A 110,108-nucleotide genomic window follows, 5' to 3' on the forward strand; every position below is an offset into this window, starting at 1 on the left:
ATGTATCCATTTGTGTCATTAAAACGCTTTTTTAACGCGCGTTGCAAAAGCGCTCATGAGTATGGGGCCTTAGCCCCCATTCGCACGGCAGCTTTTTCAACGCGCGTTAAAAAAGCGCTTGAATCTGTCCGCACTCTAAATTCGATTTAACAACCAAGGCATAAAGTTTAAAATCCAATAACGCTAAAAAATAAAAAGCGCCACCGCTGTCATGTCAATAAATACACATGTATCCATTTGTGTCATTCAAACGCTTTTTAACGCGCGTTGAAAAAGCTGCCGTGCGAATAGGGGCTTACTTCTTTTGCTAAGCCACCTCCATACTCTGGAGTCTGGAGGGGGCTATAGATTGGCCGCACACCCACGGAATTTACATGTGCAAGCGAGACAGCGCTATGCATTTGTAGAGGGACGTCCCGTTCCCACCTGATATTCCGTACGGAAACCGAATGAAAATTCCGTGCTTGTGCGGCCAGGCTATCATATCCTTGAAATCTTTGCCGGAAAACATAATAGCCATAACACACTACCGCACCGCACCAAGGCCACGTTGCGCCGCAACAATATGTGAGAGCGAGAAAGAGATATATGTTTCTCGGTCTCACTTATGGGCGCGCAAAAATCGGTGCGGTGCGGTAGTGTGTTACGACTTGGGCTCAGTGCTGGGACCAATAATGTAAAGGCCCCAGTCATGAATCTAGTATTAAACAAGATTGGGCAAGAGTGGTAGGGATAACTGACAGAACGGGATAGTCTTATGTAACTTTCAGTAGGAGTAGCAGCGAAAGCGCTATTATTGTTTGTCCTTGTCACAGTCTCACATTTTTCTTATTCCCCACCATAATTTAGTTTGGATTATGGTAAGCAACGAATAAATTCGACCAATCATAGCGTCGCATTGCGTATGTTTTGTCCCTCACGGAGGCACACGTAGACCACTTCTTTAGGATGCTACCTGCTATGGCCCCAGTACACAATGGGCCATCGCCGGCCACTCCAAGGGACGCATTTATGCGTTAGAGGGAGCAAGTGATATTGCTATCTCATTCTACCGCATGGCTGCGTCCCTTGGAGTGGCCGGCGATGGCCCATTGTGTACTGGGGCCTTAAAATCTGGACCGCCTCTAAAGCCCCCTCCACACTCCCGTTCGCGTTTTCTCGCCGCGATTCACGCACATTGTCTGGAGGGGGCTTAAGACAACCAAAATGGCAACCACAATCATGCAATACGCCGACGACATCCTCCTAAATTGCACCACCACATCCAGGAGCTCCGTAACAAGACCATAATATCCTTCCACCAACTTCCACCTTAGGCCCCCTACACACTGCGAAATCGACTCCGCACTCGCGTTCACGGCTTCGCGCCTCGATTCGCGCATGAGTGTGGAGGGGGCTTATGACAAAGAAATATATAGTTGGTCAAACCAAATTGTAAGTATATAAAAGTGATAACACACTATCGCACCGCACCGCAACGCGACGTTGGTGCGTCGCACCCATAAATAAGAGCGAGAGACAGATATCTCTTTCTCGCTCTCACTTATGGGTGCCACGCACCAAGGTCGGGGGCGGTGCGATAGTGTGTTACCACAAATAAATTCTCATCCTATAAACTATACTCATCCTTTTCTTTTGGGTGCTAGTACTAGTGTAAGACAAAGACAGTATGATTATCTCTATGTTTGAAATGAGACAGTCCTTTGACAACCTATAATTTATATACTTGGTCAACCAGATCTTGACAGTAGAAAAAGGCGGCAAATTTGAAAAATGTAGGCGCGAAGGGATAACGTCCCATAGAAAATTTGAATTTCGCGCCTTTTTTTACTGACAAGATTTGGTTGACAAGCTATAATACATCATAATACCAGTACAGTATTTGCTTTATTTTTTGCGCATGACAACATTATTGAATCGTAAACTTAAAAATCGTCGTCCCAGCCCTAGAATATCACTCTATGTGTCAAATATTTATAGTCTGTGGTTTGCAGCGAAAAGTGGACGCCAATTATTGGGCTGTACATTCCTGGGTTGAGCAATCCCAGGTCGAGCATTATCGGTACGGGCCAATAATATGCGACCAATATTCGGCGTTCACTAAATGGATTCGTATTATTGGGTCGTGTATTATTGGGTTGAGCGTTATCAGGGTGTACAAGCTTGGTCCGTGCCAATAATATGAAGCCACTGTTTGGACAGGGCAATAATGTACAACCCAATAATTCGCGTCCATAAAAGTGGACGCCAATTATTGGGCTGTACATTCCTGGGTTGAGCATTAACCGGACTCGAAAAGAAAAGTGCAAACCATAGATCAACTGTAAAGCTGGGCTTAAACTTTATCCAACATCATTATGCCTCTTGACACGACCGGACCGATCCACTCGACAATAAATTCCCTTCATTCAACAAGTTTTCGAAATTTAAAGTAGAGTTAATCAGCTTTCCTTTTGGAAACAACACAGAATGAAATACAGAATCATAACTTAAATATTATTCTGTACTTTAGTACAGCTCTGTTACCTAATTAATAACCAAATAAGTCTTTTTAATAAAAAACCGGCCAAGTGCGAGTAGACTCACGCTCCAAGGGTTCTAAACGTCGTACAATATTTTTATTTTTCGTGAGATCCACTCACGCTTGAGTTTTTTTATAAGCTTATCTTATCTTTTTTCTGTAATCTATTGATAAACAACTATAAGGGGTTAGGGGTTGTTAACTGCCGTTACTGCACAATAAATAAACTTAAAAACTGTTGCCTTTTTGAAGTTCATAAATTCTTCTCAGCATTTTTGTAAAACCAAGTTTTGTTGTGTCTTTCCGTTCTTAAGTTAAGTCTTAACAAAATGTAATCCAGTTTAGGTCGTTTTCGTATATTTTATAAAACGTAGATATTGTTTATTTTGTTAAATACTCTAATATTGAATTTCAAGAAATGGCTGAGCTAACTCAATGGAAAATTGCTCTGACAATCAGAAAGGAAAATCGGAAATAGTTTTACAGCCGATGTGATACGCTTGGTTGACTAGATCGGCAGATTTCATATTTTATTTCATATGCACTCGGCTTGCACTCGGCAGATGGTTGGACGTCGTGATGTGGGCATAGACAATGTGATTTTTTGCCGTACGTATACGTACGGTATGGACAGCAGTCAGCTAGTAGAGTAGGTAAGTAGGTATACATACTACATACAAGCAACAACGTCTCTCGTATGCTCTCTCTAGTGAAAAAATGTAGTAAAAAGTAATAATATTTATATACTTTTCACAAATATTACACTAAATGTGGGCGGAATTGTGAGTGTGTGTGAATATAGCGCCACGCAGGATACTTACAGGAACCAGAAGGTAAAACAGTTTGAATATAATTTTAAGACATCATTTTAATACTTAACTGTAAAACGACGATCGTGTCGAGACCTTATATCTAGTTTTGTTACTTGTTATTTAGCATGATATTAAAACGAATGAGGTATATTTTGAAGGGACCTTGGCTTTAAGCTTTTATGGTAAGGTTGGTTTGTGTAGGTGGCTGATGATTGTTCTGTAGTTGTTTTCGGATATGGAGCGATACATTGGAAGTTTACTTACAGAGAAGTGTTAATTAAAAATTCTAAATGTTTTCTCTCCTTGCCGTACGTTGCCTGTCAGAGATGCACCAGTAATTTCACTAAGTACACGGCACGCGGGCTTTCCCCGCGGGAATAATTTAATTTATAAGTCAACTTAGGCTTATTAATCTCTTAATTTATTTGCCGAAGTGGTTTACATTCTTTCGAAACATTAGTCTTGAAAACATTTACATTGAATATATGTTTAACTTACTGGTTACATAAACTAGTTTATAACTTTATTAATAACATAATTTACATGTTAACACATTGGGTCTACTAATGGTTTGGGGGTCTTATTAGACTGGGCTTATGATCATCTATTAACATAATATTTGACCTAGTTTTGAGGAGTTATAACTTTCTTCACCACATACCTGTAGCCATCTGATTGCCTATGTGAATAATAATTAAGGCCTAGCTATTTATGTCTGCACAACATGTAGATTTTTAATATTAACCCCTCAAACACTGTTGTCAAAAATTTGCTTACCTTTCAATTGTTAATTACAGTCGAAATTGTCTGGGACAGATACGGGACAAGGCAGTTGAGGGGTTAAGAATAGACACAATAGGGTATTTGAGTTACTAGTCAAATCAGTTTCTGATTTAAATCTATCAAAGCCACTATGGTATCTAAGTATATATAACCCGAACAAGTGATGTCACGGTCAAGTCACCTATTCTTTATACTCCTTACCATACATCGGAATCTAGGGGGTGGACCTGAGGAGGGTGGTGACAGGTAGGGAATTCCGATATCGATGAATTAAATTATTGATACTTTTCCATAATACTAGTGATCACCCGTTTGTAACAGTATAAATTTGTAAGTATTATTATGGGGTTGATGATCAATAAAATTTCCACAAAGCATATTTTAAATGATGATGAAATGGGAATTGAAAATCGCTAGGTTAGAAAAAAATTATGAGAAGTGAAGTTTCAAAAATCCCAATAAAGAAGAAGGGAATTTAGTTATTATTTTGCTTCACAATAATCCTTTAAATAATTTTATATTTTTACAAATGAAACTTGGAGCGATAACTAGTATATGAGAGAAGCATTGATGATTCATTTTATCAATACAGTGCTCCCTGCCTGGTCCTTACCATTATGAAATAGAAACTGGATCAAAACTAACTGCTAATAATTTTCTGATGTTTTCAAAACGCATATATTATTTTAATGGTGTCCAAAATGTGCATTTTAAGCAGTGTTTTGAAAACTACAAATTGATTATGTGTATGGAAAAATGGCATTTACCAATGCTTTAAAATAATTTTGCTGTGATAAATTTATTTTTTCAATGTAACTCAATGTGACACTGGCCCTGATTCAAAGTATGGTCAACAGGTCAACTTTGAAATACAAGGTGCCCTCAAGGAACCTGATTTAACAGTATATTCCTGATCATATTTAATGACTAATGGCGTTATTCATAAACAGCTGCTAACTTAATCAGTAGATGATCGTCGTTTGTCCCTGTCATTATGCCATAGAGAGGGACAAACAACGATCATCAGCTGATTAACTTACATAGCAGTCGTTTATGAATAAGGCCGTAAAATTACAAAGACACCAAACAGGTATTAAAATTTTGTATGTTTTACTTAAAGTCACTGACTTTCCCAAAGACGGTATTCTAATTGACTCCATTTTGGAGATAATTTAATAATTATTTTTTATCTGATAAGGCCCCTACAAGTAGGGTTGCCAGATCGAAAGCCGCTATTATCGGGAAATAATATAAATTTTTCGGGATTTTGAGACTTGAGTCGGGAAAAAAAAACATTCAAATTAAAGTAATTGTATTAAAAACAACGATATTTTACATTATTGGCACTACTTCAGCTGCTCTGCCCATAGACGTTTTTATAACGCTGACGGGCTCGAAGCGGGTCGCTCGCTCGCTCGACGACAGTTCGGAACTTGAAATTATTGTTTTATAACGTGCAGCTGTTTTTCGGGACAATTTCCACTTTGTCGGGAATCGGGAACACATGCTAAAAATCGGGAGAATCCCGCCAAATCCCGACCATCTGGCAACCCTACCTACAAGAGTGTACGAGTCGCCTTAGGGCCTGTTTGATGAAATGAAATGATATTGACATGTCATTTGTTTGTTAGGGTTACAAAAACCCTAACAGCATTTAATATAACATTTTATGAAAAAATAAAATAATAACTACGCCATTTAGTTTACTTAAACGTACTTAGCCATACTCCGAAATAACAGAGTTAAAACAAAAACACGTTGTATAACTAGTAGAGGCACATACGCATAAAATGTTAACGATTGCCGCAAGTTTAGTTGCCATGACAACACAATAACAGTATTTGTATACGTCTATAATAACTCGTTGCACAACGTTAACCATATTTTAATGTTTGACCATACTGATTAACACGATGTTTGCACACGAACGACTTTATTAAAAGTGCAATGAAAGATATTGACCCTTATTGGCAATACTATATCTGTAATAGAGTTAAAGGAGCCGTATTCAATAGGTACCGTTAAAAGCTGATAATTTGAGTACTTAGCCGCAGTGACGTAATAATAATACGTACCTATACGATATTTTTGTCAATTTATAAAAGTGACAATAGTAATAAGTAAAAAAATACTGTTGATTGTCTTCACAACACTGCCATTATTTAGGTATTTCCAATTCAACCCATGTGGGTACTCTTTGGTTGGGAGGTTGCCACCTTTTAGAGTTGGGTTTAAGTTGTATATTTGTCAAGACATAAATTATGTCTAAGATTAAATCTTATACGTCAAATGATTAGTGTTTGATATTTAATAAATCGTCTCTTCCTAACATGGGTTAGGCATTTTGACAACCTTTTTTATTAAAGTATGTAAATTAAACTAGAATGTGCTATGCTTTCACTCAAATATTGCTTGTATACATACTCGTAGGTACATAATAACTTAATAAACCATCTTTGCGCGGCAAAGCTTGCACGACTATTAAAAATAAATGTTGAGCAAACATTTCTCTTGTTGTAGACTTTAAATAAAGCACCAAGCTAAAATGCCGTCTACACACCTGAACCTGCGCGAGGACGACGTGGTGCGGCTGTCGCTGGAGTTCCTACACAACAGGGACCTGCACATCACCCAGCTCTCACTTGAGCGCGAGACCGGCGTCATCAACGGCAACTTCGCCGACGACGTACTCTTCCTCCGACAACTCATACTCGACGGACAGTGGGACGACGTACTCGAATTCATCCAACCCCTAAGCGCTCTAAAAGCTTTCGAAGCGGACAAATTCAATTACGCTATCCTCAGACACAAATACATAGAACTCCTCTGCATACGATCAGAAATAAAAGCCTACAACAACGTCGAAAACATTGTCGACGAGGTCGTCAAAGTGCTAAGCGATTTAGAAAAACTAGCGCCCTCTAAAGAAGAATACTCAAATTTATGTTTACTATTAACTTTACCTAGCATTACTGATCACGCACAATTTAAGAAATGGAATCCTAGCAACGCTCGCGTCCAGTGCTTCCGCGAGGTTTATCCTCTAGTAGAACAATTTTTGCCGTGCGACAAGAAGTCTAGCGGCACCGTGTCTAAGTGCGCAAAGAACGATCGACTCATGCAACTTCTAATCAAAGGTATATTGTACGAGTCCTGCGTTAATTATTGTCAGGCTAAGGCTACAGGGTCTAAGGAGGCGCAGTCGAACGAGGTAAACTTTTCCAGATTACTGGACGGTTCGGGATTCGACGAGTCTGATTTGAGTTTGCTTTCCTGGCTGCAGTCGATACCGGCGGAAACGTTCAGCGTGCCTTTCGAACAACGAATGCTGAATGTTGATGTGGAGAAATTGGAGCGTCCGTCGCTGCATACGTCTTGGACGGAGCATATGTTAGTGACGCCGATTAAGCCTCGAACGTTCCCGCATTTGGCGATGCCGTTTAGGAGGCCGCGCTCGGCCGCCGACGCCATGACGCGCTCGCTGCGCCCGCTGCCCGACGGGGCGCCGCGCCACCCGGCCGTTATGGCCCTGTCCGCTATCGACTACGGCCCGTCCTCGTCGTGTTTCGCCGGCTTCCATCTGACAGGAATAAAAGGCAGCAAACTGATGAACACTTCCGTCGATCGGTTGTTCGACAATAATAATGGTGGTAGCATTTTCGACAATTTGGATGATACGTTAAAACCGATCGAGGAGAAATTGAAGCCGATCGGAGAGGGAAAAGCGAATGAGGGGAATAGCGTGGGTGCTTCAAACGCGACGACGCCCGAGCACAGAGGGCAGGATTACTCGGCCTCGACGTCTATATCTACCACCGCGGCGTCGACTGAACGCTCGTCGTTGGCAGAGCGGACGCCGCAGCAGCCCGAGTCGGCGCTGTTGCCCGCGATGGAGGGGGACTTTAGACGGGAACTGCTCAAAGAATACCAGATTCAGAAGCAACGGGAATGCGACGATTATCTCCGAAATCTTTGCTCAACAGACGCGAGACAAAAAGGGTGAGTTGCCTCGACATTCTCTTTCCAACAATAAACTTAGCAACTTTTTTTTTCTGTAGTGGACGTAGTAATTTTTTCAACCTAAGTTAAGTTTTAAACTTTCTAGTAACCTTGACTCATTTCTAGGTATCTTGACTCATTTCTAGGTATCAAATTATTTTGATGTTATAGATAGAGAAAACTTTTTAGAACCATCTCGAGTATTGATGGCCGCAAATTAATGTAAATTCTACAATAAAATGTTATTGGAAAAAATCCATCATAAATTATTATATTCCAGTATGGAGCAAAGCGATTCGCCAGGCCAGCCACCCGGAGCGAAGTTCCCGCCGGGTGGGCCCGCCAAGCCCGACCAGCAATACATGAGGTAACTCCACACTGACTCAATACTTGAGTATGACTAGCTCTTTGGAAGAATGCGTCATCCGATCATTTTCGGAAAGTCGTAACTCGCGAATGTTTGACATTGCGTCTGTCTTTTGTGTGTTAGTACCGTACCTATCTATAAAGGTATATAGATATGTAGTTACTCTGGGAAGCCAAGTAGAAAATGGCGGCAAATTTGAAAAACTTAGGCGCGAAAGGATCGATCCTCCATACATAAGGTATACAGCGGAGTCTGTACATGCATACTACATTGACAAAGATATACCTACGGGCATAGAGCAAAAAATACATAGAGTGCTCACTCCATACATCAGTTCAGACTATTAATTTCAGTGTCTACATCTAGCATCGAATAGCGGAACTATCAGTACTGCTACTTGACAATAGATGTAGCACCGACCGGAAAGTCTTATCTCAACAGCATAAGACTTTCCGGTCGGTGGCTACATCTATTGTCAAGTAGCAGTACTGATAGTTCCGCTACTCGATGCTAGATGCTAATAGTCTTTTTGGTACTAAAACTGATGTATGGAGTGAGCACTCTATGTATTTTTTTCTCTATGCTACGGGTATGCATTCGAATTGTTTTTTGTTTACCATTTAGTGACTGTTTCGTTTTTGTTTACAAGTTTCTGCTATGCGAATGACGTTCAATCCGTTCTTCAGCAATGTTAGGAAACAGTAAAGTGATAGGCACGACAAAAATATCTACATTAGTCAGCGCCGCTCTGAGTATGTCAGAGTTCAACCTTATTTCAAGGTATACTGACAATTCCTTAAATTGAAAATAGTGTAAATATAATTATAATCAAAACGTGCATTTGAAAGGTGTTGTATACACGACAATTTGTGGCGGTAGTAAGTGTCGTGCTATTTGCTATAGCAATTTTATTAAATTCTGTGTTGCTATTGTACAAATCTAAAAGGAAAACATTGGTTGTATGAATATTTAGACGCTTACATTTTGCCCGTTGTGTCAAAAAAAGACCGAATGCCTTCTCCACAGTACGCCGACTACGATCGATAGTGCATTTACCCTCATATGCACAACGGTTCTCTGCATTGTTGACGACACAGTGGTTCCTTTTTTGGTGGGTTTCTTAAGCTGCGGTTATTGATACTTTTCCTTAACTCAAGAACTCTTCTGCCTTGACGGCTCTTGGTTATATGTGCTATGTATGTGCCTCACCCACTGCTTGTACACTCTTGAGCTATTCGTTCTCCTTAATCTCATTTCAATTTCTCGAGATTTCTCGCTCCGGTTGTGCGTTTGACTTTGAATGGTCAAATACTGGTTGCACGCTGAATCCTACCGGCAATTAAACATAGAACAACTAAGAGAGCGATAAGTAGGTGTCGGTAAGAATGCGCTGAAGCATCGCGTTACTCTAACGTTACAGTTGCATCCCACAATTGCATCAATCGAAATTATATCTTATTACAACCGCATTAGGTTCGCCGATGAGGATTACAAAAACAGCACATGATGGTTTCGCGGTACAACGAGCATACTATTTGTTCTGAATATTTAGGAGTCAATTGCTTTAGAACCAATTTCTCCTAACCGCCTAGTTCTATGCAAACAAAGCGTAGCGTTTTTCGCATTTTGTGTTGTTAGTAACGGTTAGACTTGGGTCTTGGTGGTTTTTTTGGTTCGAATTAGAACTCTATTCGTAAAGAGTTTAAAACGATGAAATAGGAACACAAGCGTTGGATTGAAATACGCGCTTAACCAATGACAATCAGTTTAAATATACTGATGCTTGGGTGACTCGACTGATTGCCCATAACGTTACTGCAAGTTGCACTGGAATGGTTAGCATTGTTGCCAACTCGGATCTTGAAAGTTCTGTATAGCAATTTTCGAGTTTAAATGTTACTAAACTATATGGGGATGATTTTTTTAAATAGCTGGCAGGCTGCATAGGTTGCTAAATTTAGCAGCTCAGTTCCTGACTTGGTAACATTGATGGTAAGGTGAGTAGATTCAGTAACATACAGGTTGTGTTCGTTCGACCGAGAAAAGAACTATTTTTTGCTTTAGCATCGCGCGCTTGCTCTTGTTTATGACTTAATTTGAGAATATAATATATCTACTTAAGGGTATTTTCTAAACTCCAAAATAATTAAAATAAGGTAATATTTAACAGGCTGCCTTTTGCGAATGGTTCTTTACTTCGATGTATCCTTTATTTACACTTATGAGAAGAAAAGAAACAGTTATTTGTTTACAAGTATGGACAGTTATGGACATTTCCAACAAACGTCAAGACTGACTCAACTTGCTTGACAAATAATAAGAACGTCTCCGAGAAAATACAATGGGACAGGATTATTCAGTACATCTGCATTCCGCATTGTTTAATCTCTTATGAGTGTGTGTATGATAAGGATCCAGAAAGAAGTTTTACCGCGAACAATTTTTTTCTGCTCTATACAGTACAACCGAGTTTTGGACCCCACGAATTTTGACCACCACACATAGAGTTGCTACACGCCAACTTTAGACTATCTAAAATTCCTGCTTAATGGCAATGGGCGTGAAATAAAATAATTTGGCCAACATTTTCTTCAATTGTCTCAAACTATAGGTACTTTAAGGTCCATGTCGTATATTAGCAAGTAGGATAATAGCGAAGCCATTGTAAATGTATTTCTAACTTCTAAGTTTCGCCACTAGTGTACAGGCTGTCCCAAAAATACGTAGACAAGTTTTTTTACTGCGGCATATTGTTGGTAATTTTAACGAACGTTTACAAATCCCAAAGGATTATCTTATGAAGATAATAGGTTTTGTTTTAGTTGAATGTTAGTAGTAGTAGCACTTTTTTATACACAACACAGGTTGTTTGTAGTTTAAAGTAACATTTTTTTAAATGTGTAAGGGCTCATTTAGACGGTGCGAGAACTCGCATGCGAGTTTCATTACATTGCGTCATTTGATCGGTCGGCTGAATTGATGTCACCTCAATGGTGCGCAATGTAACCAAAATCGTATACGAGTCTAAATGAATCAATTTTTTAAACATGCAGATTACGTCTGCGAGCGATATTGGCAGAGCTAACGCACGGATTGCGAAGGTTGCGGGTTCAAGTCCTGCCGGAAGCGTAATTTTTCCATTTTTTCCTTTAATATAAAATTTGTAATATCGCTCGCAGACGTAATCTGCATGTTTGAAAAATTGATTTAGTACGGGTTAGCACATTGTTACTGGTGAATTCTCAATGCAACTTGAGACTCCGGTGCCGTTAAAGAGATGTCATCGTCTCTCGGTAGATGTCGCTATACGCCACCCCAAAGGCGTGTGCATGAGGGAAGGAATGGAAAAATTCGCAATATTCTGGTAGGCTTCCGTAGCTCAATTGGCAGAGCTAACGCACGGATTGCGAAGGTTGCGGGTTAAAGTCCTGCCGGAAGCGTAATTTTTCCATTTTTTCCTTTAATATAAAATAATGAGCCCAGTAACAAAAAATGTAATATCCCTAAAAATTAATTGTCAATGTATTTTTAGGCCATTCTGTACAGAAAATGTAGTTGATGCGTCTATGTATTATATTTGTTGTGCCTAAACAGTTTTTTTTATGCGATTAATAAGGATTTTTTTTTGCAGGAAAAATGACAACGACGAGTCAGATGTAAGAGAACAGACAAACGTAAGTAGTTTTGTTTGGCAATGTTGTATAATTGTTTCTTGTGCTCGCGAATGTATCATTTTTAAACAACATGTTCACTGGAACGAAACCACAGAAGGAATACTAAGTCGAGTAAAGTCATAGACTAGGAATCCTCTAGACGGAGTTTAGAGCAATTATTTCATGAAACCGATGCTGCCAAAAATACTGGGGTGCGGGGGACGAGGTGAGCGAGTCCCGTGCCGTGATTGGTCCGTTCAAAGACACGGACGTCACACAAAGACACTTTGACTCGAAAATGGAGTAAAACTACCGTATATTTGTGGCAGAGGGGGTAGCGCTACTATGCTCAGTCTAGAGGATGTCTTGTCTGTGAGTAAAGTAGTTCTAAAATGATTCTTTAAGGTGCATTATTGTTGCAACATTACTGCTGCGGCGTTGTATCAGTCTTGCTTTATAAAATGAGTGACGTTCGCCGCCGCCGCATCACTGCCGCGATTATAACGTTCAACCCGTCACTTATTTTATCAAAGACGGTCGCAGCGGTAATGTCACAATAGTGTCACCTTTCGCCTTTGCTCTTGTAGATGCGAATGTAGCAACTGAATTAGATGGTGGTAATAGTTATTATTATTGTGAAAAGTAAGAACAGGCCAGGAACTCTGGATATGCTACACTGGTACACTGGATGTAGTACAGTTTGTAAATTTCAAATATGGTCACCATGTAACTTGGCACATGTAGCTTTGACAGGTAAAACATAAAATGTCGCGCAAGATTTGAATTGCTTGGTGACATGTGTTAGACTCTAGACCAAAGAGTAAAGTAAGTATAATAGGTAATCTAGACGAGCTGGTAATTTGTGTCAGAAACGCACCATCTACGGATTGAAACGATATAATTAGAAACCCACTAGGCAATTCGCAAAAGTGACTGACAACAGGTAACGCAACGGATCGGCAGTTCTCGCAATGTTCAACAGATAGCACTGTCCGCATTTCCAGCGTTAATCATTAGATGGCGTTGCATGCTTCAATCAAGCGAACTAAAGTTTGCCTTCAATGCAAGTTTGCGCCATGTTTTCTCTGATATCACAACTATAAGTTTGAACAGATGGCGTTACTTCTCGGATGTTTTTAAACTCAAACACGTTTTATTCAGATAATTTCGATAGCATCGCCGAAAGGGGAATACCTACTCATCCCGAAATGGATGTTTCTGAAAATATAATTACTTAGGATCTGGGACCTATTGCATAATAAAAGTACTATTAGTAATTTTACATACCTACAAAGTCACTAGCTTGTATTTTATTACGCAATAGGCCCCGGGTGGCTTTTTAATCGAGGGAGAATCTTCTATATTCTGTTTCTTAACTGTGAATTACTTGCCCATAGGAAATATGTATATGTATATGGAGTAAGGAATGCTCCTTTGTCTCTTGCATAGAAAATGTATGGCGTAGCACTTTATAATTAAAACAAAAACAGACTAAATATAGAACCAGTGTAGGTAATTGAAAAAAAAAGGTAAATCCGATTTTGAATGATTCACGGTTAGTTTCACTAGACTTATATAGACCAGGGGCCGATTGCATAATAAACTACAACTAATATTACAAGCGGACCTCCTATTCTAATTTCACTTATTAAATAAGGAGTTCCGCTAGTAATATTAGTTGTAGTTTGTTATGCAATCGGCTCCTGGATATGAACCGTGATTAGTTGATTACCTTTAGTATTATTATAAATTATATAAATAAATTGTAAATTATTTTGTATACACAATTGACACGTAATATTATTAATATTATAAATAAAATGAATATGAATATTGTTTTCACTTTGTTTGGGAGCTCGAAAACAATACTAAAGGTACCTAATCACGGTTTATATCCCGGTCACAGAATAAATAATAGTACTAGGTACAGAAGACTCACTCTCTAACAAAGCGCGTCTGTCACGATCAGGACAGATATGGCCGCTAGGTGGCGACAGCGCCACGGCGGCTTATGGCTAGCCACCAAAATTGGTGTGGAACGGATGTACTTGTATTAGCTACCTGTAGCAAAGCGACGAAATCGCGGAGTGAGCCACGCCTGTCCCGGTCAGTTTATCCCGCCTATAAAAATACTAGAATCTCCTCCCTTTTTTGAATTAGGCCCTTCGAGCTTATGCACTAATCCATTTGATGGAAGTTAGTTTTGCAGCTTAGCTTCGATCTCGCTCTCCGCACGCTTTCGATATCAACTTAGAGGCGAGTTTCATAACAGCCTGTGAGCGGAAGCCCCTTTTTAATAATAATAATAATAATAATAAAGCTCTTTATTTCCAAACGTTATACAGTTTCTTTCTTAGATAGTTAGTGCCATTTACATACATATTTAATTTTTAATATTTAGTTTTAGTTAGTGCAGAATTTAATTTTTATTAAGTATTAGAGTAAGGTTAAGCAAATCTATGTTAGGTTTGTTTGGACGCCCAGTTTTGGGCAAAGGCCTCCTCCATATCACGCCATTTGTGTCGGTCTCTAGCTATTCTTTGCCATGTTGTGCCTGCCAGTTTTATTACGTCGTCTTTCCAGCGCGTCTTCTGTTGGCCGCTATTTCTTGTACTTTTCTTCCTTTCATCTTTTGGATACCACTGTATGATCCGTTCGCTCCAACGTCCGTCATTTGCTCTAGCAATGTGGCCTGCCCATCTCCATTTTAGTTTACATACTGTATGAACTATATCCGTAATTTTCGTTATTTTTCTTATTTCTGAGCTTCTTATGCGATCTATTAGTTTTATGCCCATCATTGATCTTTCAGCTGCTCGCTGGAACGTTCTCAGTTTTTTTATTATTTTTGTTGTGAGAGGCCAACATTGACATCCATATGTTACCGTCGGCAGGATCGTATTATCCATAATTTTTTTCTTAAGATGTATTGGTATTTTACTTTTAAATACATCTTTTTTTGACCAATACCTTTTCCATCCCATAGATATTCTCCTTTCGATTTCTTTTTCTGTAGAGTCTTGAAATGTAATTAGCTTGCTTAGCTTGAAATTAAATAGCCGGCCAAGATAAATATATTCTTTTGCATAAGATATTTCTTGTCCCTGTATTGTTGTGATCTTTTGCTCTCCATTTGTCATCAATTTAGTTTTTTCGATATTCATGGTAAGCCCGGCTCTACGGCTCTCCAAATCCAATGTATGTAGCATGGTTGTTAGTCCTTCGTGGCTCTCCGACATGAGGACGATGTCATCTGCGAATCGTAGATGTGTGAGTGTCTCTCCGTTTATATTTATGCCTTGCTGTGTCCAGTCTAATCGCCTAAATATCGACTCTAGCAGGGCAGTAAATAGTTTGGGCGACAGTGGATCACCTTGTTTTACTCCTCGTCTTATTGGAAAAGTGTCTCCCACTCTTTCTAGTCTGATTTTGGCTGATCCTATGTGATATATTTTATTAATAATATTTATGTACTTTGGATGGACTCCTTGCTCCTTTAGACTAGACCAGAGGTAAGAGTGCGAGATAGAGTCAAATGCCTTCATGTAGTCTATGAACCCTATATATACTACTTTATTGTATTCATTGTATCGTTCTATTATCTGTGTGATCGTAAATATATGGTCCGTAGTAGAGAACCCTTTCCTGAATCCTGCTTGCTCTCTTGGTTGTTGTTCATCTAACTGTTTTGATATTCTGTTTAGTATTATAGTTGAAAACAATTTGTAGAGCGTTGGGAGTAGGCTAATTGGTCTATAGTTATCTATTAATTTCGGGTCTCCTTTTTTGTATATTAGGGTTATGAGAGAGCATTTCCAATCGTCCGGGATTTCTTCTCGTTGTATGATTTGGTCGTATATTTGGCTTAAATGTTTCGACAATGGCTCTATCATTGCAATGATAGCGTCATTTGTTATCTTGTCTTCACCTGGACTTTTATCTTTTTTCATTTTTGAAATGGCATATTGTACTTCGCAGTTTAATAAGGGTGGCACCTCTGTTTCAGTGTATGTAGAGCTTAACTGGTTTATTTCATTAGTAGAGTATAGTTTCGTATAAAAATTAGTAGCTGCTTTTAATATCTCAATTCTGTTTGTTGTTTCTCTTCCATCTTGGGTGTTAACAGTTTGTTAAGCCCCTTTTTAATTCATTACTTTAGAAAGAGACTTCCGCTTGTATTACAGGTCCTCATGAAATGGGCCCCGACCTCACAGTTGAGTCAAAATGTTTTCGAAATTACGTAACAGGCATCAAAGCGAAACAAACTTTGCGTACCCTAAAGTTTTTATTATACTTGAAAACAAATTGCGATTATGAATTCCTTTTAAATTAGGCGAGGAGAGGTAGAGATATGCAGGAAATTTGATACCCGTGTTTATGGATTGAAAAGCCCACTGTATTTTTTTAAATGAGCCCGGAGCCGTGTAAACACGTCATGTTATTAATGGCGAACGAAACCATTTTTTATTACCTGATAATGGAAAGGGATATAAGGGCGAATGCGTGCGTACGTAATGTGAAAGCCACAGTCTACAGTAGCAAAGAGAATAGATATAAAATTTTGTAGTCACAGTAAATTTACTGCAATTTATCGACACACGATTAAAACTCATGGATAAACGATTTTATTATTTTTACATCATTTCGACCCATGTTCTTTCACTGATACCTATGTGTTAAAATTGTTAAATATGAAATATATCGTCAACGCCATCTAGCCGAGCATAGGCCAAAGGTGTGTGCGCCATCTATCCGAGAATGGTTTTTTCTTGATTTCCGAGGCACCTTAGACTTTATTCATCTTACACGGAGTTATATATATCTTTGGTATGGTGAAATATAATAGCAGTTTGTTTATACTGGAGTAAATAGAGTTAATCATTACTAAAAATAGGTTTCGGACAGTCATGGTTAGTCGTGGGTGGTATTATCATCAGAGCCTAAGGCAAACAAACAAGCCATGTAGTCGGTCAAAAATCAACAAGTCCGCGTGATGGGCCATTTGTACACTCTGCGAGGAAGATCGTCTTACAGAAAAGTTCCATATTTTCTGGATGAGATGGCTGTAGATATGTAAAGTAAATTTTCTTACATTTATAGTTACTTATTGTCTTGGGTTTCATATCATTTCACAAGAAATTAAATATAGCCTGGGCCTTAATGTTCGTAAAACATATGAATCTGTGGAAGCACATCGTTATTCTGTTGACGCGTGTGTGATAAATTATTATTGGCCGTAAAGTGGATTCATGCGCTAGAACTTGCCTCTAATGTCTAACTATTTGCATAGGAGATATTGCCTAGCCATAAAAATAAAGGCTAGAACTAGAGATGCCCCGAATACTGGTTTTGGCCGAATACCGAATATTGGGACCCTCTCACCCGAAGCGCCGAATATTCGGCATGACATTCGAACATTTTGAGTCACAATTATTATGAAAACTGTTCGTCAACAAAGCACAACGTTTGCCAAAATATATTTTTGTCGAACACAATTAATGAACGTAGTTAAGAGTCAATCAAATCAGACCCAAGATAAAAAAAAAAGAAATTGTAATCAACAAATGCTCAAAAAAGGGTCATCGTTTATAAAAACTTTCCAAGAATGCATTTTTAATATTAAATATACCTAGTTATTTGTTATTTTAGGTAGGTGTAACAGATATTCGGTATTCGGCCGAATAGTAGGCAATATTCGGACGAATACCGAATATTCGGCAGGGTCCGATTAGGCCGAATAATGAATAGTTGCCGAATATTCGTGGCATCTCTAGCTAGAACACATTCCATATTGAGATACTCCAGTTGTATTTTTATTTAGGTACTTAATTAAAGTAAGTTGGCAACACAGACAACTGTGTTGGTTAATTATCTATATAAATTAATTCATTAAGTCATTAATTAATAAGGAAAATGTAGATCAGGGGATCCTAATCTTGTTTTTGCGTCGAAACTCCCCTTGAACCCTTGAAGATAAGATAATTACTTTCGACTAACTTTTAATTTAGTGTTGGTAAAAAACTAAAAATGCATTCAAGTTTTTATATTGGTAAAGCTTTCCACGCCTCTCTGTGCGGCCACTAAGGAAAATTCTAATTAATTTAGAGTAAATTTGACATAAAGTAATACACTTCTCCATACACGAACGCGAACGAGCCACTTGGGCATATCCACAGAATAAGGGCTCATTTAGACGGCGCGCGAACTCGTATACGATTTTAGTTACATTGCGGACCATTGAGGCTACATCAATTCAGCCGACCGATCAAATAACGCAATGTAATGAAACTCGCATGCGAGTTGTCGCACCGTCTAAATGAGCCCTAATGCGCGCAGCTTAGCACGTACGCCAGTGTGGGATTGTCGATCTTCATTTTGATAAGCTGTGGGCCCCACGGGGACGCGGCCCCAACTGACCTTTGATACTACGAACATATTTTAAGAGGGAAATGGCATGGGAAGCATTATAACTTCGATGACTGTGTGTTTAGTTTTTGTTATATCGAAACAATTTCGAGGCGTAGTGAGTATTACAATCGTATATCTACTATCGCCAATCGAAAAGTAAAAATGTAACGTGATGACGATGGTGTGGCGAAAATTAATAATTTACATACATTATATAAGTTTCGATTGGAATTTTATATTGTATACAATTTTGTCAAATATAGCTACAGCCTACAGCTCATAAAAAGATGGTGGACGGTCTATTGATGCCTACTTTTTTCATTTTTTTTATCTCCTCTCGTCTGGCACCATCCGGTAGCCGTGTGACTTCGACGTGTAGCCTTACGTAACGGAAAAATAGTCATACTTGTCGCTATATTCATCCTTGTCGCGATATTCATACTTGTAGCCATATTCATACTTGTCGCCATATTCGTTATTGACGCAATATTCATACTTGCGGCAATATTCAGACGTGTCGCCTTACGGTATGTATGGGAAAAATATTAAGTAATCTGTTTTTAAAGCAATACACCTTATCTCTTTCAAGGTCGCAAAACAATGGGACGCCCGCCCTGTGAATGCTAAAAGGTGTCAATTTCTTGAGCCGAATCAAGCCCCAGTATTACTAAGAATCTATTATGTTTATTGAAATTCTTTCCTAACATAATATATCAGTTATCACAAATAACGTCAACAATAGTTACGAGCGATTAGATCTAGTTTGTTTTACTCCCACGGCTCAACTGATAGTCGTAAATTAAAAAGGATAACTCTATCGGAGACTAGTTGAAAACAAAGACTGGTATCTATACCAAATGTAGCTCGTCGTTATTGTAGATGACGTCATATAGCGAGGTATCTGATGCAAATATTTTGTCTTCATGTCTGCTACTTCATCTGCGTAGACTTATCTGGAAACAAAGTGTTACATTACGTACGTACACCAGACTTGCTAGCATCAGTTGCGTTCTCGCGCGCGATTCCATACATCTTGCGCGACTTCAAATATAAACTCAAGCGCGAGAACGTAACTCACGCTACACGGTCAGTACCTCGTACGTACTCTTGACGATAAACAGCTCAACTTTTAAGTTTACTTGAGATTATTATTTACGTGGCTCTGACAATACTATCTCCTTCGTATATTTTCTGCGTAGTTCACTCCAAGGCCCTGCCTAGAAAGCTGCAATTTATGCTGCAGTAACTTCATCGTAATTAAAATCGTTAAGAGAAACTCATGGTGACTTTTTCCAGCGTAATAGCAGCGCTTTAGGAAGGATTACCTACGCTTAAAACGCAGTTTCAGTTAACATTTTCTAGCTTTTCGTCCATTATAATTTCCATACTGTTTTACTTAATTCTAATTACTATACTTACAGTCAAAACAAAAGTAATGTTAATGTAATTATTTAACCTTACGTCTAGTGTCTGCATGGTCCACATATTAAATGCTTGGCGACTTATTTTGTAACAAATAGCCTCGTAACTAATTTCCGTTCATATTAAACTAAATGTTTATTTTCCTAACAGTTTGTATTAGGTATGCTAATTTGACTATTAATTTAATAGCTGACGGCGCCATTGCATCTATTTAAGTTTTTCGAGTTTGTTATTGGAGCAGTTACGTAAAATAATCTGATTATTAGGTATACGCCTTCTTAATGGACTTCACGAAAGGAATTATGATTTAATTTAACATATTAATTAAGAACAAACTTATTAAATATTCATTGAGATATATGCGTAACCATCAGCGGCTTAGAGCATTAAGTGTGATTTTCTTTCTTGGTTATATGATGTTTAAGCCAAAACATATTTGCGTATACTTGTATACAATGCCGTTGAGAAAAATGTAAAACTCTAAATAAATTTCAGCTACATTTACTTTTTGCTGTACAGTCAGCAGCAAAAATAGCTAAGCGGGTAAGGCGTTCAAAATAGCCTGCACACGCTCTTAAAGGTGTATAGGTACCCTTAACAAGTTGCTTTCATAGCGAACACGTTACCCGCCAAGTTACGTTACTTTGTAGTAAAATTTTAAGAACTCGATCTCGCAGAGTGGAATATTTTGAAGTATTAAATAATTCATAATTATTTAGGTACCTACAGTTTTTATTCGAAGTCCACGTTTTAATCCCATAAATTGGATTAAAAAAAAAATTACACGAATATTCGCGTCTTAGGAATTCGGAAACAACTTGAATCAAAGTGACTCAACTTATTAGAATAATCGAAAACATTACGGACACCTCTCTTTTTTAATCCAGGGGATGATCCTTTAGTTAGATTACTTGTGCTGACACTATATTTTTTTTAGACTGCAAATAATAAACCCTCATCTAAATATGAATGCGAATTCAGATTATATTTTTATATAAATGACCTCATTTGCGTTTTCAATGCTTAATCTATACTAACGTGACCTTTTACTAACGCCTTCCACATTATTAATAAACGTGCTATTTATAAAAAAGGTTCCAACACCCGGGTCCTTTTATATCTCCCGTACTTCCGATAGTAATCCATTTAGCCCGTAGTTGTAGCTTTTGTTCTCATTTCTGAGTGGGTGTAATTTAATTCTCTCAGAACTTATCACCCAGTCAAGGAACCGTGAAATTTGTGAATTAATCGTATTAGACGCACCAGTTAATCAGGTCTGTTGTTATTAAAGGAACTATGAATTCTAAACACCTATACATATATTAGTTTTCATCAAGTTATAGGTTAAAACGAAACCTCACCTTGTTGTTTTAAGTATTCTGGCAAATAAAATAGAATTCTGATTCTGAAATCCAACCATTTGTAACGGCGTCCTACTTAAATCCCTTTTATTGCCATTGTATTAATGTTATTTTCTGAGCAACATAACTGTTATTATTCATTAGTGGAAACTGTGTGGCTTGTGAATGTGTTATCTGATTTACTATATGTGTTGTTTTTGCCTGTTTGTTTCTCAAAGGTTAAATAAATAAATTTATATCAGGTACGACATTTTTACAACTATAGTATCCGCAGAATTAAGTGGCGAGCAGGGTCATAAACGTCACTATTGTTGTTACCGGTACCTGCACTATTGTTGCACGGCCCGCTCCATAAGGCCGTGCAGGTGCGAAAGAGATAGCGTGATCCCGATGATTTATGACCGTGCTCGCCACTTAATTCTGCGGATATTATAGTTACCTACTAACCCATATTCATTGCTTTGTGCGTTTGGACTTTATTTCATGGCAAACAGATATAGCAAGATTTACTTGAAAATAATTTTATTTTCGGCTCTCATTTGAATTCAGTCAAACATTTACGGTTTGTATGTAGCAGTCTTATTAACAGTCACTCCTCATACAAACTTGAGTAATAATTAAATTCGGAAATTGGTTTAAGGCGTCGGAGTTATTCAATTGTGTGACTTGAAATTCCGGACCGCACCCCTAAGATCTATAATCTCGCCCATCACATGTTAATTGAGGTGTCTAAGGAAAGACATAATGTAATAATTTTTTCTTAAAAAAATGCACATTTTAATGTGATTGAGAAAAACAAATGCATATAAACTTACTTTGCTCAAGATTATACACTGTTTTTTTTTTCTATAAAAATATCGCTGCTTCTACGTAACGGGTACGGAGTGCTGTTACTGCTAAAAGACCACTTTATTTGCCTGAGCTCCTGTGTCTGCGGCATATAAAACCTTTTGAAGAGTAAAATGGTTTTGAATGGGTTTTGCTTAGGCTTAACTCACCTTAACATGTTTGCGGAGCTTGTATAAATTAATCAATAATCATTATGATTGGATGTAAAGAAAAATATAATAAGCGCGAAAAACCTTAGGGTAGCCCTTATCAGGCGGTCTAGCATGAGTTGCGTTCTCGCGCGCGTGAGATGAAGCGTATATCTTGCGCGAATTCAAGTAGCGCGCGAGAACGCAACTCATACTAGACCGGCAGATAGAACTATCCATGTCATGTATCCATTGCAAAGATACGTCCATTTGGATGACTTGCGCGAGGAAAGGGATCTCTGTTTAGTTATCTTAGATTTGCGTGTGCTATATGTATATCGGTGGTTCGGCCACATAGCGCTAATGCCATTATCGACAATGGGTAAACTATGCTCTCAGTGGGTGGGTAACCTTTATTGGCCTAAAGTTAAACCTTAATATTACATATTGCTAACTTATGGCATTACTAGCTTTTGCCCGCGACTTCGTCTGCGTGGAATAAGGAATTTGGGTACCTTACTTTTCAAACAAATCTGTTTTTTATTCATTCCCAAATTGATCCACTATACATTTCCACCCCATTTTTTACACCCTTAAGGGATGATTTCGGGAATAAAAATTATACTATATCCTTCCCAATAGCTCAAACTGTATACCAAATTTCAACTAAATCGGTTCTGCGGTTTAAGCGTGAAGAAATAACAGACTGACAGATAGACAGACATAATACTTTCGCATTTATAATATTAGTATGGATTATGTTTACAGGAGAAAACGAAATGATTATTTTGGCCCGCCCTTTTGAAATTATATTTGAATATTTTGAACCATACTTTTATGTTTTCCACAATTTGGTAAACTGACATGTTTCATTTATGCGTCGCGCAAATTTTTCTTAAGTAAGTATAGAGGTATTAATTGCAAATTATTTATAGAGAACAAACTGCGCGTTGGATACTATTTTATTTAAAATCAATCTCCATCTAATTTGATCGTAATTTACTCGTATTGCCGCGTAAACACCGACTTCCTGAAACGGTTAAACGACAGCTATACTAACATTTATATTTATTTAATTACTTGATTGCAGACCCACGCGCCAGCTGCGCGTAGTTTGACAATTAATTGTGACTATACGGTTGGTAATTATAATTATGGTTAATTTTAGTGTTCGGATACCTACTTTGAAAATTTTGTGTTGGATAGTCACACCATTCTAACTATTCTAAGTCTATGAGGGGAGGCTGAAATGTTAGCGTCCTAAGCTAGAAAAAAAAAAGAAAAAAAAAACCACAATGCTACTTTTTTCCCCGCCTCTTTGGCAGTTTAAATATTGCCGCCATTACTAACGATTAATAATTAACATTTAGGTACTTTAATACTCTCTTTCATTATTTTTCTAAGGCCGAAGAAGTTTTTAGCCGCCTACTACTGCTTATTGCATACTGGATTAAATGTAAATACCGTAACCATACTGATACTGATATACTTAGTATTTTCGAATGTTTGCTTTTTTTAAAAGGCTTGGGCTATGCTGCAACCCGAGTAATACGATCCCGGCATTTTTTTAGAAATACCTTGCGGTTGTGTTGTAAGTCTTTGGGAAAATGTACACGAAAATGTATTACCGCTACCGATTTTATGTACGAACTTGGAGAATGAAATCGGGACTGTAATAAGAAGTGGCCCAGTAAAAAAGTAGCTGTGAATTATATGGTATATTTTTATGCTAATTATGAAGTAGTTTTTTTTTGTAATTTAGTTAAATAAGTACTATAAAATAAAAATATAAAATAAAATAATATCGATAAATATGAGATATAAACAATTTAATTAAAACAAATAATAAAAAGCCTTAAAATAAATATTACAAACTAAAATAAAAAACTAGAATTAAAAACTAAGCATAAAAATAAACTATAGATAAAAAATTTGGCCCAAATCGCCGTCCATTGGCAGCGTGCTCAGAAGGCTGGCAGCATTGTCACGTTGTATGGCAATGCTGATCCGCTGTGCTAGATACGAGGGCATGGCATGAGTGGTGGGGATAACTGACAGAACGGGATAGTCTTATGTATCTTTCACTAGGAGTAGCAGAGAAAGCGCTATTATTGTTTGTCTTTGTCAGAGTCTCATATTTTTTTATTCCCCACCGTAGTTTATGGTGGGATACAAACAATGCGTAAACGTCAAATTGGTGTGAAACATATGAACAGTGCAAAGATTATCAGGAAAAATATTGAAATCAGTGTTTCGTGTGCATGTAGTAGTACTTAACAATTCAACAAATATGGTGAATTGCTCAGTTTTGAGCTGTACAAGTGACTGCCGGCAAAAACAGGACAACGTAACATTTTACAGGTAAATACAGTATTTTATACTTCGGTCACATTATCATGCTTAGTAACAGCATCCTACAATCTATATCAATTAAAATCTGAGTAGAAAAAGCATTTACAGTAAATAATAACTCGGTAAAAAAATTAACCTATAAATATTTCCTGATAAATTAACCGACCAAATTACGTACGCATATTGACAGTAAGCCGTCACCCATATAAGTTACTCTATGCGTCACCCTTTTAATAACGTGTATTCAATTTAGTCGCATAGCTATTATTCGAGGGATACCAGCCCGCGATGCATATCATTACCCCAAAATTCGGGTATTTTGTATTTTAATAAAAATTTTATAAATAATTTTGCTGTAGAACTGGACATATACGAACAATAAAATTGAACTGTGTTTAAATTAGAATGTAAATTATATTTATTTAAGCATTACGGATTCTTTCTAACGTTATAGGGGGTTTTGCCACGACTCAGAGAATCTAATTCTATGATATGCTGCAGGCACTAATTCTTAATTTTGCAATAAGAGTGACAGATTACAAAATGAATATTTCGTTTATTACCTCCAGATTTCCACAAGATGCAGGCACGCGTGCTAAATGGATTTTAGCAACCGGAAGGAGAAACTGGGCACCGACGCAAAACTGCCGGATATGCTCAAAGCATATTACGAAAACCTACCTTTTCTATTTGTTTCAAGTAAATATTTTGCATTGTTTTCTTACTTTATTTGCGTGATGTACTCACAACTATACCTACGGGTAATTTATATTATAATTAAGTAACCTATTTACTTTTCATTGTAATAGTCAACTTAGTAACGTATGAAACTTTAGGCCTATTTTTAGTCATTTTTGTAAGACTTATTTGTAAAAGGCTGTTTGTTTTCTAAATAAATTAAAAAAAAAAGAAAATTGGCCCTTTGATATTTTATTTATCGCTGCGTCTTACGTAGGCGAACAACTCGCGAACGTGATTAAAATTACCCCAATATTTGATAATATTGGGGTATTTTTACCTAGATGGTATCCCCGGGTTTGTGACGTCATCTATGTCTATCCCTTACGGGGGCACGCGGTAGGCCACATCTATAGAAATACTACCATCTATGGCTAGATATGACCCAACTCTCTCAGGTCACGCGTCAATCCCACCAACCTGCGGCTACATTCCTTAAAAACGGCTCATATATGCAACCACTATTTATGGTTGCATATTTGCGCCGCTTGAGGACCTCGGCCGAATTGGCAGCCGAGCCAGCCTTAACTGCAGTGCCATGGAGATGGGACAGTGCTAGAGTATCGGCACAGGTTGCGTCCCAAACCAGCGGCTGACCCATCTTCCAGGCACGGGGGTCATTTTTGAACAACGAGAGAATATGAGATTGTTTGAGTTTTCTTATTTTTATTGCAATGTATTTGTAACTTTTTGAACAGTACAATTTGATAATATTTGTTGGCCGTTTTCTACAATCTAACCTATGACAGAGGTTTTTCTATGGAAGACACATCTCTGTAAAAATGGCAAATATACAAAAGTAGAAATTCCATGAAACTACCTCAAAGTGAAGTCAAATAAAAAATGTTTTATATAGAACGAAAAATAATTTAATGTATTAATTCGCTTATCAAACTTACAGAAAAAACGATGTGTATGAGAAATACCTTATAATTTAATTTCCTTCAAAAGTGTCATGAGAGATGTAATATAAAACGCGAAAACTCTAATTCACCCGTTTTATATTAAATACGAGTGTATTTAATTGTAAAGAATAGTATCTACAGATCACTATAGAAATGAACTGCTTACAAATTATTACAAAATAAAATGAAAAATCCACATAATGTGCTGCTCCTTTTTTTCCGGACCACTCCTTATGTGAAATATTTATTCAGAATCAGAATCAGAATGCATTTATTCGTTATAACATAGGTACATTGTATAGGTCTTATAGTTAAAGCATAATTGCGAACGCTATGTTTTGCCGCTAGGCGTACGAATTTTTTTACCTATATTATATATAAACTAAATTAAACATGCACAATTCCAAGGTATTCATGCTCCATTAGTCAAATCAATTAAGTACAAAATTAGAACAGAAAGATAATTCACAAAAATAATTTAAAACTATAAATATTTAAGAATGTCAACAATAATATTTTTAAAGAATACTAAAATTGTCAAAGATGGAAAACGAGCTATAAATCATTATCATTCAAGAACTGCTGTACACTGTAGTAACATTTCTTGATTAGCAGTGATTTTAAAGTCTTCTTAAAATGTACAATATTTAATTCTTTTATAGTGTTCGGTGTTTTATAGTGTTATTGCAGGGAATGTTCACTAAAATTTTGTGAGAGTAATATCGGAATGTTTTCCTCAAAGTCAACTTCCTGGTGTTATATTAAATAATCACTGAGCAGATTAAAAAAGAAACGAGAAGGAATTGGGAACAATATTTTTACGGAGGAGGTTTTTTTTATAGAAGTACTCATAATCACTAAAAATCGCTAATATTCAAAACCAATGTAAAGGGACATTTGGTCCTTTAATTAGTAATGGAAGCCGTTTTCTTACGATCTAATAAAAACAAAGCGTTTCTAATAACATGGGAAATGACCGTTCATTTAGACGAAGCGCAATCAAAACTGTTACGATATCGCAATGACACTTTTTTTAGGGTTCCGTACCCGTAAGAAAAAACGGAACCCTTATAATGATCACTTTGTTGCCCGTCCGTCCGTCTGTCTGTCAAGCCCCTTTATCTTGGGAACGTGTGGAGGTATTGAGTTGTAATTAAAACCATATACTTACTCGTCTTACTCTGGTCTACGCGGTCCCTTGAAGCTGTAAAAAAAAACAAACAAGTTAACATAAAATAATGATACGGCCGTTTATGCTGCAAAAAACGTAGATTTAGAGTTTTCGACACCTCAAGGGAATCAACATCTATATATTAGTTACCGTTGACCTAGAACTATGAAATTTGGCAAGTAATATCGTCTTACACTACAAGTTCAGGAAAACATCTCAAAGTTAAATTTGTAAAAAAAGTTAAATTTTGTACGGAACCCTCAGCGAGCGACTCCGACTCGCACTTGTCCGGTTTTATATAAACGAAAGTTATTTAGAACGAATCGACGGTCGTCACAACTGATTGCTCCGTGTCGATTAGGTTCAATATGAAAATTATTTCGGTAAATAAAAATGTCGTGAGGTAAGTGGCCCGATCTCAATATCATGGCCCAATTTCCCCTTCTGATTATTGAATGTTTTGATAAGACTCGCTTTCGTAAAAAATGTGTTTACGCCTTAATGTCATGGGAGCAGATAGCCAACCGGACGCCGGAATTTTTAAGGTGCAACCGGAAAACGGCTAAGATGAACAGATGATTATGAAAATGATTACATATTAAGTACAATATCTGGGAGACAAAAACATATAAAATCTCCAAAATTAGCGTTTTCCCAGAGATAACACCAAATACCAAATTTCATCGAAATCGTTAGAGCCGTTTCCGAGATCCCCGAAATATATTTATATTAAATACCTAAATAAATAGCAAGAATTGCTCGTTTAAAGGTATTAGATTATTACAAAGCGTTTTTCAGCTAGTTTCTGTTGATTTTCACTCGGGTCTTTTCGAAATGGGTTAAGTTTTTGGATTTGTTCGGTAGAAACGATTTTTATACGGCTGAGATATAAGCTGGAAACAAATTATCGGACGCGGCTGACGGACGCGGCTGACGCGCGCGACATAAAAGTGTGCACAGTCAGGAACATCCAGCGCGCCAGATTTCTGTCGGATGTCCGAAGGCTCAAGGTTACGTCCACGGCTTACCTCCGATAGTTTGCACAGTTCAGTGTATATTCATTATCTAGATATCTATAAGTCGCGGCTGTGAGCCGCGTCCGTCAGCCGCGTCCGATAATTTGTTTCCAGCTATATGTGTCAGAAAAATCCCGAATCGTGGTTCACTACTACTTGCTCCCTTGGAAGAATTACATAATTGAAGAATTACCTCGTTTTAAGAAACATTGTTTGTTTTTTTAGTCGAAAGTATGTCAACTAGGGAATAGGTACTTAAATCAAATTATTTTATGTAATATTTATTAATAATTATATATTCATTTACTTGGTCACTTTTTCTTTAGTGTATGATAATATATCTATTTCAGTTTATAAGTATGTCAACGTCTCTATTCCGATATCAAGGATCTTGATAAGTACCTACCCATGCCGGCTGATAATATTTTTGCATAACTGTTGAGATAAACTGGTTATAGAACGATCTTAGTATCAACCTACATTCTAAGTAGAAGCCGCATACTAAGACAATGTTTACATTTATTAATATTTAAAATTGCACGAACGTAGGTTTTTCTCAGTCGCGAGTACATCATTGCGACCTTGGCATGAACTTCCACCCACGGACTGCTTGTTTATTATTGATGGCTCTAAGTTGTGCTCTGGACCATTATTTACCTTGTCACTTACTTATTGTATATATGTAATTGTAGGACACGTCGATAATCGTACTTGCTCGCGCGCAGTGAGTCATCGTCGTTCGCGTTGTGCGCACCAATGCCGTCCGTTCTGTCCAGTCGCCTCGCAGCATACTTGGAGGGCGTACGTTAATACTTTGTTGTCTTTGTACTTCGCGATCGTGTCAGTGAAGATGAGTGTTGTGAAGAAGGTAGCTGCCATGCGTCAGCTGGACTCCATGTTTGGGAACATGAACTTGGAAGGGCGGCGCTCGCCTTTTGTCAGTTCGACCGTGGAGCACGATCCTCACTGTGATGTGCACGGAAGGCATGCCTGCAGCTCTCCTTATAGATCGTCTCTATACCTACACAGCAGCAGGGAATCCTCTCCTGGATACTACAGGGAGTCTGTGTCGCCGTCTAATGGGCTCATTATCAGGTAGGCGATAATGTTTATGTTATGATCTGACGCGCGCATCATAGCTTGTGTCCTGTCTATAAACAATGTTGTCTTTATGTCGCGACGAATGCGTTCCTCTGTTTCATCTCATCTTCTTAAGTGGCATTGCAAATGTATGTTGTAATTATGTTAATTATATTCCTAGAGATTCCTAGATATATCGCTCGTTTGATATAACACTACTAAAAATACTCATTTTAAACAGTAAAAAAAAGAGCAAAGTACAAAAAATATACTACCAATAGTTTTCAATACATCAAAGCATCAATAATTAGGTGTTTGTAGTATGGTTTTAATACTCTATACATGTATTTTAATTGTTATCCCGTATATAGTCGCGCCGGTTGATAAATTATTAAAATCGAATGCAACTGCTATCTTGGACAACGCTTTGTTCTTTCTACATTCTTTACATTTAACTTATTTAGAAAAAACAGGGCACAGGACTAAGATGATTAACGCTAATGAGATCCGGTAATACAAGTTGTTAAACCACGCATGTTGTTAAACAGGCGAAGAGATTCCTTGGGCCTGGCGGGGTCGCCCGCTCGCGAGATGGATCACCCCTCTTCGTTCCCGAGCATTCTGCGGCGCCCGCACAGCCCGTCCGTCACCCCTCCGCGCAGGGAGACACCCAGTCCCACCCAAAGATACAACAACAAAAGACACTCCATGGGATCATTTACAAACCTTGTCAACCGCGCAAACGTTGTAAACTACAACAGAAGAGACTCCCTCTCAAGCAACGGCATCAGGGACATGAAGAGAGATTACGTCGGCAGCAACTACTCCTTGTCCAGAAAGAGCTCCATCGATACAAAGAAATCCTCAACAGACTCGTTAGATAACTGGCACCTAAATTGGGACAGCGACAGGCACACTCCCATACCCACGATAGCGCATGAAGATACATTCTCATTCGGACATAACAAGGTACGGATTTATATAAATGACCTCCCCAGGGAGTTGTCTTTTCGATCGCGTTAACGGATTAAGTATGTTTTGTATGAATGTAACGCCTTATCGTCGTCGTCCTTTTAACAGACCAAAAGGGCGTAAAATTTGGTCAATATTGAGAACAACTCGAATTAAACTACAATGACGCTTTTGAGAAATTCACTGATGAATAAACAACATGAATTACCTCATCACCCCATTCGTCCAGAGTGAATAGGTAATTTATTTTGTGAGGAAAATGGACGAGTGTTCGTACAAATTGAGACTTATGGCTTATAATTTAACGTGAACAAGTGCAATTACAGATGTATTCATGTAGAGATCATGTTTATTATGTTTATTAGAATAGAATGTGTTTGAATAGAATATCGGATTTCCAATTTTAATTAACTTCTTTTGTTCTAAGATGATTTCTAATATTGATGCGCTGCTTCTTTTGAATAATGACGCAGCATTTCGTTTTAGATGATGTTAATGTTGTGCTCATTATTGTAACACTGTGGTTGCCGTGGGAAGTCGTGTCAAGGAGCGATCAAAGAATGTGTAAATATTTGCTTACAAAAAAGCAGTTATGTAGGAATAGTTCGTCGAAACCTGAGGTGTATACGGAACCGAAGTAATGAGGGTTCAATGGTTTTTGTCGTTCCGTTAATCTTCATCGAGCGTGAAGTTGCATTGCGTCGGAAAGAGTATTCGTTCCTTCCTATTCAATTGCGTGTCACGATGCAAGCAGCATGCACCGCTAACGCCGAATGCACTTAGTTCGTGCGGCTTTTTGCAAACAACCTATAATGTTTCAGGAAAAACCGCAAATTACTAGGCATACTACTAAGCATTTGTGTACGTTTTCATGGAAGTAGATAAATTATACACTGGACGCCGTCAAAAATTAACATCGTTACAAATATACTGAGAGATTTATGCTTTTGAACTAAAGGTCTCCATTAAAACGCAATCTAAAGCAAAGCGATTTGATGTCGAGGGCCTTTGACAAACTCAATAGGTATTTTAATTCCAATCTGTCACCAACAAAATGTCACCCAATCACGATCGTACTTCAATCAAAAGCTTCACTTGTTTCGAAGTATAAAAAAGAAAATATAAATACATTGGGCACGAGGCAAATTTGGCTTATTTAAACGACTTGCTAACCGATGAAAGAGTCTGTGCGGAAAGAGAAGAGTCGTGGATTGTATTGGGCCCCATACATTCCACGACTCTTCCCTTTCCGCACAGACTATTAACAAGCGGCTACCGTAAAAGTATAAAACTTTGCCATTTAATATAACTTTGCTCACCGCGTCACAGTGCAGTAAAAGCGAAATGACTTAAAAGTAGTTACAGATACACTTTCCTCAGAAAGTCACCGAAAACACCGAATACTTGGGGATCCGCGCTTAAGGCCCTCTATTCTTCGTTTCTACACTGAGCCGGACAACCTGTATAAAAACAAAGGCGGAATGCTGGCCGCCAGCTTCGACGCAAATTATGTTCACCCATGATGTATCGTTACGCTCGTGTGAATGTGGTTGATTAACCTTACATTCTGTATCGTCTTACCATTCTATTATTAACATTGTTGTACACAACAAACTAATACCATGTAGGCCGTATTTATGGATGTGTGTTCACTATTGAAATCTCATTGAATTTAATTAGTTCTACATATATGTATGATATTTACCAGTCGCTTTTCGGTGAAGGAAAACATCGTGAGGAAACCGGACTAATCCCTAAACGGGCCTAGTTTACCCTCTGGGTTGGAAGGTCAGATGGCAGTCGCTTTCGTAAAAACTAGTGCCCACGCCAATTACTGGGATTAGTTGCCAAGCGGACCCCAGGCTCCCATGAGCCGTGGCAAAATGCCGGGACAACGCGAGGAAGAAGAAGAAGATATATGTATGAACTGTAATAGTACATTATTGTCGAGGTTCGGAAATAGCTACTTGCAGGCTGAGGATTCGTTTTAAACGGACGACGTTGGGAGTCATATATAGTGCTTTTCTCAAAAATGGTGCAAGAAATAGAGATATTTTACAGAAGCAACGTTCTAATTTTCACTGAGAAAAGTAAAACCATTAATAAGATTTGCTTGCCGCCTTAAAAAAAAAATGTATTTTTCTGCTGAAAATACGTCAACGTATTCGAGACACCTAAATAGTCGCGGTACCAACATTATAATAATTTAAGTGCTGATCATCTGTTTGGCTGTTTAATGGACCTATGCCTTCATTTGATATGGCCATTTATAGTATTTTATGCAACCGTTGTTTAAGAGAGTTAAACAACGTTGCATACAATACTTTTTCTACGACCAAGCACATACTTTGAAATAAAATTGTAAATTTAACAAATATTTTTCATTCAAGAAGTAGCAAAGAATGGAGGGTACGGGCGGGAAAAGAATGAATGAAATAAAAAAAACATGTCTATGGTTCACTCATCTGTCAGAGATGACAGTTAAAATTAGGTTGGCAACAATGTATTTCATACAATATTTTTTAAGTGGTGATTACACGAAGTATCGTAAAAGTGCCAAAAAGATACTGCGTGTATGCACAAATACTTTTATGGGGAATAGACTAAAGACTTGTCTTGACAACTATAAGATAGGGGTTTAAAGGTGTATGCATGACCCTTTAAATGACAAATAAAAGTACGGGAGTAGAAAAAAGTTTTAAAAAGTTTGGAACTCGTTAAATAATGGAATTTGTATGCAACATTGCAGTCCCGAAATCGAGACTGCAATGTTTTTAACTTTTTAATTTTTTGAATGACCATAAACTACGCACTTCGCGATCTATTTTTTAACCGGCAACGTCGACTTTACCGTCCATTTTTGAGAAAAAGTTATTACTTATAACAAGCACTGAATTTGCACTGAACAATTAAACAAAAAAATCAATGCAAAGGACAACAAGAATAAGGAATGCGAGTAAGAAGAAAGAAAATAAGGAAGGACAATAGCCACTGATTTAACCAATTTATATGCTTTTCGTTACGCAATATTTAAAAAAAAAACTAACTTCACCTCGCGAAGTGGAGAATAGAATAACGACATAGCATTACAATTTTACATATTCAAATATAATATTGAATCTGTTTAAACAGCACTCAGCTGGTAAAGGTCAAGTGGATACTCGAATGGTCCGAGCGACAATGACTCAAGATCATCCTGCTAATCTGTTTGGCGAAATGTTTCAATACTTTCAATGACTCATCTCTTTCTGCGGCGGTGGACGTTGGACGTATCACGGTCATGGGGCATTCCATGGGTATGCAGTGCAGCTTACATACCTAACGCTACCCATTGAATGTTGTGAGGAATTTGACTTTTGATCTAACAGTGTTAAATTTATAAACCAAGGCGTGAAATAGACTAGTAAAGCCAGGTTTAGCTGTACATAAAGTGAAGGTCCGTAAATGCTACTTTTAGATAATAATATTGGAGTTTAAGTTGTAGGTAGGTAGGTACCTTTGAAGAAATGCATTTCGTTGAAAAAGAAGAAGGCTGGAATAGACTATATCTAAGTTGCCTTACACTCTACTGGCAATTTCCATTTTCCCTATTAGTATGTACTATATTGTACTGTCTATCTTATTTATCGTTCGTTAGAAACGAGAACGATTCAGTAAACGTATCAAAAGTCTTTACGACATTAAATATACTTTGCATTATTCATTACCATTAAAAGCGGTAGTAAAAAGTTTATATACCGTGGACAATCCGAGCGCCGAGAAACCGACTCCCATTCAAACGGAATCAATAGGCTAGTTGCTTTTAGGTAAATTACTGGTTTGTTTAATAGAGAAAACAGGAGTTTATTATGTTCTACTTTATTAAAAGTTTTATTGGTGACCAAAGGTTCATCTCATGAAGTTAAAGACCCCTAAGAGACATAACTGCAATAAATAAATTCAAATACCGCATAGCTAAATTAATATTTGTCATTTTATATTCTGTATAAACGTCTACTGCTGCAAAGATATGTGATGTCCTTTTATATTGTAACTAAAAATACGAGATTGGAAATTTAATGCAACAATCTTCATAGAAATTTGCTTATATCTTGCTTATAAATAGACATTTCATAGGAATGGTTTAGGCTTGCAAAATAACAACTGGCTCTCTACTGTGCCCTTTTAATAAGCCGCTATTTTCTAACGCAATCAAAACTACAGAATAGATGTAATAATGTGCAGAAGTTCCATTGTCTAACTAACTAAACGAAGTTAAACAGCTAAAAGTCACTTGTATGTTTTGTCATTTTTGTATACACAAAAGTGCGTAGGCCTAACCGGTCAGCAATGTATTTTTATGAGCAAGAATGTACGTCGTCAATTGTAGGTCTCTAGTTAGTTTTTACTCTAGCAAAATATTGATGAAATTGTTACTTGAGAATACTTAGAGGCCATATGGTGGCCATGCCGCGTGATATAACTAAAATAAGTCGAAATATTGTTGAAACACTATGTTGTAGATATGTCTGTCATTTGTCCTTCTCTCCCCGTGTAAGAAACGCGTCAAGATTGAGATCTTCTACTTTTTTCACATTATTAAAAAAAAACCGCGCAAGTATTATGTTTTCTAGGTCGCTTTACATGGCTCGCTTGGAGGCAGCGGCCGACCTATACCTCCTTTAATGGGCACGACGCCGCGCACCCGTTACCGGTCGGTACTAAATCATGACAATATTTACATTTGGTCTCACGACAGTTAACGCCTTTAACACTTATTTTCCGGATTTGCATAGCTACCGCCGTGTTGAAGATGTTTTCAACCTTTTTGCCTCCTTTGAAGCATGAAGCACATAATTATGTGGTACCTTTAATATTGTGATGTTTAAAAACTCTACGAGTATACGGTGTCTCGCAGGAAGTATATTTTCTCAATTTCTAACTTCCTGAGGTACAATCTGTACCCCAGGAACTTAGAAATTGAGAAAATAAATATGGCGCGTGCTCCGCGAGATATACAGCTTGTGACGTCACAGGCAGCACGGCTGCACCAAAAGATTGGAAAGATTCATAACAGAAAAATAAGTTATTCATAATTCACACTGTAAAAAATGCGTTCAAGCATATAGTTGCAATCTGGTTGCAATACATTTATTTTCTCGTTACATTATAAAAAATTGAATAATAATCATTTGGGCATACCGCCCTTATTGGCGCCGCTCTGGCCTCAGTTTGTCAAAAGGGAAGTAAACGTAGACCCACAAAAGTTTGCCATATCCATTTTGGCCATTTGGCGTTTCATTGTTTTGATTAGGTACACCCACTACTCACGCGGCATGAAGAAGAGTAGGTATAGGTACTTAGTTACCTACGAGTCTTTCTTGCGCTAATCAAAAGTAACGATTTGTTGATTAAATAAAGCGAGCGATCATTGTATAGTTTACTCGTAGTACTCTTCACATTTAAGTAATGTCCTTGACGACGCAATCGATTCAATAAAATTGCAATTTGCAATCATTCTTAACGTCAGCAACGTCGGAACAACAATCGGTGTGTCTAGTTTTTTACCCAAGTCATAGAGAAATAGGTTAATCTTTCTTATTACTCTATGCCCTAGTACAGTCACCAGCAAAAATATATGACTGTGGGCAGCCGTGCAAAAATATCTGATGCTCCATTGGGGGCATTAGTATATGACGACACTACCTCGGTAAAAATATGTGATGCTTTGTGGCCGGCAAAAACATCGTTAGTCTGTATCCGCATAAATATCTGATCGGGTGGCTTAAAAATATTTATCGACTGGCATAAATATCTCTTCACTGTGAATGCAAATACATGGGATGGCAGACGGACCGCCTATATATCTGACACGAAATTATGAAATATGTATGTCATCAATCGGCAAAAACGAATCATACCTGGATAGCATAGAGCCTTAAATTGTATGAAGTGATTTGACAATTCACGAAAAGAGTGCAGATTTGTCATTGCATATGTCTGTCTCGCGTATTTCATTTGCAATTTTAAATTGTGACATAATTCAGGTAGACTTTTAATAGAAGATGTGTAATAAAACTAATAAACCTCCTTCTTACATAAAAAAGGATGATAAAGAAGTCAACTTGTGGACTGTGACAAGGACAAACAATAATAGCGCTTTCGCTGCTACTCCTACTGAATGATACATAAGACTATCCCGTTCGGTCATTTCCCCCACCCCTCATGCCAAATCCAGTTATATACTAGATTCATGATATGATTGCAATACGTTCAAATTTACAAAAAAAATATTCCATCAAATCGATGATAGAATATAATGTGAGACAGACATATACAATGACAAGTCTGCACTCTTTTCGTGAATTGTCAAATAACTTCATACAATTTACGGCTCTATACCAAACATGTATGGTTCGTTTTTGAAGGTCGATAACATATTTGTGATTTTCCAACGTGTCAGATATTATAATAGGCGGTCCGTCGTCCATCCGATGTATTTGCTTTCACAGTGGAGAGATATTTATGCCAGATGAGAGTAATCAGATAATTTTGATTTTTATGAGTGATCAAATATTTTAAAGCGACCCGATCCGATATTTATGCGGATACAGACTAACGATATTTTTGCCGGCCACAAAGCATCACATATTTTTACCGAGGTAGTTTCGTCATATACTTATGCCTCCAATGGAGCATCAGATATTTTTGCACGGCTGCCCACAGTCATATATTTATGCTGGTGACTGTACAACATTGGAAAATGATCTACACAAGGCAAAGTAAGGCGACGGTAGAGGTGGGTAAATTTTCAGATTCTGTCAATTTACCCCATTTCACACACAAGCGCACTTCACGCACACTACCTCACTTTACTGGGACAGGTCATTGACCAGCAAGTTTTTTTAAGATAGCGTTTTGAGTTTAGTGGCCTCCTTTTAGGAAAAGCGTTCCATTGAAAGAAGAAAGAGAAACAATACATTTATTCTTGCTTTCCTTGTCTGTTCATGTCACACGTGACGTATTTAAATTCTAATAATTCATTTGGTTGTTGACAATTTTCTACATTATGGCTTTGTCGAGATACGCGTTTTCTAAAGTTAAACCGAATAAAACCAGATGTCATTAAGTCAGATGTAAAATTTTATTTACTACTCTATACGACTTTTCATAAGGCGCAAAATCAATTCAATGAGAATTTAAATAAATAAAGTTCCGGCAGGGTGCAAAATTTCAATAAGGCGGACAAAATAAAATTTGAAAATATATGGAAACAGTGTTGGCTAATGTACCCCTAATATCTTTACCGATTTACTTTTATGTGGTATGCCTTTTGTTTCGCTATTAAATTAATAAAATTAAAAAAAATATAATGAAGGTGTTGATAGTTACTTACGGCGGTAGGAGCGGCAATGAACTCCGTGCAGAGTAGAACGTTAGGTGCGTTGGGATAAGTGCATATATCTACTTATAATTCTTTGGCTGGTTGGTAACCCTGTATCTTTTATTTTTTGTTTTACTGTTATTAGGTTAAGGGAGTTTTAGGGAGTGAAAAAAAAAAGATTTTTGGATTTATGCGCTCGCGTGATTGCCGATCGATTATAATTAGACACAAGAACTTGTTTTTCACGCATCGAATGTAGATCCCTATGACACTTCCTCCAAGTCTCCTCTAATAATGTTTATACCTTATTTTAATTACAATGTACCTACATTAAATGTTACATTTTTAAATATTTTTTTGTGCTATACATACTTCAAAAAAATCACAATGGTCTTAAGTGTCACAGATCCTACTGGCGCTTAAGTCCTTTATGTCAATGTCTGCCTATTTTAATATGATAGTTATTTAAGTTTTATTTTAAGTTATCCTTAGCTATAAGTTTTAAATTGTTAAGATGTACTAACAAAATATGGACCATGTTTGTCTGAAATAAACGTTTTTTTTTTTTAATTATTCAAAAAAAAGAAACCGAATAATTATATCGAACTACCGAGTACCGAACCTCCTTACAAATGTTGATCAGAATCAGTTGAGAAATGTGATTTGCAAAGGAGAAGAATTCGGATATACGAAAGCATTTTTGCCCAAGTTGAAACGGAGACGGGTCTTTCCGCGTAACTCGGACATGACAACGAAAAAATAAACTATTGAATTTAGAATGTGTTTGAATGTAGAATAATCAAATGAGGGTAGCAGAACAAATTTTATAACCTTAAGTCAATAATAAGTCAACGGTTGTCATAATTTCCGACATTGTAAGTGCTGCTTGCGGAATCAACTACGAACGTAAAATAAGTGATTATAAATATTACGACTTTAATTGATTTTTACGCAAAGAAGAGGTAAGTAACCTTTATTTATCTGTTGTCTATTAAATTATTCACGCGTTACTTTGATTACAATTATCATAAGTTGAAAGAAAAATATGTAAGAGGTGAATGAAAATTGCATGTCGTTGAGTAACGTGAGTAACGTAAAAAACAATATTTTTCATTTACTGTACTGAAGTTTTGGACAAACGAACTTATATTGAACTATGTGTATGATTGGGCTTAGATGGTGTCATTCTCGCGGTTTATTTCTCCGCATAAGTGTTATTTTATAGAAATACATGACTTGAGATACTTGTAACGTGAGTCACAGTGAATCGCGTTGTTGCAACTGTAAAGCGAGTAACTAAATATTTGAATGTATTTTGTAGCTACAATGCCTCTATCAGCGGCAGAAAGGGCAAAAAGAAGAAGACAGAAGCTGAAAGACGACGGAAAGTACGAAGAGTATAAGAAAAAACATAGGCTTGCCGCCAAAAAATCAGGCAAAAGAAGAAGTTGCTAGATAACATGACTCAAAAAAAGAAAAACCAATTTATAAAGGATGAAAGAGAAAAAACCAGAAAAAGAGTTGAAAAACATATAGATCAAAGAAAAAAGCTGAATAAGCAAGAGCCTTAGATAGTTCAATTGCATCCTCATCTTCGATGTTAATTAATCGCCAAGCTTTGGGTAGAGCTAAATAACGTATCAGAAAAGTTCTAATTCTAATAATAATAAGTAATAAATATGCTATTTGTTTGCTAGAAATGATAAAAAATATCAAAATATTCTAGGTAGTCGCAAGTAACGTGATTCACGAAATCGCTGTAACGTGAGTTCGTAAGGTTTTATATTTTATTTAAATAAGGGTGTATCTTTGATTTTATTTGGTTAACTATTAAAGAAGCTTGCATATTTATGTCATTGTTTTGTTATTTTGTTAAAACTAATTCATTCAATAATCAAAGGGAAATCAATAAACACAAAAGGCGTAAAACTCCGTGTCCATTTCTTGTAACGTGAGTCATGGAGTTATTTTCCACTTTTCTCCAAGTTTTATAATTTGATGGAGAAAAAGTACTTCGATAAATGATTCGCAGTAATGTACTCTGTGATATTATTATCAAGTTTTCGACGTAGAAAGCTCTTGATCTCAAATATACGACAAGATTGTTAGGAATAGTGACTACAAAGTAACGTGAGTCACCGTGGATTTACCCATACCACCCCTGCATACAATCATCTTTACAAGGGTGGTACCTTTTCTCTGCAGCTGACTGTACACCTATAAAAATGGTTGTCCCTGCTGTAATTTTATACCGGTACCGTACTTTATATTTAAACCGGTATAGTTTTAACTTCAAAACGAACCGGTATTGATAAATAATAACGGTACCATACCGCTTATACCGTAAAGAAAGCATGTCTCTGCTTTGCACAATTATTGTGTGGACAAAATTCTTATAATCACCGAAACATACATACGCACATAATGTCATTGAAATAAAACATTGTTTTTTTTTATAGTAAATTTATATAATACTCGATATATACACATAATAATAATCAGGCCGCTGCGGTATTGGCCTGTAAGCTTCATCTCGGTCTCCAAATCCGCAAAAACTAGTTAGTACTAAATGCTGGTCTTGCCGTTGTTCTTGATTCTTGAAGATTATCAGAACAGCACGTAATCGCATACATATAGACGGAACGAACGGCAACAAAGTAGGTGTAGACACTGTAAGACTTTCAGGTATTAAACGAATTACGCTTCGTATTAATAGGTAAGTAATATTTAAATGAATATATAATTCTCTAACGTAAATACAAGATTACAATTGACATCAAAAGTCATTGACGTACAGAAGTCATATACATTTTTTTTAATGACGCATAATGGATACCAGCGTAATGAAAATCAATCCCAATCAGTAAAACGAGTCTTTAAACTTTTTTCATTTTAAGCGGGTTTTGAAGGAACACGTTACTTAAATTCGATTTTAATCGTATTGTTTCAGGATAGTTTACTGCTGTTTTCGATCGTTACGACCTGTAATTAACAAAAAATCAAATTTTAATTATATTTATTTACCTTATTTTTTGAAATACAATTTATCTACTGGTATACATTTTCGTATGCGTATATGATGAAATGTCCAGAAATGTCTATAATAATGTCAAAAACGAGCTACGACGACGTACACGTCTGCTTCCATGCAAGGCCAACGGCCATCTGACTCGAAGAAGAATTTGGAGTGATGTCGTCAATGTATGGAAATTGTACGAAAGTTTACATTTGGGATTGAATTTCTGTGTTGTATTTGTGAGTAAAAATATAAGTAGATAATAATTTGCTAGTTTAGTTATCTAGCTTTCAAAATCACACAACAACCCAATTACTGTCAAAGACAAAACTGTAATGCGTGTTGCTCAAACGGAACTCCATATTTTGATTTTTGGATACTTTTAGTGTCGATTTGTAGAGAATTACAGCAAATAAAAAATATTATGGCGTGAAGAGCCGGTACACGGCTTCTTCGTGAACAAATTTACGTATAATTTAATGCAGTTATTAAACATTTCTTGAACAAATTGATTGCACAAAGTGAGCTCTAAATCGAAAACGTCATATACCGTCCCCTTAACCCCTAGCAATCGATATATTTCAAAAATTGAGAGTGGAATGAAACTTTGCTACCGAGTAAAGCACAATATTTTCCACCACACCACCGCGAGGAAAATACTAGATAACTGTAAAGCATTATAAAACAAATCTAAATTAGCTCTATTAAATAGGTGGTCATCTTTCAAGATCATCATCAAGTGAATTCCACCAGCCAACATGAGAAAATAACTCAAAATTACTTTGCCACTAATGTGGACAAAATGCAACATTCTGATCAGTTTTTGAAGTATAAAGAAAGCCTGTGCGAGTGTGGTTAAAAAAATTTGATATAAGTACTTAGAGTGTACGTTTTAACGGTCCCATATGGCCGATATTCGCTATATGTATAGTGTCGATGTCAAAGCATTTTTGAATAGAGTTTTATTTATACAAACCGCAAAAAACCATGAATTTTTTATTCGCATCAAATTAGGCTATTAAGTAAAAAAATATGTTTATTTGTATATTACTTCCATCCGTATTCCAACCTTGGCCAACAATGCACCGATCATCTCATTAGTGAATCCGATAACTTAATCATTTTATTAAAATCTCATTTATTATGTCAGATATTATGCGCAGCATAATTTGACGCCGTTCGTGCATGTATTTTAAAAAGATATCTTTGATTATTTTATTAACTGATGATATTTAGGTATGTTGACAGCCTTTCAATATTTCATATTATCGTATACCGTTTACCTTTTGCTTTAAATTTATTTGATTTTCAATTTCGCCCATACAATCTAAATCAGTTTCAGCTTTTAGTTGAATGCACGTCTTATTTGTAGAGTTCTGCAAAAACTCGTAACTAAATTGTAACACTGCGCGCTACTTTGATGTGGTATCCAGGTGCCGCAATGCAACGGGTCTATATATCGTGAAGTAAAGTAAGCGAATAGTTACCGGTTGCAACAAATTTTGCCCGCCACCGCAGCCCAGTATCTTAAAAGAGCCCATTTTAAACGCGTGCAAGGCCGGTCTAAAATACTCATTCAATTCCCATTCATCCTGAAACTCGACTCCATAAAATTACAGTTTGGCCCGTTTGACTCTTTGATCAATCAGTTATTAAGTTCCAATTGGTTGAAGACAAAGACAAATGTCCGACCGGCGAATGATTCACTTGTATTGTGGCGTCGGTCGGAATTGTAAATGTTTACCTATATACGTACTTCGTTTAGGGAATTTTGGCTAAAGTAAACCGGCATCACCGTGAGTCATTTAATGAAGTCATAGGCTGCACAGTCGCGTTTGCACAACACCGTGAGGTAATAATAATCTATTGTATGAATTACCTTATCGTCTGTTATTGTTTCTACGATCGTTGTTTTTGCGCGACTATTAATTAATTTATCAAACGTTTAGTTTTTTTCTGCTAGCGGTATTTCTTATCATAAGTCCGCGGCGACATGAGACGTTTATAGCCGTGATGTATAACACCAGGCATTTGTTGTGGTCATTATTGTTGTTGCTTATGCCTAATTAGTATGCGCGTTTTCCATGCGTAGGCTGAAATTAAGACTATGATGAGTTCCACGGACATTAACATGTTTATGATTACTGTGCGTATGATCTGTATATGGTACAACCTTGATTCCCTCGTTGCAAATAAGGCGACTAATTAAATATTTGAGTTTTCCATCGTTATTTCTAGGCGGGCGTGTGGGAGTTGTGCGCAATATTCAGTTGATTTATCTTATTGTTATAGCTACGTCTCATCTTCATCAATAAGCAATTATTATGCGCAGTGTCGAGTTAATTGAATATTATGAAATACGTTTCTCGCTCGTGGCGTGCTTCGCAAATAACTGTTCGGGCGTAAGAAATAAGCGAAAGTGGAATGCACGCGTGATGAGATAAACGTTATGTCGAAAACTGCCAATTCCAAGACACTAACTCAAACTCAGTGTCTTTTTACGGAGTGCAATGGACCGAATAGTAAATCTTTATTCGTGATGGAAACTTAATACGTTACGTAAAATAATAAAAATGAACGATTTCGAATTCACTCCACTTAGAATAATTACATAAATATTCAGCAGTATTGATCGATGCCTTATAAGAAATATTCACGTATATTTTAATCGTATCTCGGGTTCTTACCTCCGATAGAAAGCGAAAAACAAACCGCTTGTAAAAGCAACGTTCGCATTATACAATGTAATGATAGCAATAATTTGTTGGTAGTAAGGTCATACATTGTAATTAATAGTCGCTAGTTGTAAACAGGAGAAGATATCTCGCTCGCTCACCAGAGACTGCTTATCTGAGCGCATTCGACGCGATGACCGCGCACGGGCTACCCCTTTCACTTATATTCACATTCAACGGATCGAGCGGAACGCAAGCGCGCCTTTCTCTATGTTCTCATCTCTGTCTAACGCGTGGTGATAGTGGTGCAGCACGGGTGGTGGGCCGGCGCCCGCGCAGCGCCGCTGCCCGTGACAGCAGTAGCGCTGTTCCCTCGGCTACATCCGCACGGAACCGACTGACTACGTCGCGCTCGGATGCGCCTCGATCTAAAATGAAGTCCAAACCGTCTCATTACGTTGAAGCGCCGTTCAGACCTTGGCCCCCGCTTTCCCGCCAGGCGCAACCAAATTTTTACTTCAGGCCGCCGGATCCGATGGACTTGAGGAATTTCAAAACATCATCATCTAAAGGTTCTACGTATTCGGATTTCTCCGGGATGAGCGCGTACAGCAATAAGTCTCGCGACTATTATTTCTTATCTCCGAGCTACAGATCAGCCGGAGCACCCACACCGAGTCACTCGGATCTTTACAGTAGGGAGAGAGCTCCGCGTCAGCTGCGACACCCCAACCCGGCGCCGGCGGCCGCCTGCCCGTGCAGCCGCTCGCGCTCGCTTGAAGACGTTCGCACAGAGGTCGTAACCGAGTGGGAAGATGACGACGAAAACGGCAATCGAATAGTTGCTCCTGCGACTAAATTTAACCGCGCGTCCTATAAATGTAACAACACTTTCCAAAAGCAAGGATTCTTCAGTCGTCACTCCATGGAAAATTTAGTCGACAAGCCTCCTCAACTGCTGCCCCCCAAACGCATCTCCGCCTTCCAGGTAATTGAGCTAACTTTCTATCATTGCTATGATGCCGTTGTAGTACCTAGTCTGTATCTCAACGACTACAGCGATGTGTCTTTTCATAGAAGGGATTTGCAGTGTGTTAATTTAAAAGTTGTTAAACAGTAACTGTGTCGATTTAAAATGTATTTATGCGTACTTTCTAGGCTCGTCATACATAATTATCATTACCTGATTGACGCTCAGCGAAGTTTGTGTTTGTGACGCTATTGCGATTGATGTCTTAACGTATAGTATGTGTGTACATTCGATGGAGATGCGTGTACAGTGTTGTGTTTACGGAACATCGGCACAATAAAGAGAAAAAAAAAAAAAAAAAAACAATGTTTGGTCGAGTGCTATGGGAATGGGAATCAAGAGTTGCGCCGGGCAGGCCTCGTTCAGCTCCGGTGAACCGAGACACTCCGTCCTGCGCGTAACGGATGTTCGATACTCATTTTTTATATCAAATAATATACTAAGTACAATACGTATACGTGATACCAAAGCATTCTAATTTATCTATGAACTTGCATCACTATAATGGATGTAGGTAAGTGTGAATTCAGGTTTTCGGGTAATTCGTACACTTTTTGTTGTAGGTGTTACCCAACGTTGCAATGCGAGTGTGAATTCTTTTGTGTCGTAATATCTCTGTTTAGATATGTTTTAATTATTATTGTGAGCGGAATCTTGATAGTGGATTGTATCGTGCACCTTTTTACGGTCGGTTTCTTTGGATGGGGTTGTGTGATTTATTCCGGGTACCTGGCTCGTTTTCACCCTCGCGTGTATCTTGCTACGTGACTCGGTCGCAGGAAATCCTGTAATAGATTCAGAACGGCTCTTTTATTATCGAGTTGTGATACGTAATCTTCCTAATACCACCCTGTATTGATCAGCCGGCCGACCGACATTAGCACCCGCCTATATACGAGAATCGGACGAACAAATTAGAAAACTCTGTGATATCCGAAGCGAATTTACAAATTTGTTTTATAACACGAATTTGAATAATGCCTCGTCATCTTACATAAACCTCACGTAACTGTACATTATTGGTTCCGTATTTGAGACTATTAATAATCAAATTCATAAACAACTGATGGTTTTCGCAATTTCACTTGCAAATATAGTCAGGGTTACGCTCTAATGAAGATAATTTGTATGTCAGTTTTATGATGAAACGGATAAATTATACATGTGCACATAGTTTTTGTATAAGGGGGTCCGTTAGCAATGTAATGAAACGTGTAATTAAGAAATTGTTATCTTCAAGGCGATGATGTATTGAAGCGTGGCTTATAAGCAACAACCACAACAACACATGCTTGGCAACTCGTTCCTATATTTCTAATTTCCATCTAATGTTATGAACGTTACTTAACTAAGGAAAAAACCAAACGATCACCTGTTATTTTAAGTTTTATGACGGCAATAATTACTTGTCACCTAACACAATCACGCCAGTCACCGCTTATGGGCAAACGTTAGTCATATCTTCTAATAACGCGGATGATGCGAACACAAATAACACTACACTTGTGAAAAGTGACCTAACATTGGTTGCGTCGTTATTTTAAAGAGGTCTCACAAATCATTAAGTTACATAAAGGAAGCTAGACTTTTTAAATTGAATTAAGACGGGCCGTTTAGAATCTTGACCTGAATTTTGGAATCAAAGGCCGTTTCCTTAATCGTTTCAGCTTTCAGCTTCGAATTCTATTCGCGTACCGTAGCGGACGGTTGACATTTGAATTTACTGACTTGAGTAAACTCGTTTTATTTTTATATAAATAAAACGTGATCGAAGAGACTTTAGTTCGTATTAGAATCTAAACGAATATATTTGCTTCTGAAAATGTTTAGGTATGTAGGTACTTATATTTTACATCAAGTTACCGTTGAGATCTAAAGGGTGTAGCAGGATAAGCCTTCAAAAATTGCCCCCAAAGCTTTGAGTTCAAAACTACTACCAGTTGATGCCCCGTCAAATGAAAATAATCCACACCAATTTTTAACCCTCTACTGCCGCCTGGAACCCCGTGACATTCATTTAACCCTAAAAAGTTTTTATTTTTTTTCTCAAAAAGTATAAAACGGACAATTATGAAATTTTTCATAAATGTTGATGTCATCTATACAAACTATCAAAAAAAAAACTAACTCTCTACTTACTTATTTTCCTAGAAAAAAACCTAAATAAAAAAATAAAACACCCTGTATATCAGTTCAAGCTCGTCGTACTATCACCATTTTTGTACTAATTATTAACCAACTACCTATCTACATAATATATAAGTTTCATGTAAATAACAAAGGTGGAACAGTGTGAAAATATAAGTATTGTTCAGTACGTACCATGTATGTAACACGCTTACCAAACGTTGACGACACTAGTAAAAGATATCGGCCCGCCAACCGGGAAGCCATCCGTAATCATTTTTTTTTTGTTAATTACGAAAAAAATATTTGAAAATCGAACACGGCCAGCATCACGGCCGAGGGCCATTTTTTTTAATTTATTTCGCTTGCAGGACTCAAGAACTTACATAAAATGCTAAGTAACTCAATTACGTAGTACCTTTTTACAAAACAATAAAGTAAAATAAACAGAAACACTTGTTCGAATAAGTATTAATGAGTTTCATTTGTCCTCCATTTCAAATTAACAAAAAAAAATGATTACGGATGGCTTCCCGGTTGGCGGGCCGATATCTTTTACTAGTGTCGTCAACGTTTGGTAAGCGTGTTACATACATGGTACGTACTGAACAATACTTATATTTTCACACTGTTCCACCTTTGTTATTTACATGAAACTTATATATTATGTAGATAGGTAGTTGGTTAATAATTAGTACAAAAATGGTGATAGTACGACGAGCTTGAACTGATATACAGGGTGTTTTATTTTTTTATTTAGGTTTTTTTCTAGGAAAATAAGTAAGTAGAGAGTTAGTTTTTTTTTGATAGTTTGTATAGATGACATCAACATTTATGAAAAATTTCATAATTGTCCGTTTTATACTTTTTGAGAAAAAAAATAAAAACTTTTTAGGGTTAAATGAATGTCACGGGGTTCCAGGCGGCAGTAGAGGGTTAAAAATTGGTGTGGATTATTTTCATTTGACGGGGCATCAACTGTAGTAGTTTTGAACTCAAAGCTTTGGGGGCAATTTTTGAAGGCTTATCCTGCTACACCCTTTGGAGAAACAAGGCAGGGAATCTAACAAAGGACGCAATTAAACGCAAAGAACAAAACGACGTTAAATTCTTCTTTCTTTAAATAATGGAATTAGGAAATTGCCATTTGGTAAAACAGAAAATAAAGTCTTAGTACCTATGCAAGATTTATATTGAAGTGATACAGTTTAGTACCTCTATCAAAATGTACGTGTTTGAAATCCTAATTTCGGTAATAGATATACTGTTTATTACTGAATTACCATTAATAATGGAGACACTAATTTTGGGCATTACTATTCTAAACATATATAGATGTTCTATGACCACTTACATAAACCGAGTGGTATAACGTAAAGTGCGTGAGTTACACTTTCTAATGCGAGTCACAAGTTTGGCCAAAATTGCACTATTACCTAATGTCAGTCGACTCGTATTGGATTCATTGAATATCGAAATGGAAGCGTGGCGATTTTACTAAATTGATCGCCAGGGCACAAGGGTTTCCTTACAAGAAAACAATGTGCAAAGTTTTAAAAGCATTAACAATCCAAAGACCTTGATTTAAAAATACCGGTGATGGGTTTAACATTAATCACTCCGTCGAAACAGAATCGCAACCTCTCCTAAAATCACTTCACTAGCGTGGGCATCTGAGTTTCCGCCTTTGGGGTGCCGTTCATTCTGTAAGTAACCTTCAGCCTCCTCTAAGGGTAACCCACCCTCAATCGTCCACGCTCAATCGACGGACTGGATTAGTCTTAAATGATATATTTAAGCCAGCAGCTTTTTCGATAGATAACTGATAATTTTCCAACCAATTTTAACCACTACGATTAGAGATGACACGGTGTATCTAACCCTTATCTTACTCGTATTTTGGTGGTGCACACTGGGACGATTACCGTTTCTATACTAACAACGTCACATCGGTGGTCATCGACGTGACCGGTAGACAAGGTGTGATATTTGACAATGACTCAGGAAGGTTCAGTGCTTTGAGACAACAGTATACAATGTACATATTAACTGTACTGTTTTTCTGAAATTCGGATGGTATTCACTGGGGTAAGTAAAGTCAATGGAAAGTGTAAAGAGTCGTCTTAGTCTGCCAGCTATCATGAATATATTTATAGATATTTAATATTTACGGAATGCTAAATGTGTTCCGATTTACGTTACGTGACTTATCCGAATCCGTAGCACTCATTTACTGGCCGGCGTTGAATCGCGTGGACACTTGTAAACAACTTTCTTGCACAAATCAATTCAAACTCGAATCGAAACTATTACAAGCGATGTTCCGATTACGATTTCGAACAGTTTATGCGGTTAGTTAATTTGAATCCAGAAAAACCTGATTGAGGAATGTGAATATAATGAAACTGGAGTATTGTTAATTACTAGAGCTGAGCTGATTAAGTGGTTACATAATTCACATCCACTTACTTGGCAATCGTATTGTGAAAATTGGGATATACTTATGTTTTATGTACCTAATAAAAATTGCGATTTAATAATTTTATACGATTTGAATTTTGAACTACATGAACTTTTAACACTTCGATCGCCAAGCTACTAGTTCTGAATCGTTCACAAGCGATTAGTGGTGTGGGTACAGAACCAATATGTCGTACAGATGTAGTGCATAATTGTTTTCCATCGTATTTTCTCGGAAACGTTGGTACTTGTCATGCTACTTCAGTCAACCTCAGTACTTTTTGTACCGAGACTGACTGAAATAGCAAGCGCCGTTCGTACATTTCCGTGAAAATACAATGGAGAATAATTATGCACTACATCTGCAACGCAGCCTAAATCGTGACATATTTGTCCGCCAGACGTCCGCCACACAGTTCTGACGGACATTTGTAGGTATATCCTTAGCTAATAACTCCAGGTATGGTTGTAAGATTCGATGCTCGTAGCTAGTTGTCCTATGTGACCCTATAAAAGAGGCTTAACGCCTATCACCTCAATCGAGTCGGTAATCGATGCATTTCTAGTTAGAAACCCGTTCTCATTGGTGTCATATGTACAAGCTTTTTCTTCGGCAATCATAAATATTGTTATTGTTGCTTATTGTAGTGAGGCGCATTCACACGTTTTATGATAATGCAATTTTGTAGCATTGTTGACGGTAATGTTTTTAACGGATTCCATTATCATTTATCATTGACCTTTATGTTATGAGGTAGTATGTATTAGTATTTTTCTTATTACGTAATTTTATACATTTCCTGATTTTATCAACTGGATATGTAAATCATACATAAACGTGCTAAAATAACTAAGTATTAATTAAATAATAGTTCTATACATTTTTAATAATTGATTATTAAAAATGTATAGAACTCTGTGTCTTAAGGGGCCCACAGATGACCATTTTACCGGACGATATCAGATATCAAGCCTGTCAGTTAAACGCAAAAGGTGACAGTTCCGAACACCTGACAGGCTGATATCGTCCGGCGAACTGGTAATCTGTTGAAGCGCTGGTGGCCTAGCGCTAAGAGCGTGCGACTTTCAATCTGGAGGTCGCGGGTTCAAACCCCGGCTCGTACCAATGAGTTTTCGGAACTTATGTACGAAATATTTGATATTTACCAGTTGCTTTTCGGTGAAGGAAAACATCGTGAGGAAACCGGACTTATCCCAATAAGGCCTAGTTTCCCCTCTGGGTTGGAAGGTCAGATGGCAGTCGCTTTCGTAAAAACTGTGCCTACGTCAAATCATGGGATTAGTTGTCAAGCGAACCCCAGGCTCCCATGAGCCGTGGCAAAATGCCGGGATAACGCGAGGAAGAAGAGAGAACTGGTAATCTGTTGGGCCCCTTTACCGCTCCGCTCGCCTGATGCGAATTTTTTTTTGAAGTCTCGTTTAGTATAAGTTGTAAAACATATAAATTGAAAGTTATCTATTTAGTAGTTCCAACAGTTAGTGATACACGCGTGATTCATCTAACAATTCAGGCATTTCGGCTTATAAATCGCTAAATATAAATCGCCTGAGTCCTTTAATTGTAAACTTCTTTATCGACTCCCTCGTGCATTGTCAATTACGTAACGTGACAATTAGCTGTTGAATTTCGAGACTATTCTTAGGTGCGAGACTGTTTCGATCGTTTTTTACTAACCAATTATGTTATGACTGATTCATGATGTCATAAACGCTGGAAATGGTACTAAGTATCATAATATAGTTAACTATTATCGTTTGTTTAACAAATAATTGGAGTCCCTCACTAGGCCTAACAAATGATATTTTTACTCAAGAAGTAAATGTTTTTTGTAGATCTAAATGAATTTGCTTAGTTATTCTAAATAACACAGAATACTGATGTAATGTGACTGATTTGGTAGATGTTCCGCGGCAGGTCAACTTTTTGGTGCTACATTTTCTTTCGTCGTTTTCTCAGTCCATCGCTAGGGTCCATTGACGTGGAAAATATACAGAGCTATCGGTTCGCTGAATCGAACACCCTGAAAAGGTCTGTTTTACATCTCCTTTTAAGTTTTACGACGCATATTTTTAGTGTTCCGTACAAAACTTTGTTCACGGAACACTTATCGGATTATTTTCTCCGAATCAGACTCAGATGTATCTGTATTGTATTTCCAACATTATTTTGAACTAAATTTACAATTTTGAATGATTAGTTAAGACAGAGTCAAAGCGTGCCTATGCAAGCCTAATATTTCAATAATTCCAAAACAAATGCAGAATTTCAGCCCGATGAAAATTTACATCGCAAATTTCGAATACAAATCGGATTAGCATTTTTTCTCTGCTTTAGCTAGGTCGGAAATCGAACGAAACGGCGCATAAGGCAACTGATAATGATTTTAGTATCACTTTTGAACGTGCTCAAGTAGAATGTTTCATTTTCGAGTTTATAGAAAATATACCAGCGTAAATATCGTCGCTATACTTACACCACCTCATATCTGCAACAATCATTTGATGGAAATGTCGCTTTTCTTTCATTCGGAATACGGGTGTTTTTGTCATCAAATGAGTGTTGCAGATACGAGGTTGAGTAAGTATAGCAGCGATATTTAACTGTAAATTGCTCATAATTATCAATGTTCATATCTGTGTTCATAGATACGCTCTAATTACGCTGGACAGACTGGACAGAATGTGTTTTGTTCAATTTATAGTGGTGATTAATGTAATATTGACTTAATGTGGTTTGAACCTTGCGTTGTTGAAAAGGGAAGCTAAGGTTTTAAAAGGGTCAGCCACACGAGATGAATACTAAATTTTAAAATAATATTTAATGTCGGGGCTCGTTTGGCTCAACGGAAGCTTGTTTTTTTTACCCAACTACGGAATCCGAAGACTATAAAGGAAGTGTTACAAATTTAGCAGTCTGCTGAACTCAAATTTACTTAGCAGATTTTTATTGTTGAGGTGTCAATAGATTCATGGCCCGTGTGACAACTTTTATAGAAATTAAATCCGCAGTTACAGGTTACTAACATTTTACTTGTCATCTACCGGATACCATGTGGTACCCCTACAAATTATACTTAGGTTCGTACAGGTTTCCGAGATATGAGCGAAAAGTTTTAATAAATGAATATGTTCTTTGATAACAATTCACTATAAGTAGGTATTGGTTCTTGGTTTCAATGACGAGCTATAATTTTGTTATGATAAATTGCCCTGAAAATGAGAAAATGTTGTTGGTCGTTCGGAAAAATTCACTGCGGACCACACAAGAGAAGTCTCGTTGCCCGTCTATTTCTATTATTACTTTCACAAACTCGCATAACTTCTTTGCGGTTTGTCAAATATGAGCTTTATTTGTTACGAGCTAGAGTGCGGTGTCCGTTTAAATGTCCGAGTAAAAATTAAGGTTAGAAAAGGAACAGTTGATTTCATGTCGGGTCATCCGTCATTAGAGTTTGTGTACTTTCTATAGAATCCCTTATAATAGATAGAGGGTTCAGAGTTGTGTGGTTCCGACAACTTTTGTCAAAGGCTTTTTATATACTGGTACCTACAATAGCATAGTAAAGCGATACCTGAAAGGCACAAGTATAAGTTGGCCATGGTCTAAGGTTTGCCTGGTAACCTGTAGAGGTTACCAATAAGCCATGCTAAGGATATTTGCCTACCAATGAACTCTATCTATTGTAGAAAGTGAATTGTTGGTCTACCGTTTAACTGAGGCGGCTGGTTTAAAGTTATTATGATCAGCTACGGACTGGTTGAAGGCTTGTCTGCTTGAAGCTGATTTGTATTATGTTAAGCAAGTAAAAGTGTAATGTATGAACTGGTTTTAGTCCAATAAATCAGCTTTTTGTTATTTACGGGTATGTAGGCAAACAAATCCACGTGACTTGGCAATTCGGCTAATAGTTATGTAGTATTAATAGCATCTACGTTATTATTGTATAGATGGCTGCTTTACTGAATTAACTGACGTCCAATTCGTTTAAATTCCATTAAACACTTAAAAATTAGCTTAAAACGACGTTTGTATATAAACTCACCATAAGTGCAAGATTATTGTAGCTACCTATTTGCTTGAAAAACATTTTGCGTTTTCTAAACGAATATTCCGCTATGCAATTATTTTTCATTTGAAAATCAAATAAAGCAACCTGCCTTAAACTTACGCATCATCCCTAAAATCGGCAACATCAGACTAGACGTCGACGCTCAAAAGACGCTAGTGCAGGGTCACTCTAATATTGTTTGTGATCTTTTTCAATTTTAAGTAGGTACTTAGTTCCTGTCCGATGACCCACTGCTTTATTTACAGGCACAAAATCGAAATGGCAGCCACGGTCTGCCCATGTCGGCGGGCAACATGGTCGGTGCCGAGGTGAACGGTTCCCGGCCCACATTCAAGCCCGTGACGGTGCTCGAAGATCTGCAGGCGGTGCGGTGCGCGGAGTTCCACCCCAACGGGAAACTGTACGCCGTCGGCTCCAACACCAAAACTCTCAGGATATGCACCTACCCGAAGATAGATGATGTCAAGTAAGTAATTTTATTAAATAAGTAAACAAGTAATATATCTAAAAAATTATAAACTAAAATTAAAAACTACAACTAACTACAATACCTAGTAATAACTAAAATTATAAATAAAAGACTGTCTCCAACTCAGTGCCTTGTGGCAGGGTGCCAAGAAGGCTGGCGGCATTGCCGCGCTGGACGGCAATGCCAATATGTTGCGCCAGGTAGGTGCCTGCCCTCTTGTCACCCGACGCCTCCACGAGACGCTTCCTCAGCTCAGAAAATACGAAAAATATTATTACGTATTAAGGGTATCACCACATCTTTCAACACGGAATCGCATGTCGAAGCGTAATATAGTAATGTCATAATCATAAAGCTCATTTAAGCCCAGGCGAAGCAACTTGTGCGGAAACGAAGGTTCGATCACATTCATACATAGGAATACGAGACACACAGTTACAAATAGAATTAAATACAACAAAGGCGAACTTATCTCTAGGTATAATATACCAATGGCATAAACCAACAAATAAAAGTGCGGTGAAATGTGGTTGTCTTAAAACGATTCCGCGTCTTCAAGTGCGGTGATACATTACTACATTAGCCTAAGTTTTAGACTATCGTAATCTAATGATTTTCTTATTTATTTTAACTACATCTTCTTTAATCGATATAGTTTCGAAACTTTAAAGTTTCATTAAAGTCATTGCCGTTTGGCACCCCGAAAATCTGAGTCGACGCGATATGAAACTCGAAGTTTAATAACGTGCGGTGAACATATCAATCTGACATAGAATGCCTGTGTAATGTCATTCTGGAATTATTAAGAGAGAATTTGAGGGTCTTGAGGCCTTGCCGCCTTGTTTTAATGTCTAAATGAATACAGGCATTCACTGTGTATAGGTATATATTATAGGGATCTTGAATTTTATAACAAAATCTAGTAAAATAGATAGCAAACAAGCAATTTATCACAATAATGTGGATATTAAAATAAAATATGGAAATGTTGCAAAAATACAGGACCTGAAAGTTTCAAAATTTAAGTTTTTTTTTAACTTCCAAAAACGATAAAAGTAAGGGTACCATTCAATTCCTTACATTTTATCCAAAAAAATATTGTATAGCAACTATATACATAACGCAATATTTCACCGACAAAAACGCAATTTTCTTGTTTTGTCCATACGACAAGATGAGCTCTCAGAGACCTTGACGTCACGTTCATTTATCGTTTTGTTAAGGGCGTTTCGCGAGTGAAGTGCGACTGTCGTGTCGCGCGGCCTTTGACTACAATTTCTGACTTTTGTGTTACTTTAATGCAATGGGTCCCATATAGACATTAGATCCTGAAAACAAACCCGATCGATTGATACCATAAATGAAAATTAGTCATGTAGCCTATTCGCGTAATAGATCGTCATCTAGACGGGGCACATCGGTAATAGGTATTGGATTCCAGTAAGTCTCTCGCAGCTCGCAGTCCAATTAATGATGGATTATTATTACTATACTATAACCTAATACATGAACATTTCTCAATAAAAATTGTTCTACAAATATTTCTTGTTTTTAGCGTTGATTTTTTAATTCATTCTGAAGATTTTTGCGCTTGTGATTTGCAACATGTTTCAAAAAATGTTGCGTAAAAGTTCCAAACTCCAGCTAAGGTTTATGTACGTACATGTAAAGTCAGCAAACTTTGTGAAACGAGGTTTTCCGATTAAATTTATCATAAGTTCTGGCATACATGTTCATGTTGTATTTCTTTATTACAGTATACTTCTTAGCCCTGATTAAGGCTTGTCGGCAAGCAAATAAATGAGGGCTATACGTCTTGTCAGAATTAAGAGTCAATGCAATGTTACTTGTTACAGTCGAGCTCGTCTGACGGATGGAGACGGAAATTTTCCATAGGAACGTAAAACATCGCTACGTTAGTTATATTCAGTGTTGGCCGTAATGTGTAATTCTAATTAACAATTAATCATTTGCATTAACCATTAAATCCGCAATTAATCAATTGCATTACGCATCAATTTAATTAAAGTTAATTAGAATTGAATTTTGAGACGTTTAATTACATTGATTGTCAATCTAAATTAACGTTTAATGCCATTAAATCAATTTTTTCATAAACTAATAATTAATGTTACTATTGCTTAGAAACTTGGAGCTAGGTATTAAAATTAAAAATAAGCATATGAATACAAGCTTCAGTGAATTATCAGATCGTGATATTTTAAAATGAGACAACAAAATGACCCTGAAACCTGGCAGTAGGTACCTAGTGGAACTCAGGTTTGGTGCAACATAGACACACGCCATTTAGGCTATTCGACTCGTCACAATGAGCACTTGGGAGAGCAGTACCCTAGATGGAGCTGATGCTGAACCTTGGCTGTACCTAGTGGAACTCAGGTTTGGTGCAACATAGACACACGCCGTTTAGGCTATTCGACTCGTCCCAATGAGCACTTGGGAGAGCAGTATCCAAGATGGAGCTGATGCTGAACCTTGGCTGTACCTAGTGGAACTCAGGTTTGGTGCAACATAGACACACGCCGTTTAGGCTATTCGACTCGTCACAATGAGCACTTGGGAGAGCAGTACCCAAAATGGAGCTGATGCTGAACCTTGACTGTACCTAGTGGAACTCAGGTTTGGTGCAACATAGACACACGCCGTTTTGGTCATCCGACTCGTCTTGATGAGCACTTGGGAGAGCAGGACCCAAGATAGAGCTGATGCTGAACCCTGGCAGTACCTAATGGAACTCAGGTTTGGTGTAACATAGACACACGCCGTTTTGGTCATCTGACTCGTCTTGATGAGCACTTGGGAGAGCAGTACCCAAGATAGAGCTGATGCTGAACCCTGGCAGTACCTAATGGAATTCAGGTTTGGTGCAACATAGACAAACGCCGTTTTGGTCATCCGACTCGTCTTGATGAGCACTTGGGAGGGTAGTACCCAAGATAGAGCTGATGCTGAACCCTGGCAGTACCTAGTGGAACTCAGGTTTGGTGCAACATAGATAAACGCCGTTTTGGTCATCCGACTCGTCTTGATGAGCACTTGGGAGAGCAGTACCCAAGATAGAGCTGATGCTGAACCCTGGCAGTACATAATGGAACTCAGGTTTAGTTCAACATAGACGCACGCCGTTTTGGTCATCCTACTCGTCTTGATGAGCACTTGGGAGAGCAGTACCCAAGATAGAGCTGATGCTGAACCCTGGCAGTACCTAATGGAATTCAGGTTTGGTGCAACATAGACAAACGCCGTTTTGGTCATCCGACTCGTCTTGATGAGCACTTGGGAGAGCAGTACCCAAGATAGAGTTGATGATGCTGAACCCTGGCAGTACCTAGAGGAACTCAGGTTTGGTGTAACATAGATAAACGCCGTTTTGGTCATCCGACTCGTCTTGATGAGCACTTGGGAGAGCAGTACCCAAGATAGACCTGATGCTGAACCCTGGCAGTACCTAATGGAAGTCAAGTTTGGTGCAACATAGACACACGCCGTTTTGGTCATCCTACTCGTCTTGATGAGCACTTGGGAGAGCAGTACCCAAGATAGAGCTGATGCTGAACCCTGGCAGTACCCAATGGAACTCAGGTTTGGTGCAACATAGACAAACGCCGTTTTGGTCATCCGACTCGTCTTGATGAGCACTTTGGAGAGCAGTACCCAAGATAGAGCTGATGCTGAACCCTGGCAGTACCTAGTGGAACTCAGGTTTGGTGCAACATAGACAAACGCCGTGTTGGTCATCCGACTCGTCTTGATGAGCACTTGGGAGAGCAGTACCCAAGCTAGAGCTGATGCTGAACCCTGGCAGTAACTAATGGAACACAGGTTTGGTGCAACATAGACAAACGCCGTTTTGGTCATCCGACTCGTCTTGATGAGCACTTGGCAGACCAGTACCCAAGATAGAGTTGATGCTGAACCCTGGCAGTACCTAGTTGAACTCAGGTTTGGTGCAACATAGACGCCGTTTTGGTCATCCGACTCGTCTTGATGAGCACTTGGGAGAGCAGTACCCAAGATAGAGCTGATGCTGAACCCTGGCAGTACCTAGTGGAACTCAGGTTTGGTGCAACATAGATAAACGCCGTTTTGGTCATCCGACTCGTCTTGATGAGCACTTGGGAGAGCAGTACCCAAGATAGACCTGATGCTGAACCCTGGCAGTACCTAATGGAACTCAGGTTTGGTGCAACATAGACACACGCCGTTTTGGTCATCCTACTCGTATTGATGAGCACTTGGGAGAGCAGTACCCAAGATAGAGCTGATGCTGAACCCTGGCAGTACCCAATGGAACTCAGGTTTGGTGCAACATAGACAAACGCCGTTTTGGTCATCCGACTCGTCTTGATGAGCACTTGGGAGAGCAGTACCCAAGATAGAGCTGATGCTGAACCCTGGCAGTACCTAGTGGAACTCAGGTTTGGTGCAACATAGACAAACGCTGTGTTGGTCATCCGACTCGTCTTGATGAGCACTTGGGAGAGCAGTACCCAAGATAGAGCTGATGCTGAACCCTGGCAGTAACTAATGGAACACAGGTTTGGTGCAACATAGACAAACGCCATTTTGGTCATCCGACTCGTCTTGATGAGCACTTGGGAGAGCAGTGCCCAAGATGCTCTCCCAAGTGCTCATCAAGACAAGTCGGATGACCAAAACGGCGTGTGTCTATGTTGCACCAAACCTGAGTTCCACTAGGTACAGCCAGGGTTCAGCATCAGCTCTATCTTGGGTACTGCTCTCCCAAGTGCTCATCAAGACGAGTCGGATGACCAAAACGGCGTTTGTCTATGTTGCACCAAACCTGAGTTCCACTAAGTACACCCAGGGTTCAGCATCAGCTCTATCTTGGGTACTTGTCTCCCAAGTGCTCATCAAGACAAGTCGGATGACCAAAACGGCGGGTGTCTATGTTGCATCAAACCTGAGTTCCACTAGGTACAGCCAGGGTTCAGCATCAGCTCTATCTTGGGTACTGCTCTCCCAAGTGCTCATCAAGATGAGTCGGATGACCAAAACGGCGTGTGTCTATGTTACACCAAACCTGAGTTCCACTAAGTACAGCCAGGGTTCAGCATCAGCTCTAACATGGGTACTGCTCTCCCAAGTGCTCATCAAGACAAGTCGGATGACCAAAACGGCGTGTGTCTATGTTGCACCAAACCTCAGTTCCACTAGGTACAGCCAGGGTTCAGCATCAGCTCTATCTTGGGTACTGCTCTTCCAAGTGCTCATCAAGACGAGTCGGATGACCAAAACGGCGTTTGTCTATGTTGCACCAAACCTGAGTTCCACTAGGTACTGCCAGGGTTCAGCATCAGCTCTATCTTGGGTACTGCTCTCCCAAGTGCTCATCAAGACTAGTCGGATGACCAAAACGGCGTTTGTCTATGTTGCACCAAACCTGAGTTCCATTAGGTACTGCCAGGGTTCAGCATCAGCTCTATCTTGGGTACTGCTCTCCCAAGTGCTCATCAAGACGAGTCGGATGACCAAAACGGCGTGTGTCTATGTTGCACCAAACCTGAGTTCCACTAGGTACTGCCAGGGTTCAGCATCAGCTCTATCTTGGGTACTGCTCTCCAAGTGCTCATCAAGACGAGTCGGATGACCAAACGGCGTGTTTCTATGTTGCACCAAACCTGAGGTCCACTAGCTAGATAAAAATTTCGGGCGCCTTTATAAAATTACGATATATTTTTGTTAATTGATAATTATCAATAAAATTTTTAATTGTCATTAAAAATTGATTTAATTTTTAATGGTTTCTGAAGCATTAACCATTAATTCTTTTTAATTTTTAATGGTTCGAAATAAATTAATATTAATGCAAATTGATGTTAATGCGAATTGACAATTAATTTTCCTTCAATGGTTAATGGTTAATTCGAATTAACCTTTTCAATGGTTAATTTTTAATGGTAATTGGGATTAACGTTCGGCCAACACTGGTTATATTATAAGTATTATTATACGTGCATTGTTTAGGTATTTATTACATCTATTCTAGTGCGTTGTATGTCAATCCAGTCACATTTAGAAGCGCTCGGCTCGCGACTGCCCCGAGCAGTAATTGAGGCACAGTCTAGAATCTAGATAGTTATAATAGAAGTGTTATGCGATAGGAAGGGACGACAAAATTCGTGACCTACCGGTGTCAAACATTGGTTTTGTTTTGTTACATAAAGATAATTTGTGATTTAATCACATATAGTCATTAAAATGCGTCATAAGTAGACTTTTTAAGAATTGATTTTTCAAATTTTCATCCCATGGATAATATCTCACGCTATTGATGCAACATGTCGATAAGTGTCAATTTGTCATTTAGCCACAAAGAAACGTTATCAACTTATCACGCGATATTATGACATTGGTTATTATGACATAACCATAATAACCGGGCTCTACTTAGTTCTGTTATATATTCTGTGATGAATTGATTATTATACAATAACACTATTACATCGCGAGCTGACTAAAAACAAAGTCTTTTACCATTTCTGCAATGTCAATTCGGAGATGGATTACTAAATTTGAAAGAAGGACCCTTTTATTCCATATTACATTTTATTCCTGATAACACTATTGACGTTACCAGATACTTCAAAATTGCCCGTATCAGTTTTGACTTACTATGAGTACCACAGGTTTTGTGATTCAGTTTTCCAGTTGGAACCTATCAGCTCGGAACAAATGTTAATAATTATTAGGAATTTAAAGTCAAATGCTGAGGGTTCTGATGCTATAAATCTAGAAATGCTTCTTTTGACACTCCCACACACTACTGACTTAATTACAAAATTAATTAATACCTCCATTTTGACATCTACATTTCCCAGTGCCTGGAAGTTGGCCGTTGTGCAACCGCTGCCTAAAACCGCTAACCCATCTGAGCTCAGAGACCTTAGACCGATCAGTATATTACCCTGCATCTCTAAAATATTGGAAAAGGCTGTGTGTTTTCAGCTCACAAAGTATCTTGAGACCAACAATATTCTACCGGACGTACAGTCGGGCTTCAGAAGGGGTAGAAGTACAACTACAGCTTTGCTGGATGTCACCGATGGTATATTGTGCTCTCAGGATAAGGGAATGTGCACCCTGTTGGTTCTACTTGATTTTTCCAGGGCTTTTGACTGCTTAAATATAGATCTACTTTTGTCTAAGCTAAGTTTTTATGGATTCGAAAACAAAACTGTAAGATGGTTTGAAAGTTACCTCAGGATGCGCAGTCAATTTGTAAAAATAAATTGTGGTGGCTCCACCTTAGCCTCTGAACCAATTAACTTAACCAGGGGTGTCCCCCAGGGCTCGATCCTCGGACCTATCCTGTTTATCTTGTACTCCGCCGACATTTGCTCACGTATCACTCACTGTAAGTACCACATCTATGCAGATGATGTTCAAGTGTACATTTCTTGTAAGCCATCTGATATTGATGACGCTTTAGTCAAACTCAACACTGATCTCCGTAACATAGCTTCCTGGGCTTCAGATAACTGCCTGCTGCTCAATCCGAACAAAACCAAGTACCTAGTCTTCGGTAGCAATCATCAGCTGGCTCGTATCACACCCTCTGTGAGAGTCACACTGTTGGGAGAGTCCATTGAGCAAGTTTACGAGGCTAGAAATCTGGGTCTCATGATGGATAATGGTCTCCGTTTTGAGAAGCATACTGCTGATGTAGTTAGGAGCTGTTTTTATAAGCTAAAAGTGTTATACAAGATCAGACCTTTCATTAATGAAGCACTGCGCATTAGGCTAGTAGAGTCACTTGTATTATCAAAGTTAAATTATGTGGATGCGGTATTTGGGCCGCGACTTCTTTGTAAAACCAAGAGACTTATACAACGTATCCAGAACGCCTGTGCTCGCTATTGTTTCTGCATTCCCTTGCGGGGCCATGTGTCACCATTCCTTAATCAGCACAATATCCTAAAAATGCACCACCGCCGTAAGCTGCACCTTGCTTCTTTACTCTTTGGAGTAATTAACTACCAGTCACCTATTTATCTGTACGAGAAGCTGTCCATATGCAGGCCACGCGAGGGTCGGCGGTCTGCGACTCGACTTCTTACTCCTAGGCACGCATCGGCAGCCTTCCGGGGCAGTTTTCGCTACGCGGCCAGCCGCTGTTGGAACAACATCCCTCCTCCTATCAGGAACCTGCAAAGTATTTACAGTTTTAAAACATCCTTAAAAGAGTTCATGCTCGAACACCAGCTTAGCGAGGAATGCCTCAAACTGGAGACAAGCTGCATTTAAATATTGATTTCGTATATGTATGTATAAGTACTTACCATCTTTTTCTGTTCCTTTCCGCAACTGCCATTCACACTCATTTTATTGTTTTACGTAGTTCTTAATATAATTCTTTCTTTTATTTTATTTTTTTATCTCTCTTCCTTATTACCATAATATATGAATGTATTACTGTTATTTATTTCTGTATGTAATTATAATATGAATGTATTACTGTTATTTATTTCTTTCCAATTTGTTTGTTTTATTGCCATTGTTAATTACTTAAATGTTGTGTACTTTCCGTGCTTCACTCGCCCTTGGCCCCGACGGAAGACCAGCGTTGGCCCATCCAGGCTAACACCATGCTGAGTCGGGACCATTTCGTGGTTATTTTACATGTTATGTTTGATATGTGTTGTGATGTTAAGTGTAAGTTTTACTTTTGTTCCCCTGTTTTATCTGTTGTATTTTTATTGCCACGAATAAACTATTTCTATTCTATTCTATTCTATTCTATTGGATATTCTATTGTCTCTACCACCTTGCTATTGCGAATATTATCATATGTGTTGTTAGCACTAGTTTTCTGCTTCCGCTGGTTATTTTCCTCAACGTAAGCTATTAACTGAACCATTTGTCACATAAAACGACTTTTCAACACGTTATTTGTTTTCATGTTTCTATATCGTATTTGTTCGACCTTTGTTCGACTTTATTACAAGGTATATTTATATGCACATTGCAAACACGCATGTTATTCTTTAATATTATTATTTATTATTTGTTAGCCTGTTGTGTCCCACTGCTGGGCAAAGGCCTCCCTCTCTTTCTTCCACGCGTCTCGTTCTAGGGCAATATTAGGCCAATCTTCCCGAAAGACGTCAAGATCGTGCCGCCATCTCCTTCGAGGTCTGCCGCTACGCCGCACTATGTTCGGTGTCCACTCAGTAGTTTCCTTGGCCCACAAGTCGTTTGGCATACGGCAGATGTGTCCCATTTAAGCTTAGCGGCTGTCAGGGCTACGTCGGCTACTTTAGTTTTTGGAGCGCAAGATAGAATTTCTGATTCTGTAAGTCAATTTGACACCGAGAATACTGCGCTCCATCGCTCTCTGGCAAACCTTGAGGGAAAGCTTTTGAGCATTAGTCAAGGACCGAGTCTGAGCGCCGTAGGTGAGGATCGGAAGAATGCACATATCCATGAGTTTGCGTTTCAGCGATATAGGAAGGTCTCCCTTCATGTATTCCTTCATGGACCAATAGCTCTTCCAGGCATTTTCGGTACGTCTTGCGACCTCCTTGTCTTGTCGTGCCTGGAAAGAGACTATTTGGCCCAGGTAAATGTACTCATGGACATATTCAATTCTTCCGCCGTCAACTTCAATCCTACATTTGGTGCTGTTAGTCATTACTTTGGTCTTTGACATGTTCATCCGCAGTCCGATCTCGAGGCTTACCGTGCTCAGTTGTTGGAGCATGCTTTCGAGTTCTGTAGCCTTTCGAGTTCTTTAATAGTGTAACTATTTAAATATACTCATAGACAAATTTAGTGGAACGCAAAAATGGTTTGATTACTGGATTACAGCACCTAAAGTCATTTCAAAGTTAGTAATTAAACTTTTTTTTTCCGTTCCCCTAAATTTGTTCACGAGTTTATATATATATTTTAACGAAAACACTCATTTTAATGCCAGAAGTAAACAAAACGGCGGGCTTAAAACTCTTAAAAGTAAATTAAGCTTATTATCATATAAAATGTTAAGTGAAATGCTGCCCTAAAAACCTTGTTCTAATCTCTTAAACCATGGTCTAAGAATGAATGTCTCTCATGCATATGAAGTATAAAGTAAACGAATCCCTATATAATGTTTACCTACCTGAATAGGTATTTTGATGTTCGTTGGCTAATGAGATTATAGAGATTAGCGGTTGGGATGTCAACTTAATACCCGGGATAGGTATGGCACGGTATTATGCGGGCCGGTGGAAACATAGTCTCATATTTTAGCAATAAATCGTAATACTTCATAAAATGCATGTGTAAATCGTGTTATGGCGTACCTAATAATTATTATTCCAGATTTAGCTTAGGTATGTTTATTTTGATTATTTTAATGTATATCTACTGTCGCTTATATTTAGGAGCAGCTCATATCCCTTCCTTGCGTTGTCCCGGCATTTTGCCACGGCTCATGGGAGCCTGGGGTCCGCTTGGCAACTAATCCCAGTAATTGGCGTGGGCACTAGTTTTTACGAAAGCGACTGCCATCTGACCTTCCAACCCAGAGGGTAAACTAGGCCCGTATTGGGATTAGTCCGATTTCCTCACGATGTTTTCCCTCACCGAAAAGCGACTGGTAAATATCAAATGATATTTCGTACATAAGTTCCGAAAAACTCATTGGTACGAGCCGGGGTTCGAACACGCGACCTCCGGATTGCAAGTCGCACGCTCTTACCGCTAGACCACCATTTAACAGAAATTGGAATGCTTCTGATTGAAATTTTATCAATTTTGTTACACCCGCGCGCGCTACACAACATAATTATTAAGAGCTACAGTTAGCCGTTAAAATAAACCATTTTACTGGTTGCGTCCCGGGCTAACCCTGCGCGAAGTCCCACCAACCTTAAAAGCCTAATACAGTAATACCTACACCCCTGCACTGCGGCGGCATATTTTATTCAAACCCGTCCACGCCGCGCTAAACATATAAACTCGCAATTGTATTCCACGGGGGAGCGTTTGGGACAGAAAATGATAATCGCTGGTGAATACCCTCGCGTTCGGCCACACATTCGGGGAAATATTTGTCCTTAACGTGACAGGTAGGTGTCTGTAACGTAGGATGTCTACCAAGAATACCCAACGTTTCGCGAATAGTGAGCAAATCAATTTGATTGATTTTTGCCGACTAGTAGTCTCACACGTTCAGAAGGACAGTCGTGCACGAGGAAAGGCTATTTAATTGTCATGAAACGATTTTTTACTGTAAGTAACTGACTGAATTGGTGAAATCAATTGCCGACGGTCTTATTCAATATTTTAATGTAAATTTTAAAATTATTATACTGTGGTAGGTATATTTGTGGTATTATATATATGGCATGACGATTGTTATATAGTTTTCGTATAACTATAAAAACCGTTGGAGTACAATTACCCAGTAAAGGCACATTTTACGTGTTATGTTTTATTACGAAACGCTCATTGAAAACTTGTTTTCTCCTTGATTTGACACCCGCTTCTTGACCCGCCCCCCGCTTCACCCGCTTCTTTTGATTCTTACTTGTACACCCGCTTCTTACATTCATCCTTCTTCTAGAATTATATAGTCATAGGGGTGACCGGACTGAAAAGGTTAGGAACCACTGTCTTACTGTGAAACTTACAAATCCTTTGTGAGCTGATAAATAAATATTTTTATTATATTATTTATTTATTATTAATTGATCTTTCCTTTCCAAATGTGATTTAATTCAATTACTAGATCTTACTCAATTCGTGTATAAATGTCTACCCCTTCATCATTGTTATATTATGAAATATTGACATTAGCCTGTAGCTACAGACGCTGGCTGAAGTTTCTGAGGGAGACTCTTTGTATTTATTACAAAGGCAGCGAACGGAATTATTTACAAAATAACAATCTGTTCTCGGTCGGCAGACAAATGGCCGATTTATTAATTTCCGGATGAAATTACAACGGATTGGTTCAGGAAATAAAGGCATTTAAGAGTGGTTTACCACAGATAAAACTTGGTTTTCACTCTCGTTTTTATTACGCTATATCGCGTTTTAATATCGATTACAAGCACACTTTACGTCTTGTCTTGTATTCTAGTGATGGGTAGGACATCAATTTAAAATAAGTTTGTATGAGTACCTCATTTTCTAAAATGAGGTGTTACAATGTCTTACTTCAAATGAGGTGAGGTACTAGCATATTTTCAGCATCGACTATTCCATTAATTCCAACAGCGACAATTTTTCAGCGATATTCAAGTACGTCGCGTGTCTGTCTCACTCCCTCTTTGGGTATTTCTAATTCATTGTTTCATTTGGAAAGGATTTTTGAGGGGTTCATGTCACAGAGAGGCGGTGAGTGGTACAAACTCAACGCATTTCTCGGTGGACCTTTTGTCGTTGCAATAAGGTTTGTAGTTCGGCAGTTAACAGTGTGAACCATTACTCGTTTCTTCATTTGAGACATTTGAGTTTTGAGTGTCGGCGAGCAGGCGAGCACCTAGCGCCTCGCGCGATCCAGTGACTCTCTTGCGAGTTGTACGAGTTTTGAGGATCGCGAGACTCGCGAGTGAATTTGAACGGATAAGAGTTATTTGAAATTTGAAGTGTGTGAATGATTTGTCTGATGGTGGCAAGAGGTGTTTGTGATGCGCGCGAGTAAAGGAGTAAAATTAATAGAGGAGTGAAGTAAGACATTTTTGCGGTACGAAGTACTGCGACAAATTAACATAATGAGTGGTACAAATGAGGTGCCTCACGAGTGAGCGACTCAACACTATTGTATTCACGATAAATATCGACTTACAGATTTCTAATCTTCGTAAATAGAACATAGTTTAATTGCTTTTGCAGTTCGGTTGTGACATTGGTTATAGGTAGTTATATCTATAATGAGCGGGTAATAGGAAGGTAATCTCAATCTATGTTGCCGAATAGTGTTAGAAAAAAAAGACACCTTCTTCAGATGACTACTCTTTCTTATCTTAAGGTGCTGTAGGTTCAGCGAGTGGAGTATTATAAAACTTGTACCGCTTTTTGATCACAATCTAGAGGATTTTCTTTAGTGACTTCATCAATGCGAATCCAGATTTTTTGACTTTCGACGGTAGAAAAAAAATCACGAACATAGGTCTAAAACACAATTTAAAACTTTGTAACAATATGAAAATTCCTTCTCAAAATAACACGAACCTACGGGCCTTGAATACTTACTTCAATACACTGACTTAGTGACGTATAATTTGCAAGCAAGCATTCAGTATATCTTATAATGTACAAATGTGGTTCATTGTACTTAAAATTAAACTACTCCGCAGTATCTAAATAAATAAAGTCGGCTAGCGTATTTTGCATATGATTGCCGAGTCTCAGTGACGTGGCCCAGCTCACCTTCCGTCCCCATCTCGCTAAAGGACAAATCCCAGACCTTTTGTCCCCTCGCCAGCGCCTTGGCATCTCGGCAATCCCTCTTACAAATAACCTTATGAAATACACATTCGCCTTTACGCCGCTGCCCTACAAGCATTTACGCGAAATTAAACAGTAACTCGGATAAAAGGACCCACAAAAACGTCAATATACCGGCAGCCTTCACCTTAACCCAGAGAAATATCAGTGCGCAGAAATATTAAATCCGGCGGTATTCCAGTGTATGGCTCACTTGTTTGTCTTCGGGTTTGTTCATGCGGTACGGTAGTAATAGGTTTCTTTAGCGAATTACTTTGTTTCCTAAGTGGTAATGTATAGTAGAGTCCTTTTAGATTAACTCTACATTGACTTTGACGTGACAACTCTTAGTCTTAAATTTCGTCACTGCAAGATTTAAAGGGCGTACGATACGCTTGCTTGACAGCCTTAAATTCGACCTCGAATATTACCGCAACCTGGAGCGAGTGGCGCGCTAACCTTCCCCAATTATTCACAAAATGTTGAATATGGTATTTGCATATACATACATACATCATATAAACACGCTTGATCCCCGAAGAGTTGGCAGAGATCGCCTATTGACACAACATCTTATTATTTTCACACAAATTTTAAACACAATGAAATCACACAGAAACTAGACTATATTTTCGGGGGCAGACTTAGAAAAACCTTAAAAGGTGAAAGTGGTCCTGTAATTTATTATTTTCCATAAAATCTTCGACAATTGTGTATTGTGTTCTAGCTATCTCGTCTATAAAATGAGAAATGAAAGGGAAGGCGATATGGATGGTAAATGGATGTTTCAATACAATGCGAGCGTAATGTTGCGGAATTTAACAAATGGCAAGGGCTACTTTGTTGTTGGTCGCCGAAGCCAAAAAAATACTAATCAATATAATTATTTAATATGATACCCGTACACCTGACACATTACGACTTTTTGGTCTAGAGTTGCTTGTTGGCATTCCTTCTCCTCCGTGCCTGCTAGTTTTTAGTTCAAAATAATTACGCTACATTTTTGTACGAATACTACTACGAATAGTTTTTTATTCGTAAACACATAGACAATATACATAATTACACAAAAAGAACATAGTGAAAATAAAGTGTCACGAAATGGGCATCTCAGCATGTTGCTGGCGACTGCCAGCGCTGATCTTCCGATAAGACCATCAAGTGAGAAATAATCACGGAAGGTAACAGACAAAAATAAAGAAACAAAGGAAATAAACATAAAACACAGTTTACACAAACGGATGCAAAAAAATAGAGATACAACATGACGACATAAGTACAGTCACATGTTTTAATTTATGACCCATTTTAGTACCTTGTCACAGTGATAATCAATATGAAAGTCGCTAGAGACCTCGTGCTATTGTCACTGTGACAAGGTACAAAAATGGGTCATAAAACTCATAAATTAAAACATGTGACCGTACATGACAATGAGTTAAATCAACCGACGACGACGCCGATTATATACGTTGTGAATCTTCAATAAATGTAGGTACATTAGTGCCCTAGAGTCCCTAGACTATATTTTCGTAGTGTGCATATATTCAGAGTAAATAAAAAGCGATTTAAATAAATAGGTAACATTTTACAATATAGCGGCGGTTTTTCGAGGTCCCCAAACGTCAGATGGTCTGGACATGAAAAAAGGACCTTTTATTAACATATATGTACATACCAAATTTCAGGACAGTTCTAGAGATGTCGAGTCGAGCTACGTCCTAGTTCTATTGTGCTTTTGTACTACAAGTAACAAGTAAATATGTAGGTACGTGTCATTACATTAATTATCTCATTCATTGCATTCGCCTCTAAACTAGACAAATAGGTAGGTAAATACGTAAGATCTGAAAACAAATTCTTCTATGAGCTTTATGAATATTTACAGGATATGTCTAAATGCCAAATGAGAATATAATTTTTATACCTAATAAGTTACAAAATACCTATAGTCAGATTAAGAAGGTAATACGCAACGCGTAAATGAAACATGTCTTACAGTAATGGATTAAATATATCACTTGCTTTCTAGTTTCGAGAAACTTCACGGTTTCCAATGGAAACCACATTGCGAAGAACATGTGAATAAAGTAAACTTTTAGTTGTCTTTACTATCTCTCAGCTAAGTGTAAATATTATTCCATATAAACAGTAGCCTGATTGCGTTTTGCTCGTCCTCGGTCCGATTTATTGACATTTTCAACATACCTACTCCATTTCGGAGTCAGGCGACACGACGTTTTGATTAAGCACATATACTTTCTAGCATTTGTGTCAGTCACCGGCCAGAACAACCAACGTAGGTATGTATACAGTATACAGCCTCATATGTAGATAACTAGATATATACATATGTACTACTTGTTAATTAACATATTATAACATCATATAAAGCTGCAATATACGAGTAGGTATGTTGCTTAAAGAACCGTCGGAAGCGATGTTTACGATAAACGAATAGTAGATATATAGGTAATATAATCATATAGGTTGGTTACTGATCCACAATCTGCACTAATTGGTATTTACTTCTAAACAATTGGTGGTCTTAGAAATACAAATTTTGTCGAGAGCTTCCGTATCACTTAAAAGCTACAACATTCACGAAATTCCTAATTAAGAAAGCCTTCTTCTTTAGGTCGATAAAATAATAAATTCTCCCATAAATGTGTGGTGAGCCGCGTCTGTAAGTACCCCTTTTCTCCAATGACAAGCAGTTAACATTGGCGACACTCGCTTCCCTTGACCTTTCTCGGTCGCGAGACTGTTTTTATTGTTTCCCGAGACATACTTGAGCGTAATTTTAAGTATGACATGTAACTGCTTTCGCTTTTCTCTCTGAGAATTATTAATGCGCTGTTGACGTATTTCAATGCCTAGCTATGGAATGTCATACATCTATACAGGGTGTTGCCTGTATCACGAGCAAATAATTAAAACATATATTATACTCCTCAAACTATAAAACTTTTGTTAAACAACTTTTAAAAATTATGAATCCTTTAGACTTCCTCTTTTTTATACAAAATAAATATTGACTTCAATGTACGCTGACATGAGTGTGTTTGACGTTGCTTGTCACGCTTTAAACGTAACCAAATTTGCAATACATTGCGTCTTAGAATAAACTTTAAAGTGTAATATAAATCACCTACATAAGTTATTTTTATAAGTTGCTGAACAAATATTGATCAGTTTGAGGAGTACAGTCTACAGTTTAATTTATTGCTCCTGTTACAGGAAACAGCCTGTATACTTATACCGGGTATTATATTCATTCACGATTTTTTGTGTCGGAATGGGTATGTATGTAGTTTATGGTTGCAGTGACTAATACCGCAAGTATACGCGTAAAGTCGTTGCAATTTCATTATACGTTGTTTTTAAAGTATCGTTTGTGAACAGGATGTCGACCTAAGCAAAGTGGTGCACAGCGCTATTGTTCCATACTCGTGATGCGGGCCGCCTCGGTTTGGTTCACTGAATGATTTTGAAACTAATCCTTTGTGCACCCCGCGAAGTAAGCGCCGCATTTGCTCCCAACAGGCTGGTTTAATCTAGGTATCGCGCTGGCCACGACATTGCGCGACTGGTTTAGGCTAAGGCGATAACCATAGATTGGAGCGAGACACAGTGATCGGACCTTTCGTTCCAACCTATGGTTGTCGCCTTAGCCTAAGCCAGTCGCGCAATGTCGTGGCCAGCGCGTACATACGTAATACAGTTAGAAAATGATGGAAAGATACTTAGGTACTTATAGACTGTATTCCAGTACAATAGGCTAGATGACAAGTTTTTATTATCTCAGTGAGTTTCGATATGGGATATGCATTAAAGCAATACATTATAAATTATGCCGGACGAGAAAAGCTCCTAAAAACGGTACTTTATCGTGAGTATCGTGACGTCACGGTTGGGTAGAAACTGTCTTGAAATACCTATAGAAAACAAGAAAATTGCTATTTTGACGTTGCGGCTGTCCAATTAATTGTGATAAAATAACCTACATATTGTCAACTATTTAACTAGATTCTGTAATAAAATGTTTCATCATCCCTATACTATCACACAGTTTAATGTATACTCCAGTAGAGCATTGGTTCTATAAATCATTTCTATAAGCCAAAGTTTTATTTAGCTGTTCCCAATTCCAATATTGATCGCATCAAAATACAAGCCTGTAAGGTTTCCCATGATACTTACAGCGTATAATGCCCTGAAATACGCCTGTGTTATGCAAATAAAGCACTCTGACCACACAAACTATCGTGGCACCTTGTTTACTTTACCTACGTATATATCCATTACTCTTTTATAACTTACTGTACGTAATCCAACATATGGAGATGTTTTTATATATTCGCAATCAACCGTCAGAATTATGTTGTGTGTGAAGTGTTATAGAATTACTCTTTTCGTTATCATAGTTACTAAAAACAGTTTAACAAATTTGACTGTACTGATACACACGGAATTAGAATTCAAGCACTCTTTTACAACTATTATTACATTCACCGTCAGCTGGGATAGTTTGTTAACTGCATAACTGAAAAGAGGCTACAAAACTAGGTGTTCATTTTCTAAATCAATAGCAAATTATTTATTGGCATCCTACATCTTAATCAGTTTAATATCGATCGAGTGAGTTTTAGTAAGCGACTTTTCTTGCCGTATGCGTACGTTATTTCGTTCAATAAAGCTCTTGACCACAAGGGGCTCGATTGTCATGCCAGTACTCTAAAAGCTCTCGTGTTACCCATTGAATCACAGAAACGATCCGAGCGGATAAAGCCCGCTTGTCAACGTCATAACTCATAAACTTTAGTAAGAGGAGCGGAAATAATACGATTGTCAGCCTTGGACATGCCAACTAAGAAGGGATTTGTCGATTTTGTCGAGTATATAACTAGGTAAAACAATTTCTGGGAACTTGAGACGGGTCCATCCCGCTGTGATCGTTCAAAGTGTAGGCTTAGCTTTGTGCTCGAAAAAACTCATAACTAAAGCTGATTGCATATTTTCATTGCTGTTACAAAATGGTAACGTAGGTACAATGAAACATACAATAATTACATTAGAAAACAACACAAATTGATAAAAATAGACGATAAATAAACATATAAATAAACGTTAAAGAATCTTATCTAATGATCTTATCTTTTCTAATCAAAATGTGTGGAACAGGATATTCATTCTAACAAGTTGTTTTAGGGCTTATTACCATGAAACCACGATATTAACCACAATAATATTTCAAAGATTTAAAGTCGCTGTGAAAGCAACTCGTCATGCAGTTTCACTCACCGGCTGACACAGAACTTGATTTTGAAACGTCCTTTATGTCGTAAAGGACCTCTAAACTAAAAGCAGCGATACGTTTTACCTTACGAGAGTTACGAGCCATATTTGCGTAGCGAAAGGTTACTGGCACCGAGAACGGACTAACATCTTTTATCTTTTTATCCGCGACTATTTGCCCGTTTGTCAAATAAATTAAGTTTAAAAACACATCTATTCGAACGAATGCTTAGCAGGTGGCGAGGTTCACGGGGCGGTTGTCGAGAAATTAGGTAAAGCATTAGGTAAATGTATTGCGCTTATCACGTATATTTCGTTGAGTTTATATTAGCAAATAAAAAGAAAACGAAAAAAAGGCACTTATCTCGTCCCGCCCAGAAATAAAAATCTCGGTGAGCCCCTATAAATTATGAAACCTTCGTAACGGCGAGTAGGGAATTCTGTGGCTACTTATTTCGACAACAATGCCCATGTCACTCTAGGCGAATCTACTGTGATTCCAAATGTAATTATGACTTCTGACCAGCTAACTAGGCCATTTGAAAAGTATAAAGTAGTTAGGACGCAAGGTATTTTTTGCTACACATTTATTTTGTAATTAACTAACCTTCCTTTTTCACAATCATACATTTTCATTTGTGCCATGTATTAAATAATCGAAGTTATCTTTTATTGTATAAAAGTGTGTCCACGAAACACACAGTGAAAGGGATCTGAAAATGTACTGGAGATAAAACCTGTATTTCAACGCTGATATTTCGAGCTTATAGATAAAATGTGAACCTTTTTCAATGTTCAAATTGAACGTGGTTTACCTACGTTCTCATATTTAATGCACAGTTCTATTTGCACCGAACCAGCATCCCACTGACCATAACGATAACTATATTCTTGTCTTGTCTTGTATGAATGACAGGCCTCGCACAGATATAAAAATGTTCATGCACATATTCATATGCATATTTGCTGGTGTGGAAATATTTTTTTAAACACATTTTATTCCAAAAGAGACTTCTTCGTGTTTTACAAGTTACGTTCATTCAAGAAACCTAGGTTGATCTGCGTAAGTTTCACCGATAAGAAGATTTGCTGAATTAATATAATCTTTTCTTGTCTTTGCTTAAAGCCCCCCTAGGTAGGGAAGGGGGCGTTTTTTCCGCTGAACGCCGCTATCGCAGTTTATCTCGATCTCCGAGTTCACCTTCACCTTGGCTTATAATTTTTCAGACATAACCTGATTTTTTAATCGATCCTTTAACTTACAGTCGTTTTTGCCCGAACACACTCGAAGAATTTGTTCAAATATACCTACAATATTACCAACGGATTATCAGTAGATATTAAATAATGTAAGCAACCGGTGACTCATAGATGAATACTAAGTGATGCTCGCTTGTGGAAAGACCTTATTTGAAAGTTGTATCTCCAAGACAGTTCGTGATGCGTCGTCATAATCTTTGCATACGCCTCTAGGTGTTGCGGAACTCTGATGATGTCATACTGGCTTCAAATAACTTGGATACAGGGAGGTTATTATGTCTTAAATCTAGTAGGAACTATGATGGTGTTATTAGTTAATTACAAAATAAATGGGTAGCAAAAAAGTACCTTGCGTCCTATTTACTTTACATTTTCCGTCTATGTATGTTAAAATAGTTCCCCCATTTCTTACGAACTTATGTTATAGCAAGGCAAGGTATAATCTGTTTGGAATTTGCACATCTCGTGAGCGAAATCACGACCTGCTATTAATTATAAACCTCCCGTATTTATTTATCCGATATTCGCTTGTAAATTGTACGTTTCTTAATTCAGCACAATAACATGTCTGCAAGCGTGTATAGGATTTTATATTCTAAATAAGCCCCCTGTTACAGTGTGACAGGCAATAAGTATTGGAGTAGTTCACTCGCCGCTAATTGGAGTAGTTCACTCGGAGCGTGCTCCTTACGTGAAAGTAACTACACCGATACGACGTTGCACTACAGACCACTTGTTCCAATGGATAATCCCCGATGGAACAGTCTTCCGAATAGTATACAAGAAACTCCCCTCTGTAGCAACAACAAAACGCTTCCGTGTCGAGTCGTTCCCAATTACTCCTAACTTGTATTCGTTAGCAAAGAGTAACAGTAACTATGAGCCATTATGTACAACTTGCTAACAGACACCCTTGTTAGTTGAAGCACGATCTAATTTATTATTAAGCAGCTCGATCTGCTCCTGATTTATTTAATGCAATCCACTAATGCGTCGTTATGGCATCAAGAGCACTTACGTTTCTGTGTGACGGCAATCTAATTTATTTTATACAAAAATAAAAATACCGTATTGTTGGCGACCGCGCAAAGTAGGAACTTGAAATTTGCGAACAAAGTAAGGGCTCCACTTAACTTTAATCAAGTCTGGAAGGGAGAACAAAATTTATATTCGCTGTTGTTCCCAGTACATAGGCACCTATAATCGAAATCTCGCATACCTACCTCAGGTACAAAGGGATCAAAGGCTAATTGTGTGTGAAATCGTTGCAGACTGGGTGCATACCTGTAATGTTTTAAAACTCATACCAGTTTACGTTCCGATTCGCGGAATCCATAATTTACGTCGAAAAGTCATTATATATGTTTTATTTAACGCGTCTAGTAAAGAGTACAATTAAAGTGGACTCCAGCAGTGCATTTATTTATTGAAATCGTCCCTCGTGCGGAGAATAGTCTCCACTGTTTATTTATACGAGGCAACCTATTATTTATTTCACAAGTAATAATTTACTTGTGAAAGAATTAGTTACGTACTATTAATAAAATGATTTCAATTTTAAATGAATGATATCGCAACACTATTATTAATTTTACATTTTATGTAATAAGTGCGTTGTACGCGTGGTAATGGTAAACCGATGAGAATGTTGATAGTGTTGATACTATATGAAACCCGGATAATGGTCGCAGAATGGATTCATGTTACAAAACAGAGATCGATTACCACCAAGTATTCACGGCATGGCGTCATAATGATTAAAAATATATTTTTAATTTAAAAAAGTTAAAAAGACACCAGCGAACTGTCTTTGAAGACAGTTCGCTGGTGCTGACAGAAAATCAGCGTACAATGTGGTAAATAAATCAATTTCAGAAAAAACCTTTTTTTTTACCAGGGACAACAGCGCACCGTCTGCTCCGACAGTGCTGCTCAAGCGCACCAAACATCACAAGGGCAGCATCTACTGCCTGGCCTGGAGCCCGGCGGGAGACCTGCTCGCGACCGGCTCCAACGACAAGACCGTCAAGCTGATGCGGTTCAACAGCCACACCTGCAATCTGGAAGGCCAGGAGGTAAGGAACCAAAGCATCTACTACCAAATGTCTTCGTCAAAGGCGGGCAATCCGAGATTCCCAGATGGCGGTCTAAATACTTCTCTCTATTTGGTGCTCGTGATGTGCCACCGCCGCTCCGGTGTGGCCTCGCGTTGTCCTTGAAGAAGCTACGCCTTCCAAAGCCTGCTGTGTTGCTGGTGAGGACCAGTGCCGTTTGACTACTATACAGCCCAGCGCCAGTGACATAAAAATCCGTATATCAGATATTTTTTCCTTGTAGGTAATTTGTTAGTAGAAGTGTCGAAAGTGTTTTTCGTAAAAAATCGTTGCTGTTCGGACATGAATTGTAATTAATATTTAAGTATCACAGAAATATCTTAGACGTCGGGAAAGGTATTTGGCCCAATCGTCTTAACGGCATTCGCACACCCATTGCCCTTGTAAGCACATTACACGATAATTTCCCAGCCAGACTCCTCCTGATCTTCGAACAACCCCTAAAACTTTACCGAACCGTAATGTGTACCTGTTACTACGAAAACTTGTTAACTTGGGTTACTGAGTAGCGAAGCAAGTTTATAACTATTTCCTTGAGCTGCGTGAGCCGTGGTTTCTAGTATGCGAATCTGTTTTCAGAGTAATTTCTTGGTTTTGTCTCTTGTTTAAATAATGTAACAGTTCCTGTAATATCGCAGGTTTATTGTGGTTTAGGATACAAATTAATTTTAAATTCGAAATTAACGTGCTAGGTATGTTAAAATCACAAATAAGTGATAGGTACTTGTAATTATTCAAGATAACTAGAATTGCTAATATCCTTATTTGATGAAATGGCGTTTTTAGGGTTCCGTACCTCAAAAGGAAAAAACGGAACCCTAATAGGATCACTCGTCTGTCTGTCTGTCTGTCCGTCCGTCCGTCCGTCCGTCTGTCACAGCCTATTTTCTCCGAAACTACTGGACCAATTAAGTTGAAATTTGGTACACATATGTAAGTTTGTGACCCAAAGATGGACGTGTAACGTAAATAAATGAATTTTAAATATGGAGGCCATTTTTAGGGGGTAAATGAGAAAATTAAAAAATAAAGTTCTTCTAACTATATTGTGTTACATATGAAATGTATTTTTTTTATAATTTTAGGATAAATAGTTTAGCGGTTATTCAAGAAAATAGGCAAAAAATGACCATCCCCCCCTTATCTCCGAAACTACTGGGTCTAAAATTTAAAAAAAAATACACAAAATAGTTCTTAACCTATAGATGACAGGAAAACCTATTAGAAATGTGCAGTCAAGCGTGAGTCGGACTTAATTACTTAGTTTTTGATGCTACCCCTACGGGTTTTTTATAGACATTTCACTCACGTTTCACATGAAAAAATACATTGTTAAAGATTCTGTAATGTACGGAACCCTTGGAGCGCGAGTCCGACTCGCACTTGGCCGGTTTTTCATCTTTGTAAGAGCATCATCGAAAAAAGCTGCTCTTAAATTTCCACTGTGTCAAGTAGCAACGAATAATCAAGTACCTATCTCGGCTAAAAGCGTTATAACGGTCACTTTAGCACGGCCAGGCAATGTCACTATGAGGCATTATGCTACCTTTCAGGCGAGGAAGTCAAAGTGGCAATACATTACGTTCACGTCAGACCCTTTGTTTACCTTGCTATCACTTCACCTACGAACATTTCGTAACTTTTACGTTGTTATACATGAATTTATGCTGCATTTGAACAGATTCATACGACAAAGATAATTTACTCAAGTCACTCTTTGTTTACTAAGTTTGCCGTCGAGTCAGTACACTTTACGAGGAAACTTTTCAAATGAAATGTCACTTTAACCCTTTGAGTGGGAAACACTCCTTTGTGTTCGCACGGACAAATGAACCGTGCTCCCGTTCGAGTTTGATAGCAGTTTGCTGGATAGATTTGATCCTCACGTGGAGCGGTCATGCAGTCCCTAGGCTAATTTAAACTTTTGTATCAATGGCCTTGAAGCACCCACTCCAATTTAGTAACCCCGCTTCCAATTTCAGTTGGAATACCACAAATGATTCCCGAAATTGAGTTGCATCGTACTCGTACCATGTCAATAAAACAAAGACGATGAAGCTTTCACAAACATGTCGAACTGGCATTTATGTACCAATGAACTTCGAAATGAATTTTGCTACTATTCGAAATATTGCATTCGAATAAAATATACCCAAACCGACATTTCGAATTCATTTCGTTAAAAGCAGTTGGAAACAACATATAAAATAATAAAAATACATATATATTGGCTAATGTCACTGTGTGACACTGTGATTTTACCACTTATTAAATGCTTTAGGCGACATGATTTGAGCTATTTGGGTGTCCATTTTCATGGTAGTTTTAAACACATTCAACACGGAAAGCGCAGCCATAATAAAATTACAGATAAGTACCATAACAATATGAAGTCGCACGAGTAGCAGTAAGGTCAGGTCCTAGCTGTCCAGAACGACGAGCAACGCAAGGGTGCGAGTTATTATTTAAGTATTTTAAACATATTTGACCTTACTCTGAGCCCTCTGAGGGGTGAATTAGATATGAGCGCCGATAGGCATTAAGCCGGCGGCGGCGCGCCGGTCAAAATTGGTCGGCGGCGGCGGCGAATCGGCGGCGTGGCCTTGAAACACCTTCGATTAATGAAAAAAACGATTCAAACGAAAATGTTACCGAAAAACATGTTTTTGCTGTAAGAAAGTTATAAAATAAATGCTTTTTTCTTTTTTCAAGGATAATTTATTGAATAATGGTACGAAAAAAGTTTTATATCGTATAAACTGTGGATAGGCGGTCTTAATCTTGGCGAGGTTCTGGCCGGAAGATCTTAGCGAGGCAAGGCCGAGCTCCATGTAACACCGAAGACTTGATTTCGACGCCTTCCAATGCGAGGCCAGAGGATGAGCTGCAGGTAAGCATACAGCTAAGAATCGAACGCCAAGTGTGAGCTTGGCTGTCGGCCAAACGCCTGGAGCGCTGATTGCGGCGCGCTTCTGTGCGAGGCCGAGCTACAAGAGAGCAGAGCGAGGGCGAAGGCCGATAAAGACCGAAGCCATAGTGTTAAAGATCTGGAGCTTTCCTGCGGGCGCATTCGTGCGACGCCAAAGGCCGAGCTGCAATGGAGCTAAGATCAGACAAGGACCAATGTTCAAGCTTTTTAAAAGAGGCCGAAAGTTGAGCTCCAAACAGGGCAAAAAACTTACAGGTTCATATAGCGGCTTATGCAAGCGATGCAAGGCCAAAGACTGAGCTGCGAGAGAGCAAAGCTTGAAATTTGACAGTGGCCAAGTTTAAATAAGACCCGATTCCGACGCCCTTCCGTGCGAAGCCAACGGCCGGACATTTGGACGTGAAAACCATTAATATCTCAAAATTAGCCCCTTTTTAAACCTTTTAAAGACGTTTAATCATGCTTGCAATGGTTAAATTCGCGGTAAATTACGGATGGTTAATAGCTGGCAAAATTAGTTATGCATTGGGTCGATAATCCAAAGATGTGGGTTCGAGTCTCACGTTAGCCAGAGTTGATCACAGGTAATTTTTTCATTGTGATTGACATGTCTAGTGTATATACAATCTATAAATTGTAATGTAGAACGTTCCACAATAAAAATGGAAGAAAATCAGTATGTTTATTACGAGTATATTGATGTTTAAATTGATATTAAATAATTTCGTTTCCCCAAGACTAGTAGCGCGGTTACTAGACAGATAAATTTGCATAACCTTCGATATTTTTGAATTATATGGGCCTAAAATACCTTTTGAATGCCTATAAACTATTCGAAGTGGCGCCGTTAAACATCTAAACTCGATTGAATATAATATTATCTGGTTCTGAAACCTCTGAAAGTAGATAGTAACTACCAAGGTCACGCCGATGCCACGCCGATAGGGCAGCGTCGGCGGCGGCGGCGCGAAAATTTCGTCGGCGGCGGCGGCGCGCCGGCGCGGCGCTCATATCTAGGGTGAATATGTAGTTCATACTGATCAAATATTAACTTGGGAAAAAAATCTGCTGTCTGTCTCAGACGTTTCGGCGATACATGTGTCAATGTTTTCTATGGACAACAGATTTTTTTTCGCGTTTACGGGGTTGGCTCCATAGCAAAAGTTCTTCAGTATGGCCTACATCTCCAGCCCTTAGAGTATGGTCAGACATAATAAAAACGCTCTGTATATTTTTATGTATTTGCTCGTGTGATTAATATACTAACACGCGGTTCCTGATTTGCTTATGGTAGTCATCGTTAATTAATTTCCGCCCTCTGTTTTGAATGTTTGCCTTGGTAGCAGTTAACGTAACCCTCGTCAGTGTTATTCTACATAACTCTGATGCGAACAAAAGTGTGGTTATCAAAGAGTAGGTACGTATTGTAGCTTCTCAAAGGCGCCGCTGCCTTAACGTATTATTAGAAACCGACTTTAATGACAACCGTCACAGGTATCTTTTGCTGAAAACCTCACATACATTATACTAATGCATTGATATAGCCTTTTGTCCGTTGTAGCGCGGGTCAGTGGCTCCTCGGATCTGATACCACTGCCCCAAGCCGTGGCCAGGCTTACGCTATCTCTCATGCCGGAGCGAACCGCAAAGAATGACTTATTAGCTGTGAACCGTTGGGTCTGTTCTGCGGAAACGTATCGATGGACGCCCGTTTGGTGATTTATGTAAATCGTTCAAAGGGAACTAAATACCCAACGCGAGTTAAGATTTACCAATAAACATCGTATTGATTTTATCAGCCCCCCAGATGATACCAATAATAAAATAATGCATATCAATTTTTTCATCGGAGACCAAGAAAATACACATTCCATTATTAGGGTTCCGTACCCAAAGGGTAAAAACGGGACCCTATTACTAAGACTCCGCTGTCCGTCCGTCCGTCCGTCCGTCCGTCCGTCTGTCACCAGGCTGTATCTCACTAACCGTGATAGCTAGACAGTTGAAATTTTCACAGATGATGTATTTCTGTTGCCGCTATAACAACAAATACTAAAAACAGAATAAAATAAAGATTTAAGTGGGGCTCCCATACAACAAACGTGATTTTTGACCGAAGTTAAGCAACGTCGGGCGGGGTCAGTACTTGGATGGGTGACCGTTTTTTTGCTTGTTTTTTTTGCTTGTTTTGCTCTATTTTTTTGTTGATGGTGCGGAACCCTCCATGCGCGAGTCCGACTCGCACTTGGCCGGTTTTTTTTATGTGCATGTAAAAAAGATACCTAGAGAGTACTCGTAGAATCTGTTTTTCTGGATTTTTTCCGCCCTTATATTTCTTTCTATTTTAAATGTGCTAGACACACGATTGATAGATATTACCGCCAAACACTCGAATGGATGCTTTTTTTATCGACTCAATGTGATGCATGTGTTTTATCGAAGTCAAATAAAGGAGCTCTGTTGTTTCAAAACGAAACATTTAGTTTCAGCTGTACATTGCAATTGATTGGTTTGTGTTTGGACTGGTTTTGCTTTGTTGGGTTTTGTTACTGAATGTATCACTGTGTGCACAATGGCCAGGTACCGATTTACTAGCCAGTTATTATTTTAGTTTTTTGAAAAATACCCGTTTTATACGTAATTACTACTTTTGATAACTTAAGTGTGGAACACGTTTGCCGGACACGCATGGAGAAGTGGGGTTTTCTTTGTCTACTGCTTAAACAATTAGTAATTTCATGAAAAGTAAGTACTACAAAATTACCGGTTATTTAGTCATATTATTTATAACTTCCGGCTTTCTATAATCTTATCTATGAAGCTATTTATTGCCCTAGCTAGGCTAGACTGCCTTTTATACACTGTCAATAAAAGTCAACATATTAAATATCATAGAACACACTTTATTGAGGCGTAAAACTAGTATCTTATCCGAAACTACATCGCGATAACATCGATAAAACTACCAATTCCCATATAAAGCAGGTAACTTTAGCAAACGCGTCTAGGTACGCGTTTGCATAAAAGTATTTATAAACTAGAAATCTAATAATACATGATAAGGTCGCGTTTGCGAACACTAGTTTACCTGTGACTTTCCACTAGTTTACAAGTTTACGTTGTAAAGTTACGACATATTAAGGTTCAACTCAGATAGACGGGACTTTGTATGTGAAAGGAGTCTGTTTGTACCGATAATGGAATAGTGAATTTTTACTGCTAAGCTATACCTAATAGCCGAGTAGGTACAACAGTTTCTGAGGCTATTATTAAAAGATAATGGAATGGATTTTCTAGACATTAATTTTATATATCTACCATAATATTACTTTCACAGTAGTTTACATAGACAGAGACACTGCACTGTATAGTCAGAATAGTCTTACTTATAGATATCGAGTGTTTGTAGTTAGTAAAATATAACAAACCTAGATGATAAGATTCATACAAGAAGATTCTCGGCTTACCTACATACAATAGACACTTCAAAAACTTGCTTATTTCGTTGAATGTGAAATATTTACGAAGTACACTGCGACTGCGACACTACCTTGTTAAGCTTACGAGCCCCGATGCAGTGGAGTTCATCTAGTATACACAAATATTTTGTTTATTCTAATAAATAAATTTGTATCAAGCAGAAATGTCTGCGAACGATGCTATTAAGCTTATAAATATAAAACTGCATTAGACTTTTATTGATGAAAAAAGTACTTTTATATAACGTTGTCCTAATTATCATACATCATACATGGGTTTTCGGTGCGGGAATGTTTTACACTAGCGAAATAACAGGTAAAAAATGATACTAATTTAACAATTCTAAGCACATTTGGACCTTACTACCTACGTTTAATTCATAGTTTGGTAATTATTTTACAATAATCAAAGTTATAAATACACGAAATCATTCCTGCACCGAAAACCCCGATGTATGCTAATTATGTTGTCCTTTCCTTCACCACTTCTGCATGCATGGGATTATTGTTCACCAATAGGGTAAACATTTCAAATTCAGAACAAAAACTGGCTCAACATACGCCATTAATGCTTTACATGTCATAAACAAACGCTCAAAAGTGGCCATATGGTCTGTCGTAAGCTAATTAAAATAATGTGGAAAACGACTGTTTTAGTTATGGTACAAATATGTCTACATTAGAGAACAAAGAGTTTCCGCCGACTGTAATTACATGGTACGCGAAACATCCTCTAATCGTGTACCGTATTCATGAGACAGCCCACACCTGGAGATGCCAGTATTCCTAAAGGGCCCGGAAACTTATCGGATGCTTGGTTCATACATAATTTACGAGTAATCTTGCCCTACTCGTTTGTGCGTACATTTTTGAGTTGAATGGCGCAATTGAATCCGCCCCCGTGTACAGACTTGTTTACTCGTTTAAATCATAGCGTCATCAGCTTATATTAATAGATATATCCGATCGATTAGCTTATGCAGAAATTAAAGGTCTTCCAATACATGATTTTAATGATTGCATTCGATTTTGTCTATTTACCGCGATCAGGTTTAGGTAGGTAACCTTACTTAGCATCATGTAGTAAATGATCCGGGGTCCGCTCTTGGTTGTCCCAAGAATTGGTGGGTCTGCACCAGCACCAGTATTAGCTTTTGATGTTTATGTATACATATATTTGGAAAAAATACCGCATGACTTGCGTTCTTGGGCGCGTCCATACATCTAGCACGGCTTCAAGTATGGACTCACGCGCGAGAACGACAATTAAAAGGACAGGTTGAAGACAATTATGCGCATCCTGAATAATATAATTTGCACGCGGGGGTGTGTGTATATATATATATATATATATATATATATATTTGTTAATTCACGTTTATACACATCCTCAGGTATGCATAAAATAATCTTAATGTCTCCTCATACTGGTGTTCTTGTATTACAAGCGAACTTTCTACAGTTTCTACTATCCTGTCCTTATGCTCTTATTGATATAACTAGTGAATAATTGGTATTATTGTACAAATTTGTGAGCAACAAACAACAATTCACCGTTTCAATAGCCTTTGTTCAAGTATCGTCAGATCGGCCCACTACGAAAATCTAGCAGGGTAATGGCTGAACTTTAGGCATTGGTTTTATCTGGTATTAAGGTTGATACCTCTTAACTCTCGGCCATCCCTGCCGTCGTGTTTTGTATACTTTGTGTTTTATTATGCCTTAAGCCTGAAGAATAAAAAATGTATAGAAGCGATATCTAACACTAATCATTTATGGAGACGAGGTACGAGTAACAACGATTTAGTGTACTTAGAGTTGATCTAAAAGCTGAAAGTCCCTACATTGTTAGCGTGTGCGCTGACCGCAATTCACGCGTTCGGTGACTTCGGTGAAATATCCGTCTCTTCCATATATGTGCCTATTCGTAAAACGGATATCATCGCGTGGGGCTGTTTGAAATTCCGGCCGTTATTTGTGACTATGACACCATTGCTGGAGGCCAAATACTTTGTAGGTACGTATCATACGTGTTCCTGCTAAGGGCCTATTTAGTTTAGTTTAGTGTCTTTTGGTGTATATTGTAGTTTGTGTCGCCGTGGAACAGTCTTAATTTCGATACCAAGAGAATTTACACGTGTCAATATATGTCTTTAAATACGCGGTGTGTTAATAAACTAATAAATAAACTGTTAAACAGGTATTTTTGATATAATTGCACAGATAATGCTCTTAAAGTACATCGTAGACTACTTAAGCGTCGGTTCTCTCTGTGCATTTTATTCTACGTTATTGACCTTCGCGCCAGACAAATCCTCCCTTAGACCTTTTGAAGGGCAAACATTCCTTTAATGTTTTCGGGATTAGGTCCACCTCATTTTACACGGGTACGCTTTTGAGTATAAATGATAATGCCTTTATTTATAAGGACAAACCAATCGGGGTTTTAATCTTTCTAGGCTATGCCTATTGAGTAGTTGTTAGATTGGTTAGTCAAAATTACATTTACTATTAATAATGATTCCTCTCAAATGCGGATGGAAAAGAAAGAGCTAAACCGTATAGTTCTGCCGCGTCCGTCTGTCTTAAATATCACCTTTTTCACTAAACAATATTTGTTCGAGTTAATCTACTTATACTTACAAGCATAAAATATATCATCTTGTTCAGGTGGAGTTAACGATGCACGACGGCACAGTACGAGACGTGTGTTTCATAGAGGACACGACCAACAAAACCAGCCTGCTGGTGAGCGGCGGCGCCGGCGACTGCAAGATCTACGTCACCGACTGCGCTACTGGCAAGACTTTCCAGGTAAGTCATCTTCTTCGGGTTGTCCCGGCATTTTGACACGGCTCATGGGAGCGCCGGCGACTGCTAGATCTACGTCACCGACTGCGCCACTGGCAAGACTTTCCAGGTAAGTCATCTTCTTCGGGTTGTCCCGGCATTTTGACACGGCTCATGGGAGCGCCGGCGACTGCAAGATCTACGTCACCGACTGCGCTACTGGCAAGACTTTCCAGGTAAGTCATCTTCTTCGGGTTGTCCCGGCATTTTGACACGGCTCATGGGAGCGCCGGCGACTGCTAGATCTACGTCACCGACTGCGCCACTGGCAAGACTTTCCAGGTAAGTCATCTTCTTCGGGTTGTCCCGGCATTTTGACACGGCTCATGGGAGCGCCGGCGACTGCAAGATCTACGTCACCGACTGCGCCACTGGCAAGACTTTCCAGGTAAGTCATCTTCCTCGCATTGTCCCGGCATTTTGCGACGGCTCATGAGAGCCTGGGAACAACTAATTCCATGGATTGGCGTGGGCACTAGTATTTACGGAAGCGACTGCTATGTGACCTTCCAACCCAGATGGTAAACTAGGCCCTTATTGGGTTTAGTCCGGTTTCATCACGATGTTTTTCTTCACCGAAAAGCGACTGGTAAATATCAAATAATATTACGTACATAAGTTCCGAAATACTCATTGGTACGAGCCGGAGTTTAATCCGCGACCTCCGGATTGCACGACGCACGCTCTTACCATTTCCATGTAAATGTTCCCCCTACACTATCCGCAAACCAAACCGATGATCTGGCTCGTAAAATTTCACTACCTAGATGATAAGATTCAAATACTAATAAAAACAGTACGATAAAATCTAGCCCGTAAGTCGCATCATATCTAAATCGGTTGTTTATTTGTACACAGGCACTAAGCGGTCACTCCGGGCACGTGTTGTCGCTGTACAACTGGGGCGGAGCGATGTTCGTGTCTGGCAGCCAGGACAAGTCGGTCCGCTTCTGGGACCTGCGGACGGGGGGCTGCGTTAACGTCATCTCGCCGCCCGTCGGCAGCGCTACCAAGGTGAATACAATAGGGATGTTGACATGAATCGCGAATATATAATATGTTATGTTTTTACCATAGCAGGGAATATTAGAACGCGGAAAATCATATTTTGCAAGTGTAAATATGCGTAATAAATTAATTAAAAATAATCAAAAGTATTTAAAAATAATGCCCAGTATCACGTGACTGCAAACGCCAATCGGAGCGCGTGACGTAATCACAGTGGAATCACCAAAGACAAGTTATAAAACCTGCTTAAGTGTCTACAGATTATCGTACCGAAACGCGATCTTGGTGCGGTGCGGCGCACGAATCGATAGTGTGTAAGGTGGTGCGTTAAGGACGCAGCTATAAGTTAGAGCGAGAAAGAAGGTCGCTGTCCGATGCGGTAGTGTGTTAAGGCTTTAAAAAAAATGACTGACAGCAGTTTGTTTAAATCGCCGTTACGTCATCAAGGTCACGTGACAGTTTGGAGCGTTTAGGCGCGAAATTTAAACACGAAACTTATTATACATGTTTTTTTATTCAAAATTAATGAATATATTTTTTTAATATTTTTTTCTGTAATTATTACGTGTCTATCTACAAAATGAAACCAGTTCCAAAAAAATGTCAACATCCCTATTAGAATACTATATAGAGCGTACTCGCATCTTGAAGGCCGGCAACGTATATATAAGTCCTCTGGTTAGACGACAGCGGTTTCACTCACTTGAATTTTTAGTCGCTATTGGCGACATGTCGGCACTCGAGCCTGAGGAAGGACCGCAGGCCCGAAACATGTCGCCAATAGTCAAGTGACTGAAACCGTGTCTGAACAGTTTAAAATGTCTCACTATAGTTTAATCTCGATAACTCCTTTGTTGTTGCGGGTGTCCATAGAAGATGGTAAAGGCTCACCATTAGGCGATTTGTCGGTATGTTTGCCTCCTACTTATATCATAAAAAGCGGCCAAGTGCGAGTCGGACTCGCCCATGAAGGGTTCCGTATTTAGGCGATTTATGACGTATTAAAAAAAAACTACTTACTAGATCTCGTTCAAACCAATTTTCGGTGGAAGTTTACATGGTAATGTACATCATATATTTTTTTTTGTTTTATCATTCTCTTATTTTAGAAGTTACAGGGGGGGGGACACACATTTTACCACTTTGGAAGTGTCTCTCGCGCAAACTATTCAGTTTAGAAAAAAATGATATTAGAAACCTCAATATCATTTTTGAAGACCTATCCATAGATACCCCACACGTATGGGTTTGATGAAAAAAAAATTTTTGAGTTTCAGTTCGAAGTATGGGGAACCCCAAAAATTTATTGTTTTTTTTCTATTTTTGTGTGAAAATCTTAATGCAGTTCACAGAATACATCTACTTACCAACATTATATAGTTCTTATAGTTTCGGAGAAAAGTGGCTGTGACATACGGACGGACAGACAGGCGGACAGACGGACAGACGGACAGACATGACGAATCTATAAGGGTTCCGTTTTTTGCCATTTGGCTACGGAACCCTAAAAACAGTCGACATACGAAAATATCAATCGCTCTGATTCTCGCTGTACACCTGAAACGAAGCGATGCTAACGTGTCTAGCACTAGGACCAGTATCTAATAGCAGTATATTAGTATGGTACCATACTACTGTCGGCAGTGCAACTAAGGTATCTGTACCGTCACTAAGAAAGTCAAGAAATTTCAAAAAATCGGTGAACGGTCAGGAGTATTTAGCCAGTGTATTTAATTTAATTTATAGCGCGCCGTTTTCTACTGATGGAATAGGTTCTAAACCTACATCTCTAGAGTAATTTCATGTTCCATGTTCAAAATAAAATTATGAAGTCGTTAATCGTGGTTTAGATAACCTTTTGTTTGAACATTATAGAAATCGATAGCAAAAGTTACTTTTGCCTTGTACGCTACAGTCAGCAGCAGAAATATACTCGACCTCAACTTATAATGTTAATGAAGTATGGGTAAATAATACCCGTAAATAACTGACTGTTTTAGCATCGTATTTTCATTTCACCTGTTAGGAGCCGGTAAAGTGGATCTGGATTAAACTGATCTAGCCATAAATTCTGTCACTATGTTGTCAGTACAGAACAACTATGAATTAAGTTATTGAATTAAATTTTACATATCAAATAGAGATTCTAATTAGAGATACAATATGCCTAATTAATCTAATTATTATTCGATATTGACATATCTTGTCTTAATTCATGACTTTTAATGAACGAGCGACGCACCACCAAAATACGTATCACTTTTTCATCACCTCCGTCGGTAATCCGTCGGTGTTTTTGATCCTAAAACTTTTTAATATTTCTGTAACAAACCAATGTTTATTTGACGAGAAGAGCTGGCTTGGATCTAGACAGAAAACATTTTTTGTGCGTATTTTCGGGTTGACTTGATTATTCAAGCGGGAGGACAACATCGAATAATCATTAGGCATTTTTTATTCGTTATTCATTCCTTTAATAATTGCATAAAACTTATTTCAATAATACATAGTCTCTAAAGGGACAAAAATTTACTTTGTGAGTTTTGTGACGTAATTTATGGCTAGACTAGGTGTAGATGTATATTTAACTTATGAATCTAGTATATTTCTGTTTTCTTTAATTTCAACATGTTTTGTAACATCTTTCATTATTTTTTATTTAATTAAATACATTCAATCGAAGAAGTTTTATCATACAATAAAACTGATGATTTGTTAAATTGATAATTGTGCCATAAAGCTTATTAGATCATTTCATAAAACTTAAAAAAAAAAAACTCTGGAAATAAAACTCCAAAAATAGATAAGTTACGATCCGCGTCCCTTTAGCATAAACCTTCTAAGTTGGGAAGTTAATCTTCCCAGTTTATACTTGATATTGGCAAGAAGATAGATCGTCGCGTCGCTTATAAAATATGCAGCATAATGCATGTGACACTTTCAACTGGTATACCTAGTACGAGTAGCTAAGCTGTCGAATATTCTTATTGATGAACTTTAGTTGATGTGACATATTTGGCCCATTAAAAGTTTGAAAATACGGTTTCATTTCAAACATTAAATTAATGCATTATTACAGAGGTAAAAAAATAACAGTATGTACCTATCCGTTTCTTAAAAGTGGTCCATAAAAACTGACAGACAAGCAGGTACAATATTTTAGCCAATTCTTAGTCCTAATATCACCCGCTTTGATAGTCTTTCATACCTTGTCGTAGACTACGAGTACATTTCGCTAGTTGTAACCTATACATGTAACATTGAAGCCAAAAGATCAAGCTGTCGTTCACCAACGAGACGGACCGATCAAGTCAAAGAGCGGTCATGGTACGCGCTGGACAGAAACCGGTGACCACGATCCTCAGACATGAGGGACCGACCCAGGGAGAAAGAGAAAGAAAAGATACAAGAAAGATACATGTAACTGACGGTCGGCATAACTTATCTAGTATCAATAAGGTTCACGAATGGTCAGTTAAGTGAGGCAACGATGTTATATTTACACTGTCGTTTTATATGACCTTAATGAGAACCTCAATTTGTGTTGTGTAGGGTGCAGCCGTGGCGTCGCTGGCGGTGGACCCGTCCGGGCGCCTCCTCGTGTGCGGGCACGACGACGGGTCGTGCGCGCTGCACGACGTGCGCGGCTCGCGCGCGCTGCAGCGGTTCACGCCGCACACGGGAGACGTGCGCAGCGTGCGCTTCTCGCCCGGCGCTTATTATCTACTCACGGCCGGGTACGACACCAGAGTCGTGCTCACTGATCTTCAGGGTGAGTTTACTACTGTACTTTCCTAGCAAATAATGTCGTGCTTAAAGTGTCATTCTATGGAACTTTCTATGTAAACAAAAGTCACTAGTAAATTCATCATTCAGAGACTATTTGAATATGGCGGTTTGTTTACATAGTTAGCAAGTTCCAAATAATGACACTTTACGAATCTCCAGTGTGAGCTCAACTATTAATTATTCTTAGCTTTTTATTGAAACTTGTGTCATACACACAACGAAAGCCGTCACTTTGGTACATATCAGTTTACAGCTTGTATTAATAGAAACACAAGGTTATATAAGACGAGTACCTCTGTAAACAGATAAGGGCTCAATCAGAATAATGCTTTGTAGCTGTTAACTTTGGTATGTATCAGAGACATGAACCTAATTGCTGTGTATACGGTCTATGATATTTGGTACCGAGATAGTTTGAGTCCCGGGGAACATAGGACAGTTGTTATGACGGAAATCATTACTCGCGAAGTCGCGGGCAGAGGCTTGTATTAATTATATAACAACCTAAAAAAAAAAAAACAAAAGCGTCAAAAGTTCAAAACGAGTAACAAGTCAAAGTGGGCCATGTTTGTTCAGCTTAACTATTCAAAAGTAATAGTTTTCTACTTTCTGGCGTAACTCCGATTTAAAACTTATACTATACTACTTAAAAATTTCGACTTTGTGAAAAGTTCGACGTGTTATTTTAACATCTATACCGACTTCGACTTACACTAACTCTGACTAAAAGGATAAGGGTATCTTGTATTTTTTATCGTGTTATGTGAAATAGGTTATCTCGTTCGATTTGCGACTTCCTTCGCAACCGATCTTGTTTCGCTGCTGCCAGTTACGTAGAGGCGAAAGAAAAGAGTGATCAACGGATGACAGTTTCATTACTATACACGACTGTTGTTTTGTTTGGCATCTCTACTATAGATTACTTACATAATATATATATATATTAATTTTAGTTAAAGCATAGAGAAATATAGTAAGACAAGAGTGCTCACTCCATACATCAGTTAGACTATTCATTTCAGTGTCTACATCTAGCATCGAGTAGCGGAACTATCAGTACTGCTACTTGACAATAGATGTAGCAGTACTGATAGTTCCGCTACTCGATGCTAGATGCTAAGTCTTTTTGGTACTAAAACTGATGTATGGAGTGAGCAATCTATGTATTTTTTTCTGTATGGTTAAAGCTAAATAACTTTCCTAAATTAGTCTTTCAAATTGTATTTACGAAAATGGGTTGATAGTTTAATGTCGACTAGTTGTAAAGCAACGAAGTGTTGATTAGAGCCAGAACACATTAACAGCACATTCTGGGCAGTCCGTTAATCGCCCATTAATTAGCCAGTCGTATCCTAACATGGGTCTGCAAGGCGAGCCATTAGGTGGACTATTAGAAAAAAATACGCTTGTTGCCGTCGGTCACGGTTTACTTCACAAATATATGTATTAGAATAAAGTTAGATGTGATGTGGTACAGTACATGCCATGTGCGAAGTGCTATGTGCTTTTATGTTAAAATCATATGCTTCATTAATTCGGATTTTGAGAGGATAAAAATGTGTAAATGTATGATTTATACTTTATTTTGTAGGTACCCCATTGTCGGTTATAGAAGGTTTTGTAAGGCGAGGGTATACTTATTAGTCGATGACATTGTTTTCTAGGCAATATTTATTTTAGTGTTTTTATACGTGGTATTGACAGCTAGAGTTGTCAATTCTGCTGATTCGCACTTTTTTGCCGCAGCTTGAAACGTCCCTGTTGAAAAAGACATTCATGATGATCGTACGCACGCGATTAAATTGCACGGAAGTAATGTCAGATACATATGTAAAGAAATTGTCTACCATAATGGTGCCACGGAAACTGTATTTTATTGCTAACTCAGATCATACTGAAAATCCCATGAAAAAAATATTTTGCGAGTTGAAATCCTAACAACGCCAGACATACAACGACAACCTAATAAAATACATAGATTCCTAAGTAGCTCATTCTAAAAACTTTCAGTGAGCATTTAACTATACGTGATTATGTCTTAAATTGGACAAATATATTATTGAACTTATTTGTGAAAAATAGCCGTCGGATCTCTATTCGAAGCGCATGTATAGTCTTCTTATTAAAATGTACTAGCGAATAATTTTTCTATTAGCTCCGACGCTACCAACCTTATTAGGTCGTGTCCTGAGGGGTTTCTTAGTATCGCCCGAGATCGATAACTCATTAATACTCTCGTGCGGTGCAAACGAGGCATAAATACTGTTTATTAAGGAGAACACGTGGTTAATCTTCATCGCGGATAAGGCCGTAAGTTGGCTTTGCTTCAGCAATACTCATAGGAAAATACGTGAGAGAACTACGTCAACTAGTGTGTACTAAAATAATTAAACTCTTACTGGGATAACTATGCGCGGCTAACGTTACGCCACGATCGACTACTAAAACTGGCGTATAAGTTTCAAATACCAGTGTAATAGCAATATGGATGAGATTGCGCAATTGCCATTAAGTAGTTTTCGTTACAGAATACACATTGTTTTGTTCCACGTTCTATCATTTCAAGACACCTTTGGTGAATCGACGTTGCAGCTAGAAGGAAATTCTTATGATTATGATTCTAATCTAACATCAGTCAGGCGCTTACGCGACTATGGCTCCTAGATAGACCCTCTTCAGTTGCTCTTCTCGATTACTCGAGACACGCGTTGTCAGCAAAAACTAGGCCTTTAATAAACTAAAACGTTAAGTACTGTAGAATACCTATTCTACCAATTCAGAATACAAAATTTCAAACCAGAGGCTGTGGTACATTAGGCATGTAGTATATGATACACTTGTTTGGATGGATTCTGCTTTCTTGTATCACTCCCTAGCTCCCTACTGTCTTTCTCTCTTTTTTCTCCTAGTGCGCTTACTTGATCGCCGGTCGATCACACTAGGGTCTCCGGTTCCAATTTTGACTTGCGCCGCGCTGGCAATTTTGGCATTAGAATACTACCGGGAAAGCGCTTAGATAAAAGGAAGGAACAGAAGATGTGCATTTTAAAGAGTTCGAAGGCCGTCTGACAGTTCATGTCATTCAACAAGTATCTACTTGACGTATAAGTAGATGCGCCTCTCTAAGAGACCACGCACACTATAAAAGGCTTTAGAACATATAAACTGTCATGGCCATATTAAATTATTATCTCCATACTATTACTTGTGTGTTTAATTCCATCCATTCATCAGTTCCACCTTTGAATTACGCAACCTATAACCAACCCCAGTGTCGTTAGTTAGTATCATATGTCACGTTGGCTCCGTAATCAACTGTAGCAAACAAGGGACCCTAATAGGACAAATGTTTGCTGATATCAGTCAGTACTCCGACCCGATGACGGGCGCTAAATGAAACTCGTCGGAATCACTAATAACGAATGCCTTTTTTATTACTACGACGTGGCATACGTGATTATTGTAGGTATTGGATTTGACACATGATTTAGAGCTCATTTAGACGGTGCGAGTAGGGTTTGCAATCCGGATCCGGAATCTATGAAATTATCCGGATCTGGATACGGATCGCGGATCTTCCCAGCGAGAACTCGCATGCGAGTTTCATTCCATTGCGATATTTGATCGGTCGGCTGAGTTGATGTAACTTCAATGGTCCGCAATGTAACTAAAATTGTATACGAGTTCGCACGCCGTCTAAATGAGCCCTTAAACAGGAGCAAAAGTGAAAATAAAGATATTTTATTTCACAAAATAAGTAAGATTTACTGTAACGCGGTAAAGTCACTAAACGTAATAAACAGCCCCCCTCCCCGCCAAAGGATCATGCAAATTTGGCCTACGATTCGATAAGCATGCTATATATACGATAAATGTAATCATATTTTTTACAATCTCATACATATATTAGATTGCAACGGACACTTCTTAGTACCGAAAATAAGTAAAATAGTAATTAAACCAAATCAACACATCAAACTACGCCATTGTCGCCATTACATAAAAAAATACATCCATTGCATTCTTTCGCTTCCGGTCCGTTTCGTTATTTATAAAATATAGTCTTTGGTCGCAAATACTTTCAATTAAACGCGATATTTTATCTGTGAGAAAATAAATCATACCATGCATTCTTCTACCGCTTCTGTCACAATTGTCATCATAATTTGAAAGCATGTTAATCCTTGTTCCGCGTTTACTTTCTTTCCCTTTTACAATTTACTTGACGTTGGCTACGGGCAACACCTACCCTCAAACCATAAAAAAAACTAATGACATTCTTGAACAAATAACAATGCACCTTATTTCCTTGTAATAAGGCATAATCATATTTAACATGGCCCGTACGATCATACCCATTAGTTAATACAAGTCAGAATTCCTAACCTCAAAATCATGGATAAATTCCTCTTTTATAATGTTCTGTGAAGTGTCCGTGAATTTCTAATAACTGTCGGGACTTTCATTTCATGTTTAGAGCCTAATAATATACCACCCATGTTTAGCGAGTGTTGGGCCAAACTTGTATGGGAGCGGAACATCATCCTTTTGGTCGGTAGAATGAATCTCGTTACTATCAGATATTGGGTAGGTATACTCAAATCAAGATATTGGAAAATGTGAAACCTATTCCTAGTTTTTCGGTTCTGTCGCCGGCAACACTTATCAAATGCATGCGTTTTATGTTGGTCTGCATTAAACGATCTGAGCTGGAGTACCTTATACCTACAAGCCGGGGATAACGTTTTCTAAGCTTCCAATTCACATTCAATTTTATTTGACTTAGCCAAACAGCTTTGTCGAGTTCAAAAAAGGCTATAGTATACACTTAATAGACAATGGTATCTAATCGTAAAAAATATAATTATCATCGATTTTCTAAACGTGGTGTTTTGTTTTAGGCGATTTGACCTGCGCCTTGCCGAGCGTCCCCGTGGCCCGACACCCCGACAAGGTGATCTCCGCCAGATGGCACCCGGACGATTTCTCATTCCTTTCCACTTCTGCAGACAAAACCGCCGTGCTGTGGACTATACCGCCGGTCTAACCTCCTCAGGTATCCGGGTCGTACTAACACTGAAAAAGGCTCTTTCCTCACTTGACGTTGCGGGACCGGCAAACTAAAACGGGGATGGGACTCACTCCCAATCAGGAACATTTACTGCGTACCGTTTCGATTCCACAATGCCAAATCAGGAGAGGGCCTAAATTTGTCTCTCCTGAGCTAGCACAACTAGTCATCGTGTCGTGACATCAAGTTTCATAATTTCTCATTTCCCAGTGGCTCCAATATGAGTCGGAATTGTATGGATTTGAGAGGTTCTGGGAAATGAGGGGTTAATAATAGAAGGTTCACGTGCGATTCGAAGTTGCAGTGTAAGTTGTGCTTGCCTCACCGATCCCAAAATTCAAGGACACTACTAGGTTGTGAATTATTTTGGCATACAGCGAGCGCTCCTGCCGTAGTTTCGGTCTGGCTAGATTGTTGATATTTCATGTCCTCATATTTCGGGAATGGGAAAGACAAATTAGAAATGTAATCATGAAGCAAAAAGGAATACGGGGAGACCAAACAGAGCGTACATGGATCAAGTAAATACATGATGATATTGATGATGAATCTATGTATGGTTGATTGTTTAAGAGTCGAATTATAGCTTTCCGTATCAAAAAGTCATCATACTAACATCACGACGACTGCATAAGGTATGTTTTGATATGTAAACCCACAAATGATGGCTACAGTCAAGTACAAGGGCCAAGCTAAGATAGACAAAATACGAGTTGTTTGTGTTATAGATATTATAATTTCAATTGCACGTGTAACGTCCTGTAATATAATAAAAGCAATTCTAAATTATATGTTCTGTAAATAAATTACGTTTAAAATTTTATACGAAAGATTTTACGAAGGGTGTCTCGGAAATTCAATTTGGCGAAGTAATCGATTTTTCGTAAATGGCGGGAGCTCCGCCGCCTAGAGCCTGTTTAAGGTTATTCATACCTTTTGACGTCTATTTCATAATTTTTAAACAGTGCTTGTTAAGATATACGTGGGATGTCAGTTTTATGAAATGGTACGGGATATTGCGGGTGATGCACCCACGCACCCACTATAAATTTTCACAGTTTTGTCCGTCAGTTATAATTGTGAGCCTTAGTAAGAAAAAGTGACGCGTTACAATTATATAATTTAATTGAAAAAAAAAAAAACATGAAAACTCTGTTATTCAAAACTGATCCAGGTGGCCAGTATAAATACTCCCGGTGATATACCTATCTAGTGCATCCAGTAATTTGAAACTTACGGTTCGGTTTCTGAAGTAACAGGTACAGGATACCAACTACTGATACAGGATGTGTTGTTCACTACCGTTTACCGACACTACATCGCAACATTTAAAAGTTACATTTTACATATATTATAGTTAAAATGGATCTAAGATAAATGTTACGATTTCTCTGCAATTATATGTAGTTAGTACATATATAGAATTTATGACTATCCCAGTATTTTATTGTCTAGTGATTGAGCTTCTGTGCCTAGGATTGGAGTTGTTTTTCTTATTTTGAAGGAATAGCAAACACATTTGTTAGCAGAAACACATCTTGAAAATTAGCAACACTATGTTGGTTTCTTCCCGTACTGTACAGTGGAATATTTATAAAATTTTTGAAGTGAAAACTTCTTTAGCGGCGCTGGGCACTTTTTGAGGTGGGGAAAAAATGATAAACTCGAGACATCGTAAGGCGATCACGTGACCGTAAGGGGCGTAAGGCGATCACGGTATTTAAATCAATAAATGTTATTTGACATTTATGTTGCGGACTCCTTTTCAATACTCTTTACCTATGTTCAAATAATTTGACGTTGTCATGGCAGTATGTAAATAAACATGTCAATGAAAAAGTGTGATCTTATTTGAGAATGATAATAATATATAATAAATAAATAGAATACCTCCGCTAAACGTATGTATCGTGTTACCAGGCGTCGGTAACATAGTGAGGTGAGTTTTCACTTCTATCGGCACTCCCGGAGTGCAACCGTTGTTGCTACGTGCTTGTTTTATTAATACTGACAATTCCATGAGTTAAAATTATTCCATTTGACCGATATTAAGCGAGTTTACGCCCAAAGTTTAACTTAACATGTTAGCATGTTGAAATAATATTCAATGTAAAAAAGGTGCAACTTGTATGTGTTATATGTATTTTCTTTTACCACAATACACATTAAGTAATGTAAATTCACGTATTTTGTTTATTATTTGTGGTGCTGTTATAAATTTGAGACAATGTGTCATGGCGGGCCTAAGTAGTGTGCAAATAAATAATATATAATTTTATTTCCTTAAAACATAGTTTAACAGTAAAACTAGCTCACATGGTAATATTTTGTATTGTTTATATAATACGTAGGTTAAAGCGATGTACGTAGTTTACTTGATTTAATACTTCTGTCTGTAGCTCTATTTTAATGTATGTTGCATGTATGTATTTGTGTGTGTATACTTAAAATGTCAATGTAATTTTACACTTGAAGCCTTATAATATTGTTTACCACAAATACGTAAATAGGCCCAAAAATGGTTAGAGATATTTTAATGACAATTATCTAAAACATTGAGAGGTATAATTGTATTGAACTGGATTAACTAAACTGGAGGAACTGTATTATTCAGCAGACGCAACGCATTGTAACCAAATTGTAACTCATATGACTTCATAGGTCTAACCATTTCCAAAAAGAAAGGCCTCACTTGTCTAAACATGGGAATAAATTTACTTTACTTCTGTTTCTGTTTTAAATCTTTGATAATGTGATGTGTTGTGATTTGTGAAGTGCTGTAAAATGCTTCTAGCTTTATTTCTTTTTATAGATGTTAAAGACAAAAAGCTTTAAACGCAAAAAAAAACTTTATTTTTATATACGTAAGTATTTATGGAGCTTGCGTAGTGATAATCTTGTCACAAATAGGAATATCGACTTGATTCGCTTTTTATTTTATGAATTTTCAAATTGTGTTTGTCTATACGATTTTGTACATTGAATCTCATTTTTGAAAAGATTTGTTATAAAACAAAATATCTTTTCTTATTGAGAAATTAAAGTTCGCCCTCTTACCAAACAGAATTGTCACCCCGTAGAAAAGTTAGGTCAGATTTAATCAAGAACATTTCCAGTCTCGTTTTATTAGCATCCAGGCTAATAAAAATTCAATCCGTCATGTACAACATTTCTTGTTCATCTGTTTTGTACCTTACTTTCATTGTTTGAAGGCTTATTTTTCGTTCCCCTCGTCAATGTCATAAGTATTTTACTTTAATACGAGTCGTGTTGAGTACCGGTGCTGTACGGCGCGGTCGGCTCGTTTTTGCTGATTTTGGTATGAGTTCAAGCGACAGATTTGCGGATTGAATATATTTCGAAAAAGCTAGCAAGTCTATAGATTAGTAAGCGAATTTATTTCGTTAACCATGATAGGTAATTCATTTTTGGGAAAGGAGCTTTTGGGTTAGGCAAACGTATCGTAGATATTGTTCACTGGTTATTTTTGACGGTTAATATGCTTGGATTTCGCCGTTCGGTCACTTAATTTGCAGTCAATATAATTGCTCGCAATCATTGTAAATAATTGCGAAATTTTGACCACAACCGCAAATTAAATTGTAAGTTCATTATATCACGTTCATTCCAGCTACAATAAAACAACTATAGACATCGCTTTAAAGTTAAAGATAAATGTTACGAGAAATGCAATTTTAGTAACGATTGACATTCATTTGCTATACCTACTTATCACTTAATGGAATATGAAATATGAATGAACTTAGATCCTGTGCTAAATAATAATTTTAAGAGTCAAACCTTAGGATCGGTGAATACCTACACACATACGGATCATAGCACGTCGTACTGGTGGCAAGAGAGGCGCTAGGCCTTCGACCATTCGCTTAGAATCGTAAGGACACCTATAGTGTTAGTAATTATTTTTTAGTAAATAAATAATTGTATTAATGACAATCTTAAAGATTATAACATTACTTACCTAAATTATTAATATAATGTACTGCAATCCAATTGTAAACGACTTTGCACAAATTTAATAACTAATAATTTATACATTATTTTTTCATGTTGTGCTAGTTAATTATTTACGTCGAGCAAGTACTTATATTAAGTAGTGTTTGACAAAAGGAAGATGATAAAAAAACTTGTTTTAATAATTATTATATTTGTGCTGAGTCACCCATTATTGCACATAATGTTATTATGTTTATAGTATGTTTATATATTTTATGAATGAAAAATGTATTGATGAACATTAATTTATACTTGAAAGATAATCGATGCTTTAGTATTTTCACTTACCCAAATGTACGAGACTTAGTTAACAGAATTGACGAAAAAGTTGTCAAACTGGAATTCGTTAACAAAATGTATCCGTTAATTAATTAAGAATATAATCACATTATTTACTTACTATTTGTTTGATTAATTTCCTTTTAAGCCCTTGTTATTAAGACGGAATAGTAGTAATCCATAATTTTTTGTATAAGATCTACCTGGTGTGTTTGTTGAAATATTCAGATAAGTACGGTAAACGATACTACAGATACACGGCGGGAAGAAGTTGATAACTCGCGGGAAAAAATGGAAGAAATTGGAACCTTATGTAATTTAATTAAAAGTTCTAATTTCTTTAATAAAATATCTCGAGTAACAACTTCTTCCCGCCGTATCATCATGGTGGGATATTTGCGCCCACGGGATAAATGCGCTTTCTCTTGAATTAATTTGGATAGGGGTAGATGCTATTTAACCGTGCACGCATTTAGCTAACTTTATTTACTATACAGTTTGGTTATAATTACCAGCTGCCTGTAACTCTAAAAAAACGTATTGGTCTGGTAGGCGCTACGCTATTATCAGTACTAAGCATGATGATGCTTACTGAATGTTAAACAATATCGAACACGGTGGTTCCTCAAAGTGCCTATATGAAAGATATAAGCAAAAATGTCACACAAAGTTAGGTATTATAAAACTTATTGAAACTCGAACTTCGGTATAATTTTTACATTATATTAAAGGGCTTCTAAAGAACATCCCCCTATGCCCGTAATGTTTCACTCCGCTAAGTAAACCCCTAAAACCTTACGCTCCATCGGGCTTCTAAAGCTGTAACATCTGACTTCGTAATCAGTTATTCCCACGGACACATATGATTTTATGTGTACATAGTCAAATTTACAAGTGAATTAGGCACGTAATAAATCATATTTTGTGCCCCAGTTCGACTACGATCGGATTATTGTTGGAATAATATAAAAAAAAACCGGCCAAGTGCGAGTCGGACTCGCGCACGGAGGGTTCCGCACCATCAACAAAAAATAGAGCAAAACAAGCAAAAAAACGGTCACCCATCCAAGTACTGACCCCGCCCGACGTTGACGACGTCGGTCAAAAATCACGTTTGTTGTATGGGAGCCCCACTTAAATCTTTATTTTATTCTGTTTTTAGTATTGGTTGTTATAGCGGCAACAGAAATACATCATCTGTGAAAATTTCAACTGTCTAGCTATCACGGTTCGTGAGATACAGCCTGGTGACAGACGGACGGACGGACGGACGGACGGACGGACGGACAGCGGAGTCTTAGTAATAGGGTCCCGTTTTTACCCTTTGGGTACGGAACCCCAAAAATCTACCTACCTACCTAAGGTGTTGACTAGGTTTAATGCTTCTGCAGACAAGACATATCTATAGCAGAAGGTGACTGTTGTGTGTTAATCATGTAACTTTTGTAAAGATCTTTACCGGAGCCCTGCCATTCTTAAAATCAGCAGGATGAGAGGAACCTGTGGTACGGTTCTCCAGTAGTAGGCCACCAAACGAAGGAATTACAGCGGAAATAATACGTGTATAAGCAAATTTTGGCATAGTTGTAGGGAATGGTGTTTTAAACAAGACACTAAAAGTACCGGGGTTTTAAAATTATAAAAAAAAATGTTTTAAATTCTTAAAATGAGCTCTTTCATTTTAAATATAACATGATATAGTGAAAAACTTTATTTTCAACTTTCTCACTTACGCTCCAAAAGTGGCCCCCATGTTTAATCTTCATTTGTTTACGTTACATGTCCATCTTTGGGGCACTAATTTACATATATGTACCAAATTTCGACTTAATTGGTCCAGTCGTTTCCGAGAAAATATTCAGTGACGGACGGACAGACAGACAAACCCACGAGCGATCCTATAACGGTTCCGTTTTTTTCCTTTTGAGGTACGGAACCATAAAAAGAATGAATACTTAGGTACGAAGCAAATTTAATTATAGCCTGGTATTAACGAATGATCTAATTTCCTCCCTGTAACATCATGTTTTTGTCGGCCTTGTGACTCTTGTGAGGCTTTTAAAAGGTAATGTTTTTGCGAGTCTGGGACGTTGATTAATTAATACAACCGCGCAAAAGTCTGTCGCAGAATACAGTCTATAACGAGAATCTTGGACTAATAAATATCAAAAATCAGCTATAAGTAGTAAATTATTTTCAAATTTTAGCTCTGTAAGACTGGTATTTATTGTATAACTCTAACTGTTCAATGCTTCAGCTCAAAAATCACTTCGCTCGTTTGCAGCCGAAACATTTTTAACACATTCACTACCAGCGACCCGATAAGCGGGTTTTCTATTCGTAGGCACTTTTCGCAACACCTACATTCCCGTCCCGTGTACCTAATCGGCAAGGTACGCCGTAAATGTCATACCTAAATTAAAAGCTGAACAGGCGTTCATTGTAACTATCACTGGTGCCTAGTGAACAGGGTGGCTAGTTATTGGAGGGTGGCCGGTTATTGACACCTTATACTAAAATGAATTATGTTTATAGGTGAATAGAATACATTTTTAGTATAAGGTGGCCAGTTATTAAGCAGTGGCCAGTAATTGACGGTCTCCCTATTATTGAATCCGATTGAAACATAGACTAGGAATCCTCTAGACTGAGTTTAGAGCAATTATTTCATGAAACCGATGCACGGCAAGGGATTGACTCGAAGATGGAGTAAAACTACCGTATAAGTGGCAGAGGGGGTAGCGTTACTATGCTCAGTCTAGAGGATGTCTTGTCTGTGGATTGAAACGAACGTGCACTGGCATTATTTTTTTAATGTCATTTGTTTCAGTAAGTAGTCGTTTTTTACAAATACTTATGAAATTATTTTCCTTAACAGCTTCAAAAATAACAACAATAGTTACACCAAAAATAATAATTCGAGTTTTTGGACCATACGTAGTAAAGTTGTGTGCTTGGACTTTGCCTAGAGGTTTAATTGTACAATATTTTATTCGATCATGATCTGAATTGCGTAACTATATACAGTAGATCACAAAATAGGAAATGGAGACTGGAGACTTTTCATTTTACATACACAAAGGTGTTGTGTAGCCATAATAAGAATAGTTTCGGGTATCAGTACCCCTAGTGTAAATTTCATTCGATAGCGTGATGTGACGTTTGCCTTAAGCACAGTGTATTTTTGTATGGGATTTTGAGTTTCCAAAACGTCCCGCTTGGCGCGCTGTTCAAAATCCCATACAAAAATAGACATAACGCAAATCGCATGAAATTTACACTAGGGGTTCTGAGGTGGTGTCTTATCTGAATATATTTTATCTAAAATCTTTATAATTATAACATTACTGAAAAAAGAGGTTAGGTACCTATCATTCGTATTATTATTCCAGTAACTACAAAAGGGAACATTCCTTAGACTACTACAAGGGAATTTGTTTAGGCTCGTACTACTTTGAAAATGATAAAAAATAACAAATATTTCAATGGGAAAAGTCCTGGCCAAAGTATATTTTTTATTTAAATTCATATTGTTTAATTCATTCATATTACAAATCCGAGTAGGGTACGATTTCCGGAAAAAAAAATATTTGGCCAAATAAAACCCACGCCCTACTTACAACATTTGCATACATTTCTGCGAAGATACATTTTAGCATACTAACAAGTTTTATATAAAAGATATTATATTACTCATAGTAATTACTACCATAGAATTTTTAGATATATTGTTAAGTATTTGTACATAAGAGCCAGTCGATTTAATCACTATACTATTACTTATACATAAATGTAGGATTAGGTACCTACACACATTATAAACATTGGTCTCAATTAATTGGTAAACAAGGCTTAATCTAAAATATTGATGCAGCATTTAAAAAAAACTAAGTATTTTTGTTTGGTAAGGTTCTGCAGCGCGATACTATATACAAAAACAATACACTCCTTTTTTTGGGCAGTCGTGTACAAACACAGCAAAGACAATGAAAATTAAATGAGTGTCATCACATTGATCGACGCCGAATATTTTTATAAACTTCATTGTCCGGGTTGAACCGAAACCAACATAATGGACAGTATAGTTTTTTCTGTCCTGTTCAAGCAGATTTGGCGTCTGCAAGTGTGGCGACACCCTAGTCTAACATTTGTGATTCACTTATTATAAAGTTTAGTTAAACATATTATTCGCATGAAGCTGGTGCTACGCTTTCCATACTTAATAATTAAAATACGTTAACTCAACGCTATAAAATAGCATGAAGTATTTGCTATCAGATCTCTTAGAGTATGTGCGGAAAGAGAAGAGTCGTGGAATGTATGGAGCCCAATACATTCCACGACTCTTCTCTTTCCGAACAGACACTAGCATGACTTACTGTCAAACCATGAAACCAGAACATACCTACTTGAGGTCGCGTTTTGACATATGGAGTAGCGCGCGACAACGCAAGCCATAAGCTCTCTATTACAAAATATTTTTTAAGTTGTAACAAATACAGACTTTTACCAACATAAAGGATACAGCCGGAACATCTAGGGGTGCTTATAAAATATATTTGTCGAAAATAAATACTCATGTGCCGTTGGAAAGTTTCCGAAATTGCGAAATATCCACATGAAAAAATATGGTTGGCTCTAAAGTCGGTTTACGAACGATAATGCATTGTATACTTTTATACGTTACCATGGAGATCTGTCCACAACGCTGCAACGTTACCATCGAGATCTGTCCACAACGTGACACTTTTTCGTGCATGCTACCGGTGTTCATCGATTTATAAGACGTTATCACGTCAAAAAATGAGAAGCAAAATTTTCTATGACCAAATTTTAAAGTTTCTTTCATTTCCAGTGATTTTTTCCTGAAATTTCCAAAAACTGGTTTAACTTTTTGGATACCTTCCGATACTTGTATATCTGTAAATAAAACAGGTGATCCAGTCAAATGATCTCGGTGAATGCATGGATATCATGAATTGACTTTTAATACTTATAAACTGTCAAGAATATTACTTTAACATCAATAGATAAAATTAGTTGTTTCTTTAGAATTTGCATTTTAAAAAGTAACATAATTATATTTGAACTAAGTACCTATTAAACGAGTCAATAAATTCTTTAGATATACTTTCTACTTACTTTTACTTTAACGAATTTTGATTCCAACACATACCTACCTACTTCCTTAAAAGTACATTTTTATGAATACTTAAGCTATATTTAATATTCTATATACATTTTATTGTTTGCTTACCTACACAAACTTGAATGGCTTCGCTATACCCTGTCCGTAAGATATACCTACTCTTTGTGACCATTTCATCATTAAACATTTCCTATCAAATTACTGTCCTCGTTAAAAACTGCCCTATGGTATTAATTAAGAACGCATAGAACGCACACGGTACATGCGACCTAACAGTCGCCATCAGATATATCGGAGCGGCCAAGGTGCTCACTGAACACGCCTCTATTGTCAAGGCGTTAGTGTCAGGGTTCAGATATTTTTGAGCACCTGGGCCACTCCGATATATCTGATGGCGACTGTACCACGTTATTACGTGGTGCATTCGCGAGTGGCATTCGTCAGATCTGGACGCAGTTTAAAAAAGAGAAAGGAAAGCACGTACTTACGTAGAAACGTAGATACTCGTACCTACTTGATGCCAAGTATGTATTAAGTAATACTATAATCGTTTAAAAAATTGGGACATTATAGACGACTGGATATTAAGTCAATCTTATCTTGAGGCGAATATTAACTTCGTGACGCTTAGGGTTCCACTTTATTACTCTCACTTCACTCGTGTTTCCAACTCTATAAATCCTTCGCCTTCTCGATTTTTAATGAACATACAACCAACAACTTTGCATAACAAATAACTAGTAGGCATATATCCTAACTCTCGCGTAATCATAATTCTTACAATTTTCTCGTTATTCAAAGCCTTTATACTAATGTAATGTACTTAATACATGTTCAAGCATAAATAAAGGCCGGTTTCTAGCGGAACGACTGTGAAACATGAGTCTCCGTGGCGAGGCAACTCCAGACTAATTTCAAGCTACATCGCACCCGCTTCCTTCGTGCTTCCTTATTATAATAATAATTGCCGCATAAATAAATTATGTACTGTTTGCTACATTTCGTCTTTCGTGGAGGGTATATTTATTTGAGCACAATTTTCGCACTGCGGAGGCAGGGTACGATTTCATGAAGAAGGTCAGATGATAATTAGATACATCTAAGGCCAGAAATACTTTTCGCACAAACGTTGTTTTCTTTAATAGACATATAATGTTTCTATCTTTGTTGTTTATTTGTAACCTAAAACTTACATTAGGCAACCCCAAAAGATTGAAAATACACGAAAAATATCAAAACAACCTAAAATATTGTCAAAAAGAAAAAATAATTTAGGATCAAGATTTGAGTAAATAATTTACTTTTAAAATGTTCTATTATTGTTTTTATCACTTTTTTCTATTGTCAAGTAAGCTTATTTCCATACTTTTGTAAGGTAAGTGTAGCCGGGAGTGTAGGTAAGTAGTTTATTTGCCAACAAACGAAGGAAGCATAATTTCATTTCATTTAGTTAAAGTATGTTCAGAAAGAGAAGAGTCGTGGAATGTATTGGGCCCCATACATTCCACGACTCTTCTCTTTCCGCACAGACTCTAACAGATTTTTATAAGGGTCAGCCAATATTTATTTATTTAATAGTATGGCTAGAAAACTACAAACTGGTCGCTTATTGACAAAATATTGGTGTAATTATATATAATAATTATATATAGGCAGTTACCTAAATAGTTATTATTATTTGGAACCTGTACTGTCCCACTACTGGGCAAAGGCAGTATATATAAATAACAAGAATTAGCCAATTTTAACAATTGATAAATCTGTCTATCCTCATAATGTGCGGGAGTTATCGGTGTAATATGTACCTTTGCTCTTGATATTCTTTTAATATAGGTCGAGTGAGCGTGAGCGATTTCCGATAGGGTCCTACGCAATATTGGATTAGACCGGAGTGACTGTTGAGATTTATTTTTAAACGCCCATTTCTCGAAAATATTATGGTCGTCGTGGGAACCCAACCCACTCAAATTGTTATTAATACTTAGTAATGGTATACTCAAACGTGTGTTTCTTGGACCATCAGACCAGCTATGAAGTCACGGGCGACAAAATAATATATACAAATAAAAGACATTTTATGCCTCTTGTAGACGCGGTGAATAAAAAGATATTCCTAAAATTGTGTTGTAGAAAAATGAAGTTTATTTTTATAAAAAAGTAACGGCCTTCAAAATCAATAATGAAGTAGAAAGCCTCGTCGAAATTCAGCGTGCAGGCACAAATTCGTAAATGAGAAAATAAAAACGCCTAATCAGAATTCTGGCCGGGCGGATTGAGCAATAAATATTAGCTCAGTCCTTAACAGTAGAAAAAAGGACCTATGTGTTAATCAAACTCCTGCGAACTTACGCCCTTGCAGCATGCGGTAGAGCGATCCTCATTTTATGGCCGATGTTCAAGTAGTCTCAGCGCGCTAGCAAAAATATTAGAGATTATTAATTTAACGATGTTTGTGTCGGTGCTGGATCGTTATGCTGAAGGTGTCTATTTAATTAATAATACCGCAGGAGTCGAAACAAAGCCTTATCTTATCAATTTTTAAGGCTATAATCGCTTGCTCCGGGAGCCCCTCTTTTATAGGTAAGTAACCCGATTCAAAGTAGGTAACAAGTTCCAAATCGAATCCCCGGCAGTAAATCTTGCCAAACAAGTTGCCGACAAGCTTCCTTAAATCATGCGAATGTATTTGGCTCACGATATGAAAATATATGAGGAATCGATGGGATATGATATTAGGTACCTACAAAATCGCAATTTATTCTTACAACGAAAATTCTATACAGATTATTTTTCCAATTTGGTTTAATATTCAGGTAGGTACTTTGAAGAATTTAAAGTATAGGGCAGTGGTTCCTAACCTTTTCAGTCCGGTCACCCCTATGACTAACTAGGGAACCTGATTTTACCCCTCCTCCCAATGGTAATAAAAAAATAAAACGTGTACGTTTGTTGTATTGTTATATTAGGTTAGCTTATTACCCCCGTAAAATACCAGTTTTACCCCCACGGGGGTAATTACCCCCAGGTTAGGAACCACTGGTATAGGGACTCGAATACTGCTAGCGAAAGAAGCGAATGATAAACTGTCACCATTTCTTTCCGATACAGTAGTCAAAACGCGTATCATAAAAAGAAAAAAAACATCATCTTAATAATTAATAAAAAATTTGAAGTCACACGACTTTGCCAATTAACACGGGAGTCTTGCATAATGATATGGACGATATTACTAATATAGTCAGGAAAATTGCACTTAACGTAGTGGCAGGGAACCAGTACCTGACACTTTTATTTTTTATCCAAGAAAATAAGGGTAGGAAGCCTATTTCTTAATGTGGCAACACTGTGCAGCTACTGCCATTACGTTAAATTAAAAGTAATTTAAATATGTACTTATTTACAAAGCACAAGCTCTTTGCAACACACATCTGATCAACTACGAGGTTCTTACAACCCTCTACCAGTTTTCGCAGTGTGTCGGGCGTTTTACTTTGATGTCGGATTGTACCGATGTGGATAAATACATTTCACCATGTATTATTGTTAGAATCGAAAGAGATTTTTTTCATAACTGGCTCTTTTCAAATTCGATTTCGTATCTTATTCCTTTGAAGTAGGTACATCTAACGTTGAAAACGTGAGAGTATGAGATTCATGAGGATTTATCAAATAGAAAGCAACCCACGGGGAATGTCATCATATTATTCACGTCTGTCACGTTTCGCCGAATTGATAAGTAAATAAATATGTAGTAGTAAGTTCTATGAAATGCGATAGACAATATGGTTTGTTATGATATGGATATAATATGTAAGTATTTAGACAATCGCCTAGTCAGCCAGAGAACCAAAGGGGAAATAAATCGACAGAGTCTAGGTTGTGTTAAGTTATTGAGGTTTAATTTTATATAAGTTGCAGCCGGAGTATTATTGGGATATGTTGTTTCTGTTTTGATATTCTTGTTTCTGGGAAACTCCGGCCTACCAAAATGCAAATATGTAATAACTAAAATAGTGACGATATAGGTTGACAACATAGAGCGGATCATGTAAAAAATATACTCTGGCAGGATTATTTTATTTAGGTACATCCCTTATCACCTTCGCCGCGGCAATTAGTAGGTACCTCTAACAATTAATAATTATCTAAGCATACATACTTTTCATGGACTCTTTCGACTCCATCTCACAGGGAACGAGTTATAGGTAGTGAATTTTTGTAGTAACCTATCTGACTTAAGCGAAAACTCCAGGAGCAACATTTACTAAATTAAATATAGCACCTTTCATACGTAATTCTGGTTTATCTTTCGTACCAATTTCATTTAAACTTCAATTTTACCTCTCCTTTTGTTTGGACCTATTTTTGCTAAAATGTGCTATACATTCAGATCGAGCATTAATCCCTCCATAATTAGAATGAATTTGTGTTTTGAATCAATGTAATGAACTAATGACTTTAACACTGTATATGGTACATAAATATTATCCAAAATATAATCTTGGTCTGATGCATAAAAAATGAAGATATAAATAATAAATAAGCAACGCATTCTGCACATGCCACTTGCGAATGCGTTGGTCATTCTGTCGGCCTAACGGAAATAATGGAAATTCTACGCGAGCTTAGTGTAGACTGTAGTAGCGGGTGCAGAAGTTAACTTTACATACAGTTGGGCCCACTTGCACCATCCCACTAACCAGGGGGGTTAAGCGGTTAACCCGTTAACGCAGTGGCAAATTGTACTGGTAACCATGGTAACTCCAGGTTTAACCCGTTAACCCCGGGTTAGTGGAATGGTGCAAGTGGCGCTTAGACACATAGGTACATTTATTGCGCTATTCATTATAAATTATAAGTATGGTGACTATGGTGAGACCGTAAGACCGTAAGAGGCGTCATTTACCTTCATACGTAAATATATGTATGTAAATTTTATGTCATTGTGACAAAAATCACGACCTCATCAGTTCGAGGTAAAGTAGAAGTTTACGTAAAAGTCGTAGAGTTAGACCAAGAAAAGTCTGCAATGATTTTGATACGTCATATAATTTCACAGAAGTTTGACGTTTAAAATGCAAGTGGCACTGCGTGTGCTATGAAAATCGTTGCAGACTTATCTTGGTCTAACATTATTAGACTATTAAGCATGTTTTTATGTTTCTACTTGTATGTTGCATTGGATAAATTGCATACTATTAACTGTGGTTGTTCTTAACAGTGTTAAAATAAACCAAAAAACACTGCACATCAGCCTTACTCTCAGTACTTGCATATCATTTCAAAACGTTAAACTATACTATCCTAATAAGTAATAGTCTTTCCCATTGCACATCGTATTTACATACTTGTATACAAGTTTGTTCTTTCAATCTTACCATATATGTACCATCAAATTTTCGCTAATAGAGTCTGTGCGGAATGATAAGAGTCGTGAAATGTATGGGCTTCCTTACATTCCACGACTCTTCTCTTTCCACATAGACAGTATCGTCCCACAGTAATGTCGTTAGGTATTAAGGTAAGCATCCGAGTGCTCATCATGTCTCATCTCATCTTGGAACATAAGTCATTGCCAACAGAGGTAACAGCAGGGTGTTATCTATTGGACAATAACATGTCGAGCACTAGGACGT

General features: G+C 37.8%; 1 protein-coding gene across 3 annotated transcripts; it reads left to right on the plus strand.

Moving 5' to 3' along the window:
* The first annotated feature begins 3,209 nt into the window (after window positions 1–3,209).
* Window positions 3,210–95,086, plus strand: LOC134661914 (WD repeat-containing protein 47). Of its 3 annotated transcripts, XM_063518159.1 has the most exons (10): window positions 3,210–3,354; window positions 6,637–8,115; window positions 8,396–8,482; window positions 12,114–12,156; window positions 53,545–53,765; window positions 75,685–75,862; window positions 84,980–85,123; window positions 86,018–86,173; window positions 89,720–89,939; window positions 94,858–95,086. In XM_063518159.1, exons 2-10 carry the CDS (start codon window positions 6,662–6,664, stop codon window positions 95,001–95,003), a joined length of 2,649 nt encoding a protein of 882 aa, XP_063374229.1. In that variant the 5' UTR covers window positions 3,210–3,354; window positions 6,637–6,661; the 3' UTR covers window positions 95,004–95,086. The 3 variants fall into 3 exon arrangements, with proteins under 3 accessions (XP_063374229.1, XP_063374232.1, XP_063374230.1); XM_063518162.1 differs by lacking the exons at window positions 3,210–3,354; window positions 6,637–8,115; window positions 8,396–8,482; window positions 12,114–12,156 and adding exons at window positions 29,205–29,580; window positions 30,114–30,534 and having other exon boundaries at window positions 94,858–95,082; XM_063518160.1 differs by lacking the exons at window positions 3,210–3,354; window positions 6,637–8,115; window positions 8,396–8,482; window positions 12,114–12,156 and adding an exon at window positions 43,709–44,579.
* Window positions 95,087–110,108: the final 15,022 nt, after the last annotated feature.

Source organism: Cydia amplana, chromosome Z, assembly GCF_948474715.1.
Source record: "Cydia amplana chromosome Z, ilCydAmpl1.1, whole genome shotgun sequence".
Taxonomy (NCBI): Eukaryota; Metazoa; Arthropoda; class Insecta; order Lepidoptera; family Tortricidae; genus Cydia; species Cydia amplana.

Bases quoted from the DNA above. Each gene is read 5' to 3' on its own strand.
- LOC134661914 (XM_063518159.1), top strand. From the start codon at position 6,662: ATGCCGTCTACACACCTGAACCTGCGCGAGGACGACGTGGTGCGGCTG. The intron at 85,124-86,017 runs GTAAGTCATCTT...ATTTGTACACAG, and splicing joins CTACTGGCAAGACTTTCCAG to GCACTAAGCGGTCACTCCGG. The intron at 86,174-89,719 runs GTGAATACAATA...TGTGTTGTGTAG, and splicing joins CCGTCGGCAGCGCTACCAAG to GGTGCAGCCGTGGCGTCGCT.